Source organism: Rhopilema esculentum, chromosome 6 (genome assembly GCF_057945365.1).
Source record: "Rhopilema esculentum isolate cy_ngs chromosome 6, ASM5794536v1, whole genome shotgun sequence".
NCBI lineage: Eukaryota > Metazoa > Cnidaria > Scyphozoa > Rhizostomeae > Rhizostomatidae > Rhopilema > Rhopilema esculentum.
In genome coordinates, this window is record NC_142820.1 from 13,153,616 (window position 1) to 13,271,264 (window position 117,649).

Consider the following 117,649-nt stretch of genomic DNA (forward strand, 5'->3'; position numbering starts at 1 on the left):
ACATTCGCAATTTTAGACGCTAAAGAACGCAAAAATGTCTTCTCTCGAAAGTTTCTTCCGGTGAAAGTTTCTTTCCGCGAACGTTTCTTCCCTTAAAGTAGCAAGCAACAGACAAAGGCCTTCCCCACCTTCCCCGCCTTCCCCGCCTTCCCCGCCTTCCCCGCCTTCCCCGCCTTCCCCGCCTTCCCCGCCTTCCCCACCTTCCCCCCTTCCCCGCCTTCCCCGCCTTCCCCCCTTCCCCGCCTTCCCCCCTTCCCCGCCTTCCCCGCCTTCCCCCCTTCCCCCTTCCCCGCCTTCCTTTTAAGTTCTTCTTTTCTCTGAAACCCTCTGAAAAGTGCATGTTAAAAATTTATATTGAAGTTTGTCTGTTCGATAATTATTAAATGAACAACGTGTTTAGAATTATAAAATTAAGTACAGACTAAAATTCGATATCATTTCAAGTTCTCTCAATGATATTTTAGTGTGAATAAGTTTGTAGATTACTAAATTTTAAATTTTGGCCAAGATACTAACCTAGACAAATAAAAAGGTGACATATACAAGAACAGAACTAGCAGGTTGAATTCTTGATTTTTTTCTAGATTATTGTTTTAAACTGTTATTAGAGATTCTTGGGGTTACAAAAAGAATTATTGTTTTGCAGTAAAGTTTAACTAAGAAGATTTAAATAGAATAGAACACAGCACCCATCAATAATTTATTTGGACTGGCTTTGCTTTCTGTCTTTTAGGCTTTGCTTTCATCAGTGGGTATGGCTCAAAAAAAGTTTATCTGCCACACCCTGAGCCGTGCACTTTTGGTTTGCTAGCCACCCTGCAATTTTCTTGCCAGACTGCCTCTGGTTATGAGACTAATTGTAGTTTTTTTCTACCTTTTGACATGGCTGATTAACTGAGCAAATTTTTTTCAAATTGCCATAAAAGGTCAAGAAACTCGGGTCATGTACAAAGATTTTGCCAAGCTTCGTATAAAATCACGTGTCAGGCACGAAGGCAGCACTGAAAGGTTGGGCGAGCGACAGGTGCGTGTCTCACTCTTATTGGGTGTGGTCATAACAAAAATAATCAATATGCTGCTGTGGGCGTTTTCATTTCATTATTCAGCATTCGAAAAATTCAATTTTCAAGGTATTTGTAGTGTCATACTTTGAGAAATCCGCTGCAACAGAAATGTTAATACATTACAGTTGTCAGAAAAAGGTTATAATTACATTACGGGTGAGAAAATAAATTTTCTCTTCTGCCCGACAGAAATTTTTTATTTGCCGACGGACTAAGGAGTACACCGCCCCCATACTCTTCTTTTCGCAACGTCCCTGTGTGAGGAAACTAGCTGAGAAACTTTGTACCAAATTGCAATAGAAAGTTTAAAAACTCAAGTATAAGGATTTTGCCAAGTTTCTTTTAGAAACATAAGTTTGATCTTTTATATATCCCCCCTCCCCTTGTGGTCTTTCTGACAATAGGCAAATAAAGAGTCAATCCTCGTATTAGCAGGTTTTGAGTTATTTAGATGAGAGATTTTATTCCGCTGCATTGGTACCATCAAAATTAGTTGTATTTGCCAACCGAACAAGACTTTAAAACTTCAGCATACAGATTAACAGTCTGAAACAGGAGCTGACAACCACATGTACACGATTTGAAACTTCAGGTGAAGAAGGCTTGTCGAGAAAGTGTTGAAAGACCATTATCTTGCTACAGTGGACCTTTAAGAATGTAATTAAGAGACAACTCTTGTCAGCTTTTGTTTCTAAGTAGCGCATCTTTATCTGTTTTGTTCCCTTCTGGCTTTTTTGAGTCTGTAGGGCTGATTAGAGTCCTACCACAATAACGTTTTTAACATTCTTCCAATCACTGTATTTTCTGATTGCCTAATTATGGCATTTGAACTGTCAAATATTCAACGAGTAAAAGAAATCGCAAAAGTATCTTAAACTGATGGATGCACTATCAACACTATTAGTATTTCAATCAACTCTTCTGTGCATTATTTTGGTCAATTTTAGATTTGCAAGAATGCCCCTACCGAACCATTAAATTAAAAACATTTTGTTTTAAAAAGTTTTGAAACTAAGCTTTGGATCAGTGGCGGCGCCAACCATTAGGTTTGGGTAAGAGGAGGGGGACAAAATAAAATCAAGCTATGGCCTCTTAACCAATTTTACCAACAGGGAACACACTCATGACAAACGTTTGGTATCAATGACATAGCATCATCCCACTCATAAGAATGCATTGCCAGAAATTACTCTTCCCCCAATTTTTTTCTCATCGAATTTCGACCAAAAACGAAATCAATACACCAATTCAACTTAAAGCCTCATTTTGAAAAAGTCAAATTGTTTCGTACAAAATATTTGGCATCAGATTCGGGTTTAGTGCAAGAAGTGTAGTCTAATTGGAAGATTTCAAGAATTTTAGTCTACTTGGAAAACCATGGTGATAAATCCAAAACTGTGCTTTAAAAAGTCGTACAATAAAGTCTGGGAAAATTCCCCAAACGAGGCCGTTAGTTGAATTGGTGTATTCTGCCAAGACCTGGGTGTCCCCCCTTACAACTCCCCCCCCCCCCAACCACCATTGGTGGGAATTAGAATCCGATTTCTCAATTTATGTTTATTTTGACAATAAATTTTTCTTAAACTTTTTTTTAAGTGCGAAGTATTAAAGAGCCCTTTTTAGCAATACAAATTTTAATTCAATGCTTAGAACAGAATTCAGACGACATTACGAACACTGCCAGAGGTTGGTTTCAAATAAATGGTAGACATTGTCAGAAACACAACCTTAAATTATCTCTTCGGCCCTGAGAGGCATTCATTAGTTTTAAAAATATATATCTTGGTTTCCATTTTTATTGGTCATCATGTAACATAGCAGCAAATTAAATATGTCACGGTGACCTCTTTTTATCTAGTGGCTACTGCTATCTGGCCATTGAATCTTACCCACCAAGAGGTCTTTTTTTCTCTGTTATCTGTCGCCTTGTTGGGACAGCTTTTGACTGTTTGCAAAAAGACTTGTTGAAATAAAGTAGCAAAAGTGATATTCGCAAATAAATGTGAGTCTGGACAATGAAAACCTTTTTTGAAAGATTTATAAATTCAGTGGTGAGAAAGGGGAACCGTGGATAACTGAAACCTCTTCATAAATCATTTGATATGGTCTAGAACAGAACTGAAACTCTACTCGGTAACAGTCATTCTAACATGGAGTCAACGTAATCAACATTTCCTTTAATAGACCATATCAAATCAAAATCATTTGTTTCATAATAAATATATGATATTAATGAATTTCATGGTAATAGTTTACCATTTCCCTCTGGTTCTCCCTCATTTGCAACAGATAACTCCTGACCTGCCACAACTTGGCTCTCGATGGCGAGATTTGTTTCTTTTAAGCGAAATCTCTTGACAAACATAGTAATTTGTTCATAATTTGACTTAACAAACATAGTCATTCTTAACTAACAAAAAGTAGTAAATTGCTTTTGAGTCTGCATTGTTTTAACTTGTGGAGGAGTGAAAACATATAATATACGCTAATTAATAACTAAAGGCTATAAGTTTCGTTCCTTTCCTATATCAAAGTAGAATGTAGAGGTCCTCAAATATATAATGTATGCTAATGATAAATTCAAGGTTATTTGTTGCATTCAATTCCTAGCAGACTGCAGAGAGTCCCACTTGTCCAATGTATGCGAATCAATAACATGAAGTCAACTGAATGGGTTTAATTATAATTATTACTAATTATCGTGACTATGAAATCAGGGCCGTAGCGAGAAGAAAGTTGTTGCAGTTGGGTAACAATAGGGGTTTAGCGGCAAATCCTTAAAAATCATTTTAGACCATCCGCTCTGGATGCTCTTACGCACTTTTTATTTAGAATATTTCGAAATATACACCCTGATTTAGAGATCAACGGGGGGCTTTAGAAATCAACGGGGGAGGGGGCAATATATCAAAAATTTTAGAGATCAAGGGCTGTGGTTTTGTAAACTCGTGCCTTGTAAATCTATGCAGGAAGTATAGGCTCAGACGAACCACGAACTTTAACAGGCTCCGTATTCCACTTCTCACGTTTTGTTTTGAAACGAGGTTGGTAGAAGTTGTTATGAATTTCAAGACTTCAGAAATTTTACGTCTTGATCAGAGCGAGTTCGTCTTTGTGTTTATCGACAGCGTTTAATGAAAGAAAGGAATAAAATGTAGAAGAAATACATGTGATATATCACTTTGATTCTAAACTAACTTTTTTCGAAAAGTTCTCTGTAGTGGGAAAATCCTAAAGCTAAAAAGCTTGCAAAATTAACCTAAAACAAAAGTGCAAACATAGGCCACTAAAGCAAAAGAACACAAAATGCTATTATTGTCAGCTCAAGATTTCAGAACTGTTATTCAAAAATCATTCGCCAATCATTATTCAATAATAATCATTGAGTGAATGAAGTGGGTCAAATATGAAGGAGGAATGACATTAACCGTTCGAATTCGGTTCAGCGCAGTTTTCATGAGATAACCTTTTTGCTGATGGAAGGAAACTCAATTTAAAAAACAACAGGAAGGTTTTGGGACATCGACCCCTTAATAAAACGTCGATAGAATCACTCAGCACATTTGAATGTATTCTCAGGCTAAGGAAGGAAGTCCAATTTAAATAAAGGTTTAATCGATAAGTATTTGCGGTGAGATGTTTTAATTTGAAGTCCTAACCGCCAAAAAACTCAAACTCAGCGACGCAAAACAAGCTTAAGATTTTAGGGAATGCATCTTTTTGCAAAGTTGACTTTTGTTGAAATAAAAACATACCTTTTGTATTTGCTTTTCCCAATTGTCACTTTACGTTGGTGCTTCGGCCATCGAGACAGCCACTGGTTGTGCAAGGCTTTCTCGCCTCCGTCAATAACTTGCCCTGCAGTTCTTTGCTCTTCGGGCATTGCTTCGTCGGTAGTACTGAACTCACTGAAGTACCTGTCAAGTAAAAAAGGCAATAACACGAACGGGATCATCTACTCGAGTATCGTCTGCCTGTACATGAAAGTGAAATTTAGTAATCCGTTTGGTACAGGCCTAGCATGGATAGGATTACAGTCATAATTGGAGCACACGGATAAGCAAGCATCTTCGAATCGATCGCGGATTAAAGCACAACACTGCCCTCAAACACATCGTATATACCTTTTGCAAATAGAAAAAATAGTTAATGCCAATAAGACTTAGTTTTCTGGTTGAAGATGAATCCAAAAGGTAATTCTAAACTGATTTAAATAGGACTGCTTCGTAAGGGAGTGACCTCTACTTAGAGAAATGAAAGGAGGATTTTCCGAACATGAGAAGCAGATTCATGTCACAGTATTAACCAAAGAGGGCACTTGGCTGTGAAGGTGACCTTGTCAGGAATGAGCGCCGAATCAAACGAGCTGCCACATGAACAAGATTTTCACCCACCTGGTAAGAAAGGGGGATTAACAAACCACAGAAACTTTGTTTACACAAGTCCAAAAATAAGCTAATTTCTGCAAAATTGTGATTCTTTCAAGCCACTCTCCGAGCAGGAAGTTTTGTTTAGCATAGAGCTTAAGAAAGTACTTCCTTAAATTTCTTCAAGTCTTCTAAAAAACGATACAAAAATCCTTCCTTTTTTAAAATACAGAAAGTAGTTATAAAGTCATAATTTGAAAAATAGTCATAAAAAATGAAATTACAGAATTAAATAGAGAGGAGGCCATCATAAACTTAAGAAAAACATAACAAAACGGATTGCTAATGAAACTTAAGCAAATTAATTGAAGATAGGTTTTATTAAGACAATAATAGTAGTCTTGAAAAAGAAATTTCAATTGCATCAAATATATATTAATCAGTTTTAATCGGATTGGTTATCTTCTAAAGTAAATGAGGATGCAAATCCTATGTTTTAGGCAAACAGTATAGTCGTTGAGGGATGCAAAATTTTGAAGATCTCTTCTGTAAGCTACACATAGGCCTGGTTGTATGTTGCACAGCGCCTGATGGCGAAACACTTGTTGTGAACTGTCCATGTGAAAAGGCTGCTTAATGCTAGAGTGAAAATTTGAATTGATATTCACCCTGGCCTTGTGAAACAGTTATATTTGAATATAAACAAGAGGAAACATATTTGATTGAATTAAATGATTTTCAATGTTTATTACAGATATCCAATTATGATATCATAGTTACGTCCTTATGTCGTCATGTTTAAGCAAAGTTATCTAGAAAAGTAGCTCTAAATGTGGTTTTCTTACTCGAATAAAATCATCCTCTTTAACGAAGCAAAGTTTGTATCCCAGAAAGCGAAGACATCACGGTCTTTTCGTGTAAGTAGTCTGATTATTGGAGAATAAACACAGCAAAACGGCATCATTTGTAAAATACAACAAAGTAGCACAAAATAATATAACATTTGACACAAACTCACAGCATAGATGCCCTCTTTCTTCAGACGTTTTATCCCAACACTGTCAAACTCGACGGCGAGTTGATAAGTTCGATACTGTAGCAATGTGTCACAAGCATTGGCAGACTGTTGTAATGGTCTATTATAAGCGAGACCGCAATGATTAACCCCGATATCATGCAGCTTCCCAACACAATGTAACCAAAAATGATCGCGCTAGTCCCTTACGACACTGTTCTTAGGACAAGCCAAATTATCACGACTTAAACGCAATCCTTGGCTTCTTGTTAAACCTAGAAAACATTGCATCTGCGTGACTTTGACAGTTTGTGAGTCTGTTTTTGCAGTACGAGACTTTTTATGAGCAATGATTGTTTAAATGTTGTTTTGCATGGCTTAAGGCGATGGAGATTCTGTTGGAAACCAAAACATGATGATTATGTTCTTTATTTTGACTTTGATTTTGAGGAGTTTGATTATGATGATAACTAAGATAATTGATGATGGAAATGGTGAAGTTGATGATATCATATCAATTCTTGTTTAGTTAGTCTTTAGTTGTTGTCGCTGCTGTCTGTATCCTATAATCTTTGTTTGAATTGTTTATAGATTTTCTCTTTAGACAGGATTGACAGACGGTTTAGATTTAGAATAATAAAGCCTACATTTTCCCCAACGTAACCAAAGCCAGTGCCTCTAAGAATAACTGTGACATTCTTGGAGTACTGTGTAAAGAATGATTTGTTTTTTAAGCAAAATCAAATCTGTAGAGAATGTTTTTGTTTCCTAAAATGAAAAGGTGATCAGATTTCGTACCCATGTCGCCAGGCAAACCAGCCAGACCTTTCCAAGATAGTAAATCAGCTGAAGAAATGTAATTGTTGTTAGGGCGAAGATAAGAGTGATTGTGGGGAAAACCAATTTCGCCCGACTTAATTTGGATATATAAATTTGGATAAAGTCAATTTTTTTGTTTTAGATTTATTGAGCCGTCTCAAAGAGCCTGTCATGACTAAATTGCCTGTCACATTTCTATTGAACCAGGAGAATCCCTCTTGGGCCTGCTAGCCCCTTTCTTAAAACCTGTGAAACTTAAGGCGAACTCCTTCAAGTGTAATTTAAATTTGTATTTACTTAGGAGCATTAGCTAATGAACAAATTAATTTCAGAATTAATGTTACTGTAGTCCAGCCAATGAGTCGTTTTTGAAAAGTGTTTTTGGTGAGGGAGCAACTTTGTGAGAGACTAAGTGAATGATCAAATGAGTGAGTGAGCGAGTGAGTGAGCGAGTGAGTGAGTGAGTGAGTGAGTGAGTGAGTGAGTGAGTGAGTGAGTGAGTGAGTGAGTGAGTGAGTGAGTGAGTGAGTGAGTGAGTGAGTGAGTGAGTGAGTGTAACCTCAACTGTGGAACTTCTTTCCCTTCTGCTAGACCCCTCTGTTGGTCTTTTTTATATACTCTTTGCATATTCGAAGAAGATTGTCAGCTCGTTGTTTGTTTGTTTAAAAGCATATGTCAAAAAACTAAGAAAAGTGGTGTAATACCAACCTTGTGCTAACCTAGTGATCTGGGATCCAGCTTGTTGTTGAAGTAGTGTGCCCAGATGAACGGGGGCATGTATCAGTACAGGCATGTGGGACGTTTATTCATATATTACTTCATATAGAGTGTTTCATATGCAAAATTGCACGAACTATTTGTTGCTTCGTAAAAAAGAAACGGTTGCCAAGTCTTTGGTTCATTAACTTCTTAGTGATTTGAAATTTACCTTGCGATGCATAAGTTTCTACGTGAAAAATTGCCGAACGGCAGAGTTGGGAGGTGTTACACCCTGCTACACCCCCGGTCGGGACGTCTCTTTTTGGAGTAATGCAAACTGTTCGTTATTATAAAGTCATGATTAATATTGTGTTTTGTAGAGTAGAAGGGCCTAGAAGTGATTTCGAAGGTGCTTACGAATACATGCATTCATCTGTATAATTGGTGTGTGTGTTATAGTGTTTAGGCAAGAAAGGGAATTTCGTTTTGGAAGGGTTATGATGGAATATCGAAGTCTCTTACAAAATAGTGAAATATTTTAGTGTCCTGGCATTAAAAATGTGTTGCACTTTTTTTTCTTAAAAAATTTCTCAGTGAATATGCATAGCCTTTAATGAAATTTTGTTTTAAAAATTTCTAAATTTATCTGACTTATCCTTCCTTAGCTATAATTGTGAAATTCAAATTTTCCCCTTATTTTACTAGTAAAGAGGTGGCATGGATATTTATGATTTCGATTATAACTTTTCATTAAAATTTGTAATCAGCCCTCTGCTATGTACATAGTCGAGATCTCGACGAAAGATAACAAACGTTGTAACTCGTGTGTAACTTCTTAATCATAATAACTTCTAGAAAACGAGCGAACTCTGCAACAAATTATCAACAACTGTTCAGGGACGTAGGAATTATTTCAAAATGGAGGGCCACCAATGTAGGAAGTTGCACCATGTCCCAGGAAAAGGAGCATTGCTTCGAAGAGGTTATTCCTAAAAACGGACATTTTTCCAAAAGTTTTGGGGGCATGTTCCCCTGGTGCACCCCATGTTCCAACGTCCCTGCAACTCTTCCAAATTCAGACCGCGTTCTGCAAACGTCAAAGTGCAAATGTCTATTATAATCAAACGATGCAAAATAAACACAAAATAAAGAGGAAGACAAGTAACGTTTCTTCGTAACTCGTTGCCTGTTCCAAAATTGGCAATAACGGTATGTCAATCTTCAAAAAGCCCAAACATTTACAGTTGCAAATGTAGGGACTTTCAAAACTTGATTAAACTTAATTGTTAGAGTAAGACAATGGTTGATAGCAAAGAGAGTAACGACTGCTTACCAAATGCTTTGCTTTCTGCTTGATTATTCTGGTTTACCACTGGAAAACAGAGGATTTCGAAACATTTGTCACATCAAGGACAATACAGTCATACTGCGATGTTCAATTACTTTGGTATTTAAATCTTTCATCTTCTCTGTGACAGACAGTTAAATTTGGAATTTTGTAGCATGCAACTGTGCAGCGGCTAACAAAAAAGGTTTTTGATCAGGGTACAAACCTCAATGATATGTGAAAAACTTCCTGTCATACCTTTAAGTGTAGTCTTCTACGATAGGTTTTGAGAAAACACGAACATTTGAATCCTCTTAATGCGCGATACTGCCAGCTGCAATTTCGAATCTTTGAAATTTTCTAGCTCGCTCTACTTTACCTATTTAAGAGGATGAGAATCTCAAAGAAAAGAACTCACGGAGCCTCTGTATGCGGTTGCTTGAGTTTGGGAACCCAAACAGCCCCCGAAAATGAATTTTTCTGACGACCCTGGTTTAGTGATGTTTGTGAATTTCACATACCACACAATATTGGAGGGAGGTATTTAGACAAACCCTTTAAATAGCACCCTGTTACATGCATGTATAGTCCAACATATACCCTAGCCTCTTTCCCCATTCAAAGTGGATGCTTATGCACTTTCGTAGAACAAATATTAGCTTAAGACAGGGGGGATGGGATGAAAAATCTCTACACTGTCAGCCCGGGACTGCATTGTAGATCTTGTTTTGAAAGGCCTATTAATTATATATTGTTATACAGGGGGGTATGAAGCTTAGATGCCCGAAGAAAGGGCGTCTAATGCTGGATGAAAAGTACATCGCCTCAAGAGTTGAAATCATCGGGGACCCCGAGAGACTCCATTAAGTACGTTAGGCCTTCAGACTCAGGCTGTTTCTCAAAGTCAAAAATTATGCCTCTAGTTTTTCTGGTGTTGGCTACAAACATTTGTTTTCGAAAAGCCCCCGAAAAGCAAGCATTTGTAAAGCCTGTCTTTTCCCGTCTTTTTTATAAAAGAAAAATAATCTTCAGTTTCTAAATCCCCTAGCTATTCAAGAGAGCAATCAAGGAAAATTTAGCAATCATAGCAAAGGATTTTGAAAAAAGCTCTCTTGTTTTGCAAAAAGTAGGGGGGGGGATGCCCTGTGTTCATTTCCTTCTTGCATCAAACAAACTTTACTTTCCGTCTATACTTTCGCTGTCGATCAATACTTCAGATTCTACTTCCGCATCTCGAGGCGAAGATAAACATGTGCACGTCGAGCTCATACATTGACTACAAAAAATTTCGTCGTGACAAAATTTCGGACAAATATTTTGACGAAATTTTCTTCGACTAAATTCAAAATGAGACGAAATTTGGTCACGACGAAATCTTTTGCATTTAAGATTTTTGAGCATTCGCATAGAAAAACGATCGATGTCAGGTCAGGTATCAAATTTATGGATCCTTTTAATCATCTCAATGTCAACTACGTCATCTTCCTCATTTATATCATCTTCTTAAATATCTTTATTGTAGGCACCATCATCGTCATCATCATCATCATCATCATCATCATCATCATCATCATCATCATCATTATCATCGTCATCATCATCAGCAATGTCTTCTAGCTCAGTGCCGCCCCCCAATGGGAAAAACATTTTGAAAAACGTCGTTTTATGGTGTTCAAAAGGGCGTGGAGCCCTATTTTCCCATGCTCAACTCGCCTTTGCCTACCTGCAATCTTGTCACTCTGGCTACACTACTATTAAACATTGTCCCCGGTTTCAAAAGATTGCACCTTCTTTCATTCGTTCAAGATGCTTGCACTTTTCCACCCAAATTTTGAACTCTACAGAAAGCAAAATTTAGCCAACTTTTCCTGTTGGAGATCATGCTCTGTTTATAAACTTTCATACCATGAAAACATGGAGGAGAGACTTTTTGGGTGCTAAAAGCATCTCTTTTGACCACACCTTTGCATAAACAAAGAGAATATACTGCCTGAATTTGGTTTTCCTGACATGCTGTTCTGTGTGAAAAAGTCTCCACGAAGTCGGTACCTATGGGATCGAGTTTAAAGCAGTTTGTATGGTTTTGACTGTAAGATTTATCTATCTTTGTGTTAAATATCCATGGTGAAACTTTGTAACCAAAATTCTGAAATGTTGTCCGAAATTTTTTTTGACGAAGCCTTTTTTTGCTAATGTATGTTGCTTTTGCTTGCCTCGTTTCTGTTCTGTTTTCCTAACTGGGCGTAGATTGAAAAAAGATGGGGGGGGGGGGTAAACGACCATTAATTCAAAAACCAAGCTAGGGCAAAAAATAGCAATTAAAGTGTGACCTAAAGAAAATTTCCAGATTTGCCCGACCGAAATACTGGCAGCCATAAATTTGCCCGGCAAAATCTGTTTTTTGAAGATTGGGAGGGGGTGCAGCACATCCACCCCATACACCCCAGCAGTTTCACCCCTGTTGTTATCTTACGCAAATTAATAATTGTTGTAAAACAGCGTTTTACTGAAGTACATTCTGCAGCAAAAACCCCCTTGGAATTACAGACAGATATTTTGGAATAAGGCCCCCATCTAATAAGAACTGATTCAACCTGAAAATTTGAATAGGTTCCTTTTTGCAGATTACTCGCAATTACATAACTATGAATTCTAAATGAAATTATGCGTAGAAAGAAATAACGAAGTATAATAACGACGTTTCGAGTACAGCCCGTTCTGAAGTGATTCTGTACGACACACAATCTAGGAAAACGCAAAATATGATGCAAAAAAAATGATTATCAATTGATTCAATTTTATAAATATAAAAAGATACGCTCGATTAAAAACTTAACCTGTCAAACTGAAATGCAACTATAACAATGTGAAATCTAGGTAAAGATCTAAGTAGGAAAAGCATAATCAATGGCTTTGAAAATACAAGAGAAATCTTGTCATTTTATTAAAACATATGCAGCTGATGACTGCATTTACTGTCATACTTAAAGTTGCCATCTTGAACCAAGGGGCAATTCACAATTGCAAGCAGTAAACGAAATCAAAAGGATTTTTTTCATTTCAGATAAAACAAAAGGATTTCAACCAAAGTTGTGCGATATTCCATATAGTGATTTTTCCCCACGATTCTTTGTCAGTGACGCCATACTTGTTTCAAAATCGGAACCCAAGAATGATTTTGTTTGCAAAGAAGACCAAGGCTATTCAGAGTTCTATAAAGTCAATAAATCATAAAGAAATCGCTTTGAGCCATTCCTACATCAAAACTATTCTCAATTATTCTTATTCTTAATTATTCCTGCCCTAAATTATTCTTAAGCCAAAATATGAACATTAAAAAGGGATTAAAATATGAACGTAGAATCCTGTTATCCTGTCAAGTGACAGACAAATGGTACGAAAGGTTCTCGTTAGGATGACATTTATTTTGAGCACATATTTGACCTTTAAACGATATAACAGCTATTTTAAGTTCAAGTCAAAACAACCCATGCTTCTAATATGTTTAATAGAAACTGACTAATAGAAACAGTCATTCTAAAAGAATAACAAAATATGTAAAGCTCAGCAGATTTCCACCGATCTGTCCTTTAAATGGTTTGCAGTTGCACTATGGGCAATAATATCTAACTGATTTTTAGAATTCGCTTTCAAAATGAATTTCTGTCCTTAAAGAGATTTTTATTGGGCTCAGGTTGCATATTTCTTTACATCCATATAGCATGGTATGATATGCTACTATGCCTAGAATCACTAAAATGTTTTTTCAGCAACTGCAATTTCGCAGGTATTAAACATGTTAGATACAAAATACAAATAACATATTCTTATTCTTAATTATTCCTACCCTAAATTATTCTTAAGTCAAAAATATGAACGATAAAAAGGGATTAAAAATATGAACGTAGAATCCTGTTATCCTGTCAAGTGACAGACAAATGGTACGAAAGGTTCTCGTTAGGACGACATTTATTTTGAGCATATATTTGACCTTTAAACGATATAACAGCTATTTTAAGTTCAAGTCAAAACAACTCATGCTTCTAATATGTTTAATAGAAACTGACTAATAGAAACAGTCATTCTAAAAGAATAGCAAAATATGTAAAGCTCAGCAGATTTCCACCGATCTGTCCTTTAAATGGTTTGCAGTTGCAGTATGAGCAATAATATCTAACTGATTTTTAGAACTAGCTTTCAAAATGAATTTCTGTCGTTAAAGAGATTTCTTTTATTGGGCTCAGGTTGCATATTTCTTTACATCCATATAGCATGGTGTGATATGCTACTATGCCTAGAATCACTAAAATGTTTTTTCAGCAACTGCAATTTCGCAGGTATTAAACATGTTATATACAAATTACAAATAAAATATTCTTATTCTTAATTATTCCTACCCTAACTTATTCTTAAGTCAAAAATATGCGCGATAAAAAGGGATTAAAAATATGAACGTAGAATCCTGTTATCCTGTCAAGTGACAGACAAATGGTACGACAGGTTCTCGTTAGGACGACATTTATTTTGAGCACATATTTGACCTTTAAACGATATAACAGCTATTTTAAGTTCAAGTCAAAACAACCCATGCTTCTAATATGTTTAATAGAAACTGACTTATAGAAACAGTCATTCTAAAAGAATAACAAAATATGTTAAGCTCAGCAGATTTCCACCGATCTGTCCTTTAAATGTTTGCAGTTGCAGTATGAGCAATAATATCTAACTGATTTTTAGAACTAGCTTTCAAAATGAATTTCTGTCCTTAAAGAGATTTTTATTGGGCTCAGGTTGCATATTTCTTTACATCCATATAGCATGGTGTGATATGCTACTATGCCTAGAATCACTAAACTGTTTTTTCAGCAACTGCAATTTCGCAGGTATTAAACATGTTATATACAAATTACAAATAAAATATTCTTATTCTTAATTATTCCTACCCTAACTTATTCTTAAGTCAAAAATATGCGCGATAAAAAGGGATTAAAAATATGAACGTAGAATCCTGTTATCCTGTCAAGTGACAGACAAATGGTACGACAGGTTCTCGTTAGGACGACATTTATTTTGAGCACATATTCACATATTTGACCTTTAAACGATATAACAGCTATTTTAAGTTCAAGTCAAAACAACCCATGCTTCTAATATGTTTAATAGAAACTGACTAATAGAAACAGTAATTCTAAAAGAATAACAAAATATGTAAAGCTCAGCAGATTTCCACCGATCTGTCCTTTAAATGGTTTGCAGTTGCAGTATGAGCAATAATATCTAACTGATTTTTAGAACCAGCTTTCAAAATGAATTTCTGTCCTTAAAAAGATTTTTATTGGGCTCAGGTTGCATATTTCTTTACATCCATATAGCATGGTGTGATATGCTACTATGCCCAGAACCACTAAACTGTTTTTTTCAGCAACTGCAATTTCGCAGGTACTAAACATGTTATATAAAAATAACAGCCTTATCAGACACTTCTTATAAAACGTTTGGATTCCCAAGGCTGCCCTCAGACATCCGCTTCGACCCTCGACAAGAAATTTTTCCAAAAGCCAGAAACCCCATTCACGTCTAGAATCAAGTTCACAATTCTCACGAATGTCACTTGAACAGTGTCAACCGAATGACTCTTTCGACAAGATAATCGTTTGATTCCTAGATAAGGCCATGTGATTCCTGGTGGTTTTATGAAAGAGTCTAGTTCAGGTCTTAGGAGAATGAAATGAACACTGTTTCCTTAAATTGGCAACTGCCTCAACCATAAGTAGGTGTCTATCCTTGAATAGGCACGAAACGCTTATTTGGATTTCAATGCCCTTTAAAAGATACATGTCTTAAGGGGAAAGAGTTGTTAAGGTGGTACAGAAGTATTCCGTTACTTCTCCGTATGAAACACAGATGCACCACGTCAATGGCTGCAAAAGTCGCCCTCGCAGTGCGTGTAACTAGACTGCCACAAGTCTCTATTAAAATAATGACACCCAAGACATAAAATGATATTTTTTTGTTGACTTCCATGTTTGCTGCGTTGCAACATTATTTTCATAGTTGATGTTTCCAACGTTACGCAACGAAATAGGAAAGCTATCCTTTTTTATTCAGCGACCACTAAAGTTGGGCAAGAGAAATTTTATAACCCGTTTTTCCTGACGCTTGCAGAAGGTAGCCTAAGCTTATTGCAACGACATCAATTGCTGGAGCATTAACGACAGACTTTGCTCCATTATCAGGCCTCAAAATTGACTGTGCGTTTACGTTTGTTTTGATAATATCTTAATAAATTATGCACCTGCTGGTCAAAAATTTCGCAATAAAATGTTGAGTTTGATGAATTCTTTGTTCTTAAATAAACAGAAGCGAGAAATTTAGCGAAAAAATAATTGAATCTTGATAAGTGTGACTGTCAAGGAAGCAAACGTTTTTTCGATTCGTCGAGGTTTCAACGTATGGAGATTTGGATCTGAGCAAAGTTTTGCCTCCAGCTAATGCTTTATAGAGTCAATCAAAAAAACAAAAACTATTTCGATTTATCAAAACAAAATAGAAGTCTGTTGAATTTTTCCGTCATTTACGACTGGCGTCCTTCTTTTTGTAAACACTCTCGCTACAAATTCGGATATCCTCTTCACGATTTGTCTGATATGACTGCTTCTTTCAGAATATTGACTGTGGTGGGATTGTACCTCAGTTGCATTTTGTATTTTTTTCCTGAAAATAATGTATCCGTAATTTTGGAGAGAAATTGCTATGGGAGGGATTAAAGAGGGGGAGAAGGACAAGAGGAGCAAGTAAGCAAGGGACTGAGAACGAAGAAGGTAAAGATGGCAAAGAAATTAGAAATTAGAGATAGAATCGAAAGGAAAAAGAAAGAAAAGAAAAAAGGGTATGTACTACTAAAATTAGTTCATTTGACTGTTTCAGTGAATAAAATTTTGACGAAATTATTCGCTCAACTATCATTGCACACTTTTTTTATAAAGAACCTAGCTCAAAGCCTAGTTCTTTAAGGGTAAAGTGTCATATTTTTGGGCCTCTGTTCGTCAAATTGAAGTACCAAAAGTTCCTTAATAGTTCAAAAAGTTATTGATTTTAAGGGTAAGTTTAGTGCCATGAAAATAGCAAACGCGCAAACATTGAATGTCTAAATTTTTCTATCAACCGTGGCCAAGTAAGATAAAAAATGCACTAAAGGTTAGAAGCAAGTTTAATGTATCTAAAAGAACAATGTCAATTATGAAGCTTTTTACTTGACATTGCATTCAAAAATGACATAGAAACAGGAAATTGCTCTTTTTGCAATTTTTCTAATGATAGTTTGGGCCTTTGTTGGAGAAGGGCGTTTTTTAAAGAGAGCACGTTTAATAGAATAAGCTTTTTTGTTTGGCATATATATAGTTAGGGATTAGGTTGCGCCATCATGTTGCTGCTTTTTCAATGGCACATGGAGTGGGAAAGCCATGATGGCCTAAGACCAGATACAATGAAAACATAAAGTAAGAGATGCTGGAAAACGAGGGCGGCACGTGAGAGGAACCAGTAGCTTGGCCTAGAGTTCCAATTTTCAGATGAAAAAAAATAATTCATAATCACCAACATCTTCAACTCTTCGCGCAAGGAGTACGTTTGTTCTCCTTCTCGAAGAAGTCTAGCAAACAAAGGTCGAACTAATTTTCTTTAAACGTACAATTCTTGCAAAACAGCATACGGGATGGGGTAAAAATAGGACCCAGATAAAGGCTTGGAAGTACAGATAGACTGAAGCGTTATCGAGTGGTTATACTGTCGAGGGCACTTCGTCACTGGCCTTGTGCCTAAAGCGCGTTCAAACAGAATCGTGGCATGAAAAATATTTATTTGTTTAACTAACATCAAGAAAGAAATTGACAAATCTGCTTAAATCCTATGCCCACAGTAACATTATTTTTCATGGAAGCTGAAGAAACAAGATCTCACAGGGTATTGTTTTTGTGCTATCTTTTTACATACATCTTTTTATTATTTTATACTGCCTATAAGAAACGAGTAGTGGACAGTCAGAAAAAATTGTGAAACTTCAGTACTCGAAGCAAAAAAATTAAGAAGCTATTGAATCGTGATAAAACTAAGAACAACGAAATTTTGTAATCCAAGAACAAGATTGTCCTGTTGGCCTAGGATTTAAGACACAATGGATAAAAATATACTTCCCACATCTAAATAAAGCATCAGAACGGAGGCGAATCTCTTGACGTAATAAAAAGGTCACAAACATTTCATAACATTATTCATGACATCATAATTAAGAAACTCTTAAGAAACAATAAGTATTGAAATTAAGAAACTGGAGTACTCGACCATCGACCTTTGTTTCTTATAAAAAATGAGTGTAGAGTTACATTCTTTATCAAAGTATTTATCCGTATGTTCCATGTATTTTGGAAACCAGCCATCTCTCGATAGTTTTTTATATGTATACCGTTTTTGACAAACTTCAAGAAACACTTATTTCCTTCAAATTCTTTTTGGCAAATATTTGTTTTATGGAAATTATAACGAAATCTCTTACAAAGAATCGCCATGAAAGACCTCCATTCATTGTTTGGTCTTGTGAACCCAATGCCCCTTTGTCTTACCAAGTTCAGGCATTGTAACAGTGCCACACTGTAACAGATGATAAGTTTGAAAAAAAATCTAAATTTATAAAAAAACAAACATTGTGATGAAAATCTATCTGTACTTTTGCTGATGAATGCGCACCAATAAGTCTGCAGTAACAAGAAGTAGAAGGCGGTAAGAAAGAGAGACTGGAATATATTTCAATGCGGAATAGTATTTTGAAATGCATAAACTACAAACTACAATGACTTTGAGTCAGAATTTATAAAGTTGTAGATGTCTTTCGGCTCTTTCCAGTGGTGGAAATTGTGGGGGTGTTGGGGGAGGGTGCGAGCGCCTCCAGCTTTTGCCAAATTGCCGGTTAAAAAACAGCTTTAGCTCTATTGTCGGTAAATTTGGCATTTGTCGGCAAATTTGCTTGTTTTTGTGGGTTTCGCTCCCCCCTCCACCTGAAAAATGAATTTCCGCTGGCTCTTGTTATCCTTAAATATCACCATGCAATGATTTAGCTTGTTATCACCACAAAAGTAAAAGCCCTTTTCCTGTTACATATCACACTGACCGTAGTCCATACAGAACTGTACTGTAAGACTTGATTGCCTTATTGGATTTTCACGATCGCTAATAAATTAACATAACTATTAACATAAACTAACTAATAGCTAATAAGTTAACATGAATTAACATTAACAAACAACAAACTATCAACCATAGATTCGTTTAAAGACTCTAGACCCCAGAGTCTAGATTTGTGTTTAATTTTGTACTTGCCAAGATATTTAATGACTTTGCACTTGGGGAAATATAGAAGATTTATCTGGAATATTGAGATTTTTAACTGACATATTACTACAAAATGAAAAGACTGCTGGATAAAAGTGAATTGAGGGCATCTTTTTCTTGGTCATAACTACATCAATATTATTAATTATTTGACTGCTTCAACCGGACCGAAAGGCGCGAAATATCTGGTTTTGGATACAGTCTTGTGCTGGCTACCATTAAGAGCATGTCAGTTTCTGTGAAAAATATAGTCGTTGAAATGGTTCCACTTTGTCTCTTCGCTTTCTGGATCGTACCCTGCACCACCGGCACAGCTAGAAATCAGCCTGAATCCATTTTCATACAAATGGTCAAAAGCTTTTTCCAGGTGACTGTGCTTCAAGAAAAATCTGTTAGTGTATCGAGCTTCATCACGATCTGGGTCGCGCGTTTCATTGAGCGACTCCGCAAAAACCTCTCTCGCTAATGCAACGTTGCCGCAAACGAGGATCCGCTGCAGTTTCCTGAATTTAACATCCGCGACACCGTCTCTGCCAAACGCGTAGCTTCCGCGCACGCACAGTGAAAGGTAGCCTGTAGTGGGTCTCTTGCCATCTTTTGTTTTTTTCGTGCTTCCAATTAGTTGTTTCAAAGCGCGGATAAGACCTGCAAGCTGGAAGTATTCCGCTTCTGCCAGCAATCGATCCTTCTCTTCGAAATTTTCGGGTAACGTCAAACGGCTATTGCGAAGATAATCCAGCACATAGCGAAAGAGAACGCCATCTCGGTCGATGAAAAACCGCCCTCGTGAATCGCGTAGAATCCGCTGGCGTCCACTAAAAAGAGCAGCCAAGAGCGACTCCGGGTCGCGCAACAGCGTCGTCAAGGACGTCGTATATAGCTGGCCGCCTACGTTGAGTTCGACGACGGCAGGAAGGCCAGGCTCTTGGTTGCTTGTTTTCCTTGACGACTGCATGGCGATGTTTGACAAGAGCATGAAATTCCAGCCACGCGCAAAGTGCCGCAGCTCCTTAAAGATGTTCGACAAGCTTCAATCGTGGTATTTACCCTAAGTTTCTTTGTAGCAACAGTGTAAACAAAGTTCAACATATATGGAGTATTTATGCGGTAGAGTGATCAGGCTATTGAACCAGGAATGTTTCTGGTGATTAACTTACTTGAAAATTAACGCAAACAGGTTTGATCATCCCCAATGCAGCTGCAATTATCCTGAAGTTAAACCCAAGCACTAAGAATTAATCCTTTAAAATCTGCATTAACATTAACCAACGTTGTTGTAACATCACTTGTTAAATCCGCTCATCGATTCACCAAGCATTTGGCGTGATCCGGCAAGAAAGCAGTTTGATGTGCAGGTTTTAAGACTGCAGACACTCTTGGTGAAGTGGCGAACAAGAAGATTTCACACGAAAGCGAAAAGAGCAGGTACCGAACGACGTCCGCGTCTTACAGCAAACACGAGTGTGTTATTGTTTGATCTGAATTATTGTCATAGGAAAACTTCAGCGCTCAATTTAAATCATAGAACACCAGTACTTCGGCAGCTGACCAATCCAAGCACTAAACAAAATCAGGGGGCAAATGCGTTAAAATAACGTCAATTAGCAGTATTTTATAAATATTCATGGCTAAAGTGATAATTAATACGTCGTAGAAGAGTAACTTTCGCCATAAAAAAGTAATTTCAAAAAAGGATTATGAATTCAGAACTTCCATTCCTAAAGAACAGTGATGCTCGTAACTAGCTCATTTGTGAATTTCAGGAATGAAAACGCATGTTTCCTGTTCCAGCTTATTTTCGCTAAATCCTGCTTGCTTGTTGCTAGTCTAAAATTCCACAACAAGTCAAATATGTAAACATATATTTCCCAAAGTGATGAATTAAAATTTAACAGTTTTCGCTGTGCAACGCATTACTGTGCCATGAATATTCTTTATGGCATTTTCGAAGGTGTTTGAGAATCCATTTGGACGTTTGATATTTCGTTACACCCAGTGAATGGTCTTAATGTTGTTGTAGAAGCTAGTAAACTGGTGATGTGTCAAACACTTTGTAGTTCCACAAAAAGGAGCTAAATGCAATCAATTTTTTATTTCAGTCGATCTTGCATTTCAAGATTATTCCCATGCCATACAGATTTTGAAACGGATTTTTACATTTTATATAAGGATTTATTTTGGTGCTACATGCCATCAGGCCGTCCACTTCCGCAGTCACTTGGATAGCTTAAACTGATTAAAAGAGTGCTATTTTATTGTGTTATAAATCAAATATTTGAATTCTTATAAAGAATGTTGAATTATTTTGCATTGTTGTTTTTCTCTTTTGTCACAATTTTGAGCCTGATTGTAAACTTATAGCTCGATGAGCAGACTTTGATATTGCAAATAGAGAACAATCAAACAAAGGAGCTTGAAGTGATATGCTCACAGCCCATGCGTAGAGCGTTGTCTTGAAGATAATGTCCTTTTGTTTTTGCTGCATCTGCTCCAGGTTTTAAATGCGTAGATAAGATAAACCAAGGTTTGCATGAAAGGTCGTTGTGGGCGTTCGGTAGATTCTTACTTCTTGCGTTGCGTTGAGCATTCTCGAGCTATCTTATTTAAAAATGTCATTTATTAATTTTAAATTCGTACATCAGGAATCAAAACGCAAGGAACTGGTTTATACCGACATGCTTAAAAGTTGAAATTTAATCAATTAGATTAGCTTTTCAATACTGATTAACAATTTTAACTCTGATTAACTAACTTAGTCAAAGCTAAATGGTGTTGCATTTTAAAGGGGCACATGTGACAGTTACTAAAAGAAAATTAAACATTCTTACGCATGCGTAACAGAACAGAAATCCAGGCTTTACCGCTTATCAAATTTACGCTACACTTTTATATTGGCTCAGCCAACTGTTCAAATGTGAAACCAAGTTCGAGATCAGCACTAAGTTTCTTGAAGGTCTAGTTCAATCGAGCGCATAAGGATTGTACTAGAATCGAGTGCTTCGAAACGTTATTGTAACAAAACTTGATGATTATGGATTCAGCCATGAAGCACTGTGTCTCGTTAATAGCTTTTTAGAAAATAGACAACATAGAAGATTAATGGATCATTCCGTAGCAAAAATAACTGTTCCTTTATGTTCCACAATGATCAGTTCTTGGTCCACTGTTATTTAACATCTATATAAATGATTTGTCGTTATCTTAAATGGGTATGGATATTTGCAATTACGCAAGTGGTGCATCCATATATTGCGAGGCTAGAAAACGATTCAAGTAAAATTATCCAATGGTTCGCTGATAACTTCATGAAGTTGAATACAAACAAAAGTCATTTACTTGGCAGATTCTTGGCAGAAATTCTAATCAGGAGATCGTAGCAATGAAAGAGTTTCTGTGATAGCAAATTTGAAAGATAAATCGCTATAAGGCTTTGGGATAGACTGAAATGTGAGACACAGACCAGTGAGTTCTGTAGGAAGGCTGGTGACAAACTCTTCGCCCTCGCTCACATTTCTGGATACAAACACTCTAATAAATTAAGAATCTTAAAAAGAGCCCTTTTTATAAGCCAGTTTGTTTGTTTATTTGTTTGTAACCTTATTTTAAATCGAATATATATAATTTTAAGCTACAATATCGTAACTTGTCTAATTCGATTATCTACAAAATATACATATTATATCAAACAATTTTTAATAGTTTTTAAATACAAATTTACAATAAAATCATTACGTTTTGTATGTATGTACAGGTTGCCCCGTCCCAGTTTTTGATTAATCTTTTGAATTGGATCAGATTTTCTGCAAATTTTATTTTCTGTGGTAAGCCATTCCAAATTTGTGGTCCGAGAAACCAATTTAAATATTGTACATTAGTATGTTCCACAAATAATAAGATTAATAGAATCCATGAAAGAGCCCTGAGTATCGCATACAAGAATTATGAATCTGGCTTCAACACCCAAATAAAACATCGGCATAAAACATCAACCACAATTGTCGGATAAAACTATTTTTCGCTTGACCCCCATGTTTTACGATGTTTTACGATGTTTTACGATGTTTTACGATGTTTTGCAAATCTGCTTTCCAACAAACAATTTGTAAAACATATTTTTTGTTCTCATGTTTAATCGACAATATTGCATTCGTTCGGCCGCCCCTCCTTAAAACGTTTGTTTTACTCCCGCAAGCGCAAGAGGTTCAAATTCGGTAACTACAAAGCAGTAACTGTAGGAAGCTGTGCAGCAGCGCTTGACCATCACAGATGTTTTGACATTTGTTTGGTTCGTTTGACCAGGTCATAAAACATCGTTCAACACTGTTGGGTAATGTTTTTACAGATGTTTTATTCGTTTAGCCAGGCATATTTTACCCCGAAATTATAAAGTAAATGTTCCCTTGTTTAATTTTCTAACGACTGAACCCGACTTTTCACACCAATTTCCTAACCCAATGGCAACTGTGACAGCTCTAATTAAGATTTGACAGTAATTGTCGTAGCCTAACATCAACCTTTAACTACCATTTTGGGTACAAAGGAATTTTCTGTCAATAATGGATGACTATAACAATATTGTGAGAATGCAGTAAAGATGTTTACAATGCCAATGAATTTTCACGTCACAATTGACATGTAATTTTCTGCTGCAATCTTCATTTTTAGACGCATTTATCACCACCAAAGACAATGTTATGCGAGGGCGTCAAAACCCCCTTCGAAAATATTCTGTTTCAAAAAGAGCACTTGTTTTCACTTACAGATGATTTGTCGGTGAATTTTAAAAGTTGTCGGAATATAAAAGATGGCTAACTCATTTTATCGGCAAATTTGACCTGGATCTCTTCATGAGTACAATAGCTAGCGACAACCCGGTAAGAACGAGATCTTCTTTTCTGGATTAATATTCAACAAATTTCTTGAGAAAGTAACATTTCGATTGTTTTTGGTTTAGAGCATTTAAGCAGACATTTGCTCGACATTTAGAAAAATAACTGGAAAATGTTGGGCTTACAACGAGGCCCGAAAGACTCAAAATATGCTTTGTATAGAAAATCTGAAAATACAAACATGAAGGATCCACTGAAACGACTTTATTCACATAAATAAAAAAGAAACTGTTGAATCATTTATCGCATATTTTGGAAAATTCATAAACAGCATTAGAATAAGCCTGAAAAGACGTTGTTGGTCTGCAATGCTGGATTTATATCGACATTTTTCTAACCAAAATTTAGAATAAGGTTATTGTAATCCTGATTGGCCTACCGATATATTTTAGGATACAAATATTTTTCTTATTGATTATATTAAGTTATGACTCACAACGTTGTATTTTCAAATTATTTGAATGTAAATATTTCCGTTTTGTCGTAGATATTGATTCAAAGAAAGGCCTGTTATGATTTTAGGTAATCGTTTCTTTGACAACAAAATATTTGCTAACTTGCAAGCATCATGACAAATTAAAGCTGAAGCTGTCGTTTATGGCAAAAAATTATGAATTTTTTATTACAATGGAGCTGACGCAAATAACAACCAGATTGAAAATTTGAAAAATTTCAAACTGTTGAAATTCATCTTAGTTTCTAACTGACATATAATCTATCGAAGACCAGGCACATGCGTGATGGCATCTCACAATCTCCTTGCTACCCAACTGCTGCATTTAAAATGACAAAATGAAACAAAAGAATATTTTTCAGTTACTAGACCATTTGAATTACGGATATACTAACTACTAAAAACTGACTTGAAAATAAAGCTGAAATGACTTTTGCAAAATTGGCCTATTCTACCTAACACCATCCACTATTTACTTACATTAGTTCTTCATTACTCTGAATATAAAGGTGAACACTCCTGGTATGCTAGTTCTTCAAAGAATGATGTTCTTGAGCCAAGCAAGTGGTTACTCAAAACGCTAAAAAGCGGCTCTAACTTTCTGAGAGTCATTCACACCAAAACTAGTATCTTGACTGTGAAACTTCAGACTAATTACATTTGCAGAGAACTGAGTTTGCATCGAAATTTTCATTAAAAAAGGGATTTGCAATTCATCTGCCGGAAAACCAGATCCAAAATTCTCACAAAATCAGGAGCTTATGACGCGGGGTCTGTAAACCGTTATGATAAAACCACCTGCCTATTGATGCTACATAGCTACGCGGTAAATAACCGAATTATAGACTGATCTTGTCAACTGAGGCACAATTGAATGTTAGTCATGCAAATTAATTTGACTCAAATTTTGACTTTTTGAGACCATTTTGCTTTAATTGTTCTTTGTACCACGATAAGATTGTTGACAAGACGTATATTAAACAAACGAGCACAACTGCAATGACATTGAGAAAAATAATTTCGATGAAAAAGAGCGATTATGTTTTACAATTACAGATGGAAGAGACCTACATCCTAGTTATTGATGCCAAGTACCAGGGAAATTTCTGTAATGAATTCCGAGATAAAATGGCCAAAATCTTTGAAAAGCACCTGAATGGGTTTGAAGGTTGAGATATTCTAATATCAAAAGTGGAAGACGGAAAAAATGGATGACAAAAGAAGAATCAATATAGAAGTTGAGAGAAGAAGATAAAGAAAGACTTAAGAGAAAGAAGAAGAAAGAAAAAGGATACAAAAGATGAAGAGGAAAGAAGAAGAAGAAAGAAGATGAGGGGGAAAGAAGAAGAAGAAGAAAGAAGATGAGGGGGAAAGAAGAATGCGATAAGAGAAGAAGAAAGGAGAAAAAAGAACAAGAAGACACAAAAGGAAACAGACAGAAGAAAAACAAAAGAAGAGAGGGACAAGAGACAACGTTTCAAACTGTTAATATTGATAAAACGCGCGGCTGACAGATAGCTGAACAGTAACAAGTCGTTACAAATGACTTGGAAAATTCTGATAACTACCGTAAATCCTCGAATTGCCACCCCTCGAAAAAGCCCCCCCCCTCGAATAAGCCCCCACTCTAGAACTACAAATTGTCAATAAGCCCCCCCCCCTCGAATAAGCCCCCACTGCTACTGTAAATTCTCGAATTGACCCCTCCATTTGACGATTTTTGCTATCTGAGGTTGCCTATGGCGTTTTATTGAATTACCACAACAAATTCATATTTTTGGTAAGAATTAATTAAATGCTCATAAAGAAATTCCTACTATAATAAACGAGGTCTTTTAATAATGTCTTCTTAATGTCTACAATAATTTTATAAGGCCCCCCTTGTATAAGCCCCCCCTCGAATAAAACCCCATCCAAAAATATCAAAAATAAATAAGCCCCAGGGGGCTAATTCGAGGATTTGGGGTATATATTTTTTAAGGAGTAGAAGGATATGATATCGGATAACTTCATACATGCTAAAGTATTGTTTTTGATTATTTCAGCGTTGTATTTGACTGAACCTGACAATGTTGTTTGGCTGAACCACTCTGTAATGTATCTAATTTGCAATCGATCTATATGTCATCATCGTAGTATCGTGTTTGCTTTGTACTGTTATCGATATGCTTTGTACTCTGTCGGTATTTGGTTTGTAGATTCATTGAAATCAGATTCATGTGTAAATGTCAACCAGATTCAGGTAATAGAGTCGTCACACAGTCGTGGTACAAGCGTACAAATTAATGTCTTCTATTAGCGTACATGCTAAAAATTATTAGCAATGGTGAAGATCCGGACTAAGGAAGATAGATTGAGGTAGAAGAAAAGAAGAAGAGAGAAGAAGAAGAAAATTAAAAGAGGAAGAAGAACAGAGAACAAGAAAGAACAAGAAGAAAAGAAGAAAAAGAAGAAAAAGAAGAAAAAGAAGAAAAAGAAGAAAAAGAAGAAAACAAGAAGAAAAAGAAGAAAAAGAAGTGAAAAAGGAGAAAAAGAAGAAAACAAGAAGAAAAAGAGAATAGATGGAGAAGATAGAATTTGACGACATAGAGAAAGAAAACGACAGAAAAACAAGACGACAAAAGAAGAACACGCAAGAAGAAATATTTAAGACTCAAGTTGAGAGAAAACATCAAATTACTGCACAGAAGGCATTGTAGTGACACTTTTCTGACTGTAATCATGTCTTCAATTCTAACACTGGCATTTAGACCTCGTATTGTCTTGTATCTACAGCCAGAAGCAAATGCAACTGTCACACAACGATGTCTCTTACTGACTCCACATTTTCTAAACGTTACGATATTGTTGCTTCATGATACGAATGCAAGTAAGATACGTTGGAATGTTCATAAAAGGTTAATCGTTCTTTGATTACTAGCCTCCAGTAAATCAGGACGTTTTTTTTGCCTTCGACGACATGGAAAGAAACACCAAAGACAAGTTTTGGGAGAACTTTTCCACTTTTTCCAGCACCTGTGGAAAACCCTGCGGAGAAGATAAGTACTTTGAACCTAATATGCCAGGACGAAGAGCCAGGGTTCTTCCTAGAAGGATAGCAAGGTAGGTCGACAAACCCGGAAACAGTTGTGAGGGACGACAGTTTCTCAGCTAGTAGTGATGGCCTGAAGAGAGTTCAGCTGGCCAACCCAAGTTATTTAGAAACTGGTGTTTTGGGGCTGTAGAGCAAAAGGTTATTTATCAAAACACCTTAGAAGAATATGTTGCTCCTCGTTTCGACAAACATTGGTTAGAATACGTAGCCCCTGTAAGCGTAAAATGTAACAATGATTATCATGTCATTGTGCGCAACTCATTGATAATCTCATCAATCCTTATGCTTTGCAGGTAATAAAAACCTGAAGAAATGTAAAAAGTAGCCTGTGGACTTTGCAAGGCATTGCAAAAGATTATAGTAAGGAATGCACAGGTTACTCCTGCAATGAAAATATATTTTTATCTGCCTGTTGTGTAGCTGCTGTTAGTGCAGCATAGACAGGTTGCTGGATGCTGCGCCTGGAGAGGTTGTTAGATGCCGCGCCTGGAGAGGTCGCTAGATGTCGCGCCTGGACAGGTTGCTAGATGCCGCATAGCAAGGTAGATAGATGCCGCGCATAGACAGGTTGCTAGATGTTGCGCCTGGACAGGTTGCTAAATTTCGCGCATAGACAGGTTGCTAAATGCCACAGAGCAAGGTTGCTAGATGCCGCATAGCAAGGTTGCTAGATGTCGCGCCTTGACAGGTTGCTAGATGCCACAGAGCAAGGTTGCTAGATGCTGCATAGCAAGGTTGCTAGATGCCGCGCATAGACAGGTTGCTAGATTGTTAGACGTCGCGCATATATCGATGTCGCAAAATGAGTTTGATCGATGTCACATAGCTAGGTTGCTAGATGCCGCGCATAGACAGGTTGCTAGATTGCCAGATGCCGCGCACAAATGGATGTCGCAAATGAGTTTGAACGATGTCACATAGCTAGGTTGCTAGATGTTGCTTAGTCTGATAATCATGAAAATCGGAGGGAAACTAAAGCTTCTTATTGCTAAAAATTGTGAAAATAGAAAAAAAGGCCAGTTCAACCAATATTTTGAAAAATGTCACGTGAAGTTTAAAACTTGCTGAAACAAACATCCCAAGTACCGTATTATCTCTAATGAGCGCCGGGGGCGTTCATTTGATTTTTTACCTTGCTTCATTCAAAAACTTGCATCGCTCTTGTATTAAAAATACAATCCTCAAGAGGCCCAAAGACTCCCCCGCATTGCACATAAACTAGTATAGCGGATACACAGAAACGCGAGGATGCGTGGCACAAGGGCGAATAACGAATAGCAAACAATAAATTAACGAATAGCAAATTAGTGAATAATAATAACAAACTCATGCGAATCAGTTCAAGGTCCAATTCCTCTCGTAAATTTGACTCTTACTAAATTTCATTTCAACCATCTTGAATTTTCCCAATTGAAATTTTTGTTAACATGTTTCAACTCAAGACAATTTTAATATGTCTCCCATTACATACATTTGGCGCCCCTTGGAGAGGGGCGGTGATCCGAATTTTGCTTATTGGAGAAGCGCGCCCTCTAAAGAGGGGGCACCTTTTAGAGAAATTACGGTATTTCAATTGAAGTATTTTGTTAAAATCTAATGTATTGCCACCAGTTATCGAAAATCAGTCTAATTGTAAATCAACGCTGACTGCCTAAACGAATTTTGAACTCAATAACACGAGTTTCTTTGTTACCAAATTGCCCTAGGATGTAATAAATTATTGGCCTAAAGGTGATCTTGTCAGCTTAGCACAACTTTGTTAACACATTAAAGAAGCGATTAAGTCCTACAAAACAACAATTTCATCACACATTTGAAAGGCAAGTGAAAAACGAATTTGTTATGGTTGTGAGCAGATGGTTCTTTGTAATGAATTTGAAGATTGACTTAAAAATCATGAACGTATGACAATCAAAATGCAGCGTATTTGTTCCTTTGACCTAATGTTGAGCGTTACATAGTTGTCTGTCAAAATCGCTGTTATTGAAGCGAAAACAACTAAAAATGTTGTTATTCACCTTGAATTTGATCTACTTTGGTGAAAACAGTTTCATTAAATGGATTGTATAGAACAAGTTGCACTTCTTACAAAAACCTAAGCCGCACATTTATACATTATAGTAAACTTAGAATTATGCAAACGGGCCATTTATTTGTTAGATTTCATCTTTATCATCTCAAAGCTTTCTTTGCAAATAAGGATATTAAAGTAGTGAATGCTGCCTCAGAAGTATGCAGACAAGCAATGGATGCCGCTTTCGAAGGCGAAGCCGCATTTTGCATTGCGTTTTCTTTTCTCGTGGTGAAGAGTGAAATCTCGCTTGCGTGCACATCATCCCTTTTTCAAACAGGATATCATAAATCAAAGACATTTTAATGAACAGTCTAGTTTGCGAATAGTTTATGATTGCTGAATTTCGAGACACAACATTTGCTTCTTACGAAACATTATACTTTTAGAATGAAAAACGCCTTAGCAAAATTTGGCATGATGATGATAACAAACAATCACTGCATTCACTTCTTGAAAAAATCTTTTGACATCATAAAAACTCGAAATGTCAGGGGAAACTGGTGGAACCTGCGGGTCCATTATTAATCTTCGCTGCATTACTCAAGACTTAATTCTTAAATTTTTAATGGTGGTTAATATTCTGGATGATTCTACGGGAGCTTAAAAGCTCAAAAAGGATAACATTATTAATTAAGAGTCCATCTGGTCTTACTCAAGTTTATTGAGGGATTCTGTCAAAGTCTTGGAAGATTCACATAGGAACTGCAATCGCTCGTCTTCAACAGCAGGAACCTCAGCTGATGAATTTCCACGATCCACAGAACACAACCAAAAGCTCACATTTACCATAAGAAATTAAAATCTAGCTGACTTTTAGAAGCAAAATACAGCTTAATGTGTTTTGATGACTTTTAGCACATTAAAGGTTTTGTTAAAAACATATTTGAATTGAGTTGCAAAAACGAGTCGAGACTTTAAACTTCAAACTAATTATGTCATATGATTTACAACCTTTTGCTGAAATTGATAAAATTATCATTTCTCGACATTTCTATGGTGGCCCAACGTTATCATTGAAAATTCAAACGTATTATCGAAAAAATTACTTTTAAATTAATAGTTTTTATTTGCAAAGTTTTTCATAGACATTGTTTTTTAATTACCAGAAATATTTTTTGAAATAATTTTTAAAATTTTTAAAAACCAACTTCGAAAATTGTTTTCGAAATTTTGGATTGCTTTGAAATCGTCTGACTTTAAGGTACTCTACCACTCAGAGATGTGAACTTTGTTGTTTTGCAAGCTATTGACTCACAAATTTACAGACATATGTAGTTTTACATTGGGAATTCAAATTTGGTATTGGTTTTTGGGTGTGGCTCATCGTTACCATGGAAACCTACAAACAATAGAAATTTTATTCTTTCTGTTAGGCTATGCCTCATTTTGCTCAAGAACTTTTGGTTCACATAAAACTCATATTGACACATTCCTTATTAGCTGGTTAGTGCAACAATGTCATTTTTTTCTGATTTTCTGACATTTAATTGGTTTGAAAGCAACTTAAACTCAGGCGTCTCAAAATTTCATCATGACATTATTCTTATAGACCATGTTTTGAAAGTTCATTTTAAATATACATCAAAACAGACATCTTTATTGCATTATTCAGTTTATAGTGAGCAAATTGATATACAGCTTTACTACATAGATTAAATTATCATGAAATGAGGCAGTGACTTAGTCGGGCAGTGACACAGAAAACAGATTGCGACAAAATGACTTTTAAAAAATCTGAATGCAAAAAACAATGCAAAACTAGTGAATGTTGTCAAAAGTTCATTACTATCCATGATTTTTATAATTTTGAGGTATTTAGTTTGTGTTGAAGCTTATTGTTGGTTTTACTAAATCAAATAAATATCATTATAGCAGCAAAAAAGAAAATTCAAACATGAACGTTAATGAAAAGTTGCTATAGTTCATTCGAAGTCACCCTCAGCATATGTTTCCCCTTTTTGCTTTTTTTGCTGAACTTCTTTGGCAGTACCCTTGTAATTCAGTCTTTTTCTTCTTTACTTTGCTATCTCAAAGGAACATTTTCTTGTAATTTTTAGCCTCTGGACAGATTTTATTGTAAATGCTTTTCTAATGTGTTTTCCAGCTTTAATACCTAAACATTTGCAAAGAACTGTTTTAAATGTTGCTCCCTTTGAAAATTGGCAAGCAGCCATTGAGACATCTGTTTGCAGGGTATGTCTTCCATCATAAATAGCTTTGGGGCAAATTCTCAACACTGTTGAAGGATTCATTTCTATCTTGCGTCAAAGCACAAGAACATATTTTCAATAAATCCTAATCCGAAAGCTGTTAAAAAATTGGTACAATTTTCTTTGCCACATCTGGTGACAATGTATCATGAGCCTTGTGACTACCAGGGCTGTTGCTTTTTGCAAGGTCTCTCTGCCAGAAACTCCAAGAAGTAGCACCTGGGGGACAATGTGTATGCTTGGGATTGGCATCTGAAGAGGCTAAATGAAAAAGAATTGCAAAAATTTTCTCAAGAATTTTCTCTAGAGTGGCACATCCACCTCCATTGCATTCGCAGTTCCATTGTAGTTTTTTGAACAATTTCTTGCATGCTTTTCTCCCCACTCTTCGGTTTGATCTTCATCTTCAGCAATCTTGTATTTTATGCAAAAATTTGATAAGACCTCAAAATCAATAAGTAGGCCAGTTTCCAAATCTATCACTGCAATTAGGCCATTATGAAAGGAGTGACCTCTTATCTACCTTGATCCGTCAAATGAAACCCCAATGTCTAAAATGTGACTGAAAAGCTGGATTGAAATTAACTTTTGAATAACTAAATAGCAATCAGTATCCCTCTTGGAAGTGTCCTTTGCAGCTGATATATCGAGATCAATTCCAAAAATGTTCATCTTCGCATCGCGATGAGGAAGGCCTAATCGAAACATCACATTGACTTTGCACGCCTATAACAGTGCTAACGTCTTGTGAAGCTTTATCATGTCCCTTTATAACCGTAGCAACTTTGGTCCGCGAATTTCTAGTTTTTCTTCGACCTAAAGATGGCTTGCGACTTCTAAATTTTACAACTTTTCCAATTTCACTTCGGTGGCTATCAAAACAAAATATGGCGGAACACTGTTGTCAGCTGATCAGTATAGGCAGCCTGACCAATGGGAGAGCTTGTTGCTCAAAGTGAACCAATCAAATCACACCAACGTCAAAATGGCAGACTAGAACAATCCAGATCCAGAAGATTTGGCCAATGAAAATCAGTTAAAAACAAAAGAAAAAGCTAAAAACAATCCTAAATTTACCATGATATCGAACAGAGGAGAAATTAGCTTTTCATCAATATATAGGTTGCCTGAAACCGACGAAGTTGACACGAATGGGACGGACTTTTTTCTTGAGCTTTTATCCAACATTTGCAATAAAAACCAACTGAAAGTCATACCATGACGCACTTTATCCTCTCTAATAATAAAACGGGTAGAGATATAGCCAAAACCTCTCGTACACTGAAAGATGAATACCGATCGAACATTTTTGCAATGAAATCTCGATTTGTGAAATTCTCCCAAAAATTGCCTTTTTGGAGTGGTAAAGTACCTTAAAATCGTTTTTGAAAAAAAAAGTTGAGGTCGGCCCAGTGTTATCACAGTATACCATCATGCTTTGCGTCACCAGTGGTGAGGCTATTCCATTTTTGGCGCGAAATTCCTTAAGGCCTGCCAGGTCTTCATTTAATTCAGCTTTGAGCATCTTGGCCACAGAAATGCCACCCAAAAGAAGACAGTTGTTATGGGACGAGCTCCAGGCGAAAATGAGCGGGAAGCGGACCAAAACAGATGCACATAATAAGCAAAGAAACAAAGGGTCTGCACCTCATGAAATTGTGGTCCAAAAACTTTCATCTGAGGCAGACAGCCGACAAACATACCGTCCCATTCAACCCAGAGAGTTTGTTGAATTTGCCTATGAAGATCTGACGCTGACAAATTTGAAAGACGCATGTGCTACCCATTTTAATTTTCCAGCAGCCTCATGCGATGTTCTTGTTTCAAACAAGGGGCCTTCATGTACAAACATTTCACAGATCCCACATAGAAAGGATAGGGTATGGTGGATAATATCATATATTTTTTTACATTTGATTTCACATCGTTGTTACAGAGTCCAAAAGAGTTGTCAGCCTTCCTCCTGCCAAGAAAATCTTTCTATAAAACCTTACTTATTATTTTTGTGTTTAAAATGGCGCGGTCAGGAAATTGGGGGTATTCAACTAGTATCTCTCTTTGCAACTTTGTTTCTCCAAAACATTGTTGAAGAATGGTTGCTTGTTTTAAATTACAGATATTTTTTTAAAAAGATCTGAAGTTACTGCTTTTAATAAATAATAACAGAAGTGTGTCATTATTTAAAAATATCAATTATCCAAAGTTAATACTTAATTTTAGCAGTGCGGAGTAGTTCCGCAAACATAATCATATTAAAAAACAATAGGTTTTTGAATTTTGTTCTGTTTTTTTCATGTTTTTCATGGCTGTATTTTGAAAATCGAAAGGCTATGAAATGTTTTCATTTCCTCAAGTTTCCAAATTTTTTGCTACCTTCCTCTGGCCTATGGCAGTGGGGCTGTCATGTTTTCCTGGGTCTGCATTTCTGTATATTTTTTAGTTTTGTACATGGTTTTGTATGAGTATTTTGTGAGACATAATTTTTTTTAATCTTGATTGTTTTCAGGTTTACCTTGTTCGCTTTGTTCATGTTCAGGAAAACGAAGACGCATATCCGGCTAATTTTTCAGAACTGGAATCTTCAATATTTCAGAACACTGAAGCCAGAAGAAATATAGAGCACAGGAATTCCTTTTCAAAACCAAAAAGTATGCCAGCACAATCAGTTGTTCCGACTTCAATTTCAATTGGTGAATTGCTAAGAGCTGGGAAGCTGGTCATACCCACAAGGAGACAAAATAAATTGCTTGATCTCGAAGAATTTGATGTTGTAAATCAAGAATGGGTGGGACAAAAACAGCTACAGTTTTCTGTGTCAGTGGAAAAGTTCTCATCTGGTGGATTCCGAGATGCTTTTAAATGCATTAAACTGGTATGCAAAGAGCAAGATAAGCACTGGGTTCTCAAGCTTTACAAGGAGTCTGTGAAGCAAACAATCCAGGATCAAATTGGCATAACTATTGAAAATCATGCCAGAAAACAAGTGCAAATGCATGAGGTTGCTAGATACATCACAAAGAAATTCAAAAACACAGCTTCCAAGTTTTCCTTTGGTAAAACTTTCAATTACAACAAAGTTTACTATACAAACTACAATGGTGAGCCAGCAACAATTGAAGAATTCGTTCCTGGAGTTTTTGTTAAATACATAAACAACAATGGTTTCTGTGCTGAACCTTCCTTTGCTTCTACTGAGCAGGATAAAGAAACATACAATAAAGCACAAACATTGGTGCACTACAGCTATGAAGCTACAGATCAGAAGATGATGTTGCTAGATATACAGGGATCTTCATTTCAAGTATGTGATCCTGAAATTGCAACTTCTGCATTGACAATGGAAGATGATACTGCTGAAAATGCAAAAGATGAAATGTTGTTTTGTTGCGGAAATTTGTCAATTGTTGCGATAAGCAACTTTATTGCAGAACACCAGTGCAATAAATACTGCAAGATCCTTGGTTTGAAAGATTTATTAGATACTTTGTAAGAAAATACTTCCTTTACAAGAACATTTTGTTTTATCAACTATATGATAAAGACTTGGACAAACCTAATAGTGTAACATCTTATCAGTTTTTCTAATTTTTAATATCCCAGAGGGTGTTTTGTTTGCAGTTATATTAACGTTACGTTATTTGCATGAATTTTTGTTAAGGTTATTTATTCCCACTGTTGGCCTTAGTGTACTATTCCTCTTTATGAGATACCAGAACTTGATGTATTTGGCACAAAATGGGCTTTAAGAAATAGGTAAGTTTCTTTTGCATCAGAAGGCTTCACTGTGTCAACATCGGGAATAATCCGTTCACACTCAACTCTGGTTGCAGGATCCAGATAATCATTGCCAAAAGCCATAACACCTGATAGTTCTGCCACCTCATCTAACTGTTCAGCAGACACAGGCAAGCCTGGAATGTAAATGGAATGTAAAATGTTGTTTTTTAAGAAAACAGATACCAAGTCGGTCGTTTTTTAACATGACCTGGGCAAACCTCACTACTTCTCTGCTAAAATTGTTAAATGGCATCAGGTCATCTTCAGGGCTCTAACCTTAATCAATTTAATCAATGAAAATCTACTCAAAACAATATGCAAAATAATGGTACAGAACATTTTCATATTTGGGTTATTTGTTTGAAAGCAAAATATTTAACATTGGTTAAAATGTTAACATACCACACTCCTCAGCACCATATTTTTCAGGAAAAGAATAAAGATGTTCTGGTATTCCCTTTGGTAGCTGGGCATCTTTTTGTCGCCTTACTCTGTGAGTGTTCCATGAACAACGGAAATTCTCTAGCTCTTTCGAAATTACTGGAACATACACATAAGCCAACAAGTCCCTATGAAAACAGAAATTGCTTACAACATGATGCATTTTACAAAAGCCACAAGATACAAAATTGAAATCAGCTTCTATTTAGTTGTTTGTTTCATTTACTTAACATTAGTATTACCATGTTGTAGTTTACAGGGTACCCCTAAAGTAACAAGCTAAAATAGGAACCCCCTCTTGCAAATAATTATCAAACTGTACTATATTTCCTTTATAAAGGTGTAGTACTAAATTGGAAGCAATGCAATGAAAGCCCAACAATATGAATTTTGTTCTGATGACACCAGGAAATTTCTGAGATCATTTCCCATGAATTTGTTATCACTATTTCATTTGATCTAAAGTGATATGTTAAAGGATATACTAGTTTATGATGTTTTGAATGCTAAGAATGGCATGGGGATTAGTGTGCATTTTAAAGTGTTGAGGACACCCTTTATTGTCATACCTATCTTTGGAATTGTTAGGATCATAAAGGCCTTCTTCCAGTAAGATGAGTAACTGTCTCTTGAAATATTTCTCCATGCGCAAGTGTAGCTCACGCCACCACCTCTCTATCTAAATGCAAAGAGATCTGCATTTTTTTTTAGAAGACACCATCATATGTCATACATACACATTTTCATTTTATGCAAAGTAATAAGATTTTGCCATTAAACAAGGTCATAAAAATTTATTATAATCTTGAGCATACTTTGTTGCTGGTAGATGGACCATAGCTGACAGTATCTTCTGGACAATCAGAATGTTTCTCTCTCAGGAATGAGTGAATTGTCGCAAAATCCCCAGTTTCTGATCCTTTATCCAGTCTCAGTCTTTGGCTAATAACTAAATTGAAGAAATGTGTGTCAGAATTGGACACAAAGAATTTTTATGACAGGAACATTTACAGTGACTTGGTGATAAATGTTTAAACAGGTTAAACGTAAAAAGTACCTTTTTTCTTGTATAGATAATCCAAATACCAACGACCAATGAGTTTTGGGTTTGAATTTGAAACCCAAATATTTAGGAAGAGAATACACCCACTGAAGACATCTTGCCATCCGTAGACTGCCAATGGAAAAGTGTCTTTCATGAATCCCATCAATTTATCATGCCCATCTGCAGATATGGTATGGTTGGGGCCCTGCAGATTGAGAAAAGTTACACCTTCCAGGAACCACCCTGTTGGTTATTTGAAGTTGACAGATAAATATGGAGAACCTCAAGGCTCAGTCAGTTGTTTCATTTTTGTTAAAATCAAATTTATTGACCTCTGCTTTTCAATACATCTTTAGACATAAGTGTAAGAAATAGAATGGTTCTTACATGAATTGGTTTCAAAAATACCTGCTTAGGCATAAATATTCTCACTGTAAAAGGGTTACATTATTTTTCGGAAAGGTGCAACTTTAAAGCCTTATAACTTCTAAACTAATTTGAATTTTGCAAAAACAACGACTTTGCCATAATACATGCACCAGATGCTAACTTTTTAGTCAATAAAAAAAATTTTTTTGGCTGGAGAGGCCCTTTAAAAGAAAACCTCTGCTGTAAGACAAGAAAAAACAGGGAGAAAATCATAAAAAACCGGGAGACCGGGAGAAAGCAAGCAAAACCTGGAGTCTCGCGGCAAGACGGGGAGAGTTGACCAGTCTGTAAGATTGTAAATGTTTATTACCAAAGATGTAAATGTTCCAACTGGGCCTCTTTTTCGTTTTTGTTTTCCAAACGTCTTTCGTTTCTCTAGGCCTTCTGGGTCGTCTAGGCTCATGACATCATACACGAGCCCACGAGGAACTGCAAGGCCATGATGCTCGCGTATTTGCTTATGCATTGCTCTGTAGCCGAGCAGCTGGCCAGGACCATTAATCTGAGTGGCAAATGCACCTCTAACTTCACTTAAGGTTGTGTCATAGTTGATAAATCTTATACCAAAATGCTGCAGTCGACGACTAAGTGTAGGCAGACTCCACGCGTACTGTGGAAAATCTCTCTCCAAAAAGTCGACAATTTCAGCTCTCCGAAAATTTTGCAGCACGAGCGAACGCATTTTCTCCTTTAGATCGGCATCATCCATCCATTCAACATTCCTGATCCCACTCATAATCCCTCCAGTATCCAAAAATCACTAGAAATGTTACCTTGCCACTAATTTTTTGTACAATCAACTTTGTGTAACTTGATCCGTCTGGCTGATGATCGTAAACTGCTCGCATTACAAAATGTTCGATTTATTCTTCGGAGTTTCTCAAAAAATTGGAATTTGCTTCAGTCATAAGCTAAATATATCCTTCTCCTGTTTGAACAGAATTTAATTCAATGAAGTACTTATATGCAGGGGTGTAGTGCTAGGGGGGTCAGGGGGGAGAGAGGTGATTTTCCTGAGAGGACCAGAACAATTCGTCGAATTACAAAATGCTCTGATTATCGGGATCTCAAAGGACTTCGAAACTTGTTCCGTGTTACCTTTGAAAAAAATGACCAATGTTCCCGTTGAAAAATAAAAAATAAATGTTTCCTTCCTCCTTTAAACAAGTGATAAAGTTCCCATGTTCCTAGAGGAAAATTTAAGTTGTTCCCGTGTTCCTATACCAATGTACCATTTGTTGCCCTGTTCCCTTGTTTCTAAAAACCCCTTGGAGACCCTAGTAAAAGTTCGAATTAGACAGTAATTACAGACAGAGCAGAGTGTAATTACACCCGCCTTAACAAACACAGCCTCACGATGACGCAAAGCATGATGGTATACTGTGATAACACTGGGCCGACCTCAACTTTTTTTTTTCAAAAACGATTTTAAAAGTCAGACGATTTCAAAGCAATCCAAAATTTCGAAAACAATTTTCGAAGTTGGTTTTTAAAAATTTTAAAGATTATTTCAAAAAATATTTCTCGTAATTAAAAAACAATGTCTATGAAAAACTTTGCAAATAAAAACTATTAATTTAAAAGTAATTTTTTCGATAATACGTTTGAATTTTCAATGATAACGTTGGGCCACCATACATTTCTACTTATGCTTTACCCTTCATTATAGCAATATTAGCATCGTTAAATCTTTCTGACATTTAATCGTGATTTTCTAACCCCGTGCACACGAACTTTTTAAAATTTCATTTAATACCATAATATTTTAATAATATTTCATTTTATTAAGTCAATTGCATTTGTCAATCAATGAAGAAAACTATGAGTGGGAAATGATTAAGTTTTAAGACAGTTTTATCAAGAAGCCAATACTAATTTTCATTCAAAATTATTGGTTTCCTCCCCTAGATAAACAAAATTCTGAAAAGGTTAAATGGTGGACATCCCGGTCAGTTTCCAGTTACAACATTTTTGCAATTACTATATTTTTCTTTTCAGCATCATTACATTGATAGAATATATATCTAAATAGAATTTGAAAACAAAAAAGGTGTAAAGGCTATAACTTGTCTAGTTACTTTATACAAAATAGATGCTTGATGGTACCAATTCACAGTAATTGTATCATATTAGCAACCAAAACACATAAATGCAGGAAAGAAAAATTCGTTTAACTTAGTGCAAGGTAAAAACATTTCCTAGGCCCTACTCGCTACTGTTGTTGTTGTTGTTCCTGGGCTGCTGGTGCTAGCCGAGATACAAAACCGGTGAAACCAAATAGCACCCGGCCTACAACCGCCGGACACTTTGGGTTACGCGCCAGCTGTTCTACACCCAAACGCATCTGTTGAAACATCAACCTAAAAACAAGAAATGTCATTAAAGACAAAACACAATACGAGATAACCCTATTATCAAGGCAACAACTATACCTATTATATTTTTATACAACCCGAAAATGGTCAAGCAAAACCTCACTGGTTCATCCTATTTGAAAATTGATAGAAAAGTCTGGATCCTTTAAAGGAGGTTGAAAGTGTTTCAAAGTGTTTCACAGGAAGCAGAAAGGGGCATTTTCCGAAAGTAAGGCGACACCGGCCCATGGTGCACTGGTTAAGACGTCCCCGGGCCATTTGTGATAGCTTCCAAGATTATTGAATCTCTTGCACACACGTAGATGGAGCTTCAAAAAAGTCTTACATCCCGGAAGTCTAAAAAGGGCGCCTTAGCCTCGACCACCTTCTAAAGGCTTCTCTCAAAGAGTATTAAATTGAATTAACTTAAAACCATTTCTACACCTCCAATGTTCGGCTAAAACCTACCAATGGAATTTTGACATGACAGCTGAGTAGTTAAGTACTGAAAATCCCTCGTGTATCGGTAATTCTGTTGGATTATGGGATCGAGAGAGTTACGCAACATCTTGGAGACCCGTAGCTTTTGATACAAACAACTTTAACTTTGCAGATTAAAGTTTTAAGAGCGGAGAATCGCACCTAATAAAGGATTTTGGTTCACAAAATCTCCAATGTCAACTGATTGCAGATGGAGATAAGGTAACAAGAAAGCTTTCAAGACTGGTTGTAAATTCAGCCATCAGATTTTGACTTCTTGTATTGAAAATGTCTCTTTCATCTGCCATAAGGAACATCATTTTAGATGCAAAAATCTTTGGCATTTAACCAACGCCGATTGTGAATGTCAAATCTGTGATGTTTCTGCAGGCTTTCGCGAGATAAATAGGTACCCGAAGGCATAGAAGCACCACTAAACAACAATTATTTATTTCATTTTTTAGATTCCTTGTCTTGGTTGCCACTATAAAATACTCTCCATCGGTAAGAGGACTGTAGCGTGGCGTTCTAAAGAAAACTGTATCTACGGGCAAATTTTAATGACAAAATACATGCTTCTAAGATTCAACTTAAATGTATGTAAAAAGACGAGAAAAAGAAACAAACCGAGAATAAGGGTTTCGTCTAGAAGTGTACCGCAGCTGTAGAAATCTATAGTAGAAAAATGGCACCAGAAAACTCGCTTGAGCACTGCAATGAAAAGAACATGGAAAAGCTTAAACAAAGGGTAGCTGAAATATAAAAAAATTATATATAAGTTAAATCAAAGCAAACATTTGTCTCGTCGTGGTGGCGGTTCTCATAGCCAAAAAATGAGTGATGTCTTTTGGCAAACTTTGTAGTTTCTAATGACATTGAAATAATATTAAAAAACTTGGTAATCAACATTTAGAAGAAAAATGTCTCAATCATGCGATGAAAACCAAACTCTTTCAATATATGAATTTAACATATTTAGACAAGTCTTGCGATGAAATTCATTCTTCCAGCATGCATAGCACCCCGTATTGCCAGAGCCATTATTTAAGGGGACGGCCTCTGCAACATGTTTCTTTGAACTTGAATATAACTTAAGGCGACTGTGGGCATCCAAATTAAAGGCGACTTAAGATGACTGTGGGCATCCAAATTAAAAAGTCCTTTGGTATTGTTTCTGTTGATTGGGCAAAACAACAAGACATAAAATGAAATACCACCTTGAGCAACCAAAGCAATAAGAGCTATTTGTCTACGCTGTCAACATGAACAACGGCATGAAAGGACGGTCATCTTTTTGAGAGCAAGAAAACACTCCAAAAAGAAAAATTCCTGGGCATCTAAGAAATCCCGCGGAAATCGCAATAAGTTAAAAACCCGTTGTGTATGAAGCTTCTTGAGCTTTCATGTAGCGAGCAAGTTGCATGTTCCTATTTTAAATTATGAAATACGACTGTGTATTTCTCGGATGACTTATAAACAAGGTTCGGTCAAACGCTGCTCAATTCCACTTTGTAAACAGTTTGTGTTTCAAGATCTAAAACGCGTAATAAAATATCAGTACTTATATCTACCTCGTTTCAAGGCTAAATTATTTACATTATTATAAATACTAGCGCAATGAATTAGTGAAGAGTTTTTTGGAGACTGTATGACGTAAAATTTGTTTCAAAACCTTGTGATGCAAGGCCAATAAAATTTGAGTGGCAAAAAGAGAAAGGTCCACAGGAAGCCGCGTCGTAAACGGGAGAGGGGTTGGCAAATATCTCGCAGCTTTGTAATAACACCGAGTTTATAGCAAAGCTAGGCTTTCCTCCACGAGGATCTTCTTGATACAAACAATTTAGAATCAGCTATGGTTCAACCAACATAAGAAAGTTTACAGGAGCAAGTTTTAGTGAACAGCTTGCCAAATTTCACCGCTAAGGGGGGATGGGGTTTCATCAAAAGCCATTAAGTAGGTTGTAGATATCTCTTAGTTTTGCAACAACACCAGGATCACATCAAAAATGAGCTTTGCTCTTAAGGATTTTTCCTTGAAACAACAATTTCCAAAACATGAATCGACTATGGTTCAACTCGGTTCAACCAACATAAGAGGTAAGTTTGGAGACTAAGCCTTCGACTTGAAGTTAAGTGTGCTCACACTTCATTGTCTGGGACTTTCATTATCTGCTTCTTGCAATATCAAAACTGGTAAAATTGTGTGCAATCATGCGCCAGATGTATGCAAACAAAGACTGGTGGGGATTGCTAATGCATGCAGCATATTTGCATTTTCACAGACATCTGAAATCTTAAACATCAATCAATCTTTATCTCTGAACAGTTTTAGAAGGATGCATGTTAATTTTTAATGCCAATCCACTTATCGCAATTAATATGCGAATACAAAGAGCCGATGATACCGCAAAAAATTTGTGAGCAGGATAGAAATGAAAACTTTTGCTCATATATGGCTAATGACAAAAAGTTTCGAATTTTTTCTTTGCTTCTTTGGGCCAATAATATTTACATTTTTTCAACCAAATAAAACTTTTAGAGTGTCGACATGACTTGGACTATGAAAATGATAAAGAAATTCAGAGGCAAGAGTTTAACATAGAGACTGTCAATAACGTTTAGAATTGAGCTGAAATGACGTTTAGAAAAAAAAATAATTGTATAAATAATATGAACCAGTTAAAGTAAATGTCAATTAACTACACACAAAAAATAAGATTTTTGAGCCCATCCCCGATGACTGAGTAGCAAATCGCAGACCCGCTTAACCCATGCATTCTAGCTGTTTGTTGTTGCTGGATAACATACAATACCATTTTTCATTATGTCTTTCAAGAAGAATCAGCTTAAAGGATGCGAGGTTGTGCGTTGAGAGTCAAAGCAAAGGTTATATTATGTTCCAAACTGTTTGCTTTTTTCGAAGCTATCCATAGAATTGATTATAAAAATAGCTACCTAAGAAGCATTAGAATGGTAACAGGCATCATCATGATCTCTGAGCTTGCGATGAACTGAAGTAGCGATTGCTGTGTTTGTCGATCTTCTACTTTCAAAACATAAGGACGAATTCTGCGAAAAAAACAAGCAAAGGTATTTGAATAAAAAATCGCTCTAGGGTTTGAGGGTTTGATAGACCAATTGGGCAAAAGCGAGACTAACATAAGCAATTATGTCATAACTTTTTTATCGGTGAGGTCTTTTTCAACTCAACTCTGGTTGTTTTTAACTGATATTGTGATCATATATGAACCAAACGTTGTGATGGGGTGAACTGTAATTCAAAACAAAACTAAGGAACAAGTGGGGAAATTAACAAGAGTAGGCCAGTGCTAGATTTAATCTCAACTCTTATTCATCGAATTTGGGTTTCGTTGATTTAAAAAACAAAATTTGATGACTTGCAAAATTTCTTTGGGATGGTATCTACTCTACCGTAAGAAACAACGGTAGGTCGGAGCTGATAAGGTAGTTTAGCATCTCCAATTCAACTTTCCGCTATGAGAATGATGGGAAAGAAGGCCTGGTCACTACGAGTAGAAACCTTAGAAGTCAAAACTGAGAGTCGTTTAAATGAGTTAAAACACTAGGATACGACTCACCTTCGTAGGAAAAAGTTGTCAGAACCTGCCGCCTGTCGAATGATATAGATAACAAGTGAAAATTGCGCTAATAAAACGAGCTTGAATACAATTTGATATGAGAAATTATGTAACCAACACTGTGGGAATTCATTGAGAAAAGAAAACAAGGTAGCTGATTCGGAAACCCATTGCAACAAGGGATATCGGCAAAACTAGACTTGTACCTAACTTGATACCTTCATCAAAAATACAAAGTAACTAGATGACAATTAGTTGGAAATCAATGTTTCAGGGGAATCATTTGACTATGATGGCTCTTGTCTACCAAACAATGATAACTCCTCTTCTGACGTTCATTCTCGCTATATGGTGCAACACCCCCGTATTTAAAACAAACGATAGAACGCATAGAAAGCGCGCAGAAAAAATCATCGGCCAACAAGTTCAGAGAAATGAAATAATCACAATGAATCGAATATGTACATATGTGCACAAATGCCTCCACTCTAATAACGTAGGTGCTATCTTTGACAGCTATTTTATAACGAAAAACTCCAATGTAAACACCAGAAACAATGGCACAATGATTAACATCCCGAGGATTAATCTGGAAATAGCAAGAGCATCCTTTAACTACCAAGGTGCCTCATTATTCAACAAACTTCCAAAAGAAATTCCAGCAGAAAGTGATTTTATTTCCTTCAAAAATAAATTGAAGAGCTTTTATACTTTAACTTGGACTCTCAACCTTATATCTCTCTTTTATACAACTCTACTTCATCCCCCTTGTCCAGTTTTGGTTTCCGCTTTCAAATTATATTTTATGAATGCTGATTATAAACTAATTTTTTAATCTTATTTTTGTTTATGTTTGTTTATTTTACCAGGACTACTAGGAAAACAGTGTAAATATGTATAAATGCATATCACTACTGAAGTATTATCCTGTATAAATATTCGATAATAATAATAATGATAATACATTTGGATGGATCATATAAAATTATATTTTTCGAGAGAACTTGGTGGTTAGTAGTCATGAAATTTTCAGGAAAGTCAAATATGTAAGAAACTATTTTTTGAATCTGAATCAGCTGCTTAGCGTTGACGTATTCTCGACGCATCTGTAAAAAGCAATACTTACATCGATGATCCTGCGAGTGAAACTTCCCGCATGCAGTACAGCAAACAACGTTATGGGGATTAAAACAACTGAAAATAGCTAAGGAAAATTCACTTTGATGAACAACGGTTTCAAGGAAGCGACATGAAAGTTTACCTTTTGTAAATCAATTCTGTTCGGCGGTGTTGATGTGAGAAATAAATGGAAAACATCTTGTCGGCCTCTCACGTTACTTATAGGTACCCTTGGCAGTAAAGTAACACGAGCATTCGACGTAATTACCAGAAGTGAAGTAAAAAGCATCGGTTTACACTATTTTAATTGAGAGCATCGCTTTGAACTACAGTGTTCATTGTAGGAATATTTTGAGTTCAGGTTTAAATTTATCACCATAAATTTAGTTCAAATTTTCATATCCTTTCTGCTTGTATTATAGTATTATAGTTTGACAACTTACAAGTGATTTGAAACACTTCACCCTCAGTTGCCAATCCCGGTCAAATCCTTTCAACGATCTTCACTATATATCGTCAGAAGTCAAAATCACAACTATTGGCATCATGAATTGAAAGCCTGGTTTACATGAGGAATACGAAGGTAAAAAAAGGGCGTAAAAGTTAAAAGAATTTTTCAAAACGAAGCTGTAATTTTGAATTGTGTCTAAAACTTCTTTAAGAAGTTGCTGAAGCCATTTCGTTACAAAACAACAAACAATATATGGAAAATGGGGCGGGTGTAAAATTTGGTGAGAGGAATGTGTGAACGATTGAGCCCATCTGCAAAGCAGGAAAATACATTGCAAACAAGAAAGACCCATTTAGTTGACTTGCAGGGTCATCAGTTTAAATACAAAGCTCCGATAAAAGATGAAAGAAGATTTCAAAAAAGATAATTGCTGATAATTGCACAATTCGTACAACACAGCTGGACGATAAAACGATGGCCACAAGTGAATTAGATCAAATATGACATTGGTGAGATATAGCGTTTAAACTTGGGTTTAGAACAGACGTCACTTGCCGTATCTAGCAGAAAAAACCTTCCGAATGACATCATAATAAAGGATTATTCATAAACATAGACACATTCAAATTAACTTTATTTTAAAGTATAACCTTGTGTTTTTGACAAGAAACATAACGAAAATAAACGTGGTCCTTTTTCCCCAATATTAAATCCTTCTTTTGTCACAAAATGCTTCTACCCACTCTAGTAAGTTTATTTTGAAGAGGATACGGGTCGCTGCATGTGCCATGATGAATAAAACACTGTAACAAAGATAATGAAAAGCATCTTCTTGGATAAGTTGTTGAAAAAACAATCGACTGAACTGGAACCTCTGTCAAAACAAGCAACTCTGAGAAATAACTTTTATTTGAGGATAAAGAAAATTAAAAAACATGTGCAAGATTAAAAACAGGCTACAAAATATTTCATAGATATGGAAAATATTTCAATTTATCAAGGGAAATAGAATTTTTAAAAATGTAAAAGAGTATCAAAAATGGCTAGGGTAGGGTGGGTTAAAAGGGGTTGTGTATCGTATTTTATCATGTTTAGAACTATTTACCTAATTCTGTTTCATGTTAGTTCTTTTTTAAGTTTAGATGCATGGCCCCTTGTAAACCAGCATTGCCAAATGTGCTACTATGCTTTAATAATTGAAAATGAAATGAAATGAATTATGCTAGAGGCCGCTGAATGGTCAAAAACAAGGAAAAATTCAACTGCATCATTTTTCCACACACATTTCATTTGATCCCCATATGGGTATATTTTTCTATTTATCTTTCAGTGGTAATCCGATGTTTTTATTCTGCAAGCTCCTCGAATGAGCATCTTCAGCTGTTTTAGAGGGGCAGTAATTTGAAGGGGGTATCATATAAGTTTTTAGTTATTTCTGCAGATCATATGAAAAAATTGAATGTTAGAGCCCAAAAATTGATTTTTAGAAGATTTTGAATGATGCACTCCAGAAGATAAATTTAAAATAGATTCATTTAATACAGGACTCCCAGGAAGACCAGATGTCTACTTGAATTCAGTCATAGTATTAAAACATTTTTTAAAGAGATGGGGTGCTCATTCCAGTGGGGTGCTATTTCAAAGGGTGCTTATTCTAGGATTTACGATACTTTAGCATGCTATGTTCCTGCCATTCTGTGTTATCTTCAAAATTTGCTGTACCAAGATATGCGCCTTAAGGATGTAAGTTATGACTATCCAATACTTTAACATCCATACCAGAAGGAAACATCTGGTGCTTGTAAATACTTTCTTTATATCCATTAAATTCTTCATTTTACACTTTCATTACTTCTATGGTAAATCTATGCTCAAATAGGTCCTCCTTCCTTACTCAAATATGACTTGGTCAAAGAATAGCTTATCAAAATTTCACCAAAAAAGACAGGAGACAGGCTGAGCCCAACGAACATCTAATGCACCACATATTTGACTCATTGGCACTATATTTGCGGATTTTACAATGAGATTGTCTCTTTGGTGTTTTTGGAAATTAGGGCCAAGTTACAGAAGGTTTGACTCTGAGCAGAACTATCGGATTCATTATTTACAAATGGAAGTTTTACACATGTTACTTACAAAGTATAAATTTTTACACATAGAAAAGACAACTGTGCAATGATTTAAAAATTACTTAACTTCAACTCAAAATGCTTCAATTGACACTGCAATCCTTTTATCAAACAACCAATGAGGTTCAAATAAATATGTACAAAATGCAACTTAATATCCTTCTTTCAATGTCATTATCTTACATAAAAGATGTAAAAAAAATTTTAACAAATGGGTAATGCAATTTGTGTGTTATTTTCTTTCACAACTATTGAGCAAGAATGACAAATTTCATAAGACAATTAGCATGAACAAAACAGTCAATGCTATCAATTATAGAATCACCTCATTATTTACCATAAATCTAAAAATAAACATAAAAAAGTGTTTCAACTAACCGGAAGTCGTTGATGCAACCTCAGTGCTGAGATAGTTGCAGAGGACAATAAAACTCTTTTGAAACAATTTGCACTAAACTGGGACCTGTACACAAACATGTAAATTGGCAAATTCTTATAATGGTCTATATTTTCAAAATTATGAAAATTTTGTCAATACGGTAATGAAAAAGTATCAGTTGGTAGATTACTTTAAAAGATGCTACCGATTTCAAGCAACACATGCATGCTTAGACTTGAAGCCAAAAATGTTTCAACATATGTTTCCGTTAATAAATTGATCTATTTATATAATATATAAATATTCAGAAAAAAAATTCAGTAACTTTTTCCTGTAAGCTTCTTTACAATACACATATGATAACTTGGACTGTTTTGCCCCTTCAAAAAGTTTTGAACAATTGTTTGGATATGATGATAACTACATATTTTGGTACAGTGCATTGCTAAATGAAAATGTTACTCATACATATCGAAGACCTTGATCTTATATGCAGCTGAACATCATAAATTACAATGCTAGGATCAGAATAAGAAAAGCAATCACTGGTCAACTCAAGATGTTCTTGAGCCCCTGCAATACATTAGTATAGTTCCTCGTCTCAAGCTAGAAGTACTATGTTTGTTTCAGGAAATGGCTTAAAAATGGTCATGGAATCTTAATCATAAATAGAAGGACATCTAATGGCTAAAGGTGATCAGTCATTCATAATTTACAGTGTAATCTGCAAGCTTCATGGGGTTTATTCGTGGTAAGGAAAAAAACAACCTACCAAGAAAATATATGTTGGAAGGTTTTTTGTAGTTAGCTCAACCTGTGAATATATCAGTCAAGCATTGTGAATAAAATATAAATTGGGGATGAACAAAATGAAACTTGCCCAAACAGTGGAACTAAAAAGAAAAGTGTGCAGCCAATTGTGTACATTCTCAGCAACCATTGTGCAGTGCTGTATTTGTTTTCAAATAGAACTACCTAAAACAAAAACAAATTAATGCTGAAAATTCAATGCCATTTTGAGAAAGTTTTCACAAAAAAATGAGGCCTACTAACACACAATATGACAAAAGGATGTCTTATCAATTAATGATGAAGAAGAACCAGGTAAATTGGTAAAAAGAAAGGGGTTATCAACAGCTCTGAAGCAGGTTAAGACTGAGCTGTGATGTTATGCATGCAAGCCTGGCTTGAAAAGTTTACAGCCAACGGGAGTGTGAAAAATTGAGAGTCAGTTTGTGAAATTTAGCTGATTATTGCAGATACAATCTCAGATTTCTACAAATGAATGGTCATTTCAAGGCTAAAGGGGCAACCAAAATGCTAATAGACTGTCTTGTTATCAGCAAACACCTCTAGCTGGAATTGAAGAGGGCAGGAAAAATACTTCATCAGTAGAAAAGAAATAAATATCTTGAAACATACAGAAACATACTATTGGCACCAGTTAATAAGAGCCTAGTTATCTTGTTTATTCTGGTTTTAACAACAGTATTGAAATTCTCTAACTGTTGATGGTACTTCTCTTCTTGATGTACTGAATTACAAAATTGTCACTAGTTGCTTGGGACACTTAAAAACTTAAATGTGAGCTATTGACCTAAGTGTCTCATTTCAAGTAATCTTGCAAATTATTAAAAAATATTCAAACATTATTTAAAGAGAAAAGGCAAAAGGAAAATCTGTTCTACTAAGTTACAAGCATTTTTGTGCTTCTATTATCATATTAAATGTCTTGATCAACAACACCTGCATTTTAAAAAGCTGTAGATTTATTAAAATCAGTATTTCCTTGGACTTCCTAAAAGGAGTTTACTTGTCAATTTTGGTTTTTTAGCAAAAATATGTCAAGTCAGTGCTTGACTAATTTCAAGAAGTATCTCAATTCGGGTCTTTACTCCTGTCACTGAAACAATTTTGATTTTGATTTATTTTTTATATATCATACATAAGCTAAGGACCCTCAAAACTATAGCATCTTTTGAAATCTAGGGTGTTTAATTGTTTAAATAGAGGTTTGCTATGATTTTAACTTGAATGTGACATCAAGCCTTCAGCTTGTTTTAGTTTGCTAAGGAGTTGAACAACGATTCAAACAGAAATCAGAAAAGTAAAATAAACACTAAATTTCCTTTCATTTTGATCTGCAGGTACCTTAACAGCAGGCCAACCCCGTACTTCTTCATTGCGTTCTCCAGCTGTAGCACCATTCCCGTCCGCCATTTTGTTCGAGAAACTTCGTTGATCACAGGGATACAAAGATATCATAAATACTTTGAAGAAATTTGTGGAGTGCGGGAGAGGCAAGAGGAGGCAAGAGACAATGGCAAAAAATATCTTTGAAAAGGGAGAGTTTTCTGGTGTTCTAAAAGTGAATCGATTTCAAAAACAATCATTGACATATAAAACAACGTTTGAACCTCTTCAGTTTGCTGGGCCGAAGGGAAACTGTCATATTATGATAATGGACGCACACCAGAATATAATGCCAAACTACGTTACATACATTCATACAAAAAATATCCTCTGCAAAAACTCAGTTTTAAAGCATGCTGGTTAATTTTCGAAATTTCGGTGTAAATTTTGGCGACAGCTTGAACAAAGTTCGGCGAAAAGAGAAATTTAGTGAATAATAACAAGAATTACTTTTTTACATATTTTTATCATAAACATAGAATTATCTTAAACGCAATCAACGGTACAAAAAAAATAAAATCTACAATCGAATCCAATAAATGGAAAAGAAAAGCTAATCTGAAGTAGAATTTAACAAAGCTCTACAAAATGAATCGGCTCGAACGTTTGGCAGAAGTAGTAGAGTGAAGTTAAAACTAGCTACAAACATTTTGATGTGATTTGATGTAAAGGGAAAGTATATTACTTGGGTTAAATGGACGAAAGAAAAATAAATGGCAAGGAGTTTTTCTCTGTAAACAGTTTGATACACAAAGTTTAAGCGAAACGGGAATTCTTTCCATCTTGACATGTCAGTTTTTTGAAAATATTGTGAGTTTTCTTGTTTTTAAAAATTTCATTCAGAAAAAACTTCGGTTTCAAACACCTCGTTGGGATTAGCTTTAAGTTTCCCTGCTTCACCGAAATAAAATCTCACTGAAAATTTCGGTAGTTAATGTGCGCGTGATAAAGAAAGTGGTTTGCGCAATAACTGGCCATTCGACCTTGATTAACCATATGAAAACGAGCGGGCTTGATACTCTTAACACCTGCCTACACATTCACGTCGACAGCTGCAAGCAAAACGAATCCTTTGACGTAGATAAGTTGTAGCACTTAAAGTTGTGCATAGTAAATCAATGAAGGGTTCAGCAAAACTTTGATGCATTCATTCGTAGAGAGTAGCGAACACACTGTCATCATTCTGAAAAGACTAAACTTTGAGTTACGAACAAATTCAGGTAAGTTTTCATACGATTTTACATATTCGCGCAAAAGCCCTTCTCCGATGCGATGCTAGTGTGTGAAATTGTGTGTGAAATTTCAATAATTTTCGCAATATCTCTGGTTGGTGTTACTAAATTATTTCTTACATGTACGTTACAATATATTTTGCCACTGCAAGACAGTTCCTAGTAAATTTATGAACATAACTGCAGATATTGACCAATTCTGCAAGGCAGGTATCATGAACGCAATTGCCTTATTGGCAATAAATCACGCACATAAAAAACTAAACAGTAAACTTTTGGCATGGAATTTCAAATGACACGAACCTTCTTAACCAAACATTTACTTTACAAACGAATTTTCAGAATGTATTGCTTATTTTTGATAATGCGGCTTCAATTGTCCATACACATGAAGAAAATCAATCTACTCTTTTTTAGTAATTCAACGCTGAAAAAGCTCTATGAATCTTTTAGATCCTGTATATTTACAAAAGATTTCAATTTCTTCGTTGAAAAAATTGCGGTTTCAGCGAATCAGCTAGGAATGTATTCTAGAAGAACTTTGGGAAGGGAAAATTCTTCTTTGGCATCGTGTTATTATGAATTGATTGCAAATGTTTTAGATATCGATATCTCATTGATAAAATCATCACACGTATCCTAAAATGGCATAATTTGCAAGCATAAAATCAAAAGTAGCAAAGAAACACAATCAAAACAGAAATTTATCGGTTACATTATCAAAACACCTTTGAACAACAAAGATAGCAACGCCAACTCATTTATCTTAGCAAGGAGAACGCAAACATAAAAAGCAATGCCGATCCTTGAAAACAAATGGTGGTTCAAGCAAACATTATTCAGACCCCAACGCTGGTTGGGTGGAATGACGTCTTTAAATTTGAGTAACAATGGGCACAGCAAGGAGCCTTGAGAAACAAACAAGATTTCACTTTCAAAATCAAGAGACTGGCATTATAATATGAAGCGAGTAGGCAGTTGAGTTTGACTGACAAGGAGTTAAACATTCCCCATGTCAACTGATTGCTCAAACAGTGTGAACAGTTTCGATAATGATGTTGCTGCTCTCGAGGCCAATGAATCCTGCTCATGAAACAAAAATTGTAAATGTTTCAAACTTTTCTCAGAAATTTTAATAAACTATAATGTTCCCAATTGTAAATGTTTCAAATATCTTTCATAAATGTTTTAAAGTTTTCCAAATGGCGATATTTGATGTGAGCGTTTCAGAAATTTTTCAAGAGGAAATCCTCAAAGGAATTATCATTGTTTCGACGTCAACCTCTTATTATTTTCCATCAATCTAAAAATTACATGATTGTCAAAAATATCTCACCCGTCAACGTTAACGTGGTAAATTTTTTAAAGTCATTGAGAGAAGGTTTTTTAGGATCGTTAGAAAATCCATTGTTTGCAATTTACTCCTTTCCCCAGTGGGCTCAAGCCCTGCAAAAATAGGCTTTGACAGTTTTGCTGAAAATTTGGTGGCGATAGATGGCTCAAAAAGGCTCCCAGCTGTTGATGCAGCGTACAGTTTCACACGCCAATCTTTGATTTGCATGACAAATCCAAAGAACAGGAGTTTTCCGCCAGCTCGTGGGTTACCGGTTTATTCATTATTTATCTTTGCAAGAGAAAAGCGGACATAAAAGGTAATACAGATCCCTGAATACAATCCGTTGTTCGAGCAAACAATATTTTGCGACGAACCCTGCTTGGGTGAAATGACATTTAGGGAAACTCCATCTGTAAGGATCGGCTTCTGGGAACCGGACAAATTACGACGAAAAACATTGCTATAGGTCTGTGCCCGAGCAACAGCTTTAGCTCAAGCTGGGTCCCCGATTCATCCAAATTACAGATGAAATAGAAAAAAGTTAATATCTATCCATAAAGTACCTTTGAAAGGTTGAGTGCTCCATTTGCTATATTGATGACAACATAACACATCTCCCCTAGTTTTTAAAGGAAGCCATACAATGAAGCTTTAATGGATCTATTAAGCCTGGTTAACATGTCTCGGAATTTGTCGGCGATGACCCCTGATATAAAGCGCCCCCCAATACAAGCATACCCAATGATGATGGTCTCTTGCTAACGTGAGACAATTGTTCCTTACAATGAACGTCTGTGTCAATTGTTTTTTTTTTAAATTTTCGCAGGGAAACCTCGGAAAAGACAAAGATATTTGAGTTCCTTTCTGCCTTGCTGTTTCTCTCGAAAGAAATAACGCTTAGCATCTCAGAACTCTTTTTAATTATCATAATTTCTGTGAACATACCTTATTAATTGCATAATCAGTTTACTGCAAAAGCACGTGAAATCTGAAAATTTACACTGATCGTTGACCGACTGGTCTATCTAGGCAGGAGCCAAGCTTTATCTCCTAGCATGCATAGAGAAAGTGGGGTAACAGGGCGTTTTTGTTTAAAGGACAGAAATATCGCAAATCAACATAAGGCGCCTCAAGAAAACAACAATTTCGTTGTGGCGGCCGATAATTCGCCCGCGCGTATAGGCCTATTTTTCATCGGTGATGCACGAACTAGAATGTGATAATGTGGTTTATCGCTTCAAACGGCAGCCTTTGAAATGATCATCTTATCTTCATACTGAAACGCTAATCAAGGCAGACTTTACCAGACTAAAACATCGGTTAAAAGGAATTTGATATATCAAACATGAATGAACAACAAAACAACTTAACCTTAATCACCAAAAGGTGTTCGCACGAGAAACGGCTTTTTGAACTTATTCCTCGAGTATCATTTCATCGGTTGTGCCAAGTAACAGAAAAGTGCCAGCATGTTTGATCAATGAAGCCATGTACAAAAAATATTCATGGCCAGCAAAGGCTCCATCGTCGCGCGCAGTTACAACTGTGGCTGCTAGTAATGAAAGACGATGGGCCATTTTAGCCTTGCTTAAGGTTTGAAATTGAAACTGTGAGTGGTCTCTAAGGAACAAACGTCACAGGCAATTCTACCAGCCTCGGTTTTAGCATGATTTGGAGAACGCTTGAATTACAAACAAATAATGAAACATCATCACAGGACAAGGCATCTGAAAACGATGGTTTGAAAAACTATGGTTAAAAATACTTTGTTTAATGAAACATCCCCCGTAGCAGTTTAGTTAATAACATTCACAACGATAAGCAGTGGATCCTGCCAAAAATGTAGAAAATAAGCGGTAGGATGACGTTGATACTTGCATCAACATTTTTGCTATTTGTTTTCAGTTTTATTTTCAACTTAACGGTAAGCATGTTTTTAAATGTTATGTAACATCTTCTTTAACGTAATGTGCGAGTACGTTGAAGATAATGCGCTTACAAGTCGCCCTATCTTGACTTTTTTGAATGATTTTATCTTCATATCTTTACGCTCAACGTGTCTAAAAATGTAATTTTTTAAGATTTATGTGAGAAATTTCTGAAGACTCTCACATTTAATTTCATAATAAATCAGTCCGCGAAATTTTCAGCATTATTCTAATAAACCACACTTTTGTTGGCTCGAAGCGTTTCTGCATTACAGACGAGATACCAAGTCTTAAATTCAAACAGATATAACTATTCAAGCCTCTCTCCCTGTCTGGTGTTGTGAATAAAAATTGAACTCAAGGACTTTAATTAAACCATTTTTTTATAGGAGACTCGAGACTGACATTCAACAATTGGACGTTTGTGCAGCTACAAATTGTTCAAGGAAAAACTTTAGATACTTGAGAAATAAAGAGATACTTGAGAAAAACCAATTTAAAGTTTGAAATTATATTTGGCTTCCTGATAACATTTGAAACAGAAGAAGGCAACAACTAAATAATGAGAGAGGAACAAGTTTTTCTGCAGGGTCGAAAATGCAATGAAAATCGATCGAGAGACAGGCTGACGGGAAACGGAAAAGAGGCAATACTGAAAGAGTTTGGCAAGACAACGTCAGACGCAGACGAAGTAGTGAGTTTGACGAAACGAATTGAAATGGTTCAGATCCGCGGAAAGAGCGAAGAAATGTTGCAAAACATGGAGCAACTAAACACGATCGCACAGGGGAGTGAGCAGCCACCAGAGACTGGCGAAAATGAAGGTGAGAAAGAAATATCGGAGAAAGAGAAGCAGGAAACAGCGACGAAAAAATTTCCATTGCCGCAGGTGACTATCACATGTCCGTTGACGATTGACAGAACGTTTGATGGACCAAATAGTAACACAGATTCGAACAAGGAGGAGAAACAAGACGAACAAGGGGAGAATTTGCACAAAAATGGCAGACTGGCTGGACGAAGGGCTTTGCCAGAGATCACGATAACATGTCCACCGGTTGAAGCATTTGATATCCCTAACAACGACGCTTTCACAAACGGACTTTTTACAAAGCGTAAATATATGATATGTCGCGAAAGCCCAAGAAGTGGTAGACGAAGAATTTCACTCGTTGACTTCCCCAGTGGCCTGTCTTCATTCGAAAAGAATAACTCGATGTATTTGGAGAGCCCTGCCAATTTTGTCGACTCTCCTTACTCCTTCGCAAATGTCGACCTCAGCTTCACATATACCTCCCCCCTGAGCAGTCCGTTCACACCCCCTTTCACGCCTGAACTGAGGCGAAGCTCAAAATTCGTTTATCCTGGGGCAGTCCCTATCTTCAGATTGGAGGAGTCATTCCCCCCTGCTGCATTCGATGATGATGCACCAAAAAGTTAAAGTTACGCGTATCCAACCATCATATCAAAAGGAATGTTGCAAAATAGATCCATTCTACGTAACATTTACAGGTATCACAGATAAAGACTTGAGTGAATTTACACATTGACACTATAATTTGGTATAAAAACTATTTCAGTTAGTTAAATATATATAAATATAAGCAAACTTCGTACGTTGATTACGAAAGAAATGGGCTCTGGCGTAAGATTGAAATTTGGGGGGGGCAAGGGCAAAATAAAGACCTGTAACAAAAATTACGCAAAAAAGATTTGGTGGCTTCCCAGATTATTTTCTGCCATTTCACAATGCTCCCTGGGTAGTCAAGATGGTTAAAAGTAGTTCACAAAAGCTTGTTCTAAAAGTATTTCCGAACACTGAAATTTCGGGATCCCATTTCATAACAATTCTCGAATAAATGCTGGCGAAATGATACTTAAAATACCGAAACTGACCTGCTGGTCCCTAAAGAGACCAAGCATTGGGACGAGGGAATCGGCATCCAACGTGGTGCCAATAAAAATGAGCCCATCACGAGGTCTGCTTTCACGCAGGCTAGCGTTCACGCCGTGAAGCAAATTTCCTTCTGGAACTGAATATGAATGCTTGCCATTAACAAATTGTAAATAGCTTTTTATAATTTTCTTTAATCATGTAATTTATTCTTTGTAAAATCATTCTGAAGGAATAGTGGAAAGCATTGTATTTAAGCTGATGGGGTTTCCAACGACAAAAGAAACTGGAAGCAGAGGATAGCAACGGTTTACACTTCAACTGATCTGGCGGACGACCTTGCTTTGGTCTTAAGCAAATTGACAGCTCGTTTTTTGTTAATTTACCAAAAAAACATGCTAGCTCTGGTTGGCAATGCAGATCGTGACCCATGATTTCATCACGTTTTTGTAAGGCTAAGCAGCCGTCTGTTGTCCACACCTACTTATATTTAAGGTATCTCCTCGATTAAACGCCCCGGGGCCGGTATTAATTTGAGTACACTTTTGTGGGGGAAATGGTATGTTAATTTTTCTAAAGGGAAAACATGGCTTCGTGTGTTACACAGTAGGTATACAGGCTATCCCGCTTGATGCATGTGTTGTATTGGGCAAATGCATTTGTTATTATCAATTTTTCAATTTAGTCAAATCTGTCGGTTACAAAATTTTAGCAACCATTTTCGGATATAGCGGGAAAATGAAGCCTGGATGTAGGATTTTCATAAAAATAGAGTTTTCAATACTGGTATTAAAACGATATTCAGCAAAGCAATTTGTAGAAAATATTTCCATAAAGAGAATCTGTTACGAAACAATCTCTGAGAGTCTACACTAAACTGAAAATCCTCATAAAACTATCATTTCCATAAAACATATTTGAAGCTATCACAACGTCGAAATTTTGAATATCATCTGAATCTTCAGACTGCATTTGGTTGGAATACATTCTGAATATATTCAAACAGGCTCTAGAATCGTACAACCAAAATGGCACAATGACCCGAATTATGTCCCTTACACGCGGTCCTTATGAAATAAACTTCGCATTCAAATGGTAACAAGACAGAGCTGGTATCGTTATGGTATCGTTATGGTATTCAAATGGTATCGTTAGCCTGACACAGTCTTCTAAAATACAATGCATACCCACATTGAATTGAATGCAAACCTCTTAAGTGAAAACACGTGAAAGTTGTGGCACATTTGTGCCAAAGTAATTCCACAGTCGTGCATTCATATCTAACTGACGTAGTTGTTGCGTTTATGGTATAATCATTGTATGAATAACTTTGTTTTGAACTAAACAATAATCGGAGTGAAGTGAGCAGAAATGTCTTTCTATTTTGTGTGTCTTTCTCATGTTAGCAGTAATAAAGACAGAAACACGAAGAAAAAGCATACAAATTCTACTTATAGGCTATAAAACAAAATGACAGTTTTGATGAAATCTGACCAATTCCCATAAAAAAACTTGGCTTCGGTAGTTTCCAGTAGTCATTTGTTTATCCATAACTTGCTTCGAGGACATCTTCCGCGGATTTCTGGAGCAGCCTGGACAAATTACTTACTTCGCAGCTTCTTACGGGACGGTGCAGTATCTTCAATCGCCTCTTCGGCAATGGGAGGGATGCTTAGGCCAGAAACCTACAATACAGAATGTAGTCGTCATGAATGAGGTTAAAAGAAACTATGATAGACGTCTCAGTCAGCTTTAAAATATGGGATGAATTCATATTTGCCTGGGCTAATTTCGGCTTCAAAAACAAGAGAAAATCAGAATTTGCAAAGGGATATGAAAATAAGCAGAAGAATCAGAGCAAGATGCTGTCTTACACAGGGCACGAGGAAATAAATAAAAAATTACCGATTAGTTCACGGTTGATCTAATTAAAAGTCAAACATTCATGCACAAAAAGATTTAATCAAATCCAAAACTTCAGGAAAGTTCCTCTAAATGTGTGCATTTAAGAGGAAATTGCAAAGACAACGATCTTTCGGTTTACCAATGAAATAAGGCAAATTATAATCAGATTTTAAACACCTTTTATCCCATCACCTGAATTAAAGTCATCATCTAAAATGTATGCTAAAAGGATCAAGTAGCACCGAACATTTGCATTTTCAATCATTTAAGCAGTTTCCAATCATATAAACACAGTGAAACGTTATTACGGAAACACTTGCTCTGTTAAACTCAAATCGCGCAGAAAAGCCTCATACGGTTTTATTCATTGAAGGTGCGATGAAATAATGTCCAAATTTTTGCCATAAAAATTTCTGCCTTTATCAAAAGCAAATTTCAAAAAAGCTAATTAGTTTAGATGACTAAAAATTATTGCTCTCAATTGCTCGCCATATAATTTGCAAGTATAACTGGGACATTTGTCATCCCCTTTCAACATTTTCTAGCAGAAATCTTTATTGGTTTCTGGACTATCATACACAGAGTACTAAGCAACGGAGTCCTCCAGCCTCATCAAATAAGAACGTTTGTCAACCGCAGCGCAAAATATTCAAATATTTTGATGTTTTTTCTGGCCTTTTCTCGTAAACTATTATTGTCGACGATCACATCACACGCTAATCGTAAATGTAGAAAAGGCATGTAAGGTACAAGCTAGCCTAGAGCTAAGAAATTTTGCTTTAAACAAAATTGTCTTTATTAAACAGGATCATAGATTGTACTTTCATGCTTTAGATAAAACCATGGAAATAAATTTTTTGAAATAGTTTGCTTTTCCTCTTTGAATCAAATTTCAGAAAATCTTCCTAACGAGGGACTCGAAAATTGTTTGCTACCTCGTCACAAATTGTATAAGAGCAAAGTGTATAACTGATGAAGAATAAGATAAAGAGTTTTAGATTAAATCTGAAAATGGCCAAAACTTCTCACCCTTGGATAAACCAGTTTAAGTTGCATGTGGTCATTTTGAAAGTCTCTCTTTGCTATGCTGATTCTAATAACGACTTTGTCAAACACACGCAGTACAATATCACCATGCGTTTGTGTTCCATTCTGAAATAGAAAACAAAAGCATCAGTGGTTTAAATTTCTAGCTTGGGCCTGCAATGTCGCTTCTTGTTGCTTGGGACCTTGTTCAAGGACCAGCATAGCAGACAAGTATCTGATTGGTTGAGGAGTCACACAACCATTATTTCTTCATAATCGCTTTAGCCAATCAGCACACAGGGTTCTTGCAACAAACCAATCAAAGGTTGACTGCTATGTTTAAGAAGCGTCTATCGAAGGTATTCAAGAAAAAACAATGAGAATTACCTCCGGGTCATATGTAAATGGACTTTTCTCTTTCGTGTCTTGCTTGCTAAGAAAAACTGTTCCTTCTAATCCAAACTTTGGTACCAAAACCTGGATAGCATTTTTTCGAACAGATAAAATATAGCCTTCTTCTTCAGCAGCCCGATCCTTGAAAAATATCTACGAAAATAAAAAATCTTGATGCAAAGCTCGCGTAATATTGTGTATTTTTCAAACATCACAAATAACAACTTGCAAAAAATTCTACCGAATAGTTCTTGTTTTCATAGGGTATTCCAAAAGATCATCTTCGGTGAATATCCGTGAAAAGTCAGCAAAGGAAAAAAGCAAGTGAATTTTAAAAAGGGTTGATCTACATGGAAGGATAAAAAAACTTTGAATGCTCTACCTGCATGTGAAGCTGAATCGAGGCTCTTCCTGCACGTTGAGCCATGAGGTGACATGAGTTCAAATGCTGGCAGAGTTCCTGATTGAAAATGTACGAGAACAATCATAGCATAGAACAAAAAAATGTGATTAACACGATTTTACCATACCAAAAAAGAATTAAAACACACGACGGTTGCTAAAATATTAAACTGCTATCTATTTTAGAAAGATTAGAAAGAATTAATCATGCAGGGTTAGAAAACCTGCAAAGTACGCTCTATGATGCATCGAAGAAAACAGGATTAAAGAAACAAAACGATGAAAATGGATATTTAAAAGGAAAATAAAGATGAGTGTACCTGTGCTAGATCCTTATTGAGCAGAGAAGGGTAAGGCTCGTAGGCCCCTATTGCTACACCCAGAAGTCTGTGTACAAGAATGTCAGGATACCTAGAAAAAATACAAAAAAATAATCCATTGGTTAAGATTGCCATGGCTGGATGCTGATGCAGTACTGTCACAGCACTGACCATATTTCAAGTAACTTTGCATGAAAATATATGAAAAATCCGATTTTGAAATTATCTGACAGTGGATTTTTGCAAACTTTTTTTCCCTTAAATTTTCTTTCTATATGAGTCGAGAAAACCGTTCAACTCAGCTCTCACAAAAGCTTCCTTTCTCGAAATCCTAAATCTGATTCTAACAGAATGGAAAACAAAAGATCTGCCTTAGTAAAAAGCTCGAAAATGTTTTGAGTTTGAACGAAGCTCACATTCAGATAGTTAGTGGAATGTTTTTCTTCTGATGATTAATTCATATTAGCAAACGATTTATACGAGTATACCATATAAACGGGCTCGTTTCTATGGAAAAGCGTGTATATTGAGAAACGGGTTAAAAAAAATCTAAAACTACGCATTTCGCCAGTTTTTACTACATTGGGATACTTAAACCTAGAACAATAAAGAGATTTATTCATCGCGAAGATCAATATTTAATGACCATCCAAGTCATTACTTGGAAAAAGACATCTGGTACAGCGAAAATACTCAGATTTTTTTCCCTTGTTGTTCCCAAAGCTCTCTAATCACAAAACCCAGTTAAACAGGGTCAGTTTTGTTGAAGCTTTGTGAGAAATAATGAAAAAGATCCGCAAGGAACGAGGTCACCTTGTAAACAAGCACGCAATCAGAGACAGGCACATAAAATGGATAAAGCTGACTGTCGTGAAACTCAAATGACTCTGGCTGGCACACGCCTATTGAAATCTTCTGTAAGCATGGCCTAAACTGTAAACTATCTTTAATTCTTTAGGAAAGAGATACCCTTTGGCAACGTTCCGAATATAAAGGAAATTGAATATAATTTTATGTCAAAAATTGGCTCTTTTGTTTATCCATGCAGTAAATAAATCCGTTGGGGTTTAACCGAGTACTTTCTAAACCTGAATTCAAATAGGCAAACCATGAAGCCGAGGTTTGAAGTGATCGGATGAGTATTTCGGACTGGTTATACTTCAACTCGAGTAAAACGAAAATAAGGTTTATAAAAAGTTCTAAAAGAACATTCTATTAACATAACGAGTAATTATCTTAAAAATGAAATAGAATGTATGAAGCTAACGAATAATAAATCAACAGCAAATCTTCTGCTTGGTTTGCTGTCAGGTAAAAAGATAAAGTGGTCTCACATACGATCGGTATGGAGCGCGCTATTCGTAAATCGTAATTCAATTTGGGCTTTTAGTCAGATCATTTTTTACCTCAACTCGAAGCTAATAAATTCTGGCACGTAAAACGCTTCCATCATAATACTTATACTCCTTATCTGTACTCAAAGCTATAAAATAGCTTTCTTTCATTATTTTTTTCTGGAGTTTATGGAGACCCGTTTGTTGATACTGGGGCTATCAACCTCAGAACGGTCAGTATAGCAACATTATCCATGTTCTTATGATATAGATGTACCATCAGCAATAGAAAAGATCCTGGATAGAATTATTAAATAGTAAAGGCTTCAGCACGGAGCCTTAAATCACTTTATAGCCGATGATATGTACACAGAGATCTATGAAAATGGAGTTTCTATTGAGAAAACTACAGCAAAAACCGAATTACCTCCGGATGGGGGACGTGAAATGCGTGTAGATTGGCGTGGCCAATCCAAAGTGGTGAAAATTTTCTTCTGTCTCTGTCCCAGAACAAAGATAGGACGCCCTCGTCATGCAGCGAGTAGTCAGAATTCTAAACATGGTGTCTACGAAGGGGTCATCACTCTTAAGCTGATCCAAAGAAACTTGCAACAACTTGCCCGTCTCAACGACGATTTTATGGTTCTGTAAAATCAAAAATAATCATTCAGGTCACTTTATATTGAATAAAAACAGTATCTCAGCTTTTCGTCTTTCTTTAAAAAAATTCAGGCTGTGCATAAAGAACATAGTTAAAAGCTAGAAAAACAAATACTCTGAGAAGCAAAGAAGAATAAGCGGGTGGTAGTGACCAATACAGGCTTTAGGGAAAAGCCAACATTTACCTGATCTTCATAGTAATGTTTCAATTGAAACTGATCATGCATCGTTCCTACTACAAAAAATGCGAGACAAGCAAGGAAAGGACATCACTTTCCTTCACATAATGTTCAGGTTTAGAACTCAAATTCTTAGGCCAAATTCGCACCATTTCCATGAAAAAACACATCTTTCCTTTTCTTTCTTTCCTTTCACTTTAAAGGCTTCCTTGTGGAAAATTATGGACCTTAACATGCATTATAGACCTTAACATGCAATAGAAATTTTTGCAAAAGGGCAAGGACAAAAATTCAGTATTCTTTATGCATGCAAAAATCAGTAAGGTGACTTTTTTCATATCTAATCTCTTACCTTCCCTTCACCAGCCTTGATCAATGGCTCAAAATAGCTGGCTGGCGGTTGCCTATGGTTTCGGAGAATGGCGAATTGCGGAAAGCATTCATATATCTTCTTGGCGACGGAAATGTTTGCCAGCAACATAAATTCTTCAACTAACGAGTTCGTTTCCCTGTTAAAAAAGCATAATAAGCATAAAATTTCTGCAAGACTTATAACAAAGGCCTAACAAAAAGTCCTGGAGCAATTAAAAATTTTAGTACCCTACGGAACATTGCAGAAGCTTCCAGTGGCATGAAAATTTTGCAAAGTTTAAAAAAGTCGTGATCTTTATCAAACAATGAAAATAATTCTTGGCAAACTCCTGTTAGATTTACTCTATCGAATCAATTCTCTCTACCTGAGCTGAAAATTCAATTGCGTCCACAAATTTGCTTAATTGAATCGGTTAGGATCTCCCTTCAAATCAAACGTTGTACAATGTCGCCCTTAAAACTGCAAAGGTAGCTACTTCATGTAGGTGTCATGTAGCACAGCATATAATAGGGTAAAACTTTCTAACAACATTGAGGAAAGATAATCGGTATCATCACTCGAATAACAAAGTAAGAAAAACAAAGAACAAGATTATGCCCATAATGAACAGAAAACCTTGCAGTTAACTCATCAGGAACGAACAGAATTGTGAGCGTACTGTTAGGATAACCCAGTGGTTAGGGCCATAGACTGCAGATCAAAGGGCCTGTGGATGAAGTCCCCGAGATGACCAAATTTTCACCCAGAGTGAGGGGAATTCCAGGCATAGGAATCACGAGGCATGGGCACATCGAGAGAAAGGTCCAGGACACTGTTCGAAAAGCATAGCTTCTCAGTGTCCTAAACCTTCCTTAGGAAGCTAGGTAGAAAATAAAACGAAATACGCACATGTGTTCTTTCGTGATTAGGTCGATAGGGTCATGGGTCTCACTGTCCAAGGCGAATCGAACTTCCGAAGACGCAAGAATTAGGGCTCTAGAATGAAAGAGAGTTATTGAATTAGGAGTTACTTAAACAGTTTGCATAAAAAATTCATTAACAAAATTTGTAAAAACGCTTTTAGTGAAGACAAATTGGTGATAAAATGTGAAAGGTCTACACGATAGATCCAGTTGGATAAGTGCATTTCTTGTTAATCCACAAGGACCATTGAATATGCTTCGATTAAATTTTACTTAGATGACTTTATGCGCAATAGAACTGATTGAAATACTCAAGAAATTTCATAGCAAGGCGCTTGGTTGAAGCCTAACTTGTTTATCCCAAACCAATGCGACTGATAAGTCGGTACTGATAAATTGGTACTGATGGGTCAAACAATCAAAAGAATCCGCTTCTTTATCGGAAAATGAAAGAAATGTTCTACCCTTTATCGTGTCTACCCTTCTTCAATATCTTTGCCAATGAATTCAGGTTGCGTAAGGAAGCAGCAAGGTTATCCGTTCTTGAAGGATCGTCTATAATGTTTTGAGCCTCAGCATATGTCAATGAAGCCTGAAATATTATCAACTTTTATTTTACATGTAGGTAAAATAAATACTCGGTGAAATCGGCGTAAAAAAACGCCAATAGTATATATTACATAAGAATAGTATAATAATTTTGTATACTATATGTAGCAATTTACAATAACGATAGGCTATTAGTACAAAAGATGATGTCAGCTATACAAACAATATGAGCTAAATTAATACTAGCTAAAGCTATAAAAACATAGCCTTGAGGTGGATTGTTCCCATAATTTACAGCTGAAATTTTACTTCTTCTTTAAAAAATCGGTAATGATTGTCTCGTGTGCAACGACTCTTTAGCTTCATGTGGCAGGAACTGCCAGTGTCTTTGCCCATAAACCAAACAATTAACTGTTCCTATCACGAATGTTATTTGGCACACTTTTGGTGACAAAAACTTCTGCTATTAAATTGTGAATAATGTGTTAGTGTGAAGAAATTCAAGAACCGCGTTTTCATGCAAAATAGAATCGAAATTTTATGAGCTCTTTTGATAGTCATACCTTGGAAGCTAAAATACTTTTAAAGAATTCTGTCTTCACGATTTCAGCATTTGGTGTCAGCTCCCAAACACAAGAAAATGCAAACCTAAAGATAAAATGCAAGCGTTAAACCTAAACTAAATTTATAACTGTGTCTACAATCTTGTCAAATTCATACCACAATGTTATACAAACATTTCAGATAATCCTTTTCACTTTATGGAAAGCACGCAACGCGTGATTGATTCCAAGGAAATGTTTTTAAAAACCTATACTTAAACTTAAATTGTGTATACCATGCTGACAATATTGCCTGCCGAAATCACCCTGAACACCTGCATTTAATGCTGAGTGCTCTGCTGATGAAATAGAAAAACTTACGTTTAATTGACATTTAGCTTTGAGTTTGCACTAGAAACCCCTCCCTTGGGCATCATCACTTGAACATTATATGCCTGTTCCTTTGAGCTCTACAAGCCATTCTTCTTGGGCATTACCAAACCACCCCCCCCCCCCCCCGTTTGAGCATCACGAGCCCCTCCATTGAGCAGTACCCCTCCCTCCCTTGAGCATCAAATAAAAGGATACCTTTCCACTTTGGATCTCAAAGAACAGAGGTCCGAACTGAGCAGAGCTGGAATCATGTCAATTCTCTGAAATAAATGAATAATGATAAACTTGTACGTCATTATGAAAAACAAACATTGTAAAAAATAGGGTCCAACTCCAGATATAGTTTAAAGTACTGTAAGTTTTCAAAAATTCTAAATAAAATTATTAGCATCGACGATAGAGTCATCGGTTAAGCATCTGAAAGGACTTAATGATTTGCCAAGGGCCAAGAGAAACTAGAAAATCAAAAATATATCCAATCTTCGTGTGAATAGATGAGGCAAATTTGATAAAGAGGATAGAAGTTTAAATATTCTAAATTTCATCTTCTTTGTCAAAACCATCCAAAACTTCCAACCATCAACGTTTTAGGTATCTCAGCAAAAAGGAAAAGCCAAAATGGCATCATTTGAAAATTACAGTCAATGTTTCACTTTCATTTAGTCTTGTTTCATCAATATCGTCCACGATAAAGGTTCATTTCTGATAAACTAGCAAAACACGAAGAGGGTTGTCCGGACAGAAAGAAAACTAAGATCCGGAATGATTCTTCTGGATGAGAAAATTTCCCTTTCAATCTCTTACTAAATTCTACGGTTTCATTCGTAAGGTTTCGGATATTTGGTAAAATTATCGGAGAAGGCCAGCGATGTAAACAAGCTTGTTGGGTAAAAATTACCCTGTCAGCAAGGTAAACTGATGTTCCTCTCTTAGCCGCCGCCATGTCGATGTTGGTTCCGGGCTTTATAAAGTGGGTTACATCAGCAATGTGCACCCCAATCTGAAAAGCAAAAATCATTTTTATCCTCATTAGCTTTGAACTGTTTTTTTTGCTTAACACGAAACTGAACTGTAGAAATGAAATGGGACAGTTCTTTCAAGAAATCTGATAATTTGGTGTGAATTTCAGCAAATGTTAAACATTTCTAGCACATTTAAGTGAAGGAATCTAATTTGGAAAACGCATAAATCGAATGTTTAATTGCTTGATTGGCAACTGATATGGATTGTTTTTAATACTTGTGCAAAGATGCAATCATTGATTTTAATACGCAATAACAACACCAAGGGTGCCATGAGCATGCTAAACACGACGCTTCTAGCTTTGAAACAACCTGTCAAAAATGATCGTTACTTAATTAAAAAATGTATAGTCGCTACAAACAGCGTGCATTTGGCAAGATAACGATTGACGCAAGGCCTGTTCAACAAATTGAGGAATATCAAAGTCTTCATTGCATCGTCGTCAATAAGACGTCAATAAGGTGCTGAAATTCAGAGAGGATTTGTTAAATTTCATCAGGAATTCGAAGGCAGGTTATCAATATTTAAGATCATTTGAAAGTAGGATGAAGCAGGCGGCAAACACATGGACACCTATGAATACATTGTTTTAAGACAATCAAGACTAGAAAATAATAGAAAATTGCCTTTTTTAGAAATAAAACGCTTTAAGTCAAACAAATCAATTCTGCTTGGTGAGCTGTCTATATGCCTTGAAGAATTGGAACAGCTATGTGTTGGCATGAACCAAAATGAATCGAAATTACTTTTTGTAGATAGATTTTCTCCCGATCATGTACATGAAAGTGCGTTGAAGCAGCAGTGGGGCAAAATTCGGAGATGAACTTCCAGCCTAAAATCGGTTATCTTACAGCAAAACAAAAGCCCCGCTAGAATGGTCTTTACTTTTCAAAGATTAACAAGTTTCGGGGCCACGCAAAAATTTGTGCAAAACAAACAATTTTCAGTGCTTGGATTTAGCCGAAAAAACTAAATATGTGCAACTTATAATCCCTTTTCGGACAGCAAAGCTTGGTTTAAAGGTCATATGAAACGAAATTTTTTATTGGCCATTTTACGCAATTTGATGGCGCTGATTGCGAAAATCTTGGTTAAATTTTCGAAAGATACCTGTAAGACACCAAAATATCAACTTTAAAACTCAATTTTGGAGACCAAAAGTGATACCGGGGTCTGGGACGAGAAGACAGGAAATGACGGAATAGGTTTGACATGTTCTTGGCCTTGAAGCCGTAGTAAATCCTGGAATCGAGTACCCGTCTATAAATAGCACAAGGGGTAATTTGCCAACTGGGTTCCGCATCCTATCTTTTTTAGCGTATCAAACTATGTATTTTCACAAAGTTTCTTGCTTTTATCGCAATCTTCAACTGATTTATGGAAAAGCCCCTTCAAAGGCCTGGAATCGAGTACCCCAGTCTATAAATAGCACAAGGGGTAATTTGCCAACTGGGTTTCGCATCCTATCTTTTTCAGCGTATCAAACTATGTATTTGCACAAAGTTTAATGCTTTTATCGCGATCTTCAACTGATTTATGGAAAACCCCTTCAAAGGCCTGGAATCGAGTACCCCAGTCTAAAAATAGCACAAGGGGGCATTTGCCAGATAAGATATGCATCCTATCTTTTTCAGCGTGCCAAACTCTGTATTCTGACAAAGTTTCGTGCTTTTATCTTGTTTTGCAAGATTTTTTTATCAACATCACTGACAAAGGTTCCAATGGCTATCGAAGGGACGTGTCAAACCTATTACGTCACAGCGTTGATCTGACCGCGTTCGAGTGGCATCGCTTTTGTAGGTCACTTTTTCGGGCTTTCAAGCGCCATATCTAGAAAAGTTCAAGTCGTAGAAAGAAACGGGAAACGGCGTCTTAACAAGCGAGAAAAGCTCTACCAAATATGCGAAAATCGTTTTTCGGTTCATATGACCTTTAAGGGTCTGCGAATTATTCCAATTTTCGGTGCGATTTCGAAACAAGGTTAAATTTTTTCTAAAATATGAATAAAAATCCATTGTACTAAGCACTTTTAGACTAACCTCAAAATTTCCATTCTCCAACGTCCTGCAATGAAGCGCGTCATCGATATCAGTGCATCCGGGGGGATCTATGCTACAAATATCAAGTTGGCGCAAATCACGTCGCTCGGCATAATCCTGCAACAAAATTCACAAATCCTAATTAATAAGCCATTGAAAGTTAACAAATCCTAGATAGAGTTTTTTGTCAATAATTTATTCGAAAAATGAACAAATAGTAGTTCTATTTACTGTAAGGAAAATTGTTTTAAAAAGCCAATACTTTTTCAAAGCTAATTTTAATCAAGCTATTTTGTAAACTGTTTGCAAATTGTATGAAATTTAAAACAAAATCTCAAAAACTAGAAAGTAGAATACAAATGGTAGTTTAAGATTGGTTAAATGATGGTAAAACTCAAACAACTTTTTTTAATACTGACCAAGCCCATGAAAAAGAACTAGGCCCATCAGAACAATTACCTCAGGGGTGATTATCCATGGCATTTCGGGTAAATCCTTCAAAACGAGGTTGCTAAATGGCGCGTCCTGTATGTCGTGTTCTAACAGCAAAACTTTGGTTTCAGTTTCTTTGTCTCCGATCTCCCCAAGGATCCTGACGTAGTGACCCTGTCAAAATGTTCAAAGTAATTTATTCAAAATGGAAATATTTACATGAATTATCGATAATAAGCGTTGTTTCGAGTACTTTGAAGAATTATTAATGGTAAAAGGTTAAAGTAGAAAGTAAATGGAAGGAATATCAAAGAGAAACTAAATAAAGGGGAGTAACTAAACAGAGGGAAATCCACTGACCATCAAAGGTGAAGCTTGGCAAAATGGTCATGCTCTTTCTTAGAAAGCATTATGATAGATGCATGGAATAATTTAAAATAAGAAATCAGGAATACATTATGACTTATAAGAGTCCAGTAAAGCGCAAGGCCATAAGCAGTATGAAAATGTCTTAAAGAGTGTGGAAACTACAGATGAAGGAAACAACACAAGGTATTGGATAAAATAATTTGGAAGACGGTGCAAATAAGTAACATAAACTTCTGATTTTCACTTGAAGAACATTGAGGCACTATAAATTACAGTTGGAGCCCGAAAAAGCTGAGTTGTAAGTCTATTTCTAGTTTGCAACTTGACATGTTGCTTTGGAAAAACAGTGTATTGATACCATTATAAATAGAATCAGGCTTTCAAAAGGTCATCCTACAGCGGAATCGACTTCTCAAGGAATACTCCAATTAGAGCTTGTTCATGATATACGATTAAAACATTGCCATTCTTTAGGCCCTAACCACCAAAATAGATTACCAACCTGGGGGTACCTTGACGTCCTTGGCCATGCATCGATACTGACAATGATTCTCATTCCCATCAGCCTCTCAGCTTGCCTCGTTTCGATTCTAATCAACGGTATTCTTCGTTCGACGGCCTTGAAGAGGTGACGGGTCCCCTGCAAGAATCAAATGGAGTAGAATTAAACATACTACGGATGCAAAAACATCCAATACCTAGAAAGAAAGCATGAAAATGTATTGTAGATAAATAAAAATATTACCTTTGGATCCCCAGAAGGTGAAATAGCTCCACAATACTGCCTCCAACAACGTTTGACAATACCCACAACCTGAAATGAAAATAAATGCTTCTAGCAAAATGTAATAAATAACCCGTGTATTGCATAAAAACGTACCCGTTGATAAAAAACTACAGTTTGGAAGTTTTGGTTTTGTGGAATAAGTTCGCCTAACACCGCTTGATTATTATTCACCACTTTCAAGTCCACCCTGGCTCAGAGCGCTGGCAAATTGAAGAGCCACAGCTATGGGTTAAATATGGAAGCTAGTGATAGTGGATTGGTGGACTGCAGTGCACGTCACACCTGGGACCCGCAGCATGAAACCCACTTGGTGCTGCTGCAACAGCTGACGAGGACAGTGGTACCAGGCACCTAGCCTATGAAAAGAGCATGTGCAAATAGGCGCTTAGAATGAAACAACGATGCTTTTGGGTAGAAAGCTTCAGCTTGTCTGCAGAGAGCAAGATCTCCTTGTCTTGCGAAGCACATTCAAAGATAAAACAGCAATTGAAGCATTGTTCCACGCTTCCAGTTTAGATCAAGATTGTAGCAATCAATTGAACTAGTACACTAAAGTACTCCTTGGTCACACCAACAAAGTACCTCTCATAATTTTCAAGAGAATGACAAAGAAACTGGACGAGGTTCTAGCAATAAGCAGACCGCCGACAGAAATGAAATAGAATGCTGTGATAGAAAAAGTTAAGCTCTAGACAAACAAATAAAACATCGGCATAAAACATCAGCCAACATTGTTGCATAAAACATGTTTTATTCGTTTGACCACCATGTTTTACTATGTTGTCTTGTGACGTTTTAAGATGTTTACGATGTTTTGCCAAATAAAACATATCCTTTGTTTTCGTGTTTAATCAACAATGTTGCGTTCGTACGGTCACCCCTTAAAACATTCATTTTACTCACGCAAGGGCAGAAGGTCAAAATTTGGTAAACAAAACGCAGTAACTGTAGGAAGCGGTGCAGCAGCGCTTGACTATCACAGATGTTTTGACATTTGTTTGGTTCGTTTGGCCAGGTCATAGAACAGCGTCCAACAATGTCGGTACAACGATGTTTGGTAATGTTTTATGGATGTTTATTTGTTTGGCAAGGCTTTCTCATTCATCGACCAGAGGGCCAGTTGGAATGGCAAAGAGAAAAGCTCAGCAATTTTAGACACAATTTACGAGAAAGAGGTTAGGGATGATGTCATCAGCTCTGATCTAGGCAAGTGCAAACCAATAGACAGAAAATTTGATGACATCAGAATTAGAAAGAATCCAACCATGGCTACAAGACGGAATAGTATCTTATATTGTTTAATCAAATGACGCTCTCCTCTCCGCACCATATACAGTTTCGTGGTTTCACGTAAAATCTTCAAAAATCTTACCTTTCCAGTGGGCTTCAAAAGGGAATCTGCTTTTGTCTCATCATCAACCTTAATAAACGAAAAATGAGTCAAATACCATCAATTAAACCTAATATGCACTCTGTTTATAAAAATATACAATAATCTATAAATTGAAATGAAAAGAACAGTATCAAGAGCTTCGAGAAGAAGCCGTAACAGAAAAAGTTACATACAATATTAAGAAAAGCATGGACCTTATTGGACCGGAGCCCATCTATGGTGAGGTCCCTCTTTGGCGAGGTCCCTTTTTGGTGAGGTCCCTTTTTGGTAAGGTCCCTTTTTGGTGAGGTCCCTCTTTGGTGAGGTCCCTCTTTGGTGAGGTCCCTTTTTGGTGAGGTCCCTTTTTGGTGTGGTCCCCCAATGATATCTAGCTCTATACGAGTGACCATCTCATTATTAGGAACGACAGATGGCATGTTTATATCAGTTAAGAAGCGGTACCAATGTCAACGCTTTCGGGCCTCGCTGTTTCCAAGGGAAAAAATATGAATTTTCCTTAAACTACGCTAAGGGATGATCAGCTTACATGACTAACTTGAATTTGAAATTAGACCGTGAAGGCTTCAAGAGGGCCGCCACCCTGGATCTACAGAATCTGGCTGAATAAAGACAAAAGATCTCAGATTGGACTTTCTTTTGAACGAAAGTCCATGAATGGGCTCAATCAGAGATCAAATTTTATACACCGTTATTCCAATTTTTGACAGCTGACACTACCGCTATCCTCTCCAGCAGAAAAAGGTCTTAAAAACGATACACACCTGGATGTTTCACATAAATAGTTTTGCGCATGCATACAAAACAGTTTCCCTAATCCGAACGATCCGAAAACATAGCTTCACAAAGCTTTTTTGAAGCTCGAGGCAGATAACCATTGGAGCAGATAGCTCTGACGGAATATTTGATGGAGAGTACCTAATAATGATTCAGTAGTTACTGGGTTTCTACAATAGTATAAACCCCAAAGGGAATGCTATAAAAGTTGGACCCAAATTCACTTCAAGCTTACTGAAACGCCAAAAGTACATAATTCGAGTCTGCCACAAAGTCAACATTTCAATAACGTTCTATAATAAGTACATAATAGCATACAACAAGTCGACGTGACGTCATTTCAGGGAGCAACCCATTACCCAATATCAAAATTCCAATCGCCTTTACAAGGAATTTTGTTTGAATTCTTGACTGGAATATTCCATATGGCAAAAGTTACAATCCTTTGAATTAGTTACCCTTATTTAAAAACGACGTCTTATATTTTCACTGGTACCGTATGTCAGTTTAAGAAATAAAAACATTTGTTACTTGTAAGCTCCTTCTGACTTTACTTTGAAGTCAGTGTTACATTGAATTTTTCAATTTGTGCCATGTCTCATAATTTCCATTTGTGTTTCGAGGGTTTTAGCCCTATTGGCACTTGTTGACCCTACTGGCACGGGTTCTGGCACATGCTATCCAGAAGATGTTGCTTCAAAGCTAGGTAAACCATCGAAAGCTTCATGCAATTTCTAGACCACATGATGGGGCAAATTTTAGGTCGCCTCAGCCATCTGTCTCTAGTGCTAATTTCGTGACCATTTAAGTGCAAAAGCGACCAAATAAGGGTCAGAATGGCACTTTTAGCGTCACTGTGACATAGGTGCCACGTCTAATCGTACGTATTTTGGTACCAAAAGATCCACCTCCTGCATGCTCCATCTGTCCCATAGGTTCCGTTTATCCAATATGTTCCCTTACAACACCAGAGATCTTTTAGAAAAGCAAGTTTCCAAAAGTCTCGATGAGTTCCTTTTGGCAAGATACCCCAGTGCCTTCATTACCCAAAACTTTTATACGTATATGGTCCTTTTACATCAATGATGATTAAAAAAGTATTGTGCACCATTTTATGTTGCTGAGATCTCCATTTTCAGGAACCGAAAAAATTGGCCCTCAGAATATGAAGACACCAGATAAGGTAAAATCATTTTAAATATAACAGTGGCTCTAAACAAAAATGGAAATAAATACTGAGGAAAACTAACTATTTCTGGCGTCTCTTCGCTTTCTTCTTCGTTCTCCTCAACCACCATTGAAGACGGCTTCATCCACCTGTCTTTTGGTAAAATCTCCACAGCAACGATGTCTCCATCGACGGATCTGTTTAGATTCGCTAGGCCTTGTATAAATATCTGAAAACAAAAAAAAGCAATGTGACATCAAATTAGATTTTTCGGCATTCACAAGTTCCCAAACCTATTTGGGAAATATGAAAGCACTGAAAACAGCGAATAGCAACGTGTGAAGTTTGGGGTTCGAGCACAAACCACTTCCTTATAATTTCAAATACAGGATAACCATGCAATCTTCTAATAGCCAAACTGAGTCTATAAAAACAAACGTTTAAATCAAACAATTTAACATTAGCTTCCTTAAAATCATCTGCATTTCAGATACTGTCCCATCAGTTTAAGCTCAATTTTTAAGTCTTGTTTAACGTTGCCAATTTGAAAGGTGCTGTTTTCATTTGAGCTAGGCCTTTAAATGTTGTGAGCTAGGCCTTTAAACGAATTCAAACCTTTACAGAGAATCAAATGAGTGGCAGGAAAGGCACTGTTAATGCAATAAAACGTCATATTCTACTGTAAATACAGAAAAGTTTATATCAAATTGATACCCGAAAGTCTATTGAGAATATCACACTTTTTTGTTTGTCACGCCACTAGTGCTTCCAGTGTTCATACAAAAGATTTGGTTAATATAAAGGCATATTTTTGTACGAGACTCATGGAACACATTGCATTAGCAAAAATGTTCATTCAAGATATTCATGATTGAAAAATAGAATGGTTGTGTTGTGTGTTATTGGCTCGCATAAACCGTCCTTGAATCGCTTTGAAAAAGGGTGAATAACGCTGACAGGAAGCAAGCAGCCATGGACACGTGCTGAAATGCGCAACGTTTTCTTAAAAATCGTTGGGTTGTGGTAAAATGATGTTCAAGGTAATGCTGAGAGCGTTTTTATCAAAGTTGTGAAGAAAAATATTAGTAGAAAGACTTCCTCGGTTTCAGATTTGTCTTCTGATTCAAAAAATTATGCCAACCTCAATTAGTCGAATAAAACTAGCACTCTGATTCTTCGCGACAATTTACACTTTAGAAAAAGTGTAAAACTAGGACACACGAGTGTAGAGAGTTTATAAGAATTATTTTCAAGAATTTTCAATATAACAATATCATAAAATCAATGTTCTGGTATAGTATGTTTCGATTACGAAGATAAAAAGAGGATGAAAAAAGTTGTTAATGTTTCATTCAGGTGGCCTGGGAAAATTTAGCTGCAGTCTACATTTAAGAGCAGAGGTCTGTTGTCGTCCGCACCGATGTGACCCTAAAATCATCTGAAAATAAATTAGTAATAATGGTACAGTCATCAAAATATTGACGACATCAATCCTAAACTGCTGGCAAATTACTCCCGATTAAGTAGGAATTTCCCATCAGAAAAAATTGCAGACAGCAAACCTAGAGAACTTTCTCAAATGACATTTACCTAAAGGATAAAGTTGATGTTTTATGTAGCATTGATCATTAGACAAAATGTTTTCACACTTGGGAATGTCTTCACACTTGGGGATGTTGCAAACAAGCTCAAAACAGTTTGCTGAGTTCAATTTGAGCGAAGAAAAGCCTAAAGATGGTTAAAGTCATACTTTGATTTGCTCAACTGCTTAATTTACCTTCAAAAATAGCAGCTTTGGAATTAATTTACATGAAAAACGAAAAAGCCGCTATTGTGAAGACAGAAGAATTTTTTTTGAAGTAATTTTTGCCCTTGAGTCCAGTTGTAATTTTTCTATAGGCAAGCGGCACTGATTGGGCAACCTCAACAGACATGTGCACGCGCACGTGCACGCATGCATGTTCAAATTGGCCTATTTCCAGTCACAACTGGGGAATTTTATTCAATAACTCCAATCTTAACTTTTTACAAGACGTTATACAAAATGATTTTTCCTGAGCACCGTAAATTGGGAGTGACTTAACCACAATAGATTATAGGTTCTTTGTAATCCAGTGGTCAAAGTGATCGCAGTTTCCTGCGAAGCTTCGACAAAGTTTCCAGTCACTGAAAGTGATATTTTAAGTTGCTTGATTTGTTTTCCAACAACAATCACTTTGTTTATGCTGTATTAGATGATCAAGGAGAACGTTATCGAGCATAATACTCATAGTTTGTTTTCAAAGTTAAAGTTAGTAGATCTGAAAATCTATCATAACTTTGATTTAATTTCATATCAGTACAAGCAAACTAGATAATATTGAAGTGTTGATGTATCCTACATTTTGCTCTGGGTTTCCTGATTGCTGCTCATTTTTATCATCAAATCTAGTAGTTCATACAACATGTAAGAATACACCAATTCAACTTACGACCTCATTTTGAAAAATTCTTCAAATTCTTCTGTACCAAATTTTTTGACCACAGATTCGGATTGAGAGCAAGGATTTTGATGTACTTGGAAGATTTCATTATAATATTGCTCACAATATTGATTTTATGACGACATGAAGATTTTATAAGGGATTTGACCGTGATTGGCGAGTAGGGGGGTAACGTTTCACCCGGAATGATTTTTGCGGTCAAATCGCTTACAAATTTTCAAACTTCATTTCTTTGTGAAGTCCAAAATACAGGCACAAACAATATGAAAGATTGTATCCCAAAACGCTAACATTCCATTAAGCTAGTCATGAAAAAATGTATGCAAATGCCAGTAGAAAAGTGTGAAAAATAATGGACACATCCAAAACAGATTTTGGGACATGTTCACCTTCAATATACTTGATGTAACAAGATTGGCTGTCTTTAAGTGTTTTTACTTATCTAGAATGGCTAATGTAAAAAGAGAAATGAAATTTGTTTAAGCTTGATTAAATTAAATTAGTAGCTGAAAATCATGCCCGAATTGCCGGAAATTTGGTGTAACAGACCTGATGATTATACAGTATGTATGTATATCACAAGAAAACAGCATTCCGTAGAAAGAGAGCACCATAAATTTAATGTTAATTTTAAAATCAAGCAATGGAGATTTCACGCTAAAAATTTCCTGGCAAAGAGCAACAAATTCCTGCAATGAATTTGTGCTAAAAATTTCCTGGCAGCGCCGCTGCCGGACATTTTCCAGCCCGGAACAGCAACTGGAAGTCTTATAACGAACGAGCCCATAACCTCTTATAACCCCCGTCGTGGGAGTCAAGGAACATGCTAACCCCCCTCCCTCTAGGGCTCATTATCCTTTCTACTGAGTTTCACTTAGTACTGTTACACAAACTTAAATTAATGCCACCGAGGTTTTTCTTACCGAAATTTTCAAACGTTTGAAAATTCTTGTTTTTTACCAATGGAATTTCAAAAAAGCAAGAAGCACTTTCCTCGATACTATTTTAGTTTTACACATCCAATACATATCAATTTCCAGTTGATGGTTTTCCTTCGTCTTCAAAAAATAAGATTTCAAGCTCATCCTTTTTTTCCCTATTGCCCTCTACATCCAAGAAACTTTAGATCCATATGGGCTGAATTAATGCTTTTACTGGCTTTTTATAATTTCCACCAATTATTTCTTTCTAACGTTCCAGCGGTTCCAGTTGGACACTTCAATTTTCAACTCACGCTCGATCAGAATTTATAATACCCTCATTGCGATAGCCGATAAAAAATATTGCGAACCGTAAACGCTTTCAGATAAAATATTCATCCATGGGTTTTAAAAAACGAAATAAAAAAGCCGTGTAAATAAGACACGACTCTTATTTGCACGTTATTTTAATGTCATTTTTTATAACCCATGGATGAATATTTCCTGAAAGCGTCTTATTCAAAAGCAAAATCTCCCGAATAAGACATCTAGATAAAAAAATTAGGTGCCATTTCACCTACCGACCAGCGATTATACTAAGGATTTTGTGGACCGAATGACCAACAACCATCTCATGAAGTATTTGAGGTGTCACATGCTCTACGCCCCCGCAGCGATATAAACTGATCAGTACATAAGAAAGGGAATGAAGTGACCCAATTTTTATCTACGGGCGATTTGGGTTATTCAAGCAGTCTTACCGTAAATCCTCGAATAAGCCCTTGGGGCCTTATTTGCAAAAATGATTTTTCTAGGCGAGGGCTTATTCGAGGGGAGGGGCTTATTCGAGGGGAGGGGCTTATTCGAGCGTGGGGCTTATTCGAGGATTTATGGTGTTGATATTATCAATTTCATCAAACAAAGTCATCTACAGTAAAGAAAGCTTTCCAATACTTTAAACGCTTCACTTTAAATCAAGAAGGCTATTGATGCTATTTACGTACAACATATTTTTCCAAGGGTGCTAGCTTCAGCTTTTTATTTTCATCTCGTTAACAAGAGTTGTAAAATCTCGACATCACACGGGCCTTTTCTCATTTCAAAGTTTAAAATGTTAGCTGTGAAAGATTCTATTCCAATCAGGTTCCTTCGTAAATTTGTGTTGATGCAAATCGTATGAATTTTCTTCAGGGTGAATTCCTAGGAGGTGAGCCTTGTAATTCTGTTCTACATGCCAACTCTGCATTTTACTTTTTTTCCCTTACTCCCACAAACGCGTTAGTTGCTAGACGCTATACTCGACACCTTTAGCTTAAAGGATCGCGAGGGTGTGTCACTTTTTTCAAGAGGTTTCTAGGATTTTTCGCAGAATTTTTCGAAGATTTTTCTCGAAAAAAAAAGGTTTTTGCCAAAGGCTTACGAGATTTTCGTGAAGTGATATGCCCCTCAAAGGCATGCGGTATGTTCGGAAATAGAAAGATCGAATAATTGTGAATGGTTTCTTTCAGCAAGAGGAAATAGAAAGAAAGGGACAAATAGACAATGTGATATGCAAACTCGCGCAATTAGAGTAATGGTTTTGGGTAAAAAAGACTTACAACTTCATCTTTTGAAATTCTATTTGACCTTTTAATTGATACCAAAAAAGATATTAAGAAAAAGCATGATTGTAATTTAAAAAGGTGAATAAAATTCGATTAAGAAAAGTGCCTGCAGAAATTAGGAGCATGAACTTTTGTGCCTGCGAGCTCGCGCGCTCACACAGATTAATTAGGTCTGCCCCCTCCCCTTTATTTTTGACTTCCACAACATGAGGTCGCTTTATTTTGAGAGAGACTTGAAGGAAACATAGATCGAAAGCTAAAGGCCGCTTACCGATTCATTTTCGGAAACTTTTACTTGTCCTTCTAGGTAATTTTCCCTAAGAAAAAAAAAGAAAATCTTATTAAAAACAAAGATAAAAAAACTCTTCGGATGTATTACACCTTACATATAGGGTAATGTTGACTGAAATCTATTGTGGTCGATGGCGAAGAATTACAGAACACGATAGGCGTTAAAGCATGACGCATATCAAATATTGCTATTAGGACTTACCGTAAAATGTCCAAATTTACAAAAAAAGACGATAAGTGGATTAATAGGGGGCGGGGGAAGGGGAGGGAGGCACCCTTATCATACATTGACAAAAAATTGTGGTTTGGCTTTTGACTTTTGGGTGGAACACATAAAAGCAAATATCCATGTACAACAATTCCACTACGGGCGACAAAAGTTTGTCACTGATTAACAGCTGATAACGCCACTGGAACGAAAGTTTTGAATTTTTTTGAAGGCGCCCTATTTACCCCAAGGAGAAGAGTTTATCTTAAATCTGGCAAAGAGTGTTGGTCTAAAGAGGGTGTCACACCTTTTTTAGTTAACCAAATTAAGCCAAAGTTCTAAATGAAAGACAAGATGCTATTATGTATTTCTTTATTCTGAAGGAATGTGTGTTGAAATGTATGGTACGAGCTTAACCTTAATGCAATGCGTTGTAATTTATTGATTGTTTACACAAAGGGAATATACAAAAGGAATGTGCCCAGCTTTTCAATCGCTTAAGAATCAGAGCAAAACTGAGTAAAAATAAGCTTAATAGACTCACCTACTGGCACTGAAAGATCCCTGGAACAAAAATAAATGACGCAATAAAATTATTTCATTGTTGGTTCAACATAACAATAGTTTAATATTTCCAGTAGGAATAATCTTTATATTAAAGAATACTTTAATATAACGGAAAAATTTGAAGAAAACGATCTTAATTAATTTTAGGTGACTAACCATGGTGATACAGAATAGTTCCGTATATGATTTCCAGGTTCATCCAGCATTCACATTCTCGATCATTTCAACTTTCATTAGGGCACAGAAGGTTTCGTTTAAACAGATAACCGGGTTTTCATTTTATCAAAATTCACGCATAAACGTCAATTTAATATACAACGAGCAACCACCAAAAACTGGCTTACGCAGTTGCTTGGTGCAAACAGAAAGCTCCTTAAAAAGGCGATTTGATAAATGTTGAAATACCTGAAAGTATTTGCCTGTTCTTAGTCCAACTTGAATTTCAGAGAGTGAAAGATGCTCTGGGAATAGAACTTTTCCATCTTTGATGATCGAATCCTATAACAAAATAGTTTTCATCAAACTTATTATTTGATAAAAACAAGAAAAAATAGACAGAACACCAACCCAGAGAATAAAGACTGTGGCTGGAAGATAAACCAGAGAAATCCTCAGCTATGTTGTACCAGAGTAAGGAATTTTTTTTAAAACAAATAGAAAAAAGCAAGAGGCAAATCTCGTTACATCTCTTCTTCCTTTGTCATCTGCCTGTGCAAGTTTCTCAAATAGGTCAGGACTCCCAGTAATGCTTTTGATATACGTATGCACTAAATAAAAGAAAGAAAAAAGCTTTCTATTAATAACAAAAACGGTGTTTTATTAACTGCATTTTATAAATTCATATATCAAAGCAACTTTTCATAAAAAGCAAAATATGCTTTATAAACCCAAAAAATAGAATGTGGAACTCTCCTCCTATTTCTCTAAAATAAGCCTTAAAAAGAACAAAAAATAAGTATATAACTTGCCTGTATAAGCCTCAATACCTCCAGAAATAGCAGCTTCTTTGTTTGCAATGTCATTAGTTAAAAGCACAATGGACACTCTGTCAGTGGAGTCCTTTTCTAAGCTGCATAACTCAAGATGTTTGTCATACCAGCTAAAAGCAAAATGATTAGCTATAAACAGAAGTACTGGATGGTGATAATACGGAAATGTACCATTACGGCCCTAAATTTATCTGTAAAACAAGAGGTTAAAGTAAAATTCAGTAGGCTATACAAAACATCTGTCAAAGCATACTACAATACAACATTTTTCTTATTTCTTAAAGGTATATAGACGTCATAACCTTTAGAAATGAATTTGTTAAGAAAATTCTGCAAAGAACAATAGTTTAACCAAATGAATTATGTAAAGGATATAAAAGCGTGAAGTGAAATGAAAATACCAAACTGCCTGGGTCTTTAATGCTTTCTATTAATCTGAATTTAGATACTTTGATATACCTTGCAGCAAGTCTTATTGCTCTATCATTTCTGTCATTTGGAGTCTCCCCTTTTAATCTCTCAACATATGTTTCCCTGCAAAAAGAAACTATGATTGAGCAAAGAGCAAAATGTAAAAAACATCAACAGATATAAAGTGTGGTTTGAAAAGTAGAAACTGACATGATGACAAAGACAACCTTAATGAAGAACTGTTGAATGAAGAACTAATGATCATTGATAATGATTTGGACCCTGAGACACTGAATAACTGTTTTAAAATATTCAATTTATATTGTTGAAACATGACCATTAGAATTTTATTAGTATAAATTTCCTCTATCTGAATCGTTTTTTTGCACCACAAAACATGGCAAATTTAGAATACATACCAATGGTGTTCATTGCAAAATACATAAAAATGTTTGTCTGGTCTTTCAATAATTTCTCTGATCCTCTTGTAAGTGACAAAGCTTCGACTTTTTACCTGATTTTTTTTAGAAAGAAAAAAAGCACAGTAAATTGAGTGACGATCTTGAATTTTAAAAAAATATGCTGTTCATTTACTTTTGATTTTATCAAATTAATAGCTAACAATATTCATTTAATACAAGATAAAATATTCTAAATCAAACAATTTACATTGATTACAGGCATGCAACCAAGAATGATAAAAAACAACTTTACAAAAAAGCAACTTACAAAAAAGCAACTTTACAAAAGTGAACAGTTCTTCAAAGAGCATGTAACAGTTTGCTTAATGAATTGAAATTTTTGCAGGATGAAAATCTTACAATGCAAGTTGCTCATCAGAGAACCCTCTGTATCGAAATATTCAAGACCATTAAAAATTTAAATCCACCTTTTATGCATAGCATTTTTAGTTTAAGAACTCCAAATATCCTTCTCTTAATCCCAACAATTTAAATTATTTTTGACTAAACCAAGTAACTTTCAGTTCCAAGAGCCATGGGACCTCAGATCTGAAACTGTCTGCCAAATGAACTAAACTCAACTGCCAAACTTAACAGCTTCAAACGTATGATAAAATGATGGGATGGTCCTAGCTGTAAATGCAAAATGATATTGATATCCTGTAAATTTTGTCCACTCATATTCAAGTTGCTTTCAATATTAGCTTATGCATGTATGTATTTATTTCCTTAGTTATTTCTATTTCATTTGTTATACAGTAGATTCAATTTAGATTAGTTATATGTGTATATATGCATATATACATGCATAGCTAGAAACAAAATTGAAATAATATAAGGTTACAAACAAATAAACAAAGTGGTATTAAGGGTAAAAGTCAAAGTTAGAGCTGCCCCCATGTTTACTTCAGAGTCAAAAAATGACAGTCTGCAAAACATCAATAAAGAAAACATGAAAATTACCAGAAACCTATAATAAAAAAATATCATGATAATCATACCCAAAATAATACGCACCTCATCTAAAACTGTTTGAAGGAGAATTACATTTTGAATTAGGTTATCTTCCAGCACATCCAGCTAAAAGTAAAAATCATACTAATCAATTTACTGAAATTGTGTAACCTGACTCTATTTCATATGAGAAAAAAAGAAAAAAGCTAAATTGAGAGACCATACTTCGTAGCCCAATTATGAATATTAAAAGAGCATCTAAAAATACTGCCAAAAATGATAATATTCACCTACTAAACTACAATCTGAAAGATGTTTTTCTGCAACGATTGTTAAAAGCATCTTTATATCAAATATATATGATATATTTGCATCAGTTGTTTTCAAAATTTACAAAAAATGCTAGAAAAGATTTATTTTGTCGAGTAGATTTAGTTAGTTTTAATTAGCTTTATAGATATTTAATACACATATAATTAGCTTTATAGCTAGTATGTTACAAATTTTAAAGAAAAATAAAAAATGCTTGGGAAATAAGTGCATACAAGATAACAGATAAACTCTCAAGGCATTCCATATATGTAAAAATATCACTTATTGCAGAAGCTAACTCAAAACGAAACTCAAAACAGACTTGAAAAAGAGAATTCTGGGTGCATTAAATTTAAAAATATCAACTCCGATATTTTAGAATACACTTTTTCACAACTTGAAACATAACAGTAGTAGTTTCCTGGCTGATGCAATAGATTCATGAATGACTACAGAAAAATTCAAATTAGCTCCAGAAACCAATCAAAGCTGGAAAAGGTGCAAAAAGTCATCTAATAAAGTTTATGGATTGTTAAGACTGACAAATTCTAGTTTTTGCTTCATGTTTTCATCCAAATTGTAACTTGATCAAGGCCTCTCTAGTCAACTTGATCAAGACGTAATGGCCATTGAATATTGAATAGGGGTTCCAAAAAGAAATCTAAGGAAACGATTTGCAAAGAGAAGAAAAAATCTACCTGCAATTCCAAAATCTACCTTAGCAGGGGTGAAGCAGGGATGATAAACCAAATCTCACCCATGCTCGCACAAAAGATTGCAGAGGTGAGGTACACTCTAATTGGCTTAGAAGACATTTGCATAGGTCAAACAAAAAGTGCCAACAAGTTTCTGGATTCAAAAAATAAGGACCAGATAAATGCCAAGAATTGCCACTCAACTATTCTGTGCAGAGGCCGAAAGAGAGTCAGCAAAATATATGCAGCGTTGGTCAGCAGTGTTGTTGGTATCAACAGGGGCAGAACTAGGATGGATGTTGCTAAAGAATTTGCCAAAGAAACTACTGATTAAAACAATGATAGTTTCCATTTTATTTTGTTGTTTTAAAGATCTGACTTATGCTTCTACATAGGTTGCTGTAGTCTGGATCCGCCTCTGCTTTGGGTATGAAATAATCTCTCATTGCACTTATTCAGTTGAATTTCGATCAATTAATCTTTTTAGCAGCATGGGTAAAATATTGTAAATTTTATTATTTAACAACTAACCACTAGTGACTAACAAATTGTGTGTAATACCCGTGTATTGGATTATGTACAGTAGCACATAGATATAGCTAGAAACTGAATATGACAACACTCACAAATAGAGCTAGTTAAATAGTTGTTTGATGTCTTCAATGTGAAACTCGAGAGTTGCAACTTACAACGATTGCGGCTTCGGCGATTCAGCGTTTGTCCCACCGATTAAACCATTTGTCTAACTCGACAAATGTTAATAAATATAGGGTCTCCTAATAAATAACCAGATAACTTGGAACAATCTATAATTCAATTTTAGTTGGGTTTTTCGATGATTTCGGAGAAGAAAATCTTACTGATTTGAACAAATATCCCTTGACAAAAATATAGATCAAAAATTATACCTGTCGAAGGACCACGTTTGTGTCTGGCAAGATATAATGTGGAAAATCGCACAAAGTCGAGAACGATTGAGGATTCTTTGACAGAGCTCGTTTGTTCAAAACACAAGTATCGCACTGTTCTGCGCCACAGCCTACATCATCTCTCAAGTAATGTTCCCTGACGATTTTAACAATACCTCCTTTTCTGGTTTTCTTAATGAAAACCTTTGTCTTCAACATGGCTCACTCCGTTTCAGCTTTCAGGTTAGAAGATACATTCAAGCTTCTTGCAAAACGCCAACACGAGGGCTAGGCCAAATGGCCTCAATTTCACAAATAGCCTCAATTTGATATTTTTTAACCACCGGCCGGAGCCGGAGAGGCATTATTTCCGCAAATTTTTAAAAGTTCGGAAATATTGAGCTATAGCAAACAAAATATGACAATACTTTCGAAGATGCATGCATTGGCACCTCAGTCCTTCGGAGAAAGAGCGGACAACAAGAAACAAGCCAGGATCAAACAATAAATTCCTCATCATATCAGGGCATGTGCGAAAATTAATAAATAGTAAAAACTTTCACTATGTAAATTATCTGTAATTTTATAGAAACTCAATTAAAGGCAAAAGAACGAAATTAGTATAAAACAAGAGTCGATAAAGACTCAAACATGGATAAGAAATGAGTCACACTTTGAAACACAAATATAAAAAGACATAAAATGATTTACAGTAAACAAGGCATTCAATAGCTGATAATTTTAACGGCTGTTAAGGCTCTCTATGAGGGCATAACCAAAATGCAAGGGCTCCATAAACCAAAGCAAATATGCTAAGGATAATTAGAGAGTAAAGTTACAAAATAACTTGGGCAAGTAGGAGATAGCGCAAGGCTAACAGTACAACAAATCGCTTTACCCTGGTGTCATCAGAGGAAATTTTTAAATTCGTTTTCATGAAATTATTTTCATCATCCGAAACATTGGTTTTTAAATTTAAGTGTTGATTAGCACTGACTCTTTCAATGTCCTTTTTTCATTTGTTCGGTCATTTGTTGTAAAACTAAAACACTGTCTAATTGAAAACCGAAATTAAAGGTTGTCAGGTATAACCTAAAGGAGTTTACCTCAAATCGTTACGACCTTACCAGGGTAAAAAAGGTTGATACCGATAGCATTGCGTCATAAAATTTAGGGAATTTCTTACAGAACAATAATAACAAAACGGTGAGTATTGCTCACCAGGAAGATACCAAAGAACAGACGATTCAACATAACCAAAAGGGACAGAAAACAAAAAGGCAACGAAAATGTGACAACGTTCTTCCGGGTTTTTCTACACTCATCCTTCTTTGATGTCTTCAGACCAGCCTTCGTATGGATCAATCGAATCATCACTTGCGTCCCAAATAGGGCCAAATGGGCTCACGGGGCTGCGGTCAGAGGCTCTTTGCTTGGCGGCTGATGCTGCTTGGGGAGGGATGCTCAGGTCAAGACCAAGCAGACTGCGAGAAATCTGGCCGTCATCGGCTGAATAACTGCGGCTGTTGCTCCAAATTGACGGACGAATTCCTGGGGTTGCCCATTGGTTGTTCTAGAAGCAATTTGAATCATTCAGACATTAAGTTACATCAAGTTGACAAAAATTTACGAGAAAATCAAACATTTCATGGCACAAGTATAAGATGAAATGAAGTTTAACAAGCGATCGAAAGGTTAAACTGTGTCACTCTTTTGCTCTAGGGTCTCCAATTTAACGACATCCAGCTTGGATTTCCAATTATCAACCCTAACGCAAAATTCAAAACTTCAAAAACACTAGCAGCAAACAAAAAAAGTTGAATATAAAAAATACGAAATATCATTGTTAAACTATAGACAACAAAAAGTTGACGTGATTCATGGAATGGGAGCCTACCTGTTGATCAATATCGGTCAAAGAGCTATCCGCAGACCAGGGATTTTGGATCGAGTCAGTTGGAGATGGATGGCCAAATGCACTGTACAGATTGTCAAACAGCTGCAAAAAAGATAAAACAGCATTTTGTTACTTTTAGACAATATTGCACTGATTTACATAGCATGCATAACAAGCCTCGAAGTGACAGAATTGAACGCGAAAGAGAGTTAATCTTTAGCTATATGTCACCGAACATTTAATTACAAGTGTTTCAAGTGCTTCATTTTCAGGTTGTGTTATAGCAAAAATAATATAAAAATAGATTTTATTGGGACGTCGCAAGTTAATAGAACTCTAGTCTACTTGAGAAATTCGGTCTATGTCAGGTACTTTTAGGCCTTTGTTGAAAATGTAAATTGGAATTCCTTCTTTAATGTATTTACTCTTGTGTATGTTCTACAGACACTTTACCTCTGAGTGACGTGGTTTTTCAGAATCCTGTTGTGGCATCAGAACACTATATCGATCAGATGGGTAGGCCCGGTTTCTCAGCTTGTTTCCCAGGTCCGGTTTCAATTGGTCATCTTTAAATGAATTCCAGCCGTTTTCCCTACTCTGGCTTGAATCCCTGGTCGTGATATTGTCAAATCCCCATATGTCCGCTATTTTCTTCAGTCCGGGAGGTGGGTTTATGCGTCCACTTTTCCTGCTTTCGAGCCACGATAGACGATGTTCTGGTCTATCACGGAAAGGCATCTTGACTGGAGCTTTCATTTGTGACTTGGGTATAAATTCCTTACTCGATGGGTCAAGATCCGACTTCGGTTGCTTGCCTTTTTGTGTCCATATCTTCGTTCCTGGTGCTTTTTTCAGTTGTTCCAATTCTTCATCGGGCGTCTGTTTGGTTGCTCGCAAGCTGCTCAGATTATCGTAAAAGAACATCGAGCTGGTATTCTGAGAGGTCGTTGTCGGGTTCGGCAGAGCGGGTTTCTCTTTTTGCTGTTGTTTTGTATCTTTTCCGGTTCCGGGATGAGTTCCGACTGCCAAGCGACGAATATATGAACTCCAAGATTCACTCTCCGTTTGGGTTACTGACTGAAAACTGACTGGAGATGAGTTTCCGGATGAGCCTTGTGAATCGTCCCGAGGTAAGGGCGATGGGGTGTTCTGTCTATTAACCGGCGGACTTGGACCTACAATGTGCATTCATTTGAAGTATATTACAAAATTGATTCGGATAAACAATGTTTCGTATTCACTTGTAATTGGCTACAGTGAAAGATTGACGATTTCAATATTCAGAATTCACTGCAATGTAAAAATAGCATTTACAAGAAATGAACTACTAAATATTATAATTGCTTGGAACACTTGAGAAATTTGTGAAAAATTCCTGCCACATCAAATGCGCACATGAAGCTACGATTATTCGCTTTTCTGCGACTTAACTTTATTCTTTATTTCTCGAAAATATTTTCTAGCTAACAGAAGCTCTGTAGTGCATCTATCGGAATTTGCCATCTCAAAGGCACTGTCAGTCAGCTGTTTGCGTTAACAATAGGCAGTGTTGAGCCTTTACAATTGAGAAATCATTAGAAAAAAAATTCCCAAATTGCAGATTGGAAGATGTAACAACAGTCTATTGTCAAATCCAAGCAATAGGAATTTAGGTGACCACCAAAATTCATCCGTGCATAGTCCGAAAATGTGCGTTGGCGGCCCTAAAAATACTTGAAACTCCGTTCCTATGTAACAAAACTTTTTGCAGCTGTGGTATTATGAGCGGTATAATAGGCCTGGATGGAAACCCGATACTTGTGAAATCACAGCCTGGTCCTTGACTCCAAACAAAGCTATACGATAATTAACTACAAACTTCAAACTCTTTATTAAACTCGGCCACACACCACTACCCAAAACAATGGGCTTGAATCCAGTTCTGGCATGATGCATCACACGATGTGACATCATAATCGAAAAGCCCACGACTCTTGACGTAATAACTCTCAACAAATGCATTGACACTGCTTGAAATCAAAGCTGGAAAAAAAGGAGGTTAAGTGGAGTACCTCTCTTTCCCACGAGAAACTTCAACATTGGGTTTTCACTGCTAACAATGCTGCTGTAACTGCTGCTTCGGCTGCTTTCACTCAAAGATTCCAGTGACGTCGGCGTGCTTCCAGCGGACATGGTCTTTTCAAGTTTGCTTTTCCCTCTTTTTATTTTGGAGCTGCTGTTTCTCTCGAGTGCTGCCTCCACGACGGCCGCAGCGATTGCATGAGGCGAGGTAGGTGTTTCCGAGTGCATTTTTCCGTTTGCATCATATATTACCTTTGGGAAGGAAGGTATATCAATCACAGAAAAACACAGAAGCAACATTATTTCTTCGAGCATCATATATCATGAAAATGCTAGGTGTACATCAAGTACAAAAATTTTCGGCTTGACAAACTTTCGGAAAAAAATAAATTTGAACAAAAATTACAGTTATCCGAAAGTTTGTCACGCCGAAAATTTTTGTACGAACCACGCATGCGCAATCTTTAAATATTAGTGTCTGCAAAAGTATTGAAGACAGAAAACTTTTGCACTTAATGTATGCAACGAGGCTCGTCGTAGCGTAAGGAAGCGCCTCGAGAACAAAATGTGAAAACATTTTAAAAAAAGTAAATAATTTTATTATACTGCTATGTCATGAATACCTTCCTCTAGTTCAAGAAACCAGAGTCTTGTCTATATTCAAAGGGATTGCTGGCCATTCACCCCGTTTATTATCATTTTGGAAATTCTCTACCCACCCTATCTACTCCAGCTGAGTCCGGAATTCAGAGTGATCACTCGCCACCCAATTATCAATGAAGTCAAAATAAATTTGTCTAGAATACGGATGCAAATCTCTCGAATTATCAGTACCATCCCATCTATCGTAAAATGACTAGCCTTGCTCTATTTGAAAATTCTTTAAGATGATTTTAGATATTTGAATTTCCATTATTTGAATTTATTAGGATGTACCCACCTTATTTCCTTGCGCTACCAACTGCTGGACTGGCTGCTGCAATTTCCTTTTCTGTCCCACATCAGTTCGTTTGGAATTATCTTGTTTAACTTTCAGTTCATTTCTGCTTCCTTTATCTCTCCCATCAGGTCTGGGTCCAGAAATCGAAATTTCGTCTAATCGGTCCAGAGAGCCATGATAGATAACCGTGTCCGGAGCTGGTTCGACTTTATTCCCTTTTCTAAGCAATTTGTGAGCCTTGGATTCAACTTTTGTGAAAGCATTTTCTGGAATTTGTTGTGAAGCTAATTCAAAGTCGTACAATTTCATTCCTGATTGGGGTTCTTTTACCATAGGTTGTGCCTGTGTTGTCGAAGTTTGCTGCTTTTTATGTTCCTTGGCATCCTTCTTTGAGCCAGATTTCGTCTTTTTCTTGCTCCTTGCTGCAAGCAAAGATCGTTCATTTTCCGTGTCTAAAATTGATACCTCCTTTATTACAATATTTGATGCTGGTATTTCCTCGTATGGCCGTCTTTCGTGCATATCGTTATTGCCTCTACGATTCCTCGCTTCTTTCTCAGATCTTCGATGTCGCCCTTGTTTCTGTGAATCACTTCTGGGTTTCTCCTCCAAATGTCCGATACTCTCGTTGCTTCCATGATGTCTCGACTTAGTCTTCTTGGCCTCGGTTTCAGTATCCTTTTTCTCCGACTCGATGCGAAATTCTTTGGGTGCCTCAAATGACGGCGTGGATGTTGTGCTTTTCAACGAAATTTCTGACGTGCTACTTGTTGTCGATGAAGACCTGGATCTGGAAAAGCTTACCGGAGATATTTCATTGGAGCCTTTCTTCTGCAAGGGCAGATGAAGTCCGTTTGATTTACTTGACGAATTTCCATCTGGACTGTCCTTTTTGTCTGGGGTCCTGCGAAGAAAGTTTCAAGATAAAATCTAGTGAGAATTCGAATAAAAAAACGCGTCTTTCAAGGATCTTTCTCGATCAACAAATGTCAATTCAAGTTGAAATATAGAAGAGTCATTTTTGTGCAAATAATTTAGCAACTCAAATATTCAAAATAAACAACTCCAGATATAAAAAACTTTATCAAGGGTCATTCAAAACTGTAAGACAAATTTGAATAGAAAAACCGGAAAAACTTCATCAAGGATCATTCAAAACTTTAATATTGAAATTGTCGGGTTGGTGTCCCGTTAGCGACTACGTATTATTGGGCTAAAAAACACTAGATAAAGCCCTGGTAACACATATATTCCTCAAGACACTGTTTGGGCAATAAACAAGGAGGTTATGATGCAAAAGCCAGGACAAACATAGACTCACCTTGATTTGATGTTGGAAATCGAACTCAGATTGAAAACGTTACCGGGCGTGTATATTTCAGATACCCTTCCAACTTTGACTGTTCCGGAATTACTGGCACCAAAGGTACACTGCAGCACATACTTCTGGGCGTCGACGTAAGCTCCGAATATGACAAAAATAAAAACTACAGACATGACGAAAGCTGCAACCATATGAAAATAGGGTTCCCAAAAAGGCCGAGGCAACGATGACGCACACAGTGAAAGCAGATGGTGAGGAAGAGTTGCGAGAAGCGTAAATTCCAGGACTGTGTTTACTGAAGTTACGATGCGCAATGTTCTCGTAAGGCGTGAAGTCGTAAAGTCCGGCGTAAATCTAAAAGAAAAAAGGGCACTCGATGAAGAATAGCTAAACATTGGAAAATTTTGAAAGACTGAACGATATTTAATCGCAACTAGGATATTTAATCGCATCTTAAAGATAGCTATTTTTAAGGGAATAAAAATCTACTCACGTGATGTCAAGCTTTCTTGATTTGTTAGGCAAAAGCGTGAACGGTTCACAGTCGAGGATTCTAAAGCCATATCCGCTACATTCATAGCCATTGATGTTGATTGACATGACGCTGATTGGCAGCTGTCCAGCATTTGTCGCAGTGAAAGAGCGCTTCACGGTGAATGATGGGAACGTTCTCGCCCTCGCAGTCGACTCTGATGGACAAACGAAACCCCGTTTAAAGTTAAGAAAAGGCAAGAACTTTTTGAGTTAATTGCATATTAAGGGTTTTATTTCAAAACGGAAAATGCTTTTAGGCTCTGAATCTATTCAGCACATAGAAGCAGAGTAGCATGTCTCATGCTGCCACAGTTCGGCTTGGAAACACAACCTCAATTGTGCAAATATTAACGGCAATTGCAATAACTGATTTTATAAAGCTAAAAAATGTTCAACTCAAAAATAAAGATCCTACAACTTGTATAATTTTATCACTAGAAATAAAAATCTAAAAATGAAATGCTTGTTGATAAAGGTCCTGAGATAATCTGAAGGTGCTATCAAATTGACGACTTCTTTGAACGATTTAAGCAACTACAATTGAAAAATGATAAAACTAAACTATTATTTTTCTAAAATGTAGCACAGAATTTGTTGAAAACAACAAAATGATGAGAATAGGAAGCAACAGCAAGGAGGATAGAAAAGATATTTTCAAATGTGGATTAAAATAATTGCACATGATAGAAAAAGCGGAAAAATTGGGAATTGAACTTACTATTGCAGTCGTTTAGATGACTGGCCTTCAACTCGAAAAGCAAGAGCGATTCCAACCCAGGCTTTTTCTCATTTATCGTTAACTGCCCACGTGCACCCTGGCCCTGGACCACGACCAACTCAAGTATCGTCAAATTATTTCTGTAAAATAAATGCAATTTATAACTATATATACGGGCTGCTAGCGCAAGACATGTTATGTGGCAAGAAAACCTGTTATGTGGCTGATACCAGGTCTTCGGCTCGGGACGACAGTTAAACACCATTTACAAAACAATGCAAAACTATTAGAAATGAAGGGTGTTTGATATTACAGACACAATATTAGCCGACCTAACAATCGATTTCCAGTTCCTTGTGAATCAAAAACTGAATGGAATTACACAAACCTTACGACCATTAACGAAGTCTTCAGCTTTTCATCATCAGGTTTAAAACCAATTTTGACAACAGCTTTTGATCTTCTTTTCAGCAACAAAGATATGGTATCGGGAGAGGGGGAAACGCCAAAGCTTGACTCCAGCAGTGCCCGTTCGTTGGAATTCCCCTGATAAGAATAAACGGGTAATTAGTTGAGGTTGATAGTTACATAGAAAATGTGCCAGAATGCTTTGAAATGAGTTCTGAATATTTTTTGAAAAATATCAGCACAAAGATGGGTCCCGCTTATGTTATTAAACGTGAAAAATCTTGTCTTTTTGGAAAAATGCAAGATAAAAACTTACCGAGACATCTGAGAGCGAAAATGCCGAATGGCCATTCAACTCGATTGAAAAAGGGTCTTCCTCAAGCCTAAAAATGGTTACAAAAGAAATTATATCGAGTATCTAAAGGACTAGTGAAAGTAGCGATGTATTTCAAATAAACCACTGGCCTATTCTAAACTCTAAGAACAACATATAAATTCTAATAGAATAACTTCTAAATTCTATGTCCAATAGGTCTAACTCAAGGACTCTTAAAAGATTGTTCAAATTTTAAACAAACTTTATCTGAAGGAGAAAAACGAGAATCCTTAGATAAACTGTTTCCACAATCTCTTGATTTTTCGAGACTAATTTTTTATACTTACACTTAAAAATGTAAACCTTAATTGCCAGTTCTGTTATGGATGCAAAGATGGGTGAAGATCTAACCATTTTGATAACCAAGCAAAAAGCCGAGCAAGAATGAATGCAGGAAGCAAAGAGGCCAAGTAACAAACCTGTCTGATACAAGGTCCATGGCGCCATTGGGATGTGGGTAGATCATCAACGGCAAAACCTGTACCAGAACGGGCACATCTGCGGAGTTAGTGAGGGTCAATTCTTGTTCCGTGTGATTACCAACGTGCGTAGGAGGAAAACGAACCGACTGTTCGACTAAGGAAGGCCAACTTAAGGACGCTTGGATGGGAATTGAGTGATTCCGGATGACTTCAGAATCTATAACAAGTGTCGTGTTTATTCTGAAAGGTAAAGTGTACACAGATATAAAAAAGCTTTGAATTTGGCATCAAAGATTTCTAGCTAACATCAAGCAAGGATACGAAGGCTTGGGATGGTGACAACTGTTATTGTAATGAGGGGGGAGCTCACTCTCTAAAGATAAGAGGGGAGCACTAATTGGTTAAAAAACTACATACGCATGAGTACATTTCTAAAGCAATTTAATTTTTATTTTATTGCTAGGTCCGATTCATTTAAGGGCTCTATTTATCAAGCAAACAGTTTTCCGTTTAGTAATAACTTAAATAACTTACTTTGTTTGTTTTGATTCCTTCAAAGCTTCCCATTTTCCCTTGTTTTTCTCTAATAATTTCAAGTCAAGCTCCCATGTGTCTGCAGGAAGTGAAAGGCTCTGAACCCACTCACTACAACTCTCTGAAAAAGAAATTAATGTAGGAAGAAAATCAGATAACTAGCAGCGTTAGAAAAACAGCTCTGGAGGAAAAAGGGATATTTTACATTACCCCTAAGGCTTGCACTAACTAAAAAATTATCGTCTTGATTGAAGAACTAATGAAAATTGCCTTGCAATATTCTAAATGTCGCAAATCTTCGAAATTGCAGTAAAATAATCCATACCTTTTCACAAAAAGATATAAATTCACGTTTACAAATGATAAAATATCCTAAATCTTCAAGCTAAAGTGATAAAATATCCTAAATCTCCCCAAATACGAATTTCCTGATCAATGTGATTCTAATGTCAAATTGAATATTCACTACAAAGTTTATATTTCTATATGCAAACAGAAAACAGGGTGCAAGACCCCCATGAGCTCAACTGACAAACACACAGTTTAACAAAATATGGACTTACTGTCAGGAGGTTGACAAAGACACAGGTAGCACTGAGACTCACTACCACGTAGTGGATCCAGCTTCACCCATCCAATCTACAACGTAGAACAACGGAAATGACGTCAGGCTCAAAGATCAGTTGGAGTATTGCATAGATATGGGCCTAATAACAAATGTCATGAACGATATAAATGGAAAAAGACTGTTTTGAACTCAAACTTTCAGAGAAAAATATTTTATCAAAACAAGCAGTTATGATAGAAGAATAGTTAAAGCAACTATTAAGCAGATGTTGATTAATAAAACAAGATTGTTGATTTTCTGTCTCATACTAAGAAACGTTAACAACATGCATTAGATTAGAGATTGAGAAACAATGGCAGCGAAGGGGTACTATTTCAGGCGATTAGATCTTCAGTTGCCTTCAAAAACAACATGCCTTCTCGTTTATGCACTAATGTACAGAAGTTGAGCAAAGAGATAAAATTTGAATGTGATTACCTTTGTTCGTCTGTTTGGGACTAATTCTTTGATTTCATTCTCAAATTGTAAGTATGTGAAAGAGGCGTCAGGAGGATGCAGCTTTATATCCGAAATTTTTAACGTATTACTAAAAGTACTTTCTAAATATATTGTGTGGCTTTTTGTTTGTCCCTGCAAAGCAAAGTTATGATATATTCAGCAAGGTTGGGTACAAGAGTACAGTATTTCGCGTGCTGATAAGAGGTGATGTATCTAAAGCTAGTAGGGCTTGTTAAGATGCTTAATGAGAACTTTGTTGGGAACGCCAATTGTGAAGGGAACATTTAACAAAACAAAGGTTTGCCAGGAAAAATGTTGAAGACACGACATGAGATACTATGGGTGGTAACTAATAAAATAGGAAAGAACAACATGTTGGGATTCTCATTTCAATAAATCTTTTTATTTCAACATTAAAAGTATCTTAATAAAAGCTTCATTCTCATTAATAGCTTAGAAACTTGATCGATGTTGGCTGAGGGATTCAAAATATATGCTATCAAAATTATTTCAAGATAATGAAAACAGCTGAATAATTAGATTACAAAAATGGTGAGAATAAAACGGCAACTCACTGGGAAACTATTTTCAAAGTGAATCCTTTTCGGTTTTGAAACAAGCTGTCCAATAACAACTTTTATGAACATTGGAATATGAACTTCCTACAAAAAACAGAAATCGTTGTTAACCCTAAGTTCAAACCCAGATGTTTTGACTTGACCAATGAGCAATTCATGACGTTTAAAGGATGTATATGATCTCAATCATTTCTATGGAAAATCTTCCAAAAATTAACAAACTGGATTAAGAAAATTTGCTAGAAGAAACAAATTTTTGGATAAAGCTTTTTGAGAATTCCTCAAAAGAAGATGGCTAAAAGTGCCACTTGATGTTCTGCTTTTAGTTCCACCTTGATAAAAATATGTCGCTCAAACAAACAGTGGAATGAGGTCTTTGCAGGTGGATTGCAAAAGAAAAAAGAAATCAGAAACATTATCATATCATTATCTGAAACAAAACAAAAAAGCAACGCCTTAATGGTGAATATAAGAGATTTCACTTCAAATTGGAAGATTTGAATAAACAGACAACAACAAAAACGAGACAAACCTCGTATGCAGTTTTGAAAATCACTTCGCCTCTATAAACGCCTTCTTTTGCAGGTGCAGTCACGTCAACAGTAAACACAGCCTCTTCTTTGGGTCGTAGAGTTATCTACAAAAAGAGGCGCGGAAATGTGAAAATATCGACGAAACATCAAGATGGAAGGCAGTGAATTCACTGGAAAGATGGCAGGAGTATTCTCTAGAAGAAAGTTGAAAATGAAAAGTTAAAGGTGCGGATTTGTTTTCATATCCAGCGATGTATTCTAATTCGCGAAATCTCCTGGGTAGCGGCATTTTTCAAGCACCGTTCCTGTCAGTGCTGCGATATTCTAGACTATACAACTATTTCCGTTCTTGACAAGAAAAACTCCCTAAAGATGTCTTGAAACTGGACTGTCTAATTCTATAATGCTTACCTGATCGCCATCTGTAGAATTAAAGCTATTCTTTGTATTATTATTCTTGTCAGATGTCCATTTGCTCCGCTTAGCTTGCTTGCTTTTCCGCCCTTGGCGTACGAAATCCAGTCGCAGCCTGGCGAATTCTATATTACCACAGCAAGAATACTCTTTGATTGATACCTGTGAAATGATTGCTCTAGGTAAGCACAACATAAACACAGCAGACATCATACAAAAACAAGAAGCAAAGAATGTTTAAAAGTAGCTTACGAGGTCCTATGCATAGCCGCAAAGAATAAGCAGAGTAACATTAAAAGCTTGTTGAAATATTTTGCGAATTATCAGACAAGAAAAACTTACCTCCACTGGGTTTGTGTTTATGATTCTGAAAGTTATGGTTCTGTTTTCATTTGCCCCGACTGTACCGTAATCTATTGCGTACTCATCTGGACCTTCAACATTGTGCTAAAACAAAGATGTGGGTATTCGTTGACGTTTGCTAAAAAACTGTCTCACATGTGTGCCAAAAGGTAGCACATACGAAAATATTATAGGAGATAACCATAGAATAGTCTCGACAAGTGTGATGAAGAAAGCAGGCTCAGAGACGATGCGCTAACACGACAGGAGAAGAAGAACTTTAAAAAAGAGAAACTTTGAAACTTTTTGAAAAAGATTTACACAAAATTGTGCCAAAAAAGTGCAACATAGGCCTACCCACAATATGGATTAAATTGACTGTCTCAAGTAATACGCACTTTTAGCTACATCTTTTTAAAATTACTAACATACCTTTAATTTCCCTGTGTAGCTATGGACTGGGATGGTGAAAATTGATGCATTTGTGTACAGTCTCAAGGTAGTTGATAAAACCAAATCTGATTGGTTATTCATGTATTTGATTGACAGTGGGGATACCAGTTTGCCTGGTGACACAACGGTTGGATTTATAAAATTTTCAATCTGTAAAGAAATCAAAATGGCATCGTTGAGAACGGCACTGGTGGAACAAACAGTTGGTCATTTCAAATAACACAAGCAAACTTTAATCATAAAAAAGAAAATAAAATAAGAGAAAATTAATATGAGACGAATGATTGTCTTTAAACCCATTTAATTGAAGTTTCTAAGTTTTTAAGTATCTTACTAGAAATTTTCTCGAAATTCCTTGATGTTATGAAAATGATTACAAAAGCAGACATTTTACGATAAACCCCTCTAGAATTGCAATCCCTCTAGCAGCAAAGTAAATTTCCAGGAAAAACATACTTACACCAAAAATATGATTGAATTCAACTGGAATTGTAGCATTGTAAATAATTAGTGAAAAATTGAAGGTATTTGTAATTGTCAATGGTTTGACGATGGCGTTTTCTTGAGAATTTCCAGAAAAAAATGCGGTTTTCGCGACAGAGTAGGCCAGAGTGCTGAAAATGAAAAGATAAAAAATCAACTTCTTGCGGTTAACAAGAAAGCAACAATAATTTATAAAAAATTTCCAGCATTAAAGGTGGATTGTTGACTCAGTATCAACCGCAAAATCTTTCTGTCATCATAACAATCATAACAAAGAAATAAGGATCGGCTAAAAGGGTATAACATCCTAGCTAAAAGGAAATTAGCAACGTAAGCTTGCTTACCCTTGCAAAACATTAGCATTGAAAGGAATTTCTTTCCGTCCACCATTTTTCTCGCCAGTTTGAATAACAATGGTTCCACTTTGTTGCTTTGCTTTGGTGACGTGCAAGGCTGCAAAGAGCAACAAAACGGAAGGTAATGGCAACAAGTGCCAAAACTTTCTTACTTGCAAAAATGACAAAGAACTTTTTCTGTTTCTCATTTTTGTCTCTTAACAGATTAGCTATCCGTTAAATCATCTTATTGACTTGTAAACCTTAAGCCATGAAAAATAGCATGCGAAAATGTCCTAAAACCTCATGTAATTATATTCAAAAGTTAAAGGTCTCAAAAGTAAGTCTTTTCAAATTGGCAGCATTGATACTGTTCTCTAGGGATAAAAACGACAACTAAAAGGCTTGAAATCATAATTCCCTTGACGTCTTTCAAACATCTTGGCTATACGCTGTCACTCAGTTGGAAATTTTCCCATGGTAAACAAAATGCCAATCGATCAACTGAAACAGCCTTAGGATGTAAGGCGTCAGATTCAAAGCACAAATGTGCTTCTCTTGGGAATAATTGCACGGGGAACGGAGTAGTTTTGGTCGCCTTCGTAATTTGAAATCAAGAAGCATTATTCCCTTGATAATGGTAAAACGACTGTCCTACTATTTGAAATGGAACGTGCGAGGACGAGGATACCTGTTATATTGTCATAAACAATTTCGCAAAGGAGGCTGATGGAGACCCAGTTTAACAGAAGAATTAATGCTCTAAAACCTTAAAATGTTATTTTTCGGGTTGCTGATTTAAGCGACGAACGGTCGTTTCGCTATGAAGCGTCAGCCGTTCAAATACAACCGCTTTCATATTTTGTTTTCAAGCCCCTAAGCCTTTTTTCACTTGCCTAACCAAGCATACTTCCACAACCTTATGGCTTATGACGCTACCTCAAAATTCGAAGGTACGAAGCCTGTTTTAGCGGTATGATGACAATTCCGAAATAGTTTAATCCTGGGAAGAAAAAGCTTACCCCTGCTTCATCAGACATGTCATTCTAGCTAGAAACAGACTACCTTTAAATATATATATGCTTAATATTGCAGCATTTTTTTTGTTACTTCTTACCTGTAAACGTTATGACCGCTACTCTGTGATGCTTTTTTGAAGGTTTTAGAACCATTGGCTGCAGAGAGACCAAAACAAATGTTAACGTTCACTCGAGGAGAAGGGGGGGGGAATAGTAACATTATTACATTTAAGCACATATATATATTTATATATATTTATATTATATATATCAACCAAAATTATACTTAATCACAATAAGTCAATTATAGGTTTGATCGTTTATACCTACAAAACAGCTATGAAATGCAAAATTCGAATATCAAAGACGAAGAATCAAGCTGGGACTTACCGTGAATTGTATTGAAATTGCTTTATTTGGTGGTGTAGAAATTACAGACTAAAAGAGACATTCAATCATAAAACGAGCGAATACAAAATTTCTGTTGCAACGAGGAATGGAGAAATGGGGTTACACACAGGGACCGCGCACCAGTCTAAAGTGGAGGGGCTGAAATGGGTGTGCCCGAAATTTTTTGAGGCCACGCCCTCTAGAACACAGAAAAAGCCCCTTTTAGAAAATACTTGCTTATTTCTACTCAATTTTTATATACAGTCTTGTTCTGAGAAGATATCAACAACTATAAAAATAAATAAAATTAGCTTGAGGGTAATAAAACACCACGCTAACCAAGTTAGAAAATAATTGTATAATTAAACAAGATAAAACACCTAGAAAATTAACCAAAAGAGGTTTCCAGTCAAGAAGAACTAGGGTCACGTCGCCTTGATTGAGTATACATAGATACAAATTAAATATTTTCTATTTCGCGTAGACTTAGACATAAAATTTGGCACTGACAAAATCCTCCAGGCTCTACTGATATATATTTCAAAATATCAGGTAATTGGTTCTACAAAGTTTCTTGAAAAAGCTGCGATACTTCTTAGTTGTCTTGACGGCCTAAATTTCTGGCGTCGCCCTGATTGGGTATATGTTTTCCGTATGTAAATATTAGCTCGCACGAATAAAAAATCAAAAGAAAATAAGTGATTAAACACTTGCATACACCTTTAAAACATCCTTGCATGCCAATGTTTCATTGAATTTTTTTTTATCCGCCGATCTGGCGCATGCAAGATTGTCGCTTTCGCAAGAGCCAAAACAAGGGGAAAATTAACGGCTTTGACAAAGTGCAATATTTTGGCCGAAAATTGTATTCAAAATGTATCAAATTTGCTCTAGAGTATTTTTGTTTAAAGATATTTGACAATTTGAAATTTACAGGTTTGGTTTTGAGAATTAATGCGAAAAAACTACCGAACTGAAACAGCCGTTTTAATGTACCCAATCAGGGCGAACTTAGGCCAACTCAGTCAGCTTTGTTTCACTCCTCTCTGTGGCAAAACAAACTGAAAACTGAGCGATTTGTGCAAAGATGCTTATTCCTCATGCATGATATGTGCCTAAAATTGCTAGGTTAGCAGCTAAAACATGCTCGTCCCTTTAAAAAAATAATTATGAAAAAAGAGTACCGAAAACACCCTACGCAAAATGTATACATATACTTCTTCGTTTCAGGTGAGTTATTTTCTTGTCCAATTATTCGTTCATCATACACTTTGATAAATGGCTTATACACATGATTTCGCGCGTTTTTGGTCGCAGCTTAGCCCCAATCTCCCAATTTTTTGCAATAGTTGAGGCGATGTAAATGTCACGTTTCCGGGTACATAATCAAGGCGACGCGACCCTTCCTTACTACTCAATCATGGTCCTATCACTTCTAAACTGCTTGAAATAAAAAGTATTAATCAATTTTCTAAAAAGTACAATGTACAACATTTGCCATGCTTTTGAGAAACAACAAAAGTTCGTACTGAAACTTACAGAAATTGGAACTGATCTGTTTCCAGTATTTATCATATTAAGATTTAAAGATTTTGGTTCATCTGTTGAAAGAAAACACAAACAAGTTATAATATGTGATAATGTCAAAATGTCAAATTGACATCAATACAAAACCCAGGTTTAGCTAAATATGCGCGTTCACTGGAGCTATTAAAATGAATTTAAACATCGTTTTAATCCCTAGTTTGGAAATTTTCCTTGCGATGTTTAGACGAAAGTCGCCATCTGTTTCTTCCAGACCATAATTTACTTTAAAAAAGAAAACATATTCGCAATGAACTTCTTCTTTAAGACCTATGTTTTGAATAACGCTGGGTCAAAGTTTTGTTTCTTGGAAGTCAGACATTCAAATATTTTTCTTGGAAGTAAAAATTGAGCATTCATTCATCGACGATTTGGGCTTTCATCAACATTGACTTAAAATAGAGACAAAATATGGGCTGATATTCGGATAATCATTTGCAAGAAATCATAAACGAGCAACCGAATCAGATGGACATTACAAAGGCCAACTGGCTCCTTTAAAGAAATGAATGAAATACAAACAGCTCATGTGATGATACTAAATCGATTTCTGTAACGTTTATCGACGTTTCGACGATTCGAGAGATCAAGGGAGTATCATTTAAACAAAGAAGGGTTTAATTTATTTCGAATGCGGTATGCAACGCAAGACCGTTGAGATTAAGAGCAAAAGCCACACTAAAAGACGATACAAAGAACAGCGAAAAGAATATACAAACAAAAGCAACACAAGATACAGCCGCCTGTGAAATTTTATAAAAATGCTAGCTGGCGGCCGAGGCACGCTCCGCGGTTGCCACTGCACTACTAAATGGTACGAGGAACGAGTTGATTCCCTACATAAATTTCGCTTCTGCATGGCTGACGCACGCAGTTCTCGTTTGAGCAATCATTTCAGCAAATGAGAAAGCCAAACAATAAGGGAACGCTTGTTGTCTAAATCTGTCTCGACACAACAGGTTTTTGCCAAAACATTTAAATGCCTCCCTGGCAGCCAAAACAACAATCACTTGACCAGAGACAAAGAAATAGAAAAATATTCCAAAATCATGGAAAAATTAGAGGGAGCGCTGATGCCATTCATAAAACGGAATATGCGTAAGCATTCCTCGTTGCAAATGTTCTGTAAGAAGAAATCGTTCTTCTTCATTTCTGGTCAAACAAACCAGCATGTGTTAAGGTACCCCCCCCCCCCATCCATTATATGATTTTCTCTTCCTCGACCCCCCCCCTGGTGATTTAGAGAAACAAGACCCAAGGCATTCACAACAAATATTTTACCGGGTGTCGCTTCACGGCACAACTTCAGAACATGACAACAAGGCCAGACGTGTCAACTAGCTCAGACTTGCAGAAGAAATGTGACCATATCCGGGATTAGTGGCGCATTTTTGACTACGATCTGGAAATAAGCCTAAAGCCCGATTAATGAACTTTTGAAATAGAAGTAGGAAGTGGATTCTATTGATTCTAAGCGACATCTGAAGCTACTCAAGGAAGTTGTTTTCTTAAACGCGGAAGTAAGGAACAAATCGGTTTGACTAGACGGACACACTGTAATCTTCAAGTTGATTTATACAGTTGAGCCTTGATATCTCGAACTTTCAAAGGAAATGAAAAGTTGTTCGAGATTGCAGGGGGTTCGAGTTATCGGGTTTGGAAAAAAAACTGTGTTTTATGGGCTTCTAGCTGCTAAACAGCCTAAAAAGGTTTCTCTCAATAAGAAAATCAGAAAATAATGTCATTAAGGCACAAAATTTGAAAAATCTTTATAAAGAATTGGGTTAACGTTGACTGTTGCTGACGCGATTCAAATTCGCTTTCACTCATTTCACTTCATTTCTCAAGGAAGGCACTTTGCAGGTATCCAATGCATCTTTAACTTCTTTTTTAAAAGGAGGACAGCTCTCTTCTTCTTCCTCTTCCTCGCCTTCGTCTTCTGTTATGGAGCCCTGACTTTGTAAATTCTCCAAGGATGTCTTCATCATTGATGGTAGCAAAATTCTCGCATTGACTAACCACATTATCGAGCTCTGTAAATTGCTCAGCTGTTATATCTGATAATGCTAACTCTGCATTCCTTTCTCTGAAACTTGAGAGTTCTTCAGTGAGTTCCCTGAACGGATCATCTTCGTCGCTTGCAGCGTATCGTTATAAATCTAGTGATATGCCTGTATTCTTAAAACAGTTGAGGCTTCAATTGCATCCCAAGACGCAACAAGAAGACTCATTGCTTCCAAAATAGTAAACTTTGGAAAGGGTTGCTTACGATCAATTGCACTGATACATTTTTGTACAGCACGCAGTCAATACTTGGCTTTCAATGACCTTATTACACTCTGATATTTAGGTCGGCAAAGTATTGCGTGCTACCCCGTAATTAACATCAACATCGTTTTTAGCAGTTTAAGAACCAACAAACCTAGTTGACAAGTATGCCGTGTGTGTATTGAAAAATGGACATGTAGTGGGTTACTTTGAGAAAGGACAAACTGGAAAATTCGCGAAAACGATCTTCTACTTTCTTCGTGCGGAAGAACAAAGCTCGTGCGTGGTGGTGATACGTGGAAAAGCTGTGAATTTAGGCGGTAAGGAAGGCATGGCAGCTCCTTGTATATTGGAATTCAGTGGAAAAAAACTTTATTGACATTGTTAAGACGTAGTAAATGACCTGTTTGGCGACAAAAAGTGTTCGAGAAAACAAGGAATTCGAGTTAAGCGGAGTTCGAGTTAACCGGAGTTTCGATAGTACTTAACATTATGGCAAATCCAAGGGAAATGAAAGCCAGTTCGAGTTATCGAAGAGTTCGAGATAAACCGTGTTCGAGATATCGAGGTTCAACTATCGAGTTATTTTATGATCACTGCAAAGGAGCAAAAGTGGAAGTGTAAATAAAGCCCCTGTCATTGTGCTTGTAGCTGTCAGTGTGGAAAGGTCTTTGATCAACATCTAGGAAGTTTCCAATTGTTCCTCTCAGTTTATTCCAAAAACTAAAACACCGGACTGAAATTAGTTGGTTCTTAAAAAAAATGTAATGATGATAACGTCACTGGAGATCCTTCTGAATAAATGCCATTTGGCAGGCAAAGACAGCCTTAAATTTTTGTAAGATGAAACCGTTTTAATAAGCCCAGAGGGTGAATACTCCAATTATATGGAGATAACGTCAAAAACCACCGCTCTTGATGTTCCAATGAAAACAATTATTAGCACGGCCAGGTCCAAAATACGGATTTCTTGCTAATTTTCTACGAGCAAAGACCCTGTTTGATGAGTAAGGACCGTTTTCAAGTGTTTCTAGCTACATGTATAGGAAACTTTGAACTATGTTTTTATCATTATCATTGTAAATCATTATCATCATTATCATTTTTTTGTTGCTCTTAGCATTACGAGCTTGACAATACAAATTAGATTAGTGTAGCCATGTGTTTACCGTTTCATAATATAAACTTAGTTAATCTATATAGCCTGACAGTCGTCTGGAAGGTAAAACATGGCATAATCTTTCCTGTAGTTATCTAAAACTCGTTCAAAACCGTTCAACGCAACATCAAAAGCCTCAAACTGCTAAAATATTCCACAACATACCCATCGTCCTTAGAGTGCCGAAATCAAAGGCATCAATATTAGTGTACAATCCGGGAGCTAGAACGAAAAGAACAGCTTTTAATTAATGCGTTTTAAAACAAATGGACCTTGAGTATATGCAAGCTAAAGGTAAAACTGCGATTAATGGAGGGATGGGGAAATACTTCAGTTTGCCATAAAATTTACAGGTAATTTTAAGAGTAAGCAAAAACTTTCACGTTTTTTGTAGAGCAAAATATTGCGTTGGAAAGATTTGTTGTTAATAAAACTGAATCGAACTAAGTTGTAGTAGAATCGAGAATAAGGCTGGCATGAATTGCCTTTGAGTCATACCTGAAGAAACATCGACATCAAATGGAAGAATTATTTCTTCCTTCTTTGTCGATGTTCGTGTTGTTTTAATTCGCACAAATCCAGTATGATTGCCTTCTGCTTTGCCGTGAAATGTCGCCTTCATTATGGCCTTCGTTTCAAAAGGTGGTATCTCCTGAAAATTTTTAACAAATTATTAGCATTTAAATATAAGGGATACTTGCGCATAACAACAAAAACTTTGTTTTCAGTCCCGTGCTTTTCAGCGGTGGAAAAGATTTCCTTATTGGGACCGCAGTTAAGATAACAAATATTTCCTGTACCAAAACTAGCAGAAAGACAACTATCATTGCAGCCATTGGGCATTTGACTACTGTAGGCAATACCACTTTTCTTCGACTTTTACAGAAACTACATGCTGCAGTAAGCTACTATTGTGTATATAGTAATATATAATATAGATAGTAAGCTGGTCTTGTTTACAAAGCAACCAAATTGGTCATTTTGATTCCGTTTTCCACTCGCATTGATTCAAGACGTTTTCCACTCTACATTTTTGATATTATGGTTGATCGATTATGTAATCATTGCCGACTGATTAATCGATTTGTTCTAATACGCGGCCTTGATTTTGAAGATTTTTTCCTTCTGGAGTTCTAGTATCTTTCTGTATCAACTCTGCTATTTGATTTTTTTCAGGAACTTAAAACATTTCCTGGAATCAATTGTCCCGTTGTCCCATACTGTTTTACCCCTGAGTAAGACTTTCAAGGACAAGAAGATCTCCTGTCATTAGGGTACCAGGACTGATCGGAGTTCAAATCCTTTGGAACATGGCTTTAAGGCTCTAATGGTCAATCGATATGCATTTAGGTGTTTCAATCTAATATTGCAAATTTGAGAATGAAAGAATTTCCTCGTGATGATTTTTTATCGCTTCAATCAACTTCCGGTAGAGCCTGATTCAGGGATTAAATTCTCAGTATCACTTTGACAGCTTTTTCCGAGAAAAAAGGCCGAGACGTGAGCTTGGGCATCAAAATGACCAAACAGTAACAGGCTATTGGAATAACTTAACTTTTGAGGTTCAAAATACTGTAAAAAAGTACAATGAATTGTTGTGAAACACATAACAATAATATTTTGATTGATAGCAAAATGTGAATAACCATTGAAACAAACTTAACAACAATTTCGACAAGAAGTGGTGAAAAACGGCGAAGAGAAAGAAGATGCTGAGTTAACAAACCCATATTTTTTGTGATGCATCGTTGCTACCAGTTGGTAAATCAAGATGCAGATCACCTCCACTTGAGTACATTTCTGTCACCTAAAAATTAAGCATATACAATCAATGAAAACTCATTAAAACTTGTAACTGCTTGCAAATAAGTCTTAGAAGTCAAAAAAGTTTCTCGTGGAAATACTGCTTGTTTTGTTTCGTTGATTGTTCAGAGATAAACTGCAGGGAGTTCTTAACACGTCATTCTTAACACATTAACCATCACTTAGCGGTCACCGTTATTGTACCGTTATAAAGCCACTAGATTTTACTATCATGGCATATTGACTATAGCAAAGAACACAAGGGTTTTTTAAAACATCTTCACCCATCACATCTATCACAAACCCACCTCCGAAGTAATACAGTAATACGAAGTAATACGTAGGCCATACCTGTATTGACTCACTGTACGGATTGTACATATTGATATAAGGTGAAAACGATCCATCTACTGGGATTTTTGCACCAATAAATGCTCTAAGTCTGTAAACATTTGGCAGACCAACACCAAATACCTGAAATTGAGATAAAAGCCACTTTAATACGATGTGATACGTTACCAAGGGGGGAATCAAACAATGCAAGGGGGGAACCGCGTTAAATACTACGAGCATGCAAAGTCGCGACCCCCTTCCCCAACGCTAATTTACGCTTTGGTGATTTCGCAGTAGAAATAAAGCTTTTACATTGGTTGGGTCAAGAAAATGTAATGAGATGATACACCAAGGAAATATTTTAATGCTAAATTGAGGAGAGCTTGGGAAAAGCATCCAAGGAATTATGGATTCAGCTCTGAAAATGCTTAGTTTTAGGGCGCTTAAAAGAAACAAGGAGTAGCAAATACTTTGAAGAAATTTTTGCTGGTAACACAGAAAATTTTCGAGTCTTTAGCAATAAAAGATTCTTGATCAACCCTTTACACTAGAGGAACATGACAATTAACTTTTTTTTTTGAATTTTTAGATTGTGAACAAAAAGCCCAAAATCATTTAAATCGGATATAAATTGTCTGAGATATGGCCCCATGAGTACAGGGCTTCTTTCCCATCAAACCAATGGTTCTAAAACTTGAGAAAACAGTAATTCGGTAGAAACTTCAAATCATTTATACGTAATATTTCAGGAAATCAGAGAAATTTTTGGTTGATTTTCCACATTCGCCGGTTCTTAATGATGTTTTTTAAGGTTATGTGGTCAAAAAGTAAAAATTCCTGAAATAGATTTTGAAGACGTCATCAATCTGGCACTCTATATAGAAAGTTTGACGGGAAGTAGAAAGAAAATGCGGAGCAGCAAAAAGCAGAAAGTTTTGTACATCTAACATACATGTAACTTTTATAACGTTGAACTGAAGCGAAATTCAAGGCAGCTTTCCCTTTCGAAAGAAATTTAGATCTCAAAATAGAGTCAATTTGATAAAGCCGTCCTATCCTCTCAGTTTTGCATTTAAAACAGCTTAGACAAATTGAGGATGATTAAAAGAGGATCATGATGATTAAAAAACTTGCAAAGATATCAAACGAATATAGAAACCACAAAACCATTAAAGTAAGACCTAATCAGATGAATATCCTGGTTTGAATTTCATAACAACGCGACCAAGCATAATCTTTCGTTGAGAAATATTACCACTGATTCGAGTTGATAATATAAGTGAAGATTCTGAGTATCGAAATTCATGTTTTTTACAGCTTTCACTTCTCGGCGTCCCCATTTTAGTGATTTTAATACTATTCATAAAACAAAACTTCGTAAAAAGGGATGCTACATTTTCTTAATTCAATACCCATTTACAGGGCAAAACGGACGGGGACTGTCAGTGACAAACATTGGAACCAAGGAGAAAATAAGCTTCCTAGACGTTGTAAAAAGCTAGAACGGGCAACTTCTTGACGGGGAACAGAACCTTTAAAGTGCTTGCCATTCTACGCAATTTTCAACAAAAATTACACAGCTCTTTCCATGACATGACTTTTTTCGAAACAAAATCTCGAAACCACTGGTGGCGCTCAGGGGCTGTAGGTGGAGGAGATACGAAATTCATTAGAAGACGAAAGATAAAGCGACGCACAGCTCAGAAACAATGGTTTTCCTTAAAAATTCACATGTCATGTCGCTACGTAAACCCGAAAACCCACTCCGTTATCGAATTTGCTCTGTTCCCTTTGATCAGCTACATCAATCGTATCATTCATTTAAACCATAACATAAACTTTGGCCTTTGACGTAAAAAATCTATTATTCAGAGATTTGCTATTCGATTCCAGACATAAGAAGACTTTTCATTCCGTCGCAGATAAAAAATTCTTGTCATGTGACTAATTCCAGACGACTTTCCGACTGTCGCATTTTGTCTAATTTTTACGTCACTAGATTGTCGTGGAACAAAATGAAACACGCTTCAAAATGTAGCAAAGATTTCCTGTCAAGTCTTTAATTTCAATCCATTGAGTATTTAGGAATATAACTGACCCTAAACAGCAACCAACGACTTGCCAATGACTCTAAAAACTGGATAATCCCTTATTTGACTTACAAAGAAAAAGGCAAACAATTTCTCAACTTACTTGATATGTAAATTCACCCTTATTTGTACGAATAAAAACGGTATTTTCAACATTGCCAGCTAACCGCGGAAGAAAAACTAATTCAAAGGTTGTATTCGCCAATGGCTCTACAGTCTAGAAGAAAGGAAAAAAGAACTTTTAAACGAAAAATTTTTAGTCGAGGCTAGAATTGACGAAGTAACACTGTGATCTGTGGAAATTCAAGCGAATTTTATAAAACTGATAATATATATAAAATAAATATTTGGAGGAAGTTTGTAGACATAGACATATTCAAATGAAATTAATTCTTAATTGGTCTCTCTGCTAAATCTTAGACAAAGATATCTACCAGTGGTGTCTCAATTCGAATTTCCTGTGATAGGTTCAAAAATCAGCATTTTTGGTCCTACGTCGAATACGCCTATTTATCTACGCATTCACGATATTCCATATCTTCAATACGACCTCAATGACATCTCTATCGTGCCCTGTCGTCAGCATATTAACCTGGATAAGATTCTAAATAGTACGGTTAAAGCTCTTTCTAATGCCTCTCGAATTTTAATGCCCCAGGTATTTTCACGCAATCTCTTGCGCACATTCCTTTAACCTCAGCTAAATGAAATTGACGCTGCCTCTTTTTACGCCCCAGCTTGTTAAGGCCCTTATTTTTTAGAAAAACATCTCTTTTAGCGCCCAATGCGTTAAATAGCGGATTTACCCTATTTCTTGACGTCAAACACCTGGAAGTTCTTAGTACATTGAACTGGAGAGAATCCATATACGAAAACCCCTTACAGAAATAGCAAATGAATATAAATGCGCCTCCTCAGAGGCTACTTACGCTAGACTTGACCAGCGATGCATGGAAATGCGGTGAACCCGTCCTAATCGACATAATTCTTAACTGATTTTTATTGCTTGGATTTAAAATTGTAACAATTTGCATTACAGGCATCCCAACGTACCTAAAAAAGAAAGTTACTGGTGATACAAAACGACATCGGTGATGTACCAACTTGTATTGTATCAAACGATTTAATATAATTCCATCACACGGCATACTTAGAAAGTTGCTCATAACAGAAAACTGCTTATAACTAAAGCTTGAGCATCAATTTCCTATTCATCAAACCCTTCACAAAAAATGAGATGTATACATTATCTATTCGAGATTCTGTGACAATGTCTTAGTTTTAGCGACTTAGAGCATACGGTGTTTGGCTAGACTGCTTGCTAACTCGAGAACGTTGAGCCATGCAAGACAGCGATAAACAGTGATTTGAAAGGTGCTAGGCAAGAAGTAAAAATGAGACAAAAGATTTGATAATCATAACAATCTTTGTGACTGTTCTTATCTCGAAAAACCTAGCTGCAGTGAGAGTTAGATTCGAGAAGAAGAAAAGGTTTTGAAATGGTGGTTATGGCAGCTTTATACATTAAACAACTGATCGAAGATGTTAATCGTGGAGTTAATTAAACAGTAGAAAATTCAAAACTCGAGTACATTTTCTTGAGAAAATTTGAAAAGACGACATCTGCCTGAAGATTAATAAATTCCGTTTAGCAACACAGAGTAAGCTTAAAATTGCGATAAATAATAAAGAATTGTTCTCTCACTGGTGACGAAAATCCAGATATGTTGGCTGGAACTGTAATACTTTGTAGCTTGGCAACCGCTGCCCTCGCGAATCACTGCGAAATAAGATGAATCGATCGATTAGCGTAATCATAGACCTACAACAGTACGATTAATTACATTCAAATGCTGAATTAACAAAGTGACTTTTTCAAGGGTAGAGTTAGGGGTACCCTGCATGTCAAAGTGGTACACGCACAAATATCAGGGATGTTGTTACGCTAGGGGTGGGGGTGGAAAAAATTGTGTTGCAAAAACGATGAGTTTTCTGCCATGTAGGGTTGCTTCGTCGACAAATTTTCAGATTTGCCATCAAATAAAGGATGGCCTTCGTACCCCCCATGAGCAAAATTGCTATCTATGGTGTTGGCAAATATGTAACAGTTCTCGAGAATCGGACACTTCTCAAAAATAGGAAATCTAGGCCGGCCCTCTAACCTGTACTTCAACCACAATCTTGGACTATAACAAAAGCCATCTTCTAAGGTCAAGAAATAAACAAACCAGATATTTCTATGCATTGTTCGATAGTTTATTCTATTTAGGGGCAATAAAAGAAAACGGATTGTTTTAGTAAAAAGTCGGGGGCTAAACCTTGTTTACGTATCATTTCTTCGGTATCTTCTGAATACGATTCTAGTAAGCAGTGTGCAATCTTACACAGCCCCTTAGCGCCTAACGCGAGGCTGGCGTTTACGTCAGGTACACTCGAGTCCGGGACAACGGGCAGAAGCCTAGTCAGCTTAAGATATATTTAGTCCTTTCAAAACAGAAAAACTAAAAGGATTTAGGAAACTGCAATGACCTGTATTGTTACAGACATCCCCAGCTGACACAGGGCAAAGAATTAAGCAGATAGCAGGTCGCAATACACCATGTTTATCATAATAGGGGCATTGATAGAAATCCTCGCTTATCAGTCTTAACATTTGCTAACAATTGGCAATATCGATTCATGGTAAGATCAAGGACCCGATTCAAGTAAAGAAAACTCACAAGTTCCGTTTTAAATTATTCATGCATTATTCATGAAAATATTCAGAAGCATGTTATGGACCCATGAATATTTAATGCAAAGAGCAGCATTTGCGGAGAGAACTAATTGGATATGTCATTCTGTGGGCAAATTTGAAGCATTGACATTAACTCGTCACCCTTTGGATTAATCAAACGCTACTCACTAGCCTTCCAGCACCTAAGCATAAAATCCCAGCTCCTCGATACATTATCAAAACACAATTTCATGTATTTTAGGTAGGATAGAATTATTGGAAGGGCACTATTGTTTGAATTGAAAACGAAAAAACGTATTCTTCATTGAAAAAAAGGTTTTTCGTAATTATTGGAGGGAAGCCCGCTTAGGACCGTAGTATTGGCAGCTGTTATGGCTGATGGGCGATTCACTTCAAAAACCTTTTGGTGGAAATCCAATTCTTTTATCTGAAAATATACGGAAATCCTTTTGTTTTCTTGGAAATCTAATTCACAGTTTACAGAGTGAATTGTCGCTCTGTAATTGCCATTTGCCATAGTTCAAACAAAACGTACCAAAAACCAAAATCGCTGGCATATGATTTCATAATTTTTTCAATTTTTTTGACAAACAGGGCAATCTTTTGACCAGGATTCACATTATAATAACAATAATTATGATGATGATTGATTGATTATGATGCTGTTGAAGACATTTATGATGACAGTGATCAATGATTGATAATCAGTGATTGGTGATGAAGATTATAATCCTGATGATTAATGTTGATTCTATGTAATTTTGCAAATGATTTGTGATTCTTATGCTCATGTTACTGAGTATGATGATGATCACTGATGAGTATTGATGAAAAATGGCAACAATGAGTAGCAAAAACCTGGTGGAAGTATCAAAATAAAGTTGAGCGACTTACCTGTTTTGTATATGTCGTAAACCATCACTCATGGCCTAAAAGTGACAGAATTCAATAAAGATGTGAGGCACATTTTGAAAACAAAATATTAGGGTATTGTTGTCTCCAATCACAACAGCCCTATTACATGTTCAAAACAATTAATCTACTTTCAAACTACAAATAAAGATTCCTTTACCAGAAGACAACCAACAAAGTTTACAATTCATCTTTTTGCAAAATTTTACATGAATATGAATAAAATAGAGACATTATCAAACAAGCAGACAGCCTTGTTAAAACATGTTAAAATAAAAAGTTCGAGATAATGACAACATTTTTATTGAAGTAAGAAAATTGCAAAGGGTTCCTTTCAATTGCTTGAAAACTATTTCCCTAAAAAAGTTTAGAAACCAACATTGTAAACTGTCAAAAAAGAAAAACTACACATGCACAAAAATGAAATTTGAATAGATAACAACAAGGCAAGATATATTACATTAGTTGTTTATACCATACAACAAAACTGCAGAAGAGACATGAATCCAAGATGTGTCAGTTAACAAAATAAAGAATAATTTTGCGATCTCTATTGACAAAATAGAGATTTTTGGCAACTAGGTCTAAATTTTGGCCTAAATGATTTCACTTAAAGGCAGTGTGTCATGCCATTCATTTGTTTGCTGAAACAATAAATAAAATTTCTACTTTAGTTAGATTTCATTTTGTAACAAAGGAGGTCCCTTACTTGCTATCGATCAGTTTTACTAATTTGTCATGCTACACTTACTTTGAGGACCCTCTAAATTCAACAAATAAAAGCTAGTGTTAGGTTATGTTAAGTTATGTTAAGTTATGTTAAGTTATGTTATGTTTGTAATGTTATGCTGTGTTATACATATATGTTATTTGTGGCTTTGTTATGTTTATAACCCTAAACAGTGTTTTTCTTAGCTTTATCATATCATAAAATTCCAAACAAAGCCCAGGGTTCATAAAGGTTCAAATGGAGCTTTTAGGGGGTTTATATTTGGGGGGACTTTATTTGGGCAGACTAGATTGGAATTCAGTTAATGTCAGAAAGTTATGCAAAATCAATTTTTTCAAGCCTAAATGAAAAGATCAATCATGAATCTGAGACACATTTGTTGGTGTCCATTGTATCACTAATGGTGTGTATTTCTATTGAAGGGAGAAAATAATACCTTAATGTTTAACTCCAAATATAAGCCGGGAGCTAATATCAAAGAGGACTTATATTTGGAAGCAAGTTTACATCCCAAGAAAGTAGGGCATATATTTTTGGGCTACATATTTGGAGGGGGGAATAAATTCAGAATTTAACAGTAATTATACTTTGACTGCAGTACAATTTTATTATTTTACTATGATTTGTTGTTGTAGAGCAAACACTCACATTTTAAAGACATGGATCAATCAGGAAAAAAAAAACTTTTCCTTTTTAAATGATTGTCCTGTCATTTTTATACCCTCATTGATGAATAATATTACCCATTTAAAAATACTTAATAATGGCTGGAGAATGCAAATCATCCCCGATATCAATATCTAGGGGTCCATTTGCAAGGGAAAATGTTATGTTACCTTTTTGTTGTTATTCATTCTTTATAATGAATCAAGTAAATTCAAAATTTTTACCATATTTCTTACTTTTGACCTTTTATCCTAAGTATGTTCCATTCACTAATCCTCAGGGTAGCGGCAAGGATTACCAGTGTGTGCTAGTGAAGTTTCTCATAGATTTCAAAGAGTTCAGTATTATTTTGATCTAATTCTTGCTCCTTCTAAGGTATTAAAGAATTTACCAACCATTATACATTAATTAACTCTGATGAAGCACTGTATGTTAAGCATTTACTAGCATTTATAAAATTTAATTTATTTCCAAATTCTATTTGACTACATTGGGTTCTCATTGTCGTGTTGCTTTGTTCCTAAATATTATTCATCATATATTTATCCAAATGCAAACCAGCATTTGATGCAAACTTACAACAGTCATTTTCACCATGTTGTTGTGATTTATGAAAATGTAAAAATTTTGGTATCGGCCACAAATTTAATAAGTAGTATAAATGATTTAGTTAGAACAAGAAAACCAGGAAATTATAGCTCAGCTTATAAAAATCATGCAACAAGTCTAAAAGTTGAAAAGCAAGAGCTTTGAAATGTTTTTCTTAACAAGATCCTTGTCTAGAGATTGTAACTAACTAGAGAAACTATGTAAACAAACACACATGCATGAACTGATGCAAGGCATGTATACACATGAAATGAATTTCGCTTCCAATTATCTTCTTTTATTCACAATTAGGTTGTGCAAACAACAAATTCGCTTAACCGATTGAGATCATCTTTGTTTTGATAATCCTGGCTTTCGAGCAACATAGGAACCTTTGTTTGATAAATTGTTTTAAAAAAATGAAATTTTCATTATTTTGTCAATCTTGGGTTTCGAACCGCATCGCTTATGGGGGAATGTTTTTGAAAAATTCAATTAAACTTAGTAATGCCTTTCAAGTTTCAACAACATCTTTATAAATAAACTGCAATACATACTAATTTGAGTAGATAATAATATACTTACGACAATTCTCCTATAAGATCTATTTCACGCCACCCTTCTACTTCCTACCGCTTTTTAGAAATTTTATAAACCATGGCAACACGGGTAAATTCTTGGAGTGGTTCGCCCCTAAAGAAACCTTGTTAGAAGAAGTCCGAAGAAATTGCTTTTAAAATCGTTCGTTGTTGTTTTGAAGTTCCTTTGATCTAGACGACGTTAAAAAAGTTGTAAATTGACTCCGAGGTAGAGAGGTTAGAAAACCCTGGTAAAGTCGCAGTGTTGTTTACAAAAATTATAATAAACACAAACCTTGTATGGGTCTCCCCTTACTGCACTTAGTTCTGGAGTGTAGAATCCTAGATAAAAAAGCAAAATGTTTCTGATAAAATTAATAATAAGAAAATACTGAAGATACTTAATAACTTAATAAAGAAGGAAGTTTTGGCAGCTGATGAGACAGGTCTGATATGATAATAGACGCTCTTCCTTCGCATATATGGTACGGTTATCTGATGGCGGATCCAAAATATTGTGAAATCAATATACGTCTGAAATGAATAAAATTAACTGCGTGCAACTTATGGCATACTGTTGATGTTGAATAAGAAAGAAAACAAGCGCGAAGTAAGGACGAATAAATTGAGACACAGGCGTACACACTGCCGGTCGTGCTAGCAACAGAGTCGAACATTTGGCAAAAAATTTATCATTCCTTTAACATGAATGCATAGTTAACTCTACTCAACAGACAACTTATTTATTATTCTTGGCACCAATGGGAGTCCTGAAAGCCGGTGACAGTCTAGGGTGTGCACAACTAACCAACACCCACGCGGTTCTGACCCCTTCCTAAGCCGAGTTGTACAGATCTGTTAGGCCCACATGGATAAATGAAACTTTAATTACCGTTGCCGATAGGGCGATTCTGTGCGCAGCCACATCTTCCATTTGAATTTACTGCCACAGCAGATCCCAGAATTATTGCAATTACTTTTATCCAATTGACTATAATTCGCTGTAAGATATATTTTTCGCCAGCATTCGTAGCCATATCCAGTTTGTTATCATTTTCAACCTATGCCTTCTGTCATGCTGGGTACGCGTTGTACTTATAGGGGTCTGGAAATGAGCTGTCATTCACCCAGACTCCTGTCAATCATTAAAAATTCACACATTATTATAATTATTATTATCGTTCTCGTTTTTTTATTAAAGAATAAAATTGCAACATTTTTTAATAAAAAAAAGAAAAGGGGCTTTTAATAAGGTATAATGTATTGAATTAGTCTAAGAGTTTTTTAATGTTTTATAAGCACTTTTATTTAACATTTTTAACATGAATGTATTCAGGACAACATTTCTTAAATTTAAGACCATATCTTATTTATTATTCAACAAAGAATAGCTATGTTCTGTGGATCTGTTAACATCTACTATTATTACTATTATTATTATCATTATTATTTTTACACTGATTCTGTTTTGGGAACTTCATTCTTCATAATATTCTTAGTATGTAGATGTAAATTTTAAGGAGGTGTCCGTTGTCTAGAGGTGTCCGGTATCCTGAGTCTATTTATGCAAGGCTTTTACCATAGGAATAATGCTCGGATAAAATCTGTCTTGGTAGTTCAGTACCTTAGGAAAAATAAAGCTTGTTGAGGAGAGTAGGCGTAGGAGTCAAAGGGGCGGGGGGGAGGGGACTGCACCACAAATTAGGCCTGTCATTACTCATTGTAAACTTGTAACAGATAGACAAGGTTTACATTTGCTTTTAATAGCTTTCAGACCCTATGCTTTGAAAAATGTTGTTGCCAAGCAGGTGATGTGAGACTGACATCAAGGTAACTATGTACGAAAGTTTCTGCTTTGACAACGAAGGAGCAAGGTGATTGAAACGCGTTTCCGCAGATGTTTAAATGCTGCTTTGCTTATATGTTTAGATATTTAAAAGAAGAAAGGAAATTTTGGGAACGTTCTAAATTCGTTATTCATTAAAGTACCGAATATACAGTGGCTGTTCATAAGATAAGACAATTTCTAGAACTTTGTCTGCTAAATTCAGAGACCGTGGAACATATTACGTCCTGAAGCGGCTAAAAGGTTCATGATTACAAGCAATTCATGTTTCACTCCAAGCTCTAAATTTTTATTCATAAATTATTGGTGTTTTACACTCATCCTTACTTAATTCAAGAGGACGGCATTGGCTCGTTGAACCATGCTTCCCTGGATCATATAGTATATGCCTTGTTTGTATCATCTATGAACTAAATTGAATTGGTGTGATGACACAAACTGCATTATAAATGTTTAACGGCAGTTTACCTTGAAACATCCCTATTTTGAAGATATTTTTAAGTTTCATGTTTGAAGTCAGCCTGATATGCCGCGGTGAAAGATATTTGACTTTTAGATTATTTGGGACATTGCAACATAGGCTTGACCGACGGCAGAAACCCGCATAAAACAAACTAAAGATGTGATCTGATATTGAACGAAACTAAACAAGAAAAGAAGAAACGTGATTATTCGTATTACTTCTGTGCTGTGTAAAATTGAATTCTTGCCAAGGGTTTTATCAATGAGTACCAATGGCAGGTGTTCGCATAAAGACCAAAAATGGAAATCCCATGATAGCGTGGTTTGTGGTTTTAATGTTGTCTGCCTTGCTGGGCCTAATTCAGCCTCAACAGATCTAACATGTAGAACAAATGAGCACTTTCTGCCGGGCATGCCTACGCCATAGCTGTTATATTGTAAAGCTGTAAATAATGTATGCTGGTATTTACTTTTTTCGTTGAATAGTGTTCCTTGGAATTTCAATTTCATTTACGCAATGAGGGTCAATGCAGCTGTAATTCTTGTAAATGTTTATATTATTCATCTAAAAAGGAAATGTATATAAGAAAAAGAAATGCAAAGAGACACAAAGGCGAGTCAAATGACGAGTGACTGCGACATATCAAGGTCATATACGGGTGAAAGTCGAGTATAATTAGATCTAACGGTTCTCCTAAATGGAGTGTTTTTTTGGTAGCCAGGAATAATTGTTGGCTTATCACGCCACTTTACAACGTTGAAATATGAGCTCCACTACAAAGAATCAATCTGTTTTTGTTGAAGGGTTCTGTTCGAACTGCTCTAGGCTAAATTGTAGGCAGGGGTGTGCCGTGAGCATATCCAAAGTGGTACCCTTGGCTAGGCCAATTTCTGCAAAGTTTGCTTCATTTGATAATTCATTTTGAACAAAAACGGGTTATCAGGATGAAATTTCTTCTTTCAAATGCTATATTAAGAATCAAATCGTGTCAAAGCATCAGTATTGTCAATTATGATACTCTTGGTTAGAAGGACTGGACCTAAATTGCGAAAAGGCTAGACTGTACACTACACTAGGCTAGTCTGGAAAAGTATACCCTTGCTCGCAGCATATC

General features: G+C 36.1%; 8 protein-coding genes across 8 annotated transcripts in view; 2 read left to right on the plus strand and 6 right to left on the minus strand.

Annotated features, from left to right (window-relative positions):
* The window catches only part of LOC135686321 (uncharacterized), a 49,827-nt gene extending 44,667 nt beyond the window's left edge, over positions 1-5,160 (minus strand). Inside the window, exon 1 of the mRNA XM_089108910.1 lies at positions 4,820-5,160. Within this exon, the coding sequence (XP_088965036.1) occupies positions 4,820-5,019 (200 nt within the window). The 5' untranslated portion in view covers positions 5,020-5,160. The remainder of the gene's footprint in view (positions 1-4,819) is intronic.
* Positions 5,161-16,173: 11,013 nt separating this feature from the next.
* On the minus strand, positions 16,174-25,625 carry LOC135686408 (BTB/POZ domain-containing protein KCTD8-like). The gene is made up of 2 exons (XM_065202632.2): positions 24,499-25,625; positions 16,174-20,235 (listed from the first exon to the last, which is right to left on the minus strand). The coding sequence occupies exon 2, from the start codon at positions 19,649-19,651 to the stop codon at positions 18,905-18,907; it is 747 nt and encodes a 248-aa protein (XP_065058704.1). The 5' UTR covers positions 19,652-20,235; positions 24,499-25,625; the 3' UTR covers positions 16,174-18,904.
* A 5,280-nt stretch (positions 25,626-30,905) lies between these two features.
* Positions 30,906-38,994, minus strand: LOC135686402 (uncharacterized). Its single transcript, XM_065202627.2, has 6 exons — positions 37,399-38,994; positions 36,672-36,864; positions 36,430-36,563; positions 36,184-36,293; positions 35,576-35,742; positions 30,906-35,307 (listed from the first exon to the last, which is right to left on the minus strand). Exons 1-6 carry the CDS (start codon positions 37,822-37,824, stop codon positions 35,096-35,098), a joined length of 1,242 nt encoding a protein of 413 aa, XP_065058699.1. The 5' UTR covers positions 37,825-38,994; the 3' UTR covers positions 30,906-35,095.
* LOC148960151 (uncharacterized) lies at positions 32,907-34,886 on the plus strand. Its single transcript, XM_089109040.1, has 2 exons — positions 32,907-33,276; positions 33,903-34,886. Exons 1-2 carry the CDS (start codon positions 32,935-32,937, stop codon positions 34,884-34,886), a joined length of 1,326 nt encoding a protein of 441 aa, XP_088965166.1. The 5' UTR covers positions 32,907-32,934.
* Positions 38,995-39,148: 154 nt separating the features above from the next.
* LOC135686406 (transmembrane protein 33) lies at positions 39,149-49,860 on the minus strand. Its single transcript, XM_065202630.2, has 9 exons — positions 49,754-49,860; positions 48,483-48,577; positions 47,602-47,686; positions 45,863-45,965; positions 44,648-44,715; positions 43,522-43,553; positions 42,878-42,991; positions 40,550-40,633; positions 39,149-39,448 (listed from the first exon to the last, which is right to left on the minus strand). The coding sequence occupies exons 1-9, from the start codon at positions 49,820-49,822 to the stop codon at positions 39,301-39,303; spliced, it is 798 nt and encodes a 265-aa protein (XP_065058702.2). The 5' UTR covers positions 49,823-49,860; the 3' UTR covers positions 39,149-39,300.
* An 825-nt stretch (positions 49,861-50,685) lies between these two features.
* On the plus strand, positions 50,686-57,487 carry LOC135686409 (uncharacterized). The gene is made up of 2 exons (XM_065202634.2): positions 50,686-51,015; positions 54,681-57,487. The coding sequence occupies exon 2, from the start codon at positions 54,854-54,856 to the stop codon at positions 55,730-55,732; it is 879 nt and encodes a 292-aa protein (XP_065058706.2). The 5' UTR covers positions 50,686-51,015; positions 54,681-54,853; the 3' UTR covers positions 55,733-57,487.
* A 132-nt stretch (positions 57,488-57,619) lies between these two features.
* Positions 57,620-84,324, minus strand: LOC135686398 (exosome complex exonuclease RRP44). Its single transcript, XM_065202622.2, has 27 exons — positions 83,952-84,324; positions 82,100-82,162; positions 81,041-81,135; positions 80,670-80,744; positions 80,190-80,320; positions 79,906-79,988; positions 79,627-79,719; positions 79,199-79,218; positions 78,427-78,472; positions 73,231-73,377; positions 71,186-71,233; positions 69,772-69,840; positions 69,529-69,666; positions 68,685-68,831; positions 68,226-68,342; positions 66,062-66,163; positions 65,359-65,423; positions 64,792-64,876; positions 64,144-64,271; positions 63,666-63,752; positions 62,757-62,913; positions 61,993-62,210; positions 60,232-60,322; positions 59,892-59,969; positions 59,504-59,662; positions 59,120-59,242; positions 57,620-57,870 (listed from the first exon to the last, which is right to left on the minus strand). The coding sequence occupies exons 1-27, from the start codon at positions 84,168-84,170 to the stop codon at positions 57,787-57,789; spliced, it is 2,868 nt and encodes a 955-aa protein (XP_065058694.2). The 5' UTR covers positions 84,171-84,324; the 3' UTR covers positions 57,620-57,786.
* A 124-nt stretch (positions 84,325-84,448) lies between these two features.
* Positions 84,449-115,314, minus strand: LOC135686397 (transmembrane protein 131). Its single transcript, XM_065202621.2, has 34 exons — positions 115,119-115,314; positions 114,522-114,568; positions 111,647-111,681; positions 109,721-109,795; positions 108,945-109,068; positions 108,119-108,232; positions 105,944-106,066; positions 105,516-105,596; positions 104,288-104,441; positions 103,955-104,011; positions 100,318-100,379; positions 98,779-98,826; positions 98,487-98,544; positions 97,379-97,487; positions 97,012-97,165; positions 96,531-96,701; positions 96,099-96,203; positions 95,754-95,918; positions 95,342-95,446; positions 94,807-94,893; positions 94,211-94,363; positions 93,729-93,804; positions 93,166-93,286; positions 92,629-92,871; positions 92,150-92,216; positions 91,814-91,971; positions 91,426-91,565; positions 90,667-90,862; positions 90,171-90,527; positions 88,850-89,753; positions 87,900-88,161; positions 86,302-87,023; positions 85,849-85,950; positions 84,449-85,524 (listed from the first exon to the last, which is right to left on the minus strand). Exons 1-34 carry the CDS (start codon positions 115,261-115,263, stop codon positions 85,273-85,275), a joined length of 5,772 nt encoding a protein of 1,923 aa, XP_065058693.2. The 5' UTR covers positions 115,264-115,314; the 3' UTR covers positions 84,449-85,272.
* Between the last annotated feature and the right edge of the window lie 2,335 nt (positions 115,315-117,649).

Coding starts and splice junctions, on each gene's coding strand:
- LOC135686408 (XM_065202632.2), bottom strand. CDS start 19,651: ATGCTCTTGTCAAACATCGCCATGCAGTCGTCAAGGAAAACAAGCAAC.
- LOC148960151 (XM_089109040.1), top strand. CDS start 32,935: ATGCCACCCAAAAGAAGACAGTTGTTATGGGACGAGCTCCAGGCGAAA. Junction 33,277..33,902: donor TCCCACATAGAAAGGATAGG/GTATGGTGGATA, acceptor GATTGTTTTCAG/GTTTACCTTGTTCGCTTTGT.
- LOC135686402 (XM_065202627.2), bottom strand. CDS start 37,824: ATGAGTGGGATCAGGAATGTTGAATGGATGGATGATGCCGATCTAAAG. Junction 36,865..37,398: donor TTGGAACATTTACATCTTTG/GTAATAAACATT, acceptor CTCAATCTGCAG/GGCCCCAACCATACCATATC. Junction 36,564..36,671: donor TTATCTATACAAGAAAAAAG/GTACTTTTTACG, acceptor TCTTCAATTTAG/TTATTAGCCAAAGACTGAGA.
- LOC135686406 (XM_065202630.2), bottom strand. CDS start 49,822: ATGGCGGACGGGAATGGTGCTACAGCTGGAGAACGCAATGAAGAAGTA. Junction 47,687..48,482: donor TTTTTAGTTCCACTGTTTGG/GCAAGTTTCATT, acceptor GTTTGTGTACAG/GTCCCAGTTTAGTGCAAATT. Junction 43,554..44,647: donor TCACTCGCAGGATCATCGAT/GTAAGTATTGCT, acceptor ATCATTCGACAG/GCGGCAGGTTCTGACAACTT.
- LOC135686409 (XM_065202634.2), top strand. CDS start 54,854: ATGAGAGAGGAACAAGTTTTTCTGCAGGGTCGAAAATGCAATGAAAAT.
- LOC135686398 (XM_065202622.2), bottom strand. CDS start 84,170: ATGTTGAAGACAAAGGTTTTCATTAAGAAAACCAGAAAAGGAGGTATT. Junction 64,877..65,358: donor TTGAGATCCAAAGTGGAAAG/GTATCCTTTTAT, acceptor TTTTATCTTTAG/GTTTGCATTTTCTTGTGTTT. Junction 64,272..64,791: donor AAAGTATTTTAGCTTCCAAG/GTATGACTATCA, acceptor ATAATATTTCAG/GCTTCATTGACATATGCTGA.
- LOC135686397 (XM_065202621.2), bottom strand. CDS start 115,263: ATGGCTACGAATGCTGGCGAAAAATATATCTTACAGCGAATTATAGTC. Junction 97,166..97,378: donor AATGCTAATGTTTTGCAAGG/GTAAGCAAGCTT, acceptor TTTCATTTTCAG/CACTCTGGCCTACTCTGTCG. Junction 96,702..97,011: donor AATTCAATCATATTTTTGGT/GTAAGTATGTTT, acceptor ATTTCTTTACAG/ATTGAAAATTTTATAAATCC.